Source organism: Centrocercus urophasianus, unplaced genomic scaffold, assembly GCF_019232065.1.
Source record: "Centrocercus urophasianus isolate 14NV4802_14NV808 unplaced genomic scaffold, USGS_Curo_1.0 seq_10, whole genome shotgun sequence".
Taxonomy (NCBI): domain Eukaryota; kingdom Metazoa; phylum Chordata; class Aves; order Galliformes; family Phasianidae; genus Centrocercus; species Centrocercus urophasianus.
Genome location: NW_024884142.1, coordinates 93492377 through 93617059, shown reverse-complemented (window position 1 = coordinate 93617059; position 124683 = coordinate 93492377). Strand labels below are relative to the sequence as shown.

The 124683-nt window shown below is 43.0% G+C and overlaps 4 protein-coding genes and 1 long non-coding RNA gene across 8 annotated transcripts; 3 read left to right on the top strand and 2 right to left on the bottom strand.

Annotated features, from left to right (window-relative positions):
* Positions 1-16104: 16104 nt before the first annotated feature.
* LOC122159925 (carbohydrate sulfotransferase 9-like) lies at positions 16105-22186 on the top strand. Its single transcript, XM_042817998.1, has 2 exons — positions 16105-16271; positions 17551-22186. Exons 1-2 carry the CDS (start codon positions 16187-16189, stop codon positions 18360-18362), a joined length of 897 nt encoding a protein of 298 aa, XP_042673932.1. The 5' UTR covers positions 16105-16186; the 3' UTR covers positions 18363-22186.
* On the bottom strand, positions 19164-27728 carry LOC122159932. 3 transcript variants are annotated; one of them, XR_006168710.1, is made up of 5 exons: positions 27570-27728; positions 23640-23714; positions 22708-22810; positions 22087-22148; positions 19164-19925 (listed from the first exon to the last, which is right to left on the bottom strand). It is a non-coding gene; the product is annotated as an uncharacterized LOC122159932 (long non-coding RNA). The 3 variants fall into 3 exon arrangements; XR_006168711.1 differs by lacking the exons at positions 22087-22148; positions 22708-22810 and having other exon boundaries at positions 24701-27728; XR_006168707.1 differs by lacking the exons at positions 22087-22148; positions 22708-22810.
* Positions 27729-27801: 73 nt separating this feature from the next.
* Positions 27802-48972, top strand: STON1 (stonin 1). Of its 2 annotated transcripts, XR_006169315.1 has the most exons (5): positions 27802-27880; positions 36272-38241; positions 41957-42129; positions 42285-42915; positions 45035-45118. XR_006169315.1 is itself a non-coding variant. In XM_042821512.1 (4 exons), the coding sequence occupies exons 2-4, from the start codon at positions 36321-36323 to the stop codon at positions 45627-45629; spliced, it is 2199 nt and encodes a 732-aa protein (XP_042677446.1). In that variant the 5' UTR covers positions 27802-27880; positions 36272-36320; the 3' UTR covers positions 45630-48972. The 2 variants fall into 2 exon arrangements, 1 of the variants encoding a protein (XP_042677446.1); XM_042821512.1 differs by lacking the exons at positions 41957-42129; positions 42285-42915 and adding an exon at positions 45555-48972 and having other exon boundaries at positions 45035-45237.
* A 4506-nt stretch (positions 48973-53478) lies between these two features.
* On the top strand, positions 53479-64843 carry GTF2A1L (general transcription factor IIA subunit 1 like). Its single transcript, XM_042821529.1, has 9 exons — positions 53479-53499; positions 54225-54326; positions 54884-55007; positions 56543-56598; positions 57761-57854; positions 59520-60118; positions 61580-61861; positions 62800-62889; positions 64736-64843. The coding sequence occupies exons 1-9, from the start codon at positions 53479-53481 to the stop codon at positions 64841-64843; spliced, it is 1476 nt and encodes a 491-aa protein (XP_042677463.1).
* A 4706-nt stretch (positions 64844-69549) lies between these two features.
* On the bottom strand, positions 69550-90846 carry LOC122162003 (lutropin-choriogonadotropic hormone receptor). The gene is made up of 11 exons (XM_042821825.1): positions 90701-90846; positions 84320-84391; positions 80541-80615; positions 78758-78832; positions 78153-78227; positions 77986-78063; positions 76344-76412; positions 75763-75837; positions 74581-74766; positions 72785-72865; positions 69550-70804 (listed from the first exon to the last, which is right to left on the bottom strand). The coding sequence occupies exons 1-11, from the start codon at positions 90844-90846 to the stop codon at positions 69550-69552; spliced, it is 2187 nt and encodes a 728-aa protein (XP_042677759.1).
* Positions 90847-124683: the final 33837 nt, after the last annotated feature.

Below are 124683 nucleotides of genomic sequence, written 5' to 3'. Positions count from 1 at the left end.
TCTCGTTTTACTTCTGTCTTCATTACCCTTTCTTGACATGTTTATTACAGTGGTCGTTATCCCCAGTTTAGGACACTGAGGTGTGCTGAATATGAGAGCGCAGGTGAGATAGTCCTGGGGAAAAAGAGCATGAGCAGTACTGATTGGCAAAGTCTCTGTTCAAAGTTTGTACAGGATGAGAGGGTGGAAATCGTAGGGTGGAGAGCAAGAAGCAAACAGATTTAGTCTGCCAGTTTCACTCAATCTTCTCAATCCATTTCAACTACGCAGTGGCCAGCTGTTATTACAGCATGCATATCTGGAAGCACTAGTCCAAGTTTTTTTGTGGGATTTGCATCCATTCAGATAGAGGGACAAGGAACAGCTGAAAGACCTCAGACCAGTCCCAGCTGGTTTTCTAGTAACCACTCAAACAGAGCATTATACTGTTTGTGTTGTGCTGAAATTAAAAATTTAAGAAGCAGGAGCTGAGTTGTTCTCTTGGGAGACAGGAGAGGGTGAGATCTTTCAGTCTTTTTCTAGTGTACACCAGCAAGGTGTCCAGAAGGCCAAAAATCCATCCCATGTATCAGATGGCTTTCAGGGCACAAGCCTTTCCGTGCTTTTCTGGGCACCACTAGCCTCAGTGGTTGAGAGCACTTGGAATAAACATTTTTCATTGTATTGACTGTGTTTTAGCCATCTTGAAAATTCTGCCATTAAACAGAAAATGGAAAGATTTTCTTGCTTGTAGCAGCAGTAAGCCCCACACTACCACATTAGCACTACATCAGGTGCCCCTGCTCCTGCCTCTGCTCTTTGCATCTCTGCTGGGACACAGACACAGCAGTTAGAAGAGAACAAACAACAGCCAGGACAGGTCAAGCACACAGAATAAAACTGCAGCACTGCTCTTTCAACATGTACTCAAAGCCACTTGCACTGTCAGAGCGGAACTTCCCCGGTGTTGTTGAAGGGGAAAACCAGTGAAAGCATTTAAGTGACAAACAGTTACTAGATGATTGCTTTGTGATTCAACAGCAATGCAGGAGAAGGAACAATTCTTACAGGAGGGATCAAGACAGCAACTTGAAAGGCTCTTTTTCCAGGGAGGCAGTTTACATACAGTTCCGTATTCAGACAAGTTCATGCAGCATATTTCACTCTTATTAAGTGCTCCAGGAAATGAGAGGAAACGTAAGCATCCTGAGTTTCTCCGTATAAAAATTAGAAGTCTTCAGTATGGCCATCAAAAGCAACGTATTTCTCCGTTTCTTTCTCTAAGACAGAAGCTGCTGCTGCCATCACTCCCCTCATCTTTTTCTTATTTGGGGTCATGACTATTTGGGTAACCCCAGCTACGTGGGCTTTTCACCACCTTGGGAATGTTCTCTTTGCCAGTTTGTGGAACCATGCTCCTGAAAAAACATTGTATATCAATAGCAGTTTTTTTCTTTGGAGCATTTCTCAGTCACTGAATCAGGTTTCCCCAGGAAATTACACAGAGGAACCTATTCATTTGCTATTGGGTGTGGATGGTGGATTGTATCACATGAATACACAGGTATCACTCTTCTGATGTTCTCATGTCTCTCTCTTCCCATCCTCAGATAAAAAAAAAATCCATTGTATCTTGATAGGAAGTGTACTTTGTCTTCCCTCTTATTGGGAAGGATTTTATTTTTTTTTAATAAAAACATCTGAACCTACATGGTGTAAGGGATAAGTGGGCTCCATTAAAATGAAGTTCTCCACTGCAGATAATGCCAAGAGTTTGGATCAACAGCAGTATGCAGCCACTTGCGTGAGCGGAAGGCAGTAGTTACACTAAGTTCCCTGAATAAAATTTAGGGAGGGGTGTAGTTTAGCAAGAAGCAATTACCTCTGTGTGCTGGAATGTAGCCAGCATGTTGGAATTCAGAGGGATTTTGAATCAAACAAAAAGGTAGAATCAGTTTTTCCATCATCAGAAGTTCTGATGTAAACATCATACAACAATGACATTCAGATTCATGTCTGGAAACTGTTCTTTTAACTTGGTCTCATTATTCCTTAATGCTTTATCCATATGAGGACCTTTGGTTGGGGAACACACAGTTACAAACAATTTGACCTTCCATAGAATGATGTTTTGACAACGCCCAGCAAGAACTGGAGAGGAGCTTCTCCAAATTTCGTCTAAGAACGTGCTACATGTCTTGCATCAATGTTATCAATGGTAACTTTCTCCTGTGGGGTTATTTCAGTGTTGCCCTTATGGGGTCAGCTGCAGAAAGCAGGTATAGGTGACTCCTCATACATTCAAATTAAGGAACGTGACTGACTGACCTCTTCTTAGGCTTGCCTAAGTCCTCACATCCTTAAAAGCTTGAGGTGCATATTTGTAAACACCCAAGGAGAACAGCACTGTTATTCCAGAGCAGCAGCTTGACTGCAATAACATCCAAGCTGCTTTTGTGGTGTTTTACAACATAGATTTTCCCCCCCACTTTCCTTCCTTGTGCATAGAAGCCCTTCCCTCTTCACTCCCCTTGCACAGACTGAAGTAAACAAGCCTTGGTTTAGAAACTCCACTTGCTAAGTTCAAGGCTAATGCATGCAAGTTAATTACTGTGTAGCTTTCCAGCTCCCTCAGGCAATGCAGATAGAGTAACAAAGTCGGTATTTAAGGTGGGACAACCTGATCTAGAACAGACCCCTACTGCCCAACGGGGAGGAAGGTCCAAGCAGTACAGCTCACATTCACCGTGGCACACCCACTGCTTCCTCTGCTAGTCAGGAGCATAAACACTGTACAAGCTGTTGAAGTTTTCAGTGGCAAACCAACACGTTACACGTTGTGTCAGTGAGCATCAGAATTCATATCCAGCCATCTTTAAGGTTTCTTTATCAACCAGCATGAGCATCTCTGATTAGTACCAAAGGAGAGCGACTGGAGTCTCAGCTGGCAGCAGTGTGTTAAATTCCCAAAAGCTGTTGTTCTGACTGGACAGAAGGACCCAGTCCCTAAGTGAAGATTTATTTCATGTAGCAATCAAGAGTTAATTCCTGTATACATCTAGAAAGATCATTAAGCAGTCTAAACATCCGTAAAAAATAACTAGCACCCAATGATCCAGTTCTAGCACGGAACAAACCTCTTGCAAACTAGGAAACTCAGCCTATTTGCCACAAGGAAGATTAGTTCTTCAATTAATAACATATTTGGTGAATCATCCTTCCAAAGGCTACAAGGAGGCTGGTGGGCATCCTTTCTTCCAATAAATCACTCCTCAAACTAAGCCACAAAAATGGCCATGTGCTTCCCAGGGTCCCATCTGCAGTCACCGGTGCCGTAGGTCAAACACTGACGATACATTGGGCCCCATTTTATTTTTTTCTCCCATTTCCAACCTGCTTCAGCCCAAGGCCTATGGCAGGCAGTACACACTTGACCAGTAATCATTTATTGACTAAGCCATACGTGCTCTCTATCTTGCCAGCTGCACCCATCAAAAACAGCAATGCTACACAACAAAAGCAGTTGAATGTCTTGTAGGCATCCAGACCCATGGTAACTAGGCCATAGTCATGGGCCATTTGTCTCAACGGCCACAATACATGGCCTAGAGCTGCCTGTTCAACTATGAAACTTTTATGGTACTTTTTTTTTTCTCTCCAGTGAACACCTCACAGGAACAGGGCCAGTGAGGTTTGCTCGCAGCGCTTGTCTTCAAACTCTGCTGATTCAATCACTCCAGTTCTTTGCCTGCAGCAATTCTCCAGTCTTACAATCTGTGTCCCCTGTCTGAGAGAAGATGCTGGGAAGGATGCGTGGTCAGATCTTAGACAGAACATGTGAGCAGAAGAGAGTAGAGATCATGTACTGCCTGCGGACAGGCAAATCCTGCGCCTGAACAGCTTTTCCTTTCCCTTCTAATCTCTACATTTCAATTCAACCTCAAAGCACCACATTATCTCAATCTTGGCAGTATTTCTCTACCTGTCAGTTTCCCAGTTTCCCAGCTCTGGAAGTAGTAGTCACAACCTGTGCTTGTGGTTGTTCATAGCAATGCATCTCTTCAGGACATTCTACCATCCTCCTCCCACAAGGGAGCTGGGGAAGCCCTCCATGCACCCTGCACAACCACAGAGACCTTTTGAGACAGAAATGATGGACTTTTGTCCCGTGCTCCCTCCCAGTAGAAAGCCAATCCCTGTCAGTACCCTAGAAACAACACAGCAAAAGCTGCTCATAACCCAGCTCTGGGAAAGAACTGCCAAAAGCATAAAGGGATCAATCATTTGTAGGGGGGGTGAGTGGATAGGATGGAAATTTGGTGGAAATCAGGCAAACTGCAACACTTGTGCAGGCTTGGTGCAAGCAGAGCTTTGTGGAAGCAGCTCATGCTTCCATAGAGAGTCAATCTGTCCATCTTGCATCTGCTGTCTGTCCCCCACCCAGCAGGAAACACAAACATCTTCTTCATGAGCAACGTAAGTAAGCCAGGAAATGATAAACTGCTAATGTGACAAATGAGGACACATTGCCCTTTCCAGCCACCCTCTCATCCCACCCCTCTAAAGGATCATCCAAGGTCACAAATATTTCTAATTATCTATTTCTGATAGCCTGCCTCGCTCATTCAATGTATTTTACACAAACAAAGGCAGACTGACAGCTTTTCACTACTTTCTTCCAGCTATCAGTTCTGCTTCCCACATTTTCAGGGCTAGCTCGACCTGTTCTGAGCCCATTGCTCCTCTCCAGCTAAACAAACGAACAAGGACTCTGCCACCCTGGATAGAGACTTGAAATTAAGCTACCAGACATGCCAATTAACTTACAGCCTTAATTATTCTTGAGGAACCTCAGATAATCAGTATCAGGCACCATCTGAGCCAATGCACGGGTAGGTCAGCGTTGCCCCACAGCAGGACCTGCTGGGGACATCCCACTAGGCTCACTCCACAGCTGTCCTCTGACCACTGTGACTTCAGCAAGACAGAGCCAATGGCTGTCTTACTGGAAAAACAGATAGGCTGCTCTTATCAGCTCACCAGAGACAAGCATGCAAAATGCATAGCATATTGCAACCTTTGTATTCAACTACATACCCAAAAGGGGAGAGGTTAGGGGACAGAGAAGGCTCTGAACAGAGCCAGAGAAAAAATTGTAAGGTACAAGGGGAGAAAGAGGATTCTTAAAGCCACAGCAAAAAGCTGTTTACTTCCTACTTAAGTCCAAGTGCAAACCCTGAATGCAGTCCAAGAAGTATAAAAAGGCCACTGACTGTTTACTGTGTTTTATAGAAATTTCTTTAAATACCCTATTAGAGATGAGTGCATACAAAGAGGATTCACATGTAAGTGCAGGTGTTTCATTATACCTCTTGATATCATTGCTCCAACTATGCTTAACCAAAGGCTTCAAGTGATCACAAAACTGCCTCATCTTCCAGAAGTGCTGAACAGCGGCGTGTTCACGTCTTTGCACAGAGCTCTGGGTTTAAGCCCACCCTTTTAAAAAGGGAATCATTTTATCTTTGCATTTGTTCCAAAACCTTTTCCAAAAGGGGACTCAGATTGGAAGCTCATAAGCACATCTGGCTTTCCAATTGCATTCACATTACCTGTTGCAGGATTGAACCAGCCCCACTATTGCCAAGCCAATGGTGCACAAAGCACTTTACTTGCATGAGGACCATCTGCTGTTTCACCAGAAATGGCACGTAGGGATGGGGGAGAAGGAGAGGTGTGAAGCTGTGCTTGCCTGAAATAATTCTTTTCCACTCAAGCCTCCGTAAGCTCAGATTTCTAGGCAAAAGTTCCGTTTTATTTATTTTTTAAAAAGAGATTTGCCAGCAGAAACAAAAGATAAGCAAACAAGTGCTTCAGTCAGCGCTATGAAGACGATAACCCGGCAGTAGCATCACGCTTCCTTTCTGCACTGTGCGTGCCCAACGCAGCTGACTGGACACCAGATATCTCCGTGCTGAGGACTGCCGTAACGTCACACAGCTGCAGGGATGACAGCCACCCACAGATACTCAAACAGATGCACCAGAGGAGAAAAAAAAAAGCAAATTCTGGGCAAGGAGCCAGCGCTGCTCAACCCAGCCATCTGACAGAGCTGCACTGTAAGCTCCAGATCTATTTAGTAAAACACACGCACTGAGTAATCAGATACATTTTATTACACTGCAGAATGCTTTTTTTCTTTAATCCAAAGACAGTTCTTAAGTGTGTCCCCTGTGGGTGTGAGCAAGCCCTCCACAAGCAATGGAGGCACCAGAAATGGGGCATGAAAAAGAGCCAGCCAAGCCCCTCTGACAGGTTTTACTGGTTGGATATAGCTTTACACACAGAGACATTTGGCATAGGAACACACCAGTTCATAGGGTAATTAGTTAGAAATTATCCTTCCAAGAAGTCACCTATCACACCGACTCCCTTGATTACTTCTGCTGAATAACAAAAGCCACTGAAGATTAAGCTCTTTTTCTTTGCTATTTTTTTTTCTTGGTTAAGACTTTGGTTTGTTGTTTCCTGATCTGAATAAAGAACAAACCCAGGATCATAATTTACTACAGAAAACAATGAAGTTCTTATCATTGTAAATATATGGAGTGAGATAATACAAATCCTGTTCCCTGGTATTTCCCCTCCACCCTCCTTCTCCTACCACTACCCTTTCCAGCTTTAGGGCCTCTCCCCTGCTTGCATGGAAGATTTGACGCCCATAAGAAAGCCATAAATTACTCCCAAACAGCTACTGAATGTAGCAATGACCGTCCAGTAACACTTCCACAGAGCAATAGAGCTTCCTGGCAAGCTGATAAGAGTTTCCTGTTTTGAATTCTTTTTGGTTTTGGGTTTTTTTGGGGTTTTTTTTGTGCAGTTTTTTTTTTTTTTTTAATGAAAATGAACTCTCTCAAGCATCTCAGAAAAGAAAGGGCCATCAGATTTCCACCTCCAAATGAGTGGTGTTGCAAAATATTCTGTTCTTCTGAAAGAGAAAAAGGGACCAAGTCCAAAACAACAAGCATGCCTACTTGGGAAGGAGGCATGGCTCGAATCCATCGCTGCTTGAGGATGCTGGGTTGGCTTCTGCACACACCACAAGTCCTGTCCTGATCTGTCTCCTCACATGCTTCACTTTTATGCTGCCTCAGCATAGAGGCATACCCAGCTCTGTCCCTAGCAGGGGACAGAAACATATTGAAGCTGAACCCTTCCAATTCTGACCTGGCCAAGGTGCTTTTGGTGGAGGACTCAGCCCCTGACCCACCTCTGTTAAATGGAGACACAAATCTCACTTATCTCAAGAAGAAAGGAAAAATTTTACATACCTTTGGTTCATTATCAAGTACTGATAAATAATACCCCCCTTGGATTAGCAGATTCACGTCCTGGATTTTAACATTTAATCCCCTGAAGTCATCTCATTAAAATAATCAGCTTGCAATTCAGCCCATTCTAGGAAAGGATGTAAGAGTAGCTTGTCCTGCAGCCCATGTCCTCTGCCCCTCAGAAAGCAAAGGCAGAACTTCCCTCCCAGCCCCTCTAGGCCCAGAAGCAGCCTGAAACTGATTTAATGTAGGCAAAACTGAAAGAAGATGTTTTGCAAAGGAAAAAAAAAAAATGCATAAGCAAGCTAATTTTCAAATGTGAAATTTGAAAGAGACTATGCCCTACAGGGAAAGAACACTCTTCTGATCAGTGCTTTTTCAAAAGCAAGCCAGACATGGTTTTGCACCACTTCTTTAAACCAAGTTTCACCACCTTATCTTACTGTAAAGAGCAGAAGCAGGAAGAACTTGCACAATATAGCAGAAACCTTAGACTTGCATTTTTTGTTTTCATATTCCCCTGTGTGTCAGCCTCACACAGTTATTCGCACATAGGCTTGCCCAGCACAATTTAATTCTTACTTGGTAAGCCAGGTCACTGACTGGTAGTTGTAGGGTCTCACATAGTTGGGCTGCCCCATTAAGCACTGTGCTTGGCCTATGTTTTCCTTCCCTCAGTAAGGCTAGGATCTTTTGTAACCAAAGACTCAGAGCAAAGCTTCACTGCAGAACACAGTGCTTCCTGGTCTTTGTGCATGGAGGAACTTTTGCTTTTTCCTTCTCTGAAGGAGTGCATCAGAAGAGTTGTGTAAAGGCTTTGCAAGGATAGAGCTGCTGGCAGTACCAGGCAAGCAAAGCCAGGCCCTCCCAAGCTCCATGTGCACGTTCTTGGGGAGCTCCAGGACCCCCAACCTGTACACACCTGGCTGAATAACATCTACATTGCTCTCTGCTGTTTGGTCATTTCTTACTTTTCTAGGCTGTCAACAAAACATGCTGTGGTGCAAATCTTAAAATGCACATTCCTGACCACGTACTGATAAAGCAAGCTGTGGGTTTCTGCCAAAGCCTTTTTCTGCCCCCAGGCAGCTGGTTACACACAGCTGGAAACTCCCTGGTAGAGCAACAAGCCCCCAGATGACCTCAGAAGCCGTCCTGTTTCCCATTTGCAGGGACTTTTCCCAGGCGAGTAGTGGATTGCACATGTTCCTAAAAGCATAGACGTGAACACATGAAAACCAGCAGCATGGCCAATCAGATGTTTATCCTATGCTTTTGTTCTTCTGGGTGACTTTTCTGGATCTATTTTTGCAAGCCAAGTAAGAAGTCTTTCAGCCCCAGGTCCCAATCCCATAGAGTCACTGTAGATAAGCCTGCAATGGCCCAGCTGCCTCCTGACATGATGCCACCAGGGATGCCCATCGCTAGTGGAGGTGCGTGTGGGACATGCAGCGCTGTCACTATGCTCACTGCATATGCATCTGCAGTGCTGCATGTGTGGCACTGTCACCACACCAGATGGCCTGGCCTGGTTTGGTCAGGAGGAACGCTTGTCAATGTTGGACTCATGAAAGGAAACAGATTTGGTAATTGTGGCTCAGGGCTCACATCATTGCTATGGGTCATGCTGAACTGGGTAAGAAAGTGCTTAAAACCCAGACCTCACCCTGATATGCTGGTCTGTCTGCTGCAGAACTAAAGCTGTCAGTGGTGGGCACTTGGACAAGATAGACTCTAAAGATGCATCCGTACATTCCTGTGTCTAGTGAAATATTGGAGCACCTGGTCACAGAAATACTTGGAAGGCTGGCTCTGGGTTCAGGCTGCTCATATGGTGGGAACCATGTGATTAAGATGAGGAAAAAAACATCTCGTTTGCCTGAGGTGTATAGCGTGGCCATAGCAGAGATTCAAGGTGCTTTAATTAATCCACAAAGGAGAGATGAGCAGGGCAATCCCCTCTAAGCACCGTGAGCTCCTTCTTGGCATACATCACTGATTTCTCCATATGGAGAGAAGCAGGGGAGAAGACAAGGGTTTAATTTTAGCCCACAAGTCCTGTGTGTATCTTTCCTTCTTATTTTTATTCTGAACTCCACATAAAAATAGAATTTCCTGCCGCCCGATAAGGGATTCCTGTTTTTCTGTGGGGCCACCTCCTTGGGAAGCTGTGGCTGAGGGGTTATTGATGGCTCTTCAAAGTGCAGCAGCAGAAAGGACAGGATCAACAGTGCTCAGCATTGACATTGTTCCTGCTTTGCCTTAGGGGAAAAAATATATACATAAAGCTGTTGTACCCCCCACTCTCCAGATAAAATACAACCAAATTTAGCATTTCCGGAACTCTGTTTTGGAAAATCTCTGTTTTGCCTAAATATTTTTAGTAGTGGCATTTGGCTTTGCATCCTTCCCAGGTATATGTTTGCAAAAAAACAGCAAATTCCTCAGGCTTGGAGGAGGTACATCCTTGCCCTTTGAGCTGGATCATCAAGGAGCAGATAAACATGAGGTCTAGAAAAAAGAAATCCCTCCCACACTTCCCACTCCCCACGACAGCTCCCACACTCCTGTCCTTCTGCTGCTTTGTGGAACGCCCTGGAAAAACTAAACCCTGTGAAGTGCGCAGGGAAACTCAGCTGGCAGCTTGGCACAGCTCCTGCAGTGCAGGAGAATCATAGAACCATTAAGGTTGGAAAAGACCAATGAGATTGTCATGCCCAACCACCAACCCAACCCCACCGTGCCCACTGACCACTCAGTGCCGTATCTCCATGGTTCCTGAACATCTCCATGGATGATGACTCCACCACCTCCCCTGTGCCAATGCCTCACTGCTCTTCTGGAGAAGATCTTCCTAATATCCAGCCTGCAAACAGCACCAATGTGGGCTTTTGCTCTCCCACACAGTGACGACCGGTGCTGCGCCGTGAGCACAGATTTGCCTAGTCTTCCCCTACCCTGCTGTTTCTATTTCCATCAAAACCACATTTTTAGTTCCCTCGTGGCATATAGGGGACATTTTCATAGTTTTTCCCTGAGAACAGGAAAATTACATCTCAGTTCTCTCAACTGAATCCACTCGCAGAGAAAATCCGTGCCTTCAAAACAGGAGGAAGCATCCTGCTGCTGTGGGAAGTTGCACACTGATGGAAACCCGTCACTTCTCCACAAAATGATGACACAAAAACCCACAGAGCTGACCCCCATGCTGACCCAGCTCATTGCCACTGAGCCTGCAGCTGCTGTTCTGCTTTCTAAAAACAGGTTTTCCTAATACAAAAATTAGAAGGGTTGACTTAAATAGCACCAAGGGAGAGCTGCCACTGCATTGCTTTCATGAATAAAGTGAAAATCGCAACGTAAGGTTTGTCATAGCTGTTTCTCTTGTGGCAGTGCTCACAGCCCCAGGATGTGCCCACAACCCTTGCAGATCCCTTCCACCCCAGCATATTCTATGGTTCATTGCCCGCCTTTGAATGCACAACACCAGGCACATGGAGCACCAGATCGCTGCTTATAAGCACAGCTGAAATATTTGGGCTTTTTCAGACTCAGACTTCTTTGCCTTTAGGATCCGTGGTGCTGCAGAGTAATGAGAAACAGCTTCCTGTCCAAAGCCCATTGGGAGAATTGTAAATGAAATGCACCTCAGCACCTGCAGGGAGACAAATGCAATCGCACCAAACGTTATCACAGTCACCTAAGAAGTGAATACTGTATTGATTACACCAGCAAGAAATCACATTCAAATCAAAGCAATGAATGCTATGAGGTCACACAAAAGGCCCTGGATCCTGTCTCTATTTCTGACCAACAACAGCTTCCCAGGAAAGCAGTGGATGAGGACTGGCAGCTCCCGGGGACCCTGGCAGCCCCTACAAGCTGTGGCTTACGAATATCCGGAGATGGGCATCTAAAAGTCTGACTGTCCACTGAAATCCCCAATTTACAGACAGTTAGGACCTATCAAACAAATAATGAGGGGAGGCAGTAATTTTTGGCTGCATATGCTAGCTTTGAATGAGAGAGGAAAATCACTTCCCCTCTTCCTCCTTCCCAAATGATAGTAATAATAGTAAAAAAAAACAATAGGAAGAGAAGTTTCTCCTTTCTTCACTTTTTGATAAAAATAACCCAGAGGAAATTTAAAAAAACAAAAGAAATAGCAAGGAAAACATTCTTGTCCCATGTTGAGATCAGGCAGGAGGATGCTGCATGCTGCTGAAGCTTCTGACGCTTTACCAAAGCTCCTGCCCCAAGCTGAACCCAGCAGAGCTTCCTGGGCAATGCTGAGCCAGGCAATGATGGAGCAGTATTTGCCTTCCTCACCCCCCATGCCAAGAATATTCCTATCCCTTAAGACATCCCAGCTATGGAGGGGCTGTTGGGCCTCTGGGTGATGCATTTTTCTCCTCACATAACCTCTCCCTTGACAAGCAGAGGGCTCTGCAATTACTCTCTGAGTAGTTTAAAAAATAATAATAAAAAAAAAAAAGATTTGTTTTAATAACTTTCCTGCTTGTGCCTAGCAACAGTGGGCTGCTCCCACAAAGCTCCCACAAAGACATTCCAAGTATGCATTTGGTTTCCAGGAGGGTGGCATCATATAACAGGGGGAGTGCAAAGCGTCCCATGGTTTCACCCCGCTGCACAGTCAAGTGGGAGAGAGCTTCCCACCCTACAGACCAGCCCAGCGATGGGGATTCTGTGTTTGATACACCCCCAGCATCAGTGACATCAGTTTATACGATGGCTGTGCTTTGCTTCAGTCAGGTCTACTTGTTCCACGCTGTCTTGCCCCTGGAGGGGCAGATGTGTGTCATTTTCCTTTCACAGGATGCTGCACAGTCTTATCTAAATATAAACAACCTGGGAATACGTGGGGGATTATTGTCTGGGTGAAAAAAAGTAAAGCAAACAGATCTTAAATGTGTTTTCCCCTGCCATTTCTGGGACAGCAACATATTTGGGATCAGACTCCCAAGTTCCCAAAAAATGTTACTCATCCATCAGCAAAAACATCCCGCGAAGCCTGATGTAGAGTAGCCCAAGCATGCCTGGCTGCCCCTCCCTAAAAACCACTGCAAAGGCCAACATCCATCCCAAGCATTTGAGAAGATGTTGTAGGAGTAATGGAAACAAACTGCCACTAAGATAAATATTACAGCCAGCAGCTGAGCTCGGCGTCATTCCCTTGGGAAATATGAGGAGCAATGGGCAGGCATCTCAGCACATCCCTCAGTGTGCATTCTAGAGCTAACGTTGCCAATTGCCCAGGGTTTGCTGCAGCCTCCCGCAAGGCTGCAAAGCTGTATTTCAGCCTCACAGTCCCAGCTTTTCTCCTGCACTGCAGCGTCCATCAGGGTGAGTCTGGAAAAGCAACAGGAAGGCCAAAGCCAATACCTTGGGCAAGAGCAGTGCTGGGAGAGAAGAGCTGAGCTGACAGCACTAGTGTTGAACAGGGAGCAGCTGATTTGAACCCCAGATCTAAGTCTTGACATGGGCAGAGAAATGCTTCCCAACACCTCTATGTTTTTCTCCACCGCCATCTCCTTGCCAGGAAGCTCAGAGACTTGTCAGGCCCAATGTGCTCTGGTGTTCTACAGCCAAGCAGTGTGCAATTAAATCAAGCCTGGTTCTGCCTCAGCCTCTCCTCACCACGAGTGCTGATGTAAGCGTAGCCAGTACTCAGTTTAACAGCTGATAGAGTCAATTAGCATGGCTAATCACATGAACCATCACTACATTACCAACAGTTAATGACACCTTGTGAAATTCTTGCATAATAACCTTAGAAAGGACAGGTATTCGGCCCTGACAGTACTGCATGGCAATTGCAAAGGTCTTCGGGTATTTATGACCCTTATTTAAAAGAGAATATAATCTAAAATGTATGTTTCCCCCAATTACTCTGCTCCACAGAGTACTAAAAGCAGTACCCTGACTCAGCCTATCACATAAACATCCTGCTGCCCCCGAGCAGCCTGATACTGTCTTCCTCCCAGGATGAGGAGCTGAATAATAAGTGACAATCACAGCTCCTGCTGCAGGAAAACAGGAAGCTGGAGTTGTTCAACCCCTCTAAACACTGTCCTACCTGCTCCACTCCTCAAACGCAACACAAACTTCTCCCCTTTCCTTTCCTGTGGTTTAGCAGCAGCACTGGATGTAAGTTCTGGAAGATACAGATACAGACCTACTTCACCCCTGTCTGGTGGAAGCAAGGCAGAGAAACATCCCAAATCCTCCCCACCAAGAGACACTCATACTTGAAAATGCCAAAAATGGATGCTCTTATACAGTCTATATGGATACTCTAACAGTCTATAACTGTTAAATTATCAGAAGTGTAAAGGAGCTGGTGTTGTCAAAGTACTCCAGCTCAAGGTGGTGAAGTGCTAAACCTTGTCTGGAGCTGCCCCGTGCAATTAGGGCAGTCTCATGAGTGTGCATTGTGACCCGCATTAAGTCTGTTTCCCTCATGGCCAAGTGTAAAAGACTCATCTCACTCCAAGCAATGCTCTGAGAGCAGGGCAGCTTGTTCTCCTATGGCTGCTGCCACATTTCTGCAGTGACTGATCCAACTTCACACTGTTTGCTGCTCTGAGATGAGCAAAATTTGGATGTTGTCTCCAAATTTTCAAACGGTAGCCTTCCAAACAAGAAGCAGGAGAAAAAGGCAGTTTCCAATCTGCTTTTCCTTTATCCCCAAGGTAAAAATATCCCTTGCTGAATACAGCAATATTTGTCATCACCTAGAAAAGCTCACTTTCCCACAAGCAGGCAGTGGGACCTGCCTTCCTCCGCTCACATGTGCGTGCCACGAAGGCCAGCATCAGGAGGAACAGTGCTTTGGGTAGGTCATGGTCACACAAAACAATGCTCTGCAAAATTCTGAAGTGTGGGAGGAATGTGAGAAGGCTCAGGACAAGGATGTTTATTGACACAGAAGAATATCTCCAAAGGGTTTGAGTCCTATGAGAAAAAAACAGTGAGCCCAAGGCAACACAGCTTGAGCAACTGGTTAGGCTAAATCTGGAAATCCTTACTCAGGTGATCATTTTACTTGTTTAAAGTATCAGGAAACCTTTTTCTCACGTTTATAGCAGCAGGAGTTTTCCTAAATAAAGGTTTACAGGTGAAGCTTCAAATAAGTTCCCTAATTCCCTTGTACAGCTGTGTTTCAGAGCAGGATGTGTTTTCCTGTCTGTCTCAAACTCAAGTCTGAGAACAATGCTGCCTTCTACAACATGGGGCAGGAAGCCTTTCAGATTGAGGTCTGTTGGCCACCTCTAAGAGGTCTATGGAAGGTGAGGAAAGTCCACCTCTAAGTTTCAGTCTGAAGTGTCAGCAGACATTTGAGAAAGGTTTCCAGCACCAAAACAAATATCCAAAACAAACAGAAAAGCTTTGGGGACAAAAAATCACTGTACAAAGCATATAAATAGCAAGCCTGAGTTAGAGAGAAAGACAAGAGGCTCCTTTCTTCTCTCTGTCCCATACCTACCTCCACAGCAGTCTCGGCTGTATGCAAGAGGCAGCTCTGCAGCTGCTGGAATAACACAAGATTAATGCTGCTGTGCATGTGGTCTGCTGCTGGTGAGGAAAAAGTCACCAGATGTCTTTTGTGCAGGCCTCTGAATGGTGCTAGGATGCTTACACCCACCCTTGGAGCTAGGAGTGAGCACCAGCTGCAGAATTGCAAGCACCATTTGTGTCCTGTGCTCTTCTTAGGAGATCCATACTAATAAACCTTTATAAGTGCTGCTTGTTCTTCGTGCATTCGGAAAGGCAGGACACTTTATCCAGACAGAGAACATTGCTTTGCTTTTGCCTGGTGACTGCATGCATGACAAGTCTGCTTAAAAATAAACTGCCCTTCTCTCAAGCACTTTCACTCACCAGGGCTGCAGCTGGGGCAGTCCCTACCCAAACGCTGTGGCTTGGTGCAGGAAGACAAGTGCAACTGCCAGCTATTAGCTAAGAGAACATGCCTGGTTCCTTCTGCTCTTCCGTTTCGTAATCTTACTGCAAACCTTGCTGTTCTGTCTACCCATTGCACTAGGAGGAGCACACACAACAGCTGAGTTTAAATGCACCTTTTAAGCTGGGAAGGAAGAAGAAGACTGCCCTTCCTCTCTGGCCCTGCACACTGACTCCCCAGCATCAGGCTATGCTGTGCTTCTGAGTTTTGGGGGACAGCTTGCAGGGACACAAGGCCTGATCTCCTGAGCAAGAGATATGGGGATCCCAGAGCTCCCTCTGTTGGGAAAAACTCAACTCCATTTTCCCAAGGAAAGCAAATGCACCCATGGCACCTCCAGACTGCAGCCCCTTTCCTATTCATCTTCATGGAGTCATAGAACCACTCGAGCTGGAAGGGACTCTTGAAGGCCATCTGCTCCAACTCCCCTGCAATGAACAGACAGCTATGGGCAGGTCAGAGCCCCATCCAGCCTCATCTTGGATGTCATCTTCACAAGTCAGGCTTCCCGGGGAAGGGGAGACACCCCAAACACCATTTCACCAAGCAGCTATACTGACGGTGAATGACGTATCTGTGGCTGTCTCACCCCATCAGGCTCTGCATGGGGATGCCGGCGTGTGGCTCCTTTCTGATGGGGACAGCAGTGATGTGGCACGGGCAGCGTGGCCGACTGCTAGGTATGGTTCAAATGCTGATAAAAAAGCAGATTTATTCTCGTAAATGCAAAGCAGAAGGCAACACTGTGTGTTCCCTGCCCCTTAGCCAAACAGCCACCCAAACAGTACTTTAACCCAGGCTCTGGGCGTGTTTTGCCTTAAATCAACACAGGAAGCTCCTGACACCCGTCCTCCATGTCTGCACCCGCTCGGTGTAGAGGTACAGCTCTGCCATGCGCTTCCTTCTCCGCATCATCATTGTAGCCACCCTGGGCATCACCATCCTTGTGACCTGGAGGCTTCTCTGGACCCCAGGAGGTAATGCTCACAGCGAGGCCGAGCTGCTCCACAGCACAGGAACAGCTCTCACCGTGGGGCCCTGCGTCTTTATGTCCTCAGAGGGGATCTTTATCTCAGGGGTGGGGGAACGAGGTGTCAGGCTCAGGAAGTAACTCAAGAAAGCTGTGCTATGGGGAAATAGGAGGGAACGAGGCTCTGCTTCTCTGGGGAAGCTGGAGGGGGCTGCATGAACTGGATAATGCATCTGCTGCCTGCATAATGCATGCCCCCCTCCAGTCCCTACAAACCCTGGGCAAAGCCATGGCTGTATTTTGCAAGTGTTTTGGGTCTGGGTGCATTGAAGATTACCTCAAGCTAGCTTCCAGCATTGCTGCATTCTTTTCCTGCATTCCTGGAGTCCTTTCTCCATAGTTTTGAGAAGTGCTTATCTTCCCTGCCCGAAAACATCCCCAAACCAGAGGAAAATATTTAACTTCCCAAGGACACAGAGGAAACCATCAAAATAATGTTCCTCTCGGGGCTGCCAAATGCAAGTTTGTGGTACTAAACATACATCACAAGGAACATATTAATCTCTGCCTTGATGTGAGCCTTAAGCCTGGAATGGCCTCATCACATCCACAATAAGAAGATAAAAAGTAAGGAGCATAGCTGAAATTTGACAAATTCAAAGCAACTGTCAACTGTCCTTTTATTTGCTTTCACTCTTCATGTGCTTTTAGCTTTTCATTTGCTTTTTCCTTTTCATCTTCAGGAGAAAGAACTTTACATGCCAAAGTGATGCAGGAAGCTAAGCCATGTGGACTCCTAAATCACTTCTAGCTACAGAGAAAGATCTCTTATTTTGGCATATGTTTAATATCCAGTGTTTAACTCTTAATAGAGCCAAAGGGGCTTATAGGGGGGGTGTGTATTTATATTTGCAAACCAATTCACAACTCCTTCATCTCTCTGAACACTTCTGATTCTACTTCCTCTGCAAGCTCAACTCTGTTGAAAGAGAGGAGTTAAAAACAAAAATATGGATTTAGCAGAGAACAAGATCTGTAGCACAAAGCAACTGTTTTGATCACCACTCAAAATCTGTAGCTTGGGAAAAGCACAATCTGGGCATCCGTGAGCTCTCACAGTCATAGGGAGAGTCACTCAGAGAGCTCAGGAACAGAATCCATCATGCCTTCTGACCCCATGAGATAACAGCACTAACTGGAAGAGAGCCTGCCCACAGCATCTGGGGTGCTGGCTCATGGTCACAGCAAGGCTTCCCTCACCTCCTGTGTTTGTATGGTGTTCCCAGGTGACATGGCCCCCAAGGCGGAGGAGGATTTCACTCTGACACTGGACACCTTCCTCCATGTTCAGCAGCTCAGGAAGAAAAGCCTGAGAGCTTTCTGCAGCCGGTCAGGCAAAGCCACCATGCTCCAGACAAGCCGTGAGGAGAGAGCTCATCTGCTCTCCAGGGTGAAGGTGAGCACCAAGCTGAACTTCCTCTACTGCCAGGTGCCAGCAACAGGGGTGGAGGGATGGCAGCAGCTGCTGGAAGAGCTGGAAGAGAAAGAAAATGGGACGCTCCCAGCACCGCTTCCCTACCCTCAGCAGCACACTCTGCAGACAGAGCTGGGCAGGCTCAACCTGAGCACAATAGAAGCTGTGATAGGGTCCTACACCAAAGTGCTCTTTGTCAGGGATCCTTTCCAGAGGCTGGTCGCTGCTTACCTGCAAAGCATGCACAGAAGCTCTTCCTTTAACAATTTTGTCCAGGAGGCTTTAGACACGGGGATGCAAAATGCCGGCACAGCCTGGAAACCACTCGTCAGCCTGTGCCTGCCCTGCCTCATTCAGTACGACTATGTGCTGATGTTTGGCTTCCTTAGGCAGGAGCTGGGCCACCTGCTGCAGTGCACCAGGCTGAAGGCCAACACCCACCTCCTCGAGCTCACCGATCAACACGTGCTGTGGACTTACAGCTGGCTGTCCAAGAAGCTGCTCAGCGAGCTGTCCCTCCAGCAGAAGCAGCAGCTGGCTCATTTCTTCCGCTGGGACCTTTCTGCTTTCCCATTTTCTCATAGCTTGCTGTCGGACCATCTCAGCACTCCAGAAAGCTTGTAGGAATGCTCCATCTGGAGGGAACATTTCAGAGAGCATTAATTCAAGTGCTGTGAACTAGATGAACTCTTGAAGACCCTTGCTCCATGCTGTGTGATTGTCCATGCCACAGCTCCAACTGAAAGGGAAGATAATTGAGATTGACCATTGCTGGGGACAAGGTGTCAAGGCCCTTTACACTGCTGAGTTGCATTACAAAATGCAGGACCAAGCCCTGGAGAAACACACGGCTTCGGGATGGCACTGGAGCATAGAAAACTGCACATCTACTGTGGTGGATTGAATAGCTTTCAACAAACCCAGCATTTGGGGGCATCCTCATGGGCGCTGAATGCACTCCTATTTGTAGTCTGGGCACTCTCTTCCTTTTGGGCCAAGAGCATTGGCAATGGCTTCTTTGTGACGAGCCTGCTCACACAAATGAAAACTCCTAAAGCAGCACGGCCAGCATCTGCCTACTCTACGCAAACCGGTGAGATGGCACTGTGTCAGACCTCCTAGGGAACTGCTGATGGTGTTCCCAACCCTGCTGTGCTGTGAGAAGGCCAGGCCTGCCCCAAGATTCAATCACACTGCAGGGCAGCCCCGAGCAGCCATTGTCTTCTTCAGACTCAATCACAGTGCTGGTCCATCCTCACCAGCCAACATCCTTTCACCTTTCCACAAATTCCCAGACATATATAATTCCCTTACTTTCAACAAAACTAAGCGTTGCCTTGAAAAGGTAGCAAGGCCATAACATTAAAGCCAGAGACTGAACCTAGGGAGCACCCAGAGCCAACCCATCCCTCAACTTTGCCCTTGTCCTGTCCCTCACCCAAGCGGGTATAAATCACCTCAGGAATAACAATCAGTAACATTTCATTCCTCCCAGGTCCTTTCTCTGATGTCCTCTGGTGTTCAAAAGATGAGAGAAAGACATGAAGGAAATAAGCTGAATGTGTCGAATGAATCAGTCTTTTGTTAGAAACCTTAGCACCTCTAGTTTACATCTTTAATCAGAGAAGACAAGATAGCACATCAACTAAAATTCCATCAAGTTCCCAGCATAGCCCTAGGATTGCTGTAGACAAAGCCAGCCTCTTTAATTTAGGATAAATCAGCTATTGGTCACATTTTAAGATCTCCCTCTGAACCACTGCCATTACATATGTAAGACCTTCATCACAGTGATCTAATGTCAAAATTCCTGCTTATCTTTCTCTTTGTAGTGGTGTGTGCTGAGGGCTCACAGAAGGCTCCAGCCCTCAGTGTCTCTCATACCTTTTTGCATCTCCACTTGAGGACTGTTTGTCCAGGTTCAGTGCTTTTAAGTCCTTTTTGGACTAAGAATAGGTGATAAGGTGATAATTCTCTCCCAAGTTTTGTTTATTTGTTTAAAAAAACCAACAACCCCAATACAATAACCAGGCAATTTCATACTGTCCTGCAGTGAGTGTCTCCCATCTTTGCAGCAATTCCAAACGAAATTTGTAGGATTTTCAGTTACATCTAGGTAACGTTATTTTCCACTTACTCTTCATTTGAATCTACAGCACAGCTATGATCTGGCAGCAATCTTCTCTCCTAGAGGAAACAGAGATTGAGAAATGAAATGTGAAAATTCCATGAATCACAATAGTTGAGCCACCTGAACATGGATTGTTTTCTTCCATTACAGTCCTACTGCCTTGTAGTCCCTCTGCTATAAGCTTATTTTCACAGGGAGAGTTTGCTCCTCAAGCTTTCCTTTCACACGTGCACACAGTATGGCTTACAGAAGGGAACTGTAAACAGGAGAAAAAAAGTTGCAGTAAGCAACTCTTTTTAGCCTTAAGTATAATGAACTCATGCTGTCTATGCAGGCCTGCTATGTAAATACATACATGAGTACATAGCTGCAGAGAACAGCACTGATTGAAGCAGCTGAAGAACACATTGATTTAATACTACAATATTTTAATATTGAACTATTAATATAATATTAGATTAATAATTACTTGATAAATTATTAATTATTATTAAATTATTATATTTAATGATTATGTTTAAAGGCAGAGTAAGACAGCAAAGGAAGCAAAACATGAAAATTCAGATGCAAGATGTTGGTACTTCAGATCTGGGGAAGTAATACCACTGAAAGTGTTAACCATAGTAGTGTCTCTACTGCCAAGGAAAGGCAATGAGAACTTCAGGAGAAGACAGTATGCAGAGGGAGGCTTGCAGAATCTGTTAGAGATAGAGATTTTGACACAGCAAAGTTATTTCAGTTCTCTCTACTGAACAGAGTGGCAGTGTGCAGGCTACTTCTGCTCCTGTTTACAATAAGGAGCAGTACTCATGTTTCTGGGAAAGAACAGAAAAGCGCCCTGAACCCAGAATAAAGCCAGTGTGACAAAACCCAACTACTCTGATTGCATGCACTATTTCTTTTATCACGCATTTACACAAGCATTGAGCAGTTAAAGGCCTGCAGGTCTTGCAGGTATACCCTGGATGAATAAACAGCCTTGTTTTTCGGGCAGTCACAAAGAGCACACACAGAATCCTGTTGGGATGTCTCCAAACGTGGGGATTCTGTACATCTCAGGCTCTCAAGTGTACAAGTTCCCTTTCGGTGAGCAGCACAGAACCTTCACGATGAAGAGCCCAAGGCCTTGGACAAATGCTCTTATCCACATAAACATCCAAACAAGGTTACATTCATTATGCATTTTTGTTCTTTTCTGCACGAGAACAAACAAACAGTGATGACTTCAGAGTTCTCAGTCCTCCATTCCTGGCTAAATCCTTACTTTTCATCTCTAAACCCTTCACCTTTCTGTCGAGTACAGCTTGGCACCTTTGTACAACTCCTGTGTTCACAGTGTGGTGTAACTGTATTTCCTGGTAGATGAAGCCATTTACTCATACAGACAAATGCACGTGCTGTTAAGTACAGGACATGAATTCGTTGATAAAGCAGCTGTGAGGAGCACGTACACACAGTCCTATACGAGGAAGCTCTGTACTCTATGCTCACAGAGACAGATATTCCACTGACTGCTCTGAGGATTCTCCACAAACATTCCTTAACCCACCTCCATGACATCACAGCTTTATTACCCCCTTTTCTCTTTTTCCCACCCCAGATCTTCTGCAGCAATTCATAGGACAAAAGAAATTGCTGTCTCATTGAATGGCTCCATATCTTGAGTCCCAGCCCCAATCTGACAGGCTGAGAAGACAAAGGCTCCCTTTCCCTTCGGCCACTACTAAGAAAACACCTCTTTCAGAAAACGTCATTTTCAAAGAAGTCTCATTTCAGTGATAGCAGAGCTCTGCACCTCGTGTTAAAGTATTAAATCCTGCCGCAGCATCGCTGGAGTTGGATTATACTGACATCTAGAGTTAGCAAAGGAACAGTACTGCGCTGGCTAGGTAAGGACGTGCAGATGCCTGATGAGACATCTCAGTATATCAGACATCCCTGTGTTTATTACCTTTATTTGCAGAACATCTTTGTGATTGTTAGTGCACAAAATACGTAAGTTCTTTGTACTAGTTTCCTCTGGATTCACAATCCTGTGCCTGTTTCACAGTTAACTGTGGGTCAAACTGGTTTTCATAGCCAGCCTAAAATTTCTCACTGGGTACCCAATGAAAATCTGCAAATGCACAAGCTAAAGAGGATTAATGGTTCATTTAGAAAAGCCTGAGAGCAGTGTGATCTCTAACATGGTGAAAATAGTAATATTGCTTCACATACCTGTCCTATATCTGTGGCTGGATTCAGTCTGGTGCCAGAATCCATAACAATGCATGAATGTACTGAGAGACAGAAATAAAGAATAAATCTGCACAGCTGATGAAACTGGCACACTGTGCTTTCATATAAGGAGGAGTAATATATCTGTCCACCACTACCCACACTTGGCCAGTGCTCAACAACTTATGTCAAGCTCAATTGCTCATGCTATCTTTTAAACTGAGTTCACCCCTAATGTAAAACAAAATAACTTTTTTTCCCCTGGAGATTGATTGGAACCAGCACAGACTGGGTCCAAGCTGCCAGGAGCAATGCTCTGTACCTGAGCATAACCCATTAAGGCATAAGGTCAGATTCTAATGAATTGTCTTATTTCTTCTTCCTTTCTAAAAGATTCCAGTGCTATTTTTACTTTATTCTGATACATTGCTGTTCCTTTCTGCTAAGGCAGTGCTGCCATCTCTCACATAAGCAAATCCCATAACTAGGAAATGGACAGAAGGCCACACTGGACCAATGACAGAGCTAGGGACAGGCTGACAGCCAGTGCTCACTCCCTATGAATGTTTTCTTGATCCAAACAGAAGGCCATTTCCCTGCTGACTCCCTCATTGCTGTCACCTGTCAGACAATCCATCTCAACCTCAGAGCAAGCAGCACCGTAACTGAAATAGCAGAATGGCTTCCCTTTGTTAGTTTGAAGCAATAGCCAAGGTCAGGAATTCTAGACAGGAAAAACAAACAAAATCAGATTTCATTCCACAAACAGTCAAAAGAAATACCACCACATCGCAACTTATCAACATCTTAATGCTCTTATGTTTTATCCCCTCCATCAAGCCCATGCAGAAACGAAAAGCATGAAAAGCTATAAATAGAAATCTGATAAAACTGCCCTATATTCCCAAACCCAATTGAAACTATTTCAGTCATTTTTATTTTCCAGTGAATCTCAGGGCTGATGGTGACTATTATGGACTCACTCCTACAAATCCAGTAGCAAATCCTTTGCTTTTTGAATGCAGTTAAATATTTCTTGGAAGTCATGTGTAATGTTTCTAGGTAGGAAAGGACGTGTAGCCCTGAATTAGAGCAACAATGGCACTGGGGCTATAAGTCCTCCCAGAATCTCCCTGGATGCAGTCAATGTAACTGAATAAGAACTGCCTCTGCAGTATGAATACTCACTCATCTATAGAACCCAACCCCATTGCTGACAGGCTAACACAGATCTCACAGGCAATTTTAATCTGGCAAAGTGAATAGGAATTTGAAAACAATTAGACTTCTTTCTGACCAGGACTGAAGCCTATCTACAGAAATATAGGTAACCACTTCAGACTTATTTGGTAAAGTTTGTCATAGGCAGGCCCCAGGATCAGTCATAACTTAGGCTTTGGAGACAAGCCCTTGCAAGCTTTGTCTGTTTCACTTGCTCTCTTGCCTCAAACCTCTGCCAATGAGATGCAGAAAGATATATTTGCATTCAGGGGGTGCCAATGAAAACAGTCTGACAGTGCTCATTTGTCTGCTGACAGAGACAGATTACTTACCTGGTAGTCCCAGGATCCTTTAGGATTGAACTGTTTCATCAGCTCAAGTCTTTTTAAGACGGTCTGACATGCATTCTAAAAACAAATAGAGAAAAGCAATTCTATAAGGCTTGAAAAGACAGCATGTAGTAATAAGAACACTTTAAAATCTCAAAGAATTTTCTGTTTAAGTCAATATTTCCTTTAGGACTTTGGCACATACATAAAGGAACAAAGTTCACTAGCAGATGGCTTGTTGAGTAGGAGAAACGTAAACTGAAAAGAATTTTAAAACAGATTATGCTGATAGAAGAGAGGAATCCCAAATACAGCACAGAAGTTCCCAGACCATTTCACAGAATACCTTAAATCCACTTGTTTATACAGTAACGTTACCAACTAGCTGCAGGTCACCCTAACACGTGTAGCAAGGTGAGCTCCTAACAGTGAACAAAATCCTGGCTGAAATTCAGCCTACTCAATCAAGCTGTGCAGAAAAATAAAACCTGCCAGAAATACTTCAGTTTTTTACTTTTGCTTCAAACCTGAGAATGACCAGGACTAAGTTCTCCTTTTCAATGGAAATGTCATATGCCCTATAAATAGATGCTTTGATAACTCCACCCCATGTCAGAGACAACTGTGCTGATGCCATTGCTACAGAGACATATGCTCTAAGCATGTAACACCTAGAGGTCTTTGGCTCCACAGCAGAGGCCACAAAGCACCTGCGAGTAACTGTGCTTCAAGTGTAAGATCTCGTTAATTACTAAGATAGTCAGCCATTTAAATAGATAATCTGTTCATTCTGAACAATCACAAAGACTCAATTTTATGACTACAGAAAGATTGAATGAGAAAGAAAAAATATTAGAACAAAATATGTCCATTTGTTATCTAACACCCCCTGACAGTTATAGAAGTTGTGAGATCCCTTTGCCTGCAAAGCCCTTTCTAAAGTTGTTTTCCTTCAGCAATAGATAAATACACAGCAAGTTATCATCTTCTTGAGCCCCAGCTTATGATCCAATAGCCTTAATACTTGGTATCAGTACATGGATGGTCATTGCATTGATACCCACACTGACAAATCCAGCTGCTGGGGAGGTATTTGGGATAGCATTCATGATGGTCTAACTGAAATGATAAAATGTGAAATGCTCACCAGTACAAAGCATTACAATTTAACGTAGAATTTGCCAAACAATTAATATTCGGCTTGCTCCCTTGCTCCATCTAGCTGAATCAAAGAATTTTGTGTCAATCTAAAAGTAAAATGGAACCTTCCCTTTTTTTGGAAAACGTGCTCCTTCTTTATGTATAATACACTCCAGTGATCATATTCTCACTTTAATAGGCAAGGCTGCTGTTTTCAAAAATGTAGGGTAATTTCTAAACAAATAAAATAGATTTGGCCCAGGTTCCTACACCTCTTGAGTTTTACAGAAACCAATGCCTGCTGTTGCATGAGGATAGTGTTGCAGCCCTGTGAGTGTATACAAAGAAGGTTTTTGTCTCAGAAGTTGCTTGAGAGGCCTGTGGGAGACTCTAAAGGACTCCCTGCTGCCTACACGTGGTTGCCAGAGGCAACGAAGATAAGGGGAAGGTCCCAGCTCGTGTTCTGCTTCTGAGATAGATGGAAGTGACCCTAAGATGAGGAGCCCTGGCTGCGCAGGAGTAGATAAGGCTGCGCAGTAGTGTTGAATGTGCAAAATGTGTTGTTAGCTTGTGAAAGCAGAGAAAGCCCGGATCATTTATAAGGACTTTGCAAACAAAGGACTACTGCCTTTTTATGCCTTTTGGCCCATTTTCGCCTGAACCCTTTTGTGCCTTTTTTTGTTGTTTGCCTTTTTGCTCAGAACACCCCATCGCTGACTGAGAAGTTGCACTCCCCATCCCTGCTGCCTTCCAGATTCATGCAATGTGAAACTGCAGTGGTCACTATCTCTGCATTCCTGTAATGAACCCTTGCTTTTATTTTCTGTCTTATTTTCTGTTTTCTATTTTCACTATTGCTTTCTTCTCCCCCCCATCCCCAAGCCTAACTAACCAAGAACATATGACAAACTGGTTGGGCGATAATGACTTGCAAAGAGCCTCAAGCTTACTGTGGGCATATATATACATGTACACATATATATATATCATTAATCACCTTCCCTGCAATAACTGGAGCTAGTCTACTTTGCAACAAGCACAGTCACCCAGGCTGCTCATCCAAGGCAGCCCCTGCATACTGTCCCAGGTCCTTGTCACTGCACCAAAATAAAGAAATCCCCTTGGTTTTTATAAACAGCCTTTATACGACTCCTCATGTGAAGTTTGAGCAGTGAGTCTGAACTATGTACATGGAGCTGGCTCCTTGAAAAATCACCCGGCCTGCTTTATAACATTGGTCTTCATGCCAGGGAAGAATCCAGGTAAAGCTGCAAGAATGGAGTGTCCTGCCAAAAATTCATGGCAGGAGAGTCAGCCTGGCCCCCATCTCCTTGCTGTGAGCAACAGCTGCTCTTCTTGTCTTGGTACCCCCTTCAGGAGCTTCCCTTTGAGTCAGAGCTGTAACACCAACCACACCACTCCTATCAAAGGTGATGCAGTGTGAGTCGCCCCTTCTCTAGTTCCTTTTTAAAGTGCTGTTTATTTCAGATGGTCTGGACACTGTGTGTGCACATGGGGATAAGTGTGTGGAGGAGCTAATGGTGAGATCCGTGCATGACTCAGTGAGAGGGGCCCCCCATATTGACTGGGGACACTGGAGGAACATCCAAACCCATAGTGCTGCCCTGTGTTTTGAGGAGGTCTCTCTGCTCCAGCTCTGCCACAGGCTGTGAGGTGTGCATGGAGCCTCGGCAACAGCCTCCACACAAGCTTGTGCATGGAGACGGGGGATGCACTGTGCACTCCAGCATCTCCAGGGCATGCCTATGGAGGCCTCAGGCAGCCACCTCGCTCAGCCCAGAGCTCATTGCCTGTATGACACAGGCAATACATTTTAACTCCTGATTGCACTTCAACTTCCCGTTCCATTTCCAGTTCGGGTTATACTTCCTCTTCTGGTTTAATTTCCACTTCTGGTTCATCTTCTACTTTTGGCTTCATGTTCCACTTATGGTTTTGGATTCATTTTTGCTCCAATCCGCTTTTACTTCTGGTTCCACTTTCAATTCCGGTTTCTCATTTACTTCCACTTCCAATTGTGGTTCCACTTCTGGTTCTGCATTTCCTTCCCTTTTCACTTCCAGTTCCACGATCACTTCCGGTTCTAATTTACTTTGGGTTACATTTCCACTTCTTGTTTCATGTCTGCTTCCATTACATTTGTACTTCCAGTTCCTCTTTTGTTCTGTGTTCACTTCCGATTCAACTTCCGGCTCTGAGGTCACTTCCGGCCAGCCATTCACTCTCGCTCCTTCAGTCAGGGTTTGGTTCCACTTCCAGTCGCACGTTTTCTTTAGGTTCCACATCTCCTTCCAGCTGCAGTTTTACTTCTGGCTCAGTGCCCACTTCCGGTTCACAGTCTGCTTCTGGTTACATTTGTATTTCTGCTTCCACTTCTCAGTTCACCTCCGATTTTGAGTCCATTCCAGTTCCTGTTCCGTGCCAGGCTGAAACATCCCAACCTGACCTGAGCCCTGCCAGGTCAGCCTGAGATGTGCTGTGCTGAGCTGACCTGTGCTAGGTCACAACAAGCTGAGCTGTGCTAAACCAAACTGAGCCCTGCTGGGCCAAGCCGAGTTGTGTGAATCCACGCTGAGCCGTGCCAAAATGCGTCTAACTGTGCCAAGCAGTGCCGAGCCATGCTAAACCACGCTGAGCTGTGCAGCTAAGAGCCATGCCAAACCGTGCCGTGTTATGTCGAGCCAAACCTTGCAGAGCTGTGCTGGGCCATGCCGAATCATGCTAAGTTGTGGCATGCCGAGCTGAACCTTGCTGAGCTGTGCTGAACCATACCTAGCCACGCTGAACGGTGCCAAACGCTGCTGTGCCATGCTGGGCTGAGCCGAGCCGCGCTGTGCCGAACTGCGCCGAAGCAGAACTTTACCGAGCTGTGCCATGCCACCCCATGCCGGGCCAACCTTTCCTATCGAAGCTACCGCAGCTCCAGCCGACCCGACCCGAACCCGCCCCATCCGAGCCGTGCCGGGCGGGGCTGCGAGGCGGATCCTGGCCCCGCCTACGGGGCGACAGCGCCTCCTGCCCGGCCGGTGCCGGCCGCTGCTGCTGCGTCTGCTGCTGGCGGTGTCTCCCTCCCGAAGTACCGGGTAAGGAGTTGCTCCCGGGGCCGCTGGAGCGATGCCGGGATGGGGCGGACAGCGGGGTGCGGGCAGTCGGGGCTGGGCGGTAGCGTCTGTGGCGAAAGCTGAGTTTGGTGTTCGGGAAAGTGCAGCTGGGGGCTCAAGGGCGAGCCGGTGGGTGGGATTCTTGTTTTGGGCGAGTTGAAAAACATTTGGCTCTGTTTTTCCGCCCGTAAGCGTTTGTTGGCGGCGAAGTGGTGCGAAGGGACGCGGCTGGGGGTGCCGGGAGCGCCGAGCCGCCGTCGGGAGCGGCCGCGGAGCTGCGTTTGGGTCGGGCGTTGCGCTGGACGGCGGGGGCTCAATCTTCCTTAGTTTGGGCTCTCGGTTTGTTTTCGAATCGCACGGAAGCGGGATGAATTCCTGGAGGCTCTCTCGCGGTTTCTAGCAGCGCAGCCGGTTGCGCTGAACTCTGCCGGGTTGGGATGTTCTCTCCTCGCCGCGGGGCACTCGGAGCCGCTCGTTGCGGGAGCGAGGCGATGGCTGGGGGATCCTACAGCGGGACCGCTCATCTCCCTGCCGGCTCCGTGGTCCATGTTTGGAGGCCGCGGCTCTCCTACGTCCGTAACAGAGAGAGAAACAAAAGCAGTCGTGCTGGGCTTTGCTCTGATCAGAAGCCGTGTTGGGGCCTGGCTCCGCGCTCGGTTCTGCTTGTCCTCCTTCCTCCCTCCTTCCGCACAAAGTTATTTTCTCTCACTCGGGAAAACAATGGGATGTGTTGTAAGTGTAATGGGGCAGCTTGCTCGCATTGCTACCCGTGTCCAGATCTCTAATTGAGGCAAATGAAGGCCGTGTTTGTGTGTGTGGATGTCACCTCTGACACGGCAGCGCAGCGGGTGGTGCTGGAGGGCACGGCTGCTCTTGTTTCCCATCTTTGCCTCATGGTTCTGATTGGTGTTGAGTGAGAGCTGAAGTATTTTGCTTCAGGGAGTTGGGCTGTTCTCACGTCCATCCCAGAGGAGCTTCTGGAGAGGAATCTGGATGAGGATTCCTATATGACTGAGATAGGAATTGCACGTGGGTTGCTCTGAAAGTAATGCCTCCTATTTATTTCCATGTAAACTACAAAGGCTGCTGGAACACTCTTTGATAGAGCAAATTCTCAGCTACAGAACACTATTTTCCAACATAGTCACTGCCATTAGCTCTGCATTTTTGCCAGTGATAAACAAGAGCCTGCATGCTACACCTGTGCAAATCTGCACCAGTGGAGGTAATTGCTATTGCCACTGCTGAAACACCACCCACAGCCTCACTGTGCTCATGTTCACTGTTGGGTCTCCATAAACTTTCAGCAAGCATCCATGAATGTCAGTGGGTGCCATTTTTTCTGCATGGAGCAATTCAGTTTTTTTGCTCCATCCACACTTGTATGTCAGATGCCACAGTGTCAGATTGTCCCTCTGCTGCCGTCTGGGCCACAGCAATAAATGCAGAGAGATGTGGGAAGGAAGGTTCAACCTCTGCTGCAGTCTCAGCAACGTTCACCTCTGACGCCATGGGCCAATTCAGTAACACAATGGAGTTGTGTTGGTGTGAGTCCCCAAGCCTTGTGACAGGGAGAGGTGCACTGTTTGCAGATGGTGGCTCTGCCAGCAGTGCTGCTGTGTCAGAGGGCTCTGCTGGCTGTGCTGTGCTGCTTTTGAGGAAGGGGGCCAGTGCTGCCTGTAGGCCACCCCAGCATGGCGAGGCTTTAAATAATGATGCAAAACTGTCAGAACATGTCTCCCACCTCTACCCCCAGCGCACAGTATGATATGTAATGTTGGTGGAAAGAGGCCCTGAAATTAGCTTTTCCATTCCATGCCGACTGTGGCATCCTGTCCATGACAACATGCACATGAGCTGAGGGCTGGAGCATGGTGTGCCACACAGGGAGCTCTGCCTAAGCAGGACCAGTCACACGTGTGGTTTTGTTGTCTTTTTGAGGCAGTTTTTGCAATTAGTTGGTATGCAAGTGCTAGGGAAGGGCTGGTAGAATGGATCCAGGCATGGGAAGCTCATTTCCAGCACCTACCAGTGAAGGTTGGTCTGGTTACTCCATGGCAAAGATGGGAATGGTTTGGGGTAGCAGTGCTGAATTGCCATACAACCACTTCCTGAGGAGGGGGAGCAGAGGGCAGTGCAGGGCTCTGCTCCTGGGAACCAAAGGCAGGAAGGAACAGCACAGAGCTGTGCCAGGGCAGGGTCAGAGTGGGCACTGGGAACCTTCTTCACCTTGAGGGTGGTCAGACACTGGAAGGGGCAGCATAGCAAGGCAGCAGGTGCCCTGTGGCTGTCAGTATTCGGGAGGCATTTGGACAACGCCCTCATTGAGTGCTGTAACTTCTGGTTGGCCCTGAGATGGCTGGGCAGTGGGAGGAGATGATCTCTGAAGGTCCCTTCCAGCTGGACTTCTAGTGTATACAGAACAAGATAGGCCATCCCTGTCTGGCTGTGCAGAGAAGTGGGTGTTTTGCTCTGCAGCACTCCAGTGTTTGTCCTCAGCTCTGGGCACTCTCCAGGGACAAAGCATTTGGGCCAGTAAACAGACATGACATTTTAATTACACGGTAGCCTATTACCACATGCTTGCTGCAGTGTTTATATGTTTGCTACCTTATTTTTTTCCCCCAGCACAGACAGTATCCAGCTGTGAGGTTTGCTTTATTCCCATCGCAAGCATAAGCTCTGCTGGAGCTGCAGTGTGCTGATGCCATTGAGAGTGTTAATTTTTTTCACACCTGTGGGTGTGATATCAGCTTCTGTATCCATAAACTGTGCATGACTTGGGATGGAGCGAGCTGCTCCTGCCTCATGCTGAGGATGTGAGAATGCACTGCTGGGGCTGGGAGCAGGGAATTCCACCCTGACAGCTTCTCCCAGCTGTGCCCGTGCCCTGCAGAGCCAGCAATGCAAGCGCCAGTTCCTGTCACGCTTTGAAGTATTGCTGACCCTTACAGCAGCAACTTGTTTTTGAGAAGTTATCGCACGAGTAATGCAGCAGGAGACCCCACGTGTATGTCCAAAACACAAACAAAAGCCAAGAAATTCCTGTTCCCAGTCAGCTTTGCCATTTGCTTGTGTTTGCTGCAGCATAGGTTGAAGATGTTTTTATGTCTTGGAAATGTGGAGCAGAGTTAAATAAAAGTGCAGCTATATGCAGTCTTACAACAGAACTTGAGGCAAATCAGCGTAAATCAACCTGTGCTTTACATAGAAGGTGTTCTTCAAGTTTTTGTTGTCTTTTTTTTTTTTTCTTTTCAGTGTAGTTATGTGATAAACAAGCAGCAATACAAGGAAGATGGCTATAAAGTTCAGAGATAAAATTGCCATATTTTCGTTAGCTGTTACAAGAACGTTTAGGGCATTTTATATATCATATGTGTGTTATTGCTTAATCTGCAGAGAATTTGTACCTCCCCGTGAAGCTATTACACTTTATGGCAAAATGCTTTAAGAACTGTCTGCATATTTGTACAACAAACTCATATGGTGTTATGGGACAGTGCTTACTAGGAGAGTTTTGTGTTATATTTCCAAGTTAGCATGCAAAGAGTGGATGAAGATGTTCCTGGAAATGTAATTTCCATGTGCTGATGTATGGGGGTCATAGTCCATCAGGGCAGTGCAGACACAGCTGGTCGAGGTTGCTGACCTCAGCTGGCTGAGGAACAAGGATGAAACATACCAAAGCCAATGCTTTGAGTTGCCCCTTGCAGCAAGCAAGTTTTATGCTTGCACTGCAGCAGCGGATTGCGGGAGTTGAGCAGTATTTTGGCTGCAAACTTGGTCTGAGATTTTAGAAGCAGTAAAGGACTTGGTAATAGCTACAGCCTGTGAAATCTCACAATATTGGTACAGGGATCCTCTTCCTTATGTCCTTGAGGTAATAAAATGAAGAAATTAAGCTGCAACCTCTGTTAGATGCTGAGAGACTGAGTTCATCTGATAAACAGCAAGAATGATTTTGGACAGAATGGGATGAGCTGAAATGAGTTTCAGCTTTTGGGTTTGCTGGAGTCTAATTTAGGATCAACTGTCATTTCAGCTGGCTGCTTTGTTTGTAATCCTAGTATTCTAAAAAGGGCATTTCCTGTCACATATCTGAATGAGATGCTACACGTGCATGTAATTCAGATGTTATGGGCTGCATAGCATGCATGGTCATAGAGATCAATGGTGTCTCATGTTGTTTTCCTGTAACCTAAAGTGCTTGGGTTATGCTTACATGCATCCCAGGGGAGCTTTTTGGAGCCCAGACGAATCTGTTTTGCGTCCTGACTCTACTGCCTTTTAAAGGAAGAATGCCCTAATTCTTAAGAAGGAATTTGAAGCACTTTTTAGAACTCGAGAGGCAAGATCAACTTATTGTAACAGCATCAGAGAACAAACTGTATAAAGTAGGTAAGCCTGTGAAGGCTGTTTAAGTGCTTGGTGGATGGTGCTGCCTGTGACAGTGGAGAGGGTGCATGTCATCGTATTAGCATGACATCACAAAAATAGCCCTTAAGGACCTGTTTGGATTTTTTTTTCTCCACTCCTTGTGGTTGTTGTGGCGATCAGGGAGCAGTAGCAGTGGAACTGCTATCTATATCTTGGAGTGTGTCCAGAGGAGGAGCACTAAGATGCTCAGAGGGCTGGAGCACCTCTCCTATGAGGAAAGGTTGAGGGAACTGGGCTTGTTTAGCTTGGAGAAGAGAAGGCTCTGGGGAGACCTCATTGTGGCCCTCAGTACTTGAAGGGAGCGTATAAACAGGAGCGGGAATGGCTGTTTACGCGGGTGGCTCGTGACAGGACAAGAGGAAATGGTTTTAAACTGAGACAGGGGAGGTTTAGGTTGGATATTTGGAGGAAATTTTTCACACAGAGGGTGGTGATGCTCTGGAACAGGCAGCCCAAGGAGGCTGTGGATGCCCCATCCCTGGAGGCATTCAAGGCCAGGTTGGATGTGGCTCTGGGCAGCCTGGTCTGGTGGTTGGCGACCCTGCACTTAGCAGGGGGTTGAAACTGGATGAGCATTGTGGTCCTTTTCAACCCAGGCCATTCTGATTCTATTGCAACGTTTGCTTCTTGTGCATGTGTTGGGGTTTTTGTTTGTTTTCTTTTACAGTATTCCTTTTTTTTTTTTTTTTTTTTTTTTTTGTTCTGAAAAAGTAATAAAAGGTGAAAGCTGCAGTCTTTGAGAGGAATGTGAATGATGTCAGTGCAGAGGAGAGCTCCATCTACCCGAGTATTTTCCTCACAGACGTGCAGTGACTGAAGTTAAATCTTTGGCAGGTATGCTCCAAACAACTGTATGAGTGCATTTTCTAACAGGAAGAATCTGCAGTAATCTGCAACATCACATTTTACAAAGTCTGAGTAGCACCAGGAGCTGGGAAAAAGAAATAGCTCAACATCTGGAAATATTACAGGGCACTGAAAAACTTCATTTGTCATGTGAGAAGGAATTAGGTTGCAAAACGCACGGTTTTTTTTCCTGTAAACTGCACTGGTCCTTGCTTATCTTTCCACTTAATCTTGTCTTTTTTGTTCACGCAGCTTTAGTAGTTGGTGGTTTGCCCCCCAGCACATTGCAGTGGGAGGCAAGGCTGGGTTTGGCAGCCTGCTGAGCTCCCCGTCATTTCCGTCAGGCTGTGCCTCTGCATCTCTCCCAGAGCCCGTGCAGCAAGGAGAGCTTGCTGTCAGCTGTGCTCTTCTCTCTCTGGCAGTCGCTTGCTTTTTGTAAATGCCAGATGCAGATGGAGCAAGGCTGAAAGCATTGAAGCTTGCTCTGCGTAGAAACAGTCGTTAATACCGCAGAAGGGACAGAGGAGGGGAGCGTGAAACAGGAGAGAAAGTGACGACCAAACTAGAGAGCAACAAGCTGTGATTTTCCTTCCCCTTGACTTTGATGAAGGGGTGGAGTGGGTGAAGGATACAGTATAGCTGTGTGTCTGAGCTATGAAAGCCATTTGTAACTTGTTTGCTCTTTTACTCCCCCTCTCTATCTGCGGACAGGAGAATGCTTATAAAATAACTGGCATAGCGTAAATATTTTTACTGAACAAAAAAGTCGAGAGGTCAGAAAAATAATGAAGGCCCAGAGTGTCTCCGTGCCAAGCATGTATTTGTTCAGCAGTAGATTGAGTGCTTCGTGTCACAGTTTGATTTCTTCAAGGCTATTAACTAGCCAAGAAATAAGGGAGAGATTTTAAGCAATAATGACTTGTAGCGTAAGATTTAACTTGGCTGAAGTTTGTTGTCTTTAGAAACAGACTATTCTCCAAACGCTACAGATGAGGAATGGCTTTTGTGGTTACATGCTTATACGCACACATCCTTGCCTTGCAGTTGGAAAATAGCCTGTTTGTACATGAAGGAGAATGGCTGTAAGCCATTGTTATCTAAGCGTAATTAACAGAGTAATGCCTGTGCAGGTGGCTTTGTGTAAATGAACTCTGCCTTCCTTGTGCCTTCAGGCAAATGTGAATGCATTCTGACACAATAAGAGTATGTTTCTCAAATGAACAGTGTTTATATAGGCCCTGTGGTGCTTCATCGTAGTGGATTCCTTTGCAGTCATCAGCAATTTATTTCTTACTTCTGCATTAAGTCAGGAGCAGTGGGGAGGAAGAACTTTGGGGATGACGCCTCCTACAATGAGTTTATATTTCAGTGAATTATTTGAAACAGCAAAGGCAAGCATAATTAATAACCAGTAAATACTGGTTACAGTCTTGCTTAGAGGACATCTAGCTGTGCACTTTACCAAAGTTAATGTGTTTGATGAAGTGTGGTTTTATTAATTGATTTGAAGCCTGGTGCTTTTTCCAGGACGCCTGCCAATTCAGTACATAGCATATGTTGTTACTTACTTGGCCTTGACTGGCAGCTGAAGGCTTTTAGTCTGCACTTCAGCAGAGGTATATTGTGTTCCTATCATCATAGAATCACAGAATGGCTCAGGTTGAAGGGACCCCACAGCCCACCCAGCCCCAACCCCTGTTGTGGGCAGGGCTGCCCCCCCACCAGCTCAGGCTACCCATGGCCCATCCAACCTGGCCTTGGGCACCTCCAGGGATGGGGCACCACAGCTCTGGGCAGCAGTGCCAGGGCCTCACCACCTTCTGAGTGTAGAATTTTCCCCAAGGTCTAACCTGAGTTTCCCCTCTTTTAATTTAAAACCATTCCACCTTGTCTTTTCATTACCAGATCATATAGAACATTAGTCTCCTCCTTTTCATAAGCCCCTCTGGATGCAGTGATGTCTCCCTAAAGCATTCTCTTCTTCAGGCAGAACAAGCCCAGCTTTCTCAGCCTTTCTTCATAGGAGAGGTGCTTCAGCCCTCTGAACATCTTTGCGGCCCTCCTCTGGAGCCACTCCAGCAACTCCTCATCTTCATTGTGCTGGGGGCCTCAGGCCTGGACGCTGTGCTGCAGGTGAGGTCTCACAAGGGCTCTCTTATGGCTAGCTCTTTCTTGAGCATTTCTACCTCCCCTCTCTATCTTCACTGTGACACGTGATCTCTAAGGGTGTGAGTCCAGAGGTGCAAGAAGTGAACTGATAACTGCCCAGATCCAGGAGGCAGCTCAGGTATGAGCACGGTGCAGGCTGTGAGCCACGGGTTGGTGCTGAGTTGGCAGCATCCTCTCTGTGGCCTCTCGCCTGCAGATGCTCATATGGGTGCTGTCACCTGTGCCTGTAACACAGTGAGAGTGTCTGCCTTGCAGCGGCTGTTCGTTGCATGAGTTAACTTGGTGGACTGGTTTTACCACGATTGCAGTAATATGTGCGCCTTTTCCATCAGCTCAGTGTAGCACCAGATTTGTTCTTGGAGACAGCTGCACCATTCTGAGTGCACCTCATTTGAAGCAGAGGCACAGTATAGAAAAATCTCTGTCTGTATTATGCAGCTAAGCTGTACGGTAGAAAATATTGTTTTTATATGGTCCTTGACACCCATGGGATATCATACTGTCTATGACAAGAGCAGAAACATGTAATACACAAAATACATTAGATTAGGCAATGATTTTAAACTAAAAGAAGATATGTCTAGATTGGATGAAACGAAGAAGTTCTTCTTTATGAGGGTGGTGATGCACTGCCTGGAGAAGTTGTGCTTGCTCCATCCCTGAAGGTGTTTGAGGCTGGGCCGGATGGGACTTTGGGCAGTCTGATCTAGTGGGAAGTGTTCCTGCCAACAGCAGAGGGTTTGTGACTGGATGGTCTAAAAGGTCCCTTCCAACCCCAACCACTTAATGATTCTATATGGCTTGTAAACTGCACGTGATTTTTAAGCTTTGTGTGGTTTGAGTATTGCAAGGGTTGGGTTTCTTGCATTTTTTTTCTCTCAAGAGAATTGATTTCAGATTATGTCTGTTGTTTCTTCATAGATGGTTTGTCGGTGATATATCTGCGAGTGCTTCAGATTTCTCCTACAAGATGTGTTCCACAAATCCAGCCAACTGGGTTACCTTTGATGATGAGCCACTCTTCCAGTCACCTCAGAAACTGGTTCATAATCAGAGCAGTTGTAAAGCAAATGGACTGAAACTCAATCTCTCTACTGTGCATGAATCTTCAAGTCGATCATCTTCTACAGGTAGCACTCCACTCTCATCTCCTGTAGTCGACTTCTACCTGAGTCCTGGCCCACCCAGTAACTCTCCACTTACTACACCTACCAGAGAATACCCAGGCATCCAGAAGCACGGGATTCATGTCCTTTATCCTATTCCTGAATGGCCACCAAATGCTAACCCTCCATCACCTGGGGTTTGCTCTTCCCTCGCCTTGCAGAAACCCAGCAGCCTTCTTTTGACTAATGATGGTTCAGTTAAGACTTCATTCTCCAAATCAGTAGATGAAGGAAACACTGGTCTGCAAGGAAGCTGTGACAAGTCAGAAGAGTCATCAGCAGCAGGACAGTTCCCATACTTCCAGACCGACTGTGGTTTTTCCAGTCCCTTTTGGAAGGAAGGATGCTCGCTCAGCACATCACCAGCTAACATTAATGTGTACGGGAAGGATAAAGTACTTGATAAAGGCACTTGTCATTCTAAAGAAAAAGAGATTTGCCATGATCAGAAGAGCCTTAACCAGGGCTCCTTCAGCTACATCTGTGAGAGGCTTGAACACCTGCAAACTGATGGCTCTGATGCTGTGGGAGCTCTGCCCGTCTCCGGTTCTCATGAGTGGCACAAAGATCCCCCAGCTGTTCCTCACAGCCTGTTCAGGAGCCGGAAAGCTGATGGATGGCCGTTCATGCTGAGGATTCCTGAAAAGAAGAATATGATGTCATCTCGGCAATGGGGCCCTATTTACCTTAGGGTCCTAGCTGGAGGAATATTACAGATGTACTATGAAAAAGGACTCGAAAAACCTTTCAAAGAATTCCAGCTTCAGCCACACTGTAAGCTATCTGAACCCAAATTAGAGAGCTATAATGTTTCAGGAAAAATTCACACCGTGAAGATTGAGTGTGTATCTTATACAGAGAAAAGAAGGTATCATCCGAAGGTAGAAGTGATCCATGAGCCAGAGGTTGAGCAAATGCTAAAGCTGGGAACCACAGATTATAATGACTTCACTGATTTCCTTGTAACAGTTGAGGAAGAGCTTATGAAGCTTCCTACTACTTCTAAGCAAAGGAGAAATTATGAAGAGCAAGAAATGACTCTGGAAATAGTGGATAACTTTTGGGGAAAAGTCACTAAAGGAGAAGGAAAGCTTGCAGAAAGTGCTGTTATCACACATGTTTATTGTTTGTGTTTTGTGAATGGAGGTACGGACTGCTTTCTAACTCTAAACGACCGGGAACTCCAGAAGAGGGATGAGCGTTACTTTGAGAAGGAGGTGGAGAAGAAATGGATCAATATTCTTGATTGCCATTTCCACAACTGCGTCAAAATGCAGGAATTTGAGCAATTGCGAATTATCAAGTTTACACCCCCTGATGCCTGTAGGCTGGAGCTGATGCGCTTCAGGACGCAGTATCATGGAGAAGACCTTCCATTTTCTCTGAAGGCAATGGTAGTAGTCCAGGGGGCATATGTAGAACTTCAGGCTTTTATAAATATGTCTTCAACTGCTCTGATCTCAACACGGTTGCCCTCTGTGAAATGCTGTGAAAATGTTATGATACACTTTCCAGTACCTGCACAGTGGGTCAAAGCACTTTGGACCATGAACTTGCAAAGGCAGAAGTCCCTAAAAGCAAAAATGAATAGAAGAACGTGCCTTGGATCTTTACATGAGATCGAATCTGATCCTGTAATACAAGTCTCAGTTGGAACGGCAAAATATGAGAGTGCCTACAGGGCTGTTGTGTGGAAGATAGACAGGCTTCCAGATAAAAACTCAAGTAAATAATTTGCTCTATAAATTGATGGGCTTGGGTGCACGTCTTCTCAGGGTTTTTGCATTGCTCTTACACTTGTCTGCGTAATTTTTTTTATTTAAGGGCATTTTCCCAATTCAGTGGAGTCAGTAATTATAAGGTTACAGTAGCATGAAAGTGGATCTCATCATTTTGAGTAAACCTCAAGCCTGGAGTTTGTGGCAATAGCTGCACTGCCAAAGAATGCCTCCCACTTCATTCTGGTTGCTCTCTGATGGTGATACCTCAGTAGATACTTGCAGCAATAAGGACAGCTAGATTTATAGTCATGGACATGGGAATTGTTGATATTTCACTAAGTAAAGTAGTTGGCTCCCTTTAATTGCAAAAAAAGTATAATTTAGAGACACAGGAACATAGAAATATGTGGTTTTAAAATTCCTGTTTTTTGTCATATTGATGACAGAGGAATATATTTTCCTGTGAGGAAAGGTTGAGGGAACTGGGCTTGTTTAGCTTGGAAAAGAGAAGGCTCTGGGGAGACCTCATTGTGGCCCTCAGTACTTGAAGGGAGCGTATAAACAGGAGCGGGAATGGCTGTTTACGCGGGTGGCTCGTGACAGGACAAGAGGAAATGGTTTTAAACTGAGACAGGGGAGGTTTAGGTTGGATATTTGGAGGAAATTTTTCACACAGAGGGTGGTGACGCAATGGAACAGGCTGCCCAAGGAGGCTGTGGATGCCCCATCCCTGGAGGCATTCAAGGCCAGGCTGGATGTAGCTCTGGGCAGCCTGGTCTGGTGGGGGTTTGGAACCGGATGATCATTGTGGTCCTTTTCAACCCAGGCCATTCTATGATATTATGAGATTGCTAGGCTTAAGTACTCATTGTCTAAAGGTATACGAACTCTTGAGGAGTATACTGTTCTGCTTTGAGCTCTGTCGAGTGAAGGCACTTTTCTTGGATAGGTATTTATATGTATTTGAGACTTTGGGAATCTGTAAGATTATTAAAGCAATTACCTCAACTTTGGGAAAAATCTGTACTTTTAAAAATAGGATATATGCAGAGTATTGGGCTAGTCTTGTAATATCCTAACTGTCTGGACTAATTACCTCTTTAAAATGTTCAGAGAAGGTTTAGTCTTTGAAATACCTGGTTTCAGGTATGCTAGTACTAATTTGACATGATCACCTGACAATTAGATGTGTAAGCAGGCAAGACTTCATATTCAAAGCAATTAAAAAAAAAAAAAAAAAGTAAAGGCAAAGATGCTACAATGGATTATTTTTTTTCTCCATTTTAACTAACTGTAAATTATGTTCAGTCTGCTTAGTTGCTTAACTGTGTGATTTTTTTCAATTTACAGTTCTATATTTGAATACTTCTGATTGTTACTATGTGACTGTAATATCTCATCAACAGAAGAACTGAAGCAGGAGCAAATGAAATTAGAGTAGTATCCTCAGTCTGTAGGTGAACTTGATTGCTTTTAGTGCTACAATACCATTCCAAAGCATCCTGCATCAACACGCTGATGTGGTGGCTGTGAGCATGAAGTGTTGCGTGGCTGCTGGCAGACTAGAACTAGTGGTTTTATCTGATGACATTGTGTTGCTGTGCTGGTGCCTTTTGTGTTGTACATGTTTAGGCATTCAGGTCTTCTGAACCTCAAGCAATTTTGCCTTTCCATTTCTACTGATCTAAACAGGGGGAGGGAGGCCACAAATGCTTCAGGGGTCAAATCCAGAAAGGACACTGTGTTAACACCGTCTCACTTCTTCCTCTTCCTTTGCCCTGACCTGTGGCCAATGCCATATGATTTTCCTGATTCCACCACAACGGAATGACTGCTTGGAGAGGAAGTGACCATAGAATCACAGAACATCCTGAGTTGGAAAGGACCCATAAGGATCATCGAGTCCAACCCTTGGCTCTATGCAGCACCAAAAATGGGGTGGGGGATGTTTTCTCAAGTCTTACAGGACTACTTTTTTGTGTCACTTTTAATATTCCTTCAGTATTCCTTTTGATACTCCTTTAGTGTTAGCTTCTGCAAAATCAAGTCAGCAGCTTTAGTCAGGCAGTTTTAAAGAAGATTATGAGTTTTCTTAAGTCTTTAATTCCCTGCAGTTCGTTCACCTTAAGATTAGATGTGCACAATTAAACTCAGATTTCTGGTGTTTGAAAACAAGAACCTTCTTTTTGTGACATCCTACAGCTTTACATTGTTTTTCAGGAGTACTTTAAGCCTTGGACATCTGAATAATTCCTCTGGCTGAGATCTGCAAAATCATCTGTATTCTTGGAATGCTCATGTGTTTGAGAAAACATTTCAGCAGTAGTTCTGCCCAGTCAAATTTTAAAGCTTATTATCAAGTATTCTGTACACAATGAAGATTTTAAAAATAGAACTGTCCCAAGGTGTGCCAAAAAATCTTGAGGCAATCGAACTAATAGAAATATGTAAACATTCCTAATGTGCTTATTGCAGCAAGAAAAAATATGCCGAGGTTTTTGCTTTCAAAAAGCTTTTGTTCAAGGCTTAAAAAAGGTCAGGGCAGGGAGGGGGGAAGGGAGAGGGAAAGATTGCTTGCAGTCATGTTGTAATTCCATTTATAGACATTGAAATGCGTTAGTATTCACTGGGTTCTACTAAATTGCTTCTGTGGAGAACTGCTGGTGAAGTGAACGCTATGTCAGCTCTGAGATACCGCAGATTTTTAAAGCTGCCTGTGCTTATTTATATGTATAAATGGAGAGTTGGGAGCCTGAGTGTTAGCAGAGATTGACAAAAGGTTAAAAAGCCATGGCCTTGGAAAGGTTAATCCAATTAAGTTGCTGCATATTGAGTGAATCTGCTGTTTGTGAAAGCAGGACTTTATATATAGAAATGTAGAACGTTCAGTGATTTCAGCACAGCACTGGGGCTGGTCTTTGCACTGGAGGAGCCATGTACATGTGTTGCCTGGGGAGCCTGGGAGACACTACACTTGCAATTGCTGTGTTTTAATCTCTTGCTATGTAAATTTCTGCCTGTGGCATTTCCTGCAATGCCAATCTTCTTTGGAAACCTTGGTATGGCCTGAATTGTCTGAATTCATGAGCCTTTCTCAGATCAAGGTTGCTTGAATGCTACCCCGGGTGACTGGGTGCTAAGTAGCGTGAGTAAAGGCAGCAAAGTTACATTAATAACAGCCTGTGAAGCACTATCTGAATGCCAGATGACAGCTTGAATCTCATTTCATAGACAGTCGTCTGTTTGTTTTTGTTTGTTATTCTTCAGAGGATTGGAGCAATAGTTTGGAATATTGCTTGGAGATAAGAACCAGATTGGCAGATGTAAAATAGGATTTAGGTCTCTTAGTTCAAAAAACTTGTAACAAGTTGTCTGATCACCTCAGACGCAGGATTTCTGTCCTAAGTTAGCTAGTAAAAGCTCCATTTTTCTCCCTAGATTATCCAGTTACCTTTCCGAAGTGATTTGTTTTCAGCAGGCCAGATGGCCATGTCTCCATGATGCCTGAAAGTACGTGTTTTGCACAGCTAGACAAGCATCTGAATAACATGTTCTCTTAGCTTCCACTGGGCAACTTTACAGGCTTACCCTGTGCCTGCTTGTTTTTGCCATTTTCTCTGTTTCTGGCCAACAACTAGTTTATTTAGCATTACTGTTTCTTTTGCAAAAAGGTTTTGTACACACAGCCTCTCTTTCTTCTAACTCCACTGTTGTACTAGGCTGGGAAACAACAGTTTCATGGAGCAGAGCTGATGAGGACTGGCAAATTGTAGGTGAAAACTGAAGCAATGCTCAGCATCTTCTGAGTGCTGTGCTGGTTGATCGCTTCACGTCCAACAGCTGATGCTCCTATCAGCGCCCACCAGCAGGCAGAGGAACTTGTCTACAAAAGGTGAGTACCTCTGGCGTTGTTGATGTTGTTGCAGTAGGTGTTAGGGGAATTCCTGTGTTTTGGGGGTAAGTAGAAGGGAAAAGTGGATGCTGCTCCAGAGGACTTGGGGCAGAAGCCTTAACCAGATCCCAAAACTGTGATCTTTACTTTTGCAGGCTACAACCTAGCAGAAAGAAAGAGCCCCAGAACCTACCAGCACCGAGATCACATGAAGCGCACTGTGCCTGTCACAGCCTGTGTTACCTGGAATAGAAGCCTAGATGTATTTTTAAGTGCTGTGTGGTATCTGAACCATAACTACGCCTTGTCTAAAAGAGGATCCTCTAGCATTTTCTAGTTCCAAGAGGAACAGCCCATTTATATCTTCATCTGAGATCATGTGGACATCTACCATGAGACGTTTATTCATCCAGAAAAATTTCAAGCAGTGGTTATTTCACAGATTGCCATTCTCAGAAGACAAAGTACTTTTCCAGACAACTCCCATTACTGCTTGTTTCTTCAAAGGCCTCCCTCCCACACCAGGAAGAAACTGATTTCCAAAAAGCCCTAGATGTATACTCTTTTCTTTCCATCATAAATGAACTCCAAAAAAGATGCTGCTGGACAAACGCTTTCTCCTCAGATTGTTATCAACCATAGCCTCAAGAGGCTGAGAGAGAACATGATCTGCCATCTTAGTGTTGCAGCCACTGCTGTTTTGCCTGGGATTCTATGCCTGTGCTGTTGAGCAGCTAGCACATCCCGACTCAGCAGGTCCTTGAAATCATGAGGAGGACAGCTCAGGTAGGTTGCAGTGCCAGATACAAGTTGGCAGCCAGCAATTTAGCTTTGGAATGGACTGCTACTTCTGGTCTCCTTCACTGTTGGTGCTGCTGTCAGAACTACTGCTGGAACAAGAGCAGATTGAAGAATGGAAAGGCTTAGCACAACAGCAGATTGCTTTGTTGTGTCTGGGCAGACTGAAAGAGTGATTATGGACCAAGGGTGTGCTAGCGCAGGAGAAATGTGCTTGGCCACAGGAAGGGATTACCAGCAGAATTCATGGACAAGACCCACATCACAGCGGGAGAGAGACCTGCCTGTCACTGTGTACAAGTCACCTGTCATCTCCTCACTGTTATTTAGTCTTCCTCCAGCTTCCTTCTCAAGGAGCTAGAATACTTGTTTCTGACTGTGTTCCTTCCTTCCTTCATTTCTATAATAAAGTACCTGAAATTACAGTTTTGTCTATTTGCGTAATGTCTTTTTGTCCTGAGACTTTAACCACATGCTGCATGCCCCTGGCATTGCATTTCTTTGCCTAAGACCTTTATGTAAACAGGGTATCAATGTTCTTTAGTGCCATGAAGGACCCAGTCCCATAGTGTACTCATAGGTGTCAGTGATGTCTCACACATGTGAGGAGCACCAAATTTAGCACAAGTCACAATCAGTGTCTCCTACTTAACAACCATAACAACCTTGCCTTATGGCTGCATGGACAACTCTGAGCTTGGGTTGTGCACAAGTGAACTGAGCAATTGCCTGTCACACAAAAAGGAGATGACAACTCTGCTGCTTTTGGTCATGGGCCGCAGTTTTGGGGGCGATCATTGTTTCTTAAGTGTGCAGGGGATGTGAAGCATTGTGCCTTGACTGGGGCTGTAGGTGGATTGAAAAGTCTACAGGGAGGTTTTTCTGCCTGTGCTGCTCCGTTGGGTTTCCCTTCATCAGTGCTGGCTGTTGTGAAGGCCATTGTTGGGCCTTTACATATGGAGTGCTATGTTGATGATTCCCACGGGATGGAGAAAGCTCGGTGTATGTTACTTCTGCCTTCAGTATTTCCTTCATTTGGGTGCAGAATTGATAGCTGGAACAGGTAGAAGAAAGAATGAGACTTTTTTTTGCTTAAACTTTGAGATGCCAGTCAGTATAATGGATAAAGGCCAAATGTACAGTGTGAAGCCCATCTTTTACCAAATACGACCAATCCTTTCTTTGCTTTTCTTGGCCTGAAGCCAAATGGAAGTTGGTTGTTTATTCTGATGCTGGAAAAGAAAGGAAAGGCAGAATTGCTTCTTTATGCCCTGAAGAATTTCACAATGCAGATGTGATAGGGTTATTTTCATTATGTTATACTGCTTTCCTGCCCAATGGTCCTGCTGATCTCAGCTTTCACCCTGGTGTTCCTGTGTACTAGGTGAAAGAAATGGTTTTTTTTTACCATTTCCACTTTACAACAGGACAGTTGCTTCTGCAGTATCTTCGCTGGGGAGAAGTAGAAATGTTCTTTTCCCATAGCAGAAGCAAAACTAGGAAAGGCGTGCAGGCAGCTTGTATCCTGGCAGCCACACCACATCTTGTTTGAGCTGTGCCCTTATCTGCCTACTGTAGACCTCCAGTAATAAATGATGGTATGTAAGATAGCTGTATTTCTTGCAGTCAACATCCCAGTGAAATTCCTACAGCAGAAAGCTCTGGAAAATGCAGTTGTTGGGCACAGGGAGGCATCCCTGTCTTGGCTAAGCTGGGGTCTTCCAGTTTTCATTTTTCTGTGAGATTTAAAGTAAGAAATGTATTTTTGAGTGAAAACAGATTCTTCCCTTGTAGTCTGATTTTAGCAGTCATTTTTACTACTCTCTTCTTAATCAGAAGCTGGGAGGATCTAATAGATTGTATGCAAATTAATTTGTAGAACTACAGTGAAAAGTGTGCTGAAGAGAAAAAAGTGAGTAAGGTGCCTCCATATGTCCAAGCAGCAAAAGTTGATAGGATAATGTACAACAAAATAGCTTTGCATTAATAAAAGATAGAGCTGTGATCTCCTGCTAGCAGATTAACCACGCGTTAGAAACAAAGAAACAGATAATTAACTGATGCTTGTTTTTTTTCTGTTTGTTTGTCTGTTACTTCCTTTCTCAAGGTGCAGATCATCCACACAGCCTGTCCTACAAACTGGAGCTAGGATCAGATCAGGAAATACCTTCTGACTGGTATCCATTCGCCACTGTGCAGTTCGTCATTCACGATACCTGTGCCTCAGGGACAGAAGTGAAGTCACTGGGCGTCGAGAGTGATGTGCAGCCCCAGAAGCACGTGATTCAGAAAGCTTTTTATCATTGCCAGGTATCTTCAGTTCTGCGTTTCCAATTTTTTCCCTTTTCTTCCTTTGCCCTACTCTCTTCATACGGTATTCTAACCTTTCATTTGCTTGAGATAATGGCTTCAAGCAAAGGAATCGTTAAAAAATAATTCAATGTCTGTTTTTCAACATCATCTTTGATCAGAAGTGTAAATGCAGCCTTGTTTTTCCTCAGTGAGCTATTTTTGGGAGCAGTGGTTTTGAAATCTGTTGGTCTGGAAACGTCTTATTTGTGCCATTGCTGCAGATCAGGCTTTCAGTTGTTTGCTAATTCTACCTGCCTTTTGTTTTCTGACTACAGGTTGAAATTGAAAAGAAGTGGATTCGGCTTGATGGAGAAGATCCAGATAAGGCTGGCAACTGCTTGATGCAGTGAAAGAGAACAGCGGGCATCACTGTAGGGTATTTACACAGGAAATTCTATTGTTAGAAACAGTGCAATGACCTACTTTCACATAAAAGAAGTCGCTGAATATATTTTTAAGTGCTTTTGGGTTTGATTCTGCAAATCAGCACTCATTCTATTGGCTTGTGTTCAAGTCATGTTCCTGTCATGGGAAAACTGATGGACAAGGTCTGCTTATAAAGGTTTGCAAGATATGAGCACTTATTTGACTGATCACAATATATTTTTTTCCTGTTGCATATCTATGACTTGGGAACAATCTCATATTCCACATTGCAACCTAACGGCACTACTCAAAGAGTTTGAGTCACTTGGATATATAATACTCAGCAATAAAACCTGTCAGGGCTCTTACATGCAGACCAGCATCTGTGTGGAGTCCAGCAGGACCAATTACATTTTTTTAGTGATGCTTGAAATGCTCCATCCTCCATATTTCTGTTCTCCACAATTTATGTGAGCAGAACAAATTGTAATATTATTCTCTATGAGAGCTTCAACTAATGAGTTAGAACCAGGGTGATTTCACTGGTAAAATGGGAAAGGTTCTCCTGCAGTAATATTCCTCATTTTTCTGTGGCAGTGAGCGTTTCCTTCCCAGCACTTCTGTCTGTGTCAGCATTAGACTTTTTTTTTCCCTCTGCTGCAGCAAGTGAGGGGGCAGATCCTCAGCAAGCATAAATCAGCCCAGTTCCATTTCATTTGATGAAGCTCTGATAATTTACACCAGCAGAGGGCTTTGCTCACAAATTGAAAAATTGGTGACTTGCTACCAATTGCTCCTTTAGGATGCAGGGTCCAGATATTGCTTTGGAAACTGCAGGAGCTTCTGCACTGCTGCTTGAAGGAGCCTCAAGACAGAGAACATGTCTTCCCATATGTGGGAAGTGAGGTTTCATCATGCCACTGGCTGAAGGCCTTTCTGGAGGGAAACAGTGCAGGAATAGACTATTACAAGGGAAGTGAAGCTGTGTTGCTTCACCAAATAGCTACTAACACTTTATTAATGTATTAATGTCCTATCATTGTAATTTAGGAAGAGTTTCTCCACTTCCTTACAGCCATTGTTCCTGCAGGCTGTAATCCCCACTCCAAGAAAAGAAATACAACAAATTGAAAAAATATTCTTAGCATGTTTTTATTTTTTTCCTAAAGTAATCCTTACTTGGAACAGACATGTTTGGAGAACAAAAATACAGTAATGCACAAAGTTTCACTTTATATTTTTCTACAGTTTGTAACTGCTTATGTGACGACTGTAAAAATACAGATAAATGTCATTCTGCCAAAGTAGAAAAATGTGGGATATGCACTGAGGAAGTTACCAGTCGGAGGAAACAGAAGTAATATGAACGTAGTTCACCACGATAAACTTTTCTCCCTGCTTGGAAGCTGAGAATGAGATGGGTAATAGATTCTGTAGTAAGTCCTGGGAGCAGGCTTTTATGGGTATTGCATTGCCAAAGCCGCAAAAAGACTATGATGCTATTTTGTCATCTTTATATTATCCCTTTTTATTGGCAGCCAGCTCTTATGTGGGTCTAGGAGAGGCGCAGCCAGGCTCCACCCCTTCCAGCAGCACAGCTGAATTGCCTTCACCTGTGCTCCCATGGCTGACTCTGATAATCACCTCAGGTGATTATCAGAGGTTCAGGCTGTGATTCAGCAGCCCCATACATTTATCCACATGGCACAATTGTGAATTTCAGTCTAAGGCTTGCCAGACTGTGTTCGCTTTAGCAGCAATGGGATCAGGGACACAGGGAATCCATTCCACAAAGATGGAATGAAAGAAAGTTAGTGTTTCATTCATGGTTTTCACAACAAGTCTAAGGCTGAAAAATTACCCTCTTCAGTCTCAAACAGGTGATTGTATGCCTTACTGTCAGAACACTTGAAAAATACAAGGCAGTTCAATGAAAGAAAGTTTGGGTTGACCTTATTCTCCCCATCAAATTCTAACTCCCCTTTCTATTGCAACAATCTAAAGCAGAAACACTGGCTTCCCTTTTCTAATATTTCTTCTGCGTGCTCTGATACCACTGAATATAACCAGTTGAACAAATATTCTCAGTGTTTAACACTTAATGGCTATCATTTTCTATGAATGCTATAGTAGCTGATGGTAAGTAAACATACTGGTCTTTATTGTTTAGAAATCTGGGCAGTAAATTGTCTGACTGTATTCCAGGGTGGGAATAGTTGCTATAACATGTCGAGGTACTCGGTGTCCAGCTGGCAGAAGGACTTGGAGCTTTAATAGCCCATGAGGTACGCTGGCATGGTGCAAGGAAGCAGGGTTTGTGTGTACGTGTAGCCTGCAGCTAGCACCTGCACTCACTGAAATTCTTCCAACTGTTCTGCTCACTTCAGATGCGTACACTTCACTAAAATTTACTGCAGGGCAGTATTTAGATGTTACCTGTGTTTCCTTCCCAAAAGAGAAGCAGAGCTTGGCATGTTTTGTATTTTAAATGGAAGTCAATGAGAACAGCTATTTTTAAAGCATCTTCTTTATTTACAAAGTATTGCATTTGCTCAAACTGACAAACGTCTTTGCATTAATGTTTCTTATACTAGTTGTGTTACCGTAGATAATACTTGATATAATTTTGGATTCAAAAACACCCATTGAAGTCGATGGAAGTCTTTTAACTGACAAAATGGGATCTGCATCAAAGTCTGTGAGAATAAAGGAGTGGCAAAAAGAAAAAGAAATGAATAGTTGTAATGGGCAGGAAAAGAAAACACTGTGGAATATTCTTGGTGCTGGTCAATAAGCAACCTGCAACGCATGCTTATTCCAACCAGAAGAGAGAACAAAAGAGATGAAAGGAGATGTAACTGGGTGTCAAAGCTGAAGCCTTGCAGTGACAGGGACTGATGCTCTGGCTGCCCCTGGGCAGCAGCTCTTAGAAATGAGGGTGGTGGTGCACTCCATTGAATGTGATGCCAAGCCACGGTCATCCTTGTGCTCTATGTAAATTGCCCAAAACTCTACATCTGAAAATGTGCTTTCACACATTGCTTCTAGTTGCATTTATTTTATTTGACAGACTTCTCAGCTGCAGAACTGGTGTTCACATCTCTATTTCACATGTATTTGTCTTTTTTTTGACTAAACACGGTAACTAACTGCTGCAGTTAGTAATTCTTAGCTGTAATTTTGATAACTCTGAAGCAGAGCTGTTATTCTTAATGGAAAATATAATTTTATTTTTGTCAGTTTAACTGTAAACGGATCAGGCTGATGATCTTGTAATAACGTTTTGTAGATTGCATATTGATTAAAAAAATAAAGTTGTATTTCAAACTTGCTGTTCTTGTCCCCTCACTAAAAATTTATCAAGCTTGTTTTACATTTACTGTAATTAACTGGTTGATCTTGTAGTGGCAAGTACTGCAGTTCATTAGAAAAAGGAATTGCACTGTGTGTATGAGTGGGGGATATCACTCCTAGTGTCAAATGATGCTGGTCACAGGAAGCGGAACTACATATTCCATTAATGATCATATACTGCAGGCTTTTTGCCTCATTCACATAACAATAGTAAGCCAATGAATGTTTTTTTTCCTATCCATTGCTTCTCCAAACTCCCTGGGATGTTTGAATGTAACCTAGTGACAATCATTGAAGACCTTCAGAAATTTCAAAGTCTGTTCTTGAAATGAGCTGCAATTCATAGTGAAGGGTGAAGTCACAGTGGGGAAATACATGAGTAAGGCAGAGATCTGTGGGGCAGCACTTCAAGGAAGTGCCTTGAAGTATAAAATAACCATGCCACTTATCCTGTGCTGCTGTCTCTGTAGCAGGTGAAAGCACGTAAACATTTATTTTTAGGACAGTTTCCTAGCATGCGCTATGTTCAGCTGTTTTATAGCTCTTTCATTAGTAAAACTAATTTAAAAATGACCTGTAATTTTTTAGAAGAATCACCTCTTAGACACAGCACGGTGGAGTTGGGAAGCTTTGGAGCAGGGCTAGAGCTTTCTTGGGGATGCAAGATGGGAGGTTGAGTATTCAGGAAAGGCAAGGCTTATTTCATCCTTAATTAGGATTACTTATGCTGCATGAGTTTCTGGGTGTTTCAGAAGAGCAGAGCTGTATTCTGCTATTTGGTGTATTCAGTCTACCAGGAGTGCCGTTTTTATACAGGTGTTTTACAGGCCAGAGCTCTTATGCTCCTCAATATCTAGAAAATGTATCATTAAATTGAATTCAGAGAAAGCCTTTCCTACAGTTCCTCTGATAAAGTGGTTTGAACCAGGTAAAAAAACGGGAGAGTCACATGAGGAAACAGGAGTGACACATCATAAATGGGAGAGGAACGAATCACAGGTCCCAGCTTTATCTGTCTCACATCTCCAAAAGAATGAAGGAGCTCACAGTAAAACCACACTATTAATAAAACTGGTTATGATACCAGAGCACCATATCTCTAAACCAACAGCTGAAAACAAAGGCAGCGTGTTAGATAATATCTTTAAAATGAAATTAATAGTTCTGCCCACGTCAAGGCTGCTGCATAAGGACTGCCCAGATCCTGCAAGCACTTTCTTCTAAGAACGATTACTTTTACTTGGCAAGAGGAGCGGGATGGTAGCTGTAAAACAATACCTTAAGAACGAGTCGCTGGTGATGTTCCTCAACAGCAGCAATACTGGTTTTTAGCAGCAGAGGGCATTCTCTACCAAGCATCTAAGTTCACTGACAGTGTTTCAAGTGGTAATGCACTGGAAAACCGTATTTTTTAAAATGAATAATAAAGATTCATCATCCGAAATTAAATCTTCCCTAGACGTCACGTATCAAGAGGAGTATAAATAATTACAAATTAAAACCTGTCCAGTAAATGAATGTTTGAGGTGCCCTTAAGCATCGCTATCCCAAATGCTGACAAAACCCTGAAAAATCAGGAGGATCTGAACAGCATACTAATCTTTTTGATAGCCCGGCTTCTAAAACACTTGAGAGCTGTTAAAGAAACTGCAGTGGGGAGGGCTGGACTGGAAGCTGAATTAAGACTGATGAAACATGGATGCTGTTCCCAACTGCTTTATGTGAGGTTGGGCAAAATATCTGGTGCATTTCTTCACTACAGAGTGGGGTTAAATGTTAAGAAAATGCATAAGCATGAAAATCGTGACAGGCTTGCATTTTATGTTGCAGGACACGGATACTATGTTAAGATCAGCAATATCAAAAGAAGCTAATTAGTATTAAGTACTGCTATTATTGGATATTTTTATAGATTTTCTTATTCAAAGAAGATTTAATTTAAGGAATTAATTAACCAGGCTTTTTTTCATGCTTGTCCAGTGGACACACTGATCACAGCACTTGATGAGAAGGTATCTTCTCTAGTAATTTCTAACAGACATTTTTCCAGGTAGTAGCCAGACCTCAGGTGATAGCCATGTGCCTTGATTAGCAGGCAATGCCCATTGCAACCTCTCTGTCTGTCTTGGAAAGTTGTATCCTCACCCTCTATTTTTACTTTCTTCTAAGCAATACCCGTGTGCTATGGGTAGGTGTAGAGTGCTGTTCCTGCATGAAGGGAATTCACACACTGACTTTGGTGGTGGGGCTTTGGCATTTACCAGCAATATAAAGGACAGTATTTACAACACACAGGATATGGCCGCAGTGTCTTGTGCTGCTGAAATTTGTTAGACACATAAAAACACAGAAACACACCGTTAACTTGAAGGGCAGGTGAAGCTCATTTGCCATGCTCTGCAAATGTCCCTGTGGTCGTGTCCAAAGTAACCTGGCCTCTATTCGAGACAGCTGAGAAGTCCTCCAGAACCAATCTCCCCATTCTGCACCTCTTTTTGAAGTCAGATATGCAAACTGTTCCAAGTTCAGGGAACTCTGCAACACCCTGGATAAATGAAAGACCATAGCAAGCGAGAAACTCATTTATAAATGTTTTTCTTTCAGTACGTTTTTCACCTTTACAAAACTGCCGTATGGTAATGCTGGCAGATAGATGGCTATGTATCAGGTTTATCTGTCTCATGAATAAGTTGCAGCCAGCTGCAGGATCACCATCTGCAATCTTCAGGGCCCAGTGAGATCCTAAAGGCTTCTTGCTATTTCTGCTAACACGACAGGGCTAATCAGACAGGAGAATAATGGCTCTCTTGGTATGCGCTGTCCCAGACAGTTTCAAATGAACACTATGCTTTAAAAATACATTCTATTATTCAAATTATTCTATAAGCACAGCAACATGCCTTGCCTTTTTCTAGTGTTGATGCAGGGTGTACAGAACAGCTGAATACGCAATTGTCATTTGATTCAAGATCTAGACAGTATCATTAAACATTTCTGTTACAAAGCAAAATTACTTCAGTAGCAAATAGCACTTGTTCTTTGTCTCGCTTGTAAAAATGCAACTTAGAATATGATTATGGATGTTGCTTCTTTTTTTATGTTGTGGGTGTTAGTCTAGCTTTATAATTAAGGGTCTGTCAGGATTTTCGTTGAAATATTTTCATTCTTCAGATTGTGTAAGCCAGCCTTAAAATCAGTGCTTAAGGGCAAGTGTTCTCTTTACAAATCAGGCAGCACTACATACCTACCTAAATACAGACAAAGGAAAAAAAAAAAAAGACGTTTCTAGGTTCTTAGGATCAGGAGAATAACACCAACATAGGTGTGGATGGAAGGTGTGCAAAGGAAGACCGGAAATATACACTCTGCTACATGCACGATTATAATGAACATTTTTCCAGATGTAACTGCTAAATTGGTAAATCTCTTTATTAACACACAAACAGATTGCAGCAAATGTAAGCAATAATTTGTGCAGTTGTACCAGACTTGCTACTTAACCAAGAGCTTCAGCTTTCTCCCTGTTTATGAGGTAAGAATGACTTCAGAGTTTATTAGAGCAAGATAATATGCTTTTGTAGCCAGCTTTCCTAGATATGCTTTTGCACTACAGAGGCAACCATACTTCTCCAAACTAAGCCTCCTTTCCACCATAAACAAAAGCTGGATTTTCTGACTGCCTTAAGGTTCTGTTAGAGCTCTGGGTCCAAACTGGGCACCTCAGGTGCCACGTACAGTCCAGGTGTTGGTCAGTCTTTGCCCTCTAAAGCTGAAAGAAGAAACTTGGGTTTGGTAACCAGTGCTCAGCTGAAACCCAATGCGTGGCAATGTATGCGCTGCTTCAGGGGTAGGGAGGAAAAGAGAAGCTCAATGGGAGCAGAGGAAAGCATGAGTTCTTTAAAACACTTTCTTCTCCAGTTGATGCTATCACTGATAACAGTTTGTAGCTTTGCCAGCGCACTTTTCATCAGTAGGCAATGGGAGCAATCTTACAATAGCACTGCTTTTTTGCAGGCGAGGAAATGGAGACAAAGAGCAGCAGGATGACCTGCTTTAGGCCACCAAAAAGGCTCAGACAGAAGCTTTAGTTTCTTGGCTGCTTTTGCATTGGCGCCTTAGCTATTGGTCCACACTGCCACGATTACCGTGAGACTGCCAACAGGAGCCAAAAGGCCAGCGAAAATAATAACTGCGGAGCAGCACAGCTTCACAAAACAGTAATTACTCCAGCCAGCCGTTACTGAACATGCTACTCAATTCCTACTTTTGAGGAGCTAATGGCAGTGGCTGGTCACAGTCAGCCCTGGCTTTCCACCTCCCTCGTAGAAAGCAGGTCCCTACGTGCCTCTCGGCTCGGCTCGGCCTCCCCCCATCCCACCATGTCTCCCACGTTCGGGTGGGGCCGGCGGCAAGCAGGCCGCGTCGCCATGGCAACGGCGCCTTTAAAAGCGGAAGGGGCGGTTATGGGAGGCTGCCGCCATGGCGCACGGCAACCCTGTGGTGAGGGGCTGCAGCCTCTCCTTTGAGCGGGGGGATGGGGAGAAGCGGCTGCCCCTGGCCTGGTGGGGCGGGTTTTCGCCAGGGAGCTAGGCAGGGGTGCTCTCTTCGTGGTCACTGCTTTATTTTTGCTGATTTGAAGGCAATGGTTGCACTTTTCAGTTGCTTTATGGAGTTGTTGCCTAGTATACAGTGTAGTAATTAGCAGTCCTTGTCCTAAAGCTGTGCTTAGTGCAAGTTCTGCCTTAACTTCATCTTTCCCCTTGTATCAGTATGCTGTTGAGGTGTAGGGATTGCTGTGATTAGTAAGCCTTACGCTGCCCAAAGCTTGTTAACTTCCATTTTGGTCTGAATGGCTGCGTCTAGAAGCTTGTTATAGCTGGTCTGCTCTCCAAGACAGCAGGGATGAAGCAATAAAACGTTGTGTTACAGCCCTACTGTAGCATAATGATAGCTCAAGAGTTAAAATTACTGTAACTTAGCAACTGTATGGCATCGTGCTGCTGTCTCAGACAACAATCTTGGGTCATACAGGCTTACAGGAACAAATGGGCTTGCGTTTTTGGTAGCCTTTCAGACACATGGCAGAATACTTGTACTGAAGTGCTTGATTCGTGTTGTTCAGTTTGTAACAGTTGTTTACGTGGCCAGGTTAGAATTTATGCTATCACTTCAAATATTACTGTTCATCTTAATTTGAATTTTTTTTTTCTTTTCTTTTGGCATAGCCTAAACTCTACAAGTCCATTATTGACGATGTGATTGAAAGTATTCAGGACCTCTTTGCAGAAGAGGGAGTAGATAAACAGGTTTTGAGAAAGCTGAAGGAGGTTTGTTGGTTTTCCATGTATTAATAAATACTGTATAGTTATCTGTTTCTCTGTCTTCTAAAGTGTGTTGATTTTTGCTCTAGCTTAGATTTATAAATATTCTGTAAATACTGTACTGGGCTTCTGGAAGGCAGAATCTAGTAGTGATTGTAGCCATGTTTATTGTATGAAACTGGTTTACAGCACTGCTAGTTGGCTGAAGGAAGGGATTACTCCACTGTGCAGCCTCACCTTGAGCACTGTGTCAGGGGAGGGCTGGGGGGTTAGGGAAAGGCTCTGCCTCAGAGGGTGGTGGGCATGGAGCAGGTGGTCCAGAGCAGTGAGCATGGCCCTGAGCTGCCAGAGTTCAAGGGGCATTTGGACAGTGCTATGAGACGTAGAGTTTGGGTTGTGGGTGATGTGGAGCCTGAAATTGGACTCAGTGATCCTTTTGTGTAGCTTCTATCTTAGCATGGTCTATGATTCTCTACTTTTGGACAATCTAGAAATACCTGATTTACAAATAAGATAAGTGGCTTTAAAACTGATATCAGTTGACTTTAATATTCTCTTTGCAGCTCTGGGAAACCAAGGTTATGCAGTCTAAAGCAACCGAAGGCCTCTTCAAACACAGCCACCATTCTTCACGCTTAACTCTACATGTTCCACACAATTTTCATCATGTTTTGCAGGCTCCAACAGGTCAGACTCTGCAAATGCAGTTTAAGTATAGCTCAGTGTTTTAAGTATCTTTTGGAAGACCTGAAGATGCTGGAATGGTCTTTGCCATGCTTTTGTGTATATCTAGCATAACACAGGACAGTATGTCTCGCCCTGAAAGCAGAGCTTGAACCGTAAGGGAGAAAAATAAACTTTTGATTAAAGCTGTACAGGTATGTCTAGATGCATTTCATCTGCCATTTATTTCTAACAGGGAAACATGAAGAGAGAATTTTTGTCCTCTTGCCTCTAGTCTAGAAATGTAAAGCTTCAGTTGCAAATTCACCGGATGTGTTAAGACTTTGCATCCCTTATAATGTATGGCACAATGTGTGCTGGGGGTTATGTGACATGCTTGTGCCCTGGAGCTCTTCTGTCAAGCTGGAGTTGAGTCTAGTTCTGAACATCTCAAAATTCAAGCCCTTACTCAAACAGAGTGCAAGTTTTTGGTTTGTCATTTCAGTTGGTTACATTTCATTGTACTAAAAACAGCATTTGCAATGCACAGAAGAATGTGACTTTTACACAGGCTCAGCCAGCAGGACTTAACTCTTCTTGATTAAGGCTTCAGTGGGCCACCTGACTGGTATGGTAATCTCATGGTAGGATGGAATTCTCAGCTGAGGCCTGTGAGAGAGGACCAGGACCTTTCCTGACAAAGAGCAAAGATCATATGTAATTGTTTAATGAAAATGTATCGTAGTGCTTGTGTCCATGGAGGACCTTTCATGGTTCATGGCTTTCATCTGCTTATTTTTTACAGTCTTATTTGAAAGGACTGTTTTTGGAGACAGATACTTTATTTATCCCACGTTATTAAAGGGGAAATAGATTTGGGCTTTTTTTTTGTTATTGGAAGCTTTACATTTAATTAACTTCATTAATCCTATGTTTTGGAAAGGCACAATCAAATCTGTTGAATTCAGGGAACTTTTTTTTGTTGTTGTCTATTTTTTAGTAGGATTTGAATTAGTGTTTTCAAACTAGTTAGGGATGCATAGATTCTTCTGTGCCTGAAGTTTGCAAAAGTTTTCCCTTTGATTTGTCTTTTAAGTCAGTATTAATGCTTTAGTATACCCATCTTACTGTTAGCACCATTGGATATTTGCTGGAGCAGAAAACAACTTATACGTTTTCTTCATGTTGCCAAGGCAGTGCATTTTATGCATGTTGATTGTATTAATAAATAGAAATGGCATACTTAGCTTCTACACTGCAACTTCTTAAGTTCATTGAACAGAAATATCATTCCAAGAAAATCTCCAGGATAAACTTTTATAAAATGCAAGTTTCCCATATCAAGGTATAACCTGATGCTCTGAGTACAGCATAAGCTTGAAGCAATGTAAAAGGAAGTATATCCAGCAGCTTCATCTAGATGTGCTTATTTGTTGATCTAACTGTATGAACTGAAGTTAGATTGCTTTAGTTTTAGGACTTCATGATGTAAGTAACTGAATGTTCAGCTGTTTCTGAGACATTCTGTTTTGTTTTTTTTTTTCTTCCCCTTTTAATAGCTTCTTTAGTTATCCCAACTGGAGGAGGCTTTCAGCATTTCATGGCAACAGACCTGGTATGTAGCTGTAGTGACTTTTCTGTGTTGATTATTCTGAATTCTAAATATTTAAGTTTGTCAGTTGTTAACAGGCTGGTGGGGAGGCAAATTTGAAGCATTTCCCCTGCATAGATGCCTTAGGGCAATTATTTAGGAGCAGAAAAGTTAGCATTTCTAATAACTGTTTTATCTGTGCAATGTGGACTGATAGGCAAGGGAACAGGAATCTTATTGGCAGAGAATCCACAGCTGAAGAAACTCAGTGTGTCATGTCTAGCCCTCTTATTTTTGAGGAAAACCATACAAAAGCTAAGAGTTCCTGGAGGGAGGGCTCAGTTGCTGTCTAAGCAGGGGAAAAAGGATGGAGATGCAGCACTTGGTTCTGCAAGCATTGGAGCCAGAAGTGTGCTGGAAAACATGCTGCACAGATTTAGCCCATGGATTGGTAGTACTGAAAATGTACGTGTGTGCAACAGTTTTCTTATTATTGAGTGTTTAAAGTCAAGTTGGAAGCTGCATTATCTGTGAGGAGCAGAAATGGGACGAAAGTGATGTTTTTGGAGTGATAGGCTCTGACCTCTTGGCACAGCAGAACTTGTTAGGGCAGGGGAGGATGCCCTATCATCATTCAGAGCATGATGAATGTATTGAGTGCCTCCTCCTGAGCCTTCAGCTAATGAGTTTGCCAAGCTGCCAAACAATATTGGGAAGATGTTTGTGTAACATGTGAATTCCCTGATTTAAAATGTGCATTTCCCAAGAACAGCTAGTTTGAAAGGGAACTTTATATCCAACTCTTTGCTTTCCAGGAGAAAAGAGAATGATACCAAGTGTTCTCATAGGCCTAAGTGAGGAGTCTGTACAGCGTGCATAAGCTTTTGTAAAAGAGGCTGAGTGGGAAGGTGTTGTTGTGGATGATGTGCTCACTGAGGGTCTGCAGGTGGCTTGTTAATTTTCAGTATATGATAACTGGAAGAACTTGGGGCAAGCCATTATCTTTGCAGTCAATACTATCTGCCTATATATCAAAAATCTGAAGCAACTCTTCAGTAAAGGTGATTACAAAAAGGCTGTCTTTTTTTTTTTTTTTTTTCCTTTGGGCATGTTAATTGTGACATTTAGGGCCCTATAAGAGAATAAGGTATGAGCTGTTACTTAATAAACTTCTTGCATTTCTTAGGGTGCTTCACAAAAGGGTGCAACTCTTACTCTCCCTTCCAGTGTTGCTTATCCCATACATGTACCAGCTGGACTGACTCTGCAGACAGCATCTGGTAAGATTAAAGAGGAGATGTAACACATCAGAGTGCACTGACTGTATGTGGATATAGATGGTTCTGAGTGCAGTAGATAAAATAAATGTGAAGTTAAAGTATAGGTGGGTAGAGCCAGTTATCCTCCTCTTCCTTTGTAGCTTGTAATTGCTGCATGGAGGAAGTAATTATGTTGATTAGTTGGTGTGTCAGTTGTGTATACTTGTAACATCAGTTAAGATGAGCTGCCAGGTGATGCCATTTTTTTGTTTGCTCGCTTTACAGCTGTGTGCAAACACATGCCTTTGTCAGTCTGGCTCTGTGTTCTGCATGAGGGGCATCCTTTCTGTTTTAAGCTAGTAATGCTGTTTTGGTGTTTCAGAATTGAATTCATTTCTTATTCAAATGAAATCTTAGCACCCATCACCCCTTTTTTTTCTTTTAAATCACTCTCCTTTACTGATGAAGTCATCTGTAGTGCTGTACCAAATCTACTTGTACTGCTTAAGTTGTGATGAGTGGGAAGGTAACTTCATGGGTTGACTTTTTCCTTTAACAGCCATTCCTCGAGCAATAATGCCACTAGATGTCTATTTCAAGTATATGTTAAATTGAGAACTTGGTTCTGGCATCTTAATTTTAACACTGATAATAACAAGGCATTCAGCATTTCGAGTGGTTTTCATACAAGCACATACAATGGGAGGACAGATAAACTAGAAGCTTTTTGTGCCCAGTTTTGTTTTTTTTGTGGGGATACTGGAAGGGCCTTAAAAGAATGAACTATCCCTGTACATAGGGATCAGTTTACTGTGCCATTAAAACTACTGAGTTTCCTTCTATAGGGTACTGTGGAGGCACAACCATAAATACAATAAATGGGTATTAAACATGGTAATCTAGATGGAAGCTTTGATTGAAAAAGCCTCTAAGCTCTTAATTGGGGGTCAAACTGTGCTTGGGGGAGTACTGCTTTGTGTACTTCCTGTTGCTTTCTTTTTATTTATTTTTTTTGCCTGGTGTCTTAGTTTCAGCTGGGACAGAGTTATTTTTCTTCATAGAATCTGGTATGATGCTACGTTTTTGTTTTAGGAGAAAATCAATGTTAACAACACACTGATGTTTCTGGTTGTTGCTGAGCAGTGCTGCCCAGAGCAAGGATGTTTCAGTTTTCTCAGCTTCTCCTATTGCCCTGCCAGGAAGGTGGTTCGAGGGACAAACTGTATGGAGGGGACAGAACCAGGGCAGCTGACCTAAACTGGTCAAAGAGATGTTCTGTGCTATGCAGCATCATGCAGAAGGAATGTTTGGGGAGGGGGAAAAAAAAGGGGAAGTTCATCAGGTGGGCTGCTGCTTGGGCAGTGGCTGCATCTTAATTAGCCGGTGATGAGTGATTGCTTGTGCACCACCTATTTTATATATATAATTATCATAACTATGATCCTTTTCCCCTCTTCCTTTTTATTATCTTATGAAATAGTTTTTATATCAACCCACATGTTCTACTTTCTTCTTTTTTTTTTTTTTTTTGCTTCCTAATTTTTCCTCCATTCCACCAGGAAGGTGGAGATTGAATGAATGATTGTTGTGCTTAGCTACTGCTGGGTTAAACCAAAACACCTGGGCGTTGGCTGTTGTCTCTGTAGTTCAACCTTATGAAGCAGTTCTTCACCCTTCTCTTTGTAGGGCAGCTTTATCAAGTAAATATGCCTGTTATGGTTGCACATGGCCAAGGAGATGCAAGTATTCTGCAGCATCCTCTTCAGCAGATGTTTCAGCCCGTTGGCCAACCTTCAGTTCTGAAAACAAACGTTGCTAGTGTTGCTCCAGTGAGATCTTCTGTCCAGGCAACTGCTGAGACATTGCAAACCCAGAAGACTGAAGTCCAACAAACTGTGGTGTTTCAACCGAGTACCTTGCAGAATAAACACCCAGAGAACTCCACCAACACTGTGCTGTTTCAGCAGCCTGCAGTGAGTCGGCAGGAGATTGCAACTAATGCAGTGTTAAATCAGTGTGCAGAGTTAACAGAAAAATCCCAGTACAGCCGTCTTCATACAGCTGTGTTTACTTCAGGATCCTCTGAAGTGTTTTCTCCTGCTGAATCCTTGGCAAACGACCCAGGCAGTGTGCTGCTGCCAGATGTGGAGGGGCAGTTAGACATGAAGCCTCAGGAATCAGTGCAACAGCAGGTGTCTGATGTCATTGAGCTGATTATCAAGGGCAAAAGTTTAGATGATAATGCTGCTCTGAAAGACCAGGATAGCGAGGCTCCCACAGACAAGGTAGGAGTCTTTATTTCTAAGCTGGTGAAAATGCATCTGTTGTAAATGGTTGTGTGAGGAACAAGCTTTGAACGAGGTGTGATCAGATGCATCTGTAAGCAGCTGAACAATAACAAAAAGTGTAATTTTTAAGTTTGCTATTGAGCCTGTTTTGAACAGAGTAGCTGACTGCTTATTTTTACATTTAGAACTTTGGTTACCACTGCTGAAAAAAACTGGATTGAATAGAATATTAGTTTGAAAGACTGAAGTGTGTTAGTTGTAGTGCATTCATAGATTTATAGACTATTTTTGAGATTTTTCTGGCCTCAGAACAGATGTGAATGATGGTTTTAGAACTACAGTGTCTTTGTGATGCTGAATCTGCTTGTGCAGAGTGGCCAGTTGTGGTCAAATTGCGTTTGGAATGTCAGAGTTTAGTTTTAAGTCATAGTGTATGAAGGGCAATTAACTTACTTTGAGAGTCCATACTGAGTATAAGAAGTCAGATTTCTGAAGTGAGAATCTGCAGGAAGGAAATGTATTTTCATGGGGGAAAAATCCTGACAAGCTAGAATCCAGCTAGAGCTGTGTTGGAAAACTTAAATGATTTTATTTCACAAGCCTCTGTCTTGACTTCATTACTCCTTGTTCCAGCAATCATTTGCAAATATTGCAAGTTCAGGCTGGCGTGCTGACTTTGAGTTGTACTGTTTATATGAGATTGAGGCAAATTTATTAAATACAAATTGAATGGCAGTAACAAAAAATGTCAGTAAACAGAAAGCATCTTACTTTGCTCATCTACACTTGGGCAAGATGGTGAAGACTGGAGGAAGAACTGAAGGTCAACATGTAGTCTTACTTTCTTGATTTAGAAACTGTATGGACGTCAACTTAGTGCTACAGTAAAAATTGAATGTGAAACCAAAGATCACTGAAACTTTAAAACCTTTTTACACTCCTGTGAGTTCCCTGTTCAGAAATTCTAATGCTTTTATGTGCAGTAACTTGGAGAACTGAAGTATTTACTCTCTCATCTTTTTATATCTTATTTAAAAATGCATTTTGAAATGAGGGAAAGGGATGAATACATCTTGGCTTTTTTTTAATAAGAAATACTCTAAGTTATTGGAATTTTCTTTGCGATAGAAATTCTAGAGGCTAGCATGAATATCTTTTTTTTTTCTGAAGAAGTTGTTTAAGTTGTTTGACTACAGTAGTGTTAAAGAAAAGTCTAAGAAAATGTATTTCTATGTTACTAAGGGAATATTTGACACTGATTCCATTTGAGGTAGATGTAAGAACAAGGTTTTTCAAACATACTTGGGGTTTACAAGTAGGCTGGGACTTGAAGCTCCCACTTAAAGCAACAAGATTTAGGGCACTTATTAAACAAAAATCTTAGGCTTTATATTGAACAATGAAAGCTGTGGTGCTAATTCACAGGCTGTCTCTGGTCTTTTTTTTTATTCTTTTCAGATGGAACCTACTGAGCAGGTGGAATCTGATTTGCAGTCAGAGAGGGCTATCTGCAGTGACACTGAAGGCATAATTCAGCTAGATGGAACTTGTGATGGTTCTCCCAAGAAAGAAGTACTACATACAAAAGATACAGAAGAGAATGAGTTCATTGACATTATTGAATCAGAGGATCTGAAGATTCTGGAGGGTGAAGAAGATGAAGAAGCTGACAGTATTTCAAACTCTGAGTCTAGTAGCAGCTGTGACAATGAAGAGCCCCAAACAGACATTGTTGAGGAGGTAATTTACTTTTAAGCCCTCTGAAGGATGTTACGATAAAGTAGGTCCAGTAACTCAGTGTTTGAGGTGGATACAACAGCTCCTGTGGAGTATAGTGCAGAGAGTGCATAGTGAGGGGCTTCTTCTCTAGAGGAGGTGCTGCTGAGGAATTACTAGAGAGCTTGTTAGGAGGGTAGCGAACAAGTGAAAGGTGTTGAGAAGTCATATGTTTACTGGATCAGTTAAAATACTTGATTAGCAGAATTAAAACTCTCTGGTGAAAGCCTGCCCTCACTGGAATTGACTTCTTTCAGTTTTAAGTAAGATTAGGAAAGTAATACAGTTTTATTTCTCCTGGAGAGCTGCAGAGAATTGGATAGAGGACAGTGATACAAGTGCATTTGTTTCCCAGGAGAAGATGCTGTTGTGTGTATGTGTTCTTGAGATTCACAAGAGCATTAACTTGCAGAATCTGAACTAAAATATATCATAGAATCTTGGAATCCTTTGTGTTGGAAGGGACATCTGAGGCCAATCTAGTCCAACTCCTGCAACGAATAGGGACACCACAGTTAGGTCAGTTGCCCAGGGCCTGATCCAGCCTCACCTTGAATGTCTCCAGGAATGGGGCATCAACCACAATGCTGGGCAGTATGCATCATTTGATGAGTATACCAGTTACCAGGTGCAGCTTTGGCTGTAGCAGCTCTGCTTTGTTTTACTTTGTTTTGCCATGTGTTGTTTTTTGTTGTTGTTCAGGGGAAGGATGCTTTAGTTTTTGAGAACATAGACGTGAAGATGCTTGTAAGTGAGCTTTGTACAGCATCATTTTTCATAGCTTCTAAGTCTTTCTTTGAGTGTTAAACTTCATTGTTCTTGTTGTGTCTAATGTCAAGAATATTCAATGCTAACTTGTAAAAATAGATAAAATACTACTTAAATGCAGTCTTATTCTCTAGGACCCATTAAATTCTGCTGATGATGTCAGTGACCTGGACATTGCGGACTTGTTTGACACCAACAATGTGATAGTTTGTCAGTATGAGAAGGTACGATATGTAGTTCTATCTTTGTCCCTTACCTGCCTTAAATATCTTCATATCTGGCCTGCTTTTGGTGCCTTTTAAAGAAAAACTAATGTAGTAGATGGATTAGCTGACAGTAGTCTGAAGATTTGTGTGCTGTTTTCTGAAACAAGGACGATCAAATTGTTCATAAGGGCCTACTGGGGAAAGAGAAGAAGGTCGAATGTTTCAAAATTAAGACTTGTAAACCTGCTAAAGCTTATGTGCTTCCTTAACTTCTAAGTAACACGAACAGTTCCATGGATGCACGGCTGCACTTTAGCCATGGATTAAGATTTCAAAATGGATAACAGTGTGTTCTGTTCCTAGTTCTCACTTTGAAGTGCTTCTTGAAAGATTTTAGTACAAGAATTTGTTGTCTGAAAAACAAAACAGTTGCTAAGGGCCATTTTGCCCTGTTTTGTTTTTAATATTGAAGATTTAGCCTCATTTTGAATTCTCAGAGATCAAATGAAGTACTTGGTTTGTTTTGGACATTTACATGACTATAGCTTAAAGACTGACAAAGCAAAGTATGTATCTTATTTTGAAAGCAAATATGGGATAAGATTCCAATAGTTTGCAAAGGTTGACTTGGCTTTTATGCTTTCATAAGAGACTTGTGATAATTCTTGTATGTTCAGCTAGCTCTGCCTTAAAGGGGTCTGTGTTCTAGGAAACAGTGGGCTGCTAAGAAAACTGTCTTTACTAAAGTGTAACAGATTGAGCTTCTGAAGATAGTTATTTGGGAAGATGTAGCTGCAGGGATGTGTGTGGAGAAGCCATCAGAAATCAAGCCTGTGTTGTTGCAGACGTACCAGTACACAAAGGTTTGAAGCATAGTAACTTAATTTGATACCACGAGTGCTAGAGGTAGTGGATTTCACATCTATAGCAAGTCTTGTCTGTCATGAGTTGGAAAATCAGTTCAGTGTTTTTCCTTAAACTGGTATGAAGTTCAACACTAGATAAGTCTATAGGGAATTTAATGTCAGATGTCACTGGAAATTGGCAGTTAGGGAAGTTGAGGGAGGTGTTGGTAACTTCCCCTTTTCCAACATATTTTTAATAAAACGTATCCATGTAATAGAATTTTCATAGTTACCTATGAAATTATCTTGTTACCTGTAAAAGAATGCCAAAAGCAAAATGGCTGTCCTTTCTCCTCCTGCTCTCCCATGTCCTGAATTTGAAGATAAGCTGTTGCTTACAACACAGGAAACTTAGAGATGTGTAAAATTCCTTCCTTGCTATCAAACATAAGCTTTCTGTAGTGTGGATCTTCATGCAGGCCTTTAATAAGAAATAATATGCAAAGTCTATCTTGCTGTTTTGTATGGCAGTTTTTGCTTTTTGAGCAATGTCCTGTTGTTAGCATTACCCTACCATCCTTTGTGCATGCAGTATTGCTTTGTCGTGCATGTGGGAAAAGGAAATGACTGCGTTGTAGTGAAGCTGTACTTGTTCGGAAGGTGCAGTATATTGGGGAGTGGTACAATAGTTATATTGCTTTTTTTCCTGCTTTCACACAGTTTCCTTTCCCTACTGGTGTAGGTGAGAGGGTAAGAGGGTTGTTTTATAATTAGTGTTTTCAAAGGGAGATGGGAAAATTAGAAGATTCAGGAAGTCATTCTCTGGAGAGGGTAAGGAATTTGGGATGAACAATTCATGTCCGCTGCCTTTATTGAGTATTTGTGGCATTATCAAAGAGTATCTTGCATGTTTGGAGCTGCCATTTTAAAATAAATCCAAATTTTGCATACCAATTTATGCTTTAAAAAACACTTTTCTTAATGGATGATCTAATTTTTTTTTTTTTGTGTGTTATCAGATACATAGAAGTAAAAACAAATGGAAGTTCTTCTTAAAAGATGGAGTGATGTCCTTTGATGGTAGAGACTATGTTTTTGCAAAAGCTGTTGGAGATGCAGAGTGGTGAAATCTCACTGTTGTACGTATGTTAAGACTGGCATTGTTCTTTCACAAACCATCTGTGAAACAACTAAACTTTCTATATTTTGCCATAAAGACCCGTACAATTAGCTAAAATATGTAAAATCTTTGTTAAAACATGCAAATTAAAATAGTACTGTTAACTACAATCTTTTCTCTTCTGATTATTTCATTACTTTTCCAGCCAAAAAGCATTGTTGAATTGAATAGCTTTATAGACTAGAATGTTGTGTTTGTTAGTAATTCAAGAAAACCATAGAATACTAAGTGACTGTATGTAAGTAAATTGTGGTTTAATTTTCTTATTTTTTTTCTTAAATAAGAGCTGGAGTATAACCTGAAATGTAAAACTACACAGTTGTGAGAGATACTTGTGTTCAGAGTCTGAGATTTAACATCTGTGCAAGTATGAAACTTGTGGCTGTTTCAGCTGAGTATTTTTCTCCTCTTTCTTTCTTCTCCCTTGCTTTTTTTCTTGTTGCTGTTAATTTGTGGTGGCCTTTTTTGGCTTCAGCATACAGGCAGGTATTTTATATGCAAGTTGGGAAACATGGGTGGAAGACCCTTGAGCTCAATATATGAAAACTATTATTGCTTATTCTATACCTTCTCTGTCTGCTGGGATGCAATGAATAGTGTGGGTTGTTTTTTTAACATTTGAATGTGATTTTCACTGTCAACGTGAAGTCATTTAACTTTGGTTCTGCATGTATCAACTACATTCTATGACTACAGACCAGTAGGCTGTGAATGATGCAAATTGTGCATAATAAAAAAAGTCATCTCGTATAGTCTTCTAGCAGTGAGGGTTTTTCTGTCTTTAGAGAAATGTGTAGAAGTCATGCATGTGACAATAGCTCACCCTGCCATGGGCATTGCATTCCCAGCAGTACTAAACATTAGCTTCCTGTTTATTCCTCTAAAAATATAAAGCTCTGTGCCCTTAGGTCCAGGCCCTATGTCTTCATAGCTGTAGCTTTCTCCTAGCTAACTCATCTTTCTTGTAGGGCAGCGCTAGAAGTTAAATGCCAGGCTGACTCAGAATGGGATCAGTCTGTTAGAAGAGCAGTGGCAGCATCGCTCACTAGGTCTGGCAACCCTCTGTTCTGGCTGCATCTGCTGAAGGAAGGCAGTAATGAGACAATGGAACAGGCTGCCCAAGGAGGCTGTGGATGCCCCATCCCTGGAGGCATTCAAGGCCAGGCTGGATGTGGCTCTGGGCAGCCTGGTCTGCTGGTTGGCGACCCTGCACACAGCAAGGAGTTGAAGCTAGATGATCATTGTGGTCCTTTTCAACCCAGACCATTCTGTGATTCTGGTTTTCTCAACTCTCTGGGGGGATGCTGTAGCCTTGAGAAGGAAACTTAATGAGAAAGTTGGAGAGAAGGAATATGGGGAAGAAATAAGAAAACCAAACCTTGTTCATAATGATATGAAGCATTGTGCAAATGACAGAGATGTCTCTTTCCTACCCCTTCTTAGTTTAAAGCCGTTCTAATCGTATCACTATACTCCCTGACAAAGAGCCCCTCTCCAGCTTTCCTGTAGGCCTCCTTCTGGTATGGAAAGTTTGGAGAAAAAAAAAAAAAAAAAAAAGTCTCCCAGGAACCTTTTCTTCTGCAGGCTAAGCAAGCCTGGAAGCAGGAAGCCCAGAAAAGATGAATTTACAGGGCATGACTGGATGTACCATTCGCTCTCTGAGTGATTCTACTGAGAACAGAGCCTCTTTTTGCTAGTCACTGTAAAATTAAGTGGCTAAAGAGCACCTGATTAGCAGGTAGTTTTAAAGATGAACTGCTGCATCTTTCTGGTTACAGTGTTAAAGGCTGCTTCTAAATGAAGGTGAGGAGTCAGTGCTATGAGCACCTTTGTGATACCTCATCTCACCTCTCCTTGTTTCTTTTCAGAGTTTGTTCATCTGTGCTTGGGTGCTGAGATATGATATAAAAGTACTGGAGTAGGAAATGATTTTTCTTTTTTCTCTTGTAAGCTGTCCTAATTCATAATTATTATTTGCTTTCTAACTACCAGTCTGATCTGCCTTTGTATTTTGTTCTTGAAACATTTCTCATGCTTTAATGTTCTGTGAGATGTTGTTTTTTTTTCTCCAGCTTGCTGCAAACTCTATGTAGTCCATGTGTGTGCATTATAGAAACTTTTCATCTGGAATACAAGGTATATTTTTAATACTGCTGTCTCTCCAAACTGCTTGTAAGACTTATGGGTTGGTGATGTTTTTCATTCTGTTTTTTGACCCTTTGACACATTTGAGAAAATGGCTGCTAAATGCATATTTTAGCAGCAGATCTTTTGGCTCCTACAAAACTGCTGAGATGTTCCTTGGGGGTGCCTGTGATGATTTTCCCAGTCCAGAGCTGTGGGCTGTGTATGTGGGTGTCTTGTACTCCTACACTAGGGATGACTTCCGTTTTCTTTCATTGAAGCACACAAGAATTGCCTTTATGTTTTGTTTAAAGTGTTCTTGAATGAATTCAAAGACAACTTTGAATGTGAACACTTAAAGCTAACTCAAAATATCAGAAGTTAGGGATTTTTTTAGACTGGAGAAAAATGTTCCTTATTAAAATGTAAGCTCAGTTTGCTGATTACTTTAATCTATGCCTTAAGCAGCGATCAGATCAGAGTGTTTTTGATGTTCAAATTTTGCTCTGATGCTTTTGATTTTCACTGTTTGCAGTCAAGCAAATGTGTCACTGCAGATACGACACAGTGTGTCCACAATATCAGTTGTGACCACTGAAGATGCTTCAATTAACGGCTGTCTAAAACCTTACATTACAAAAGAAAGCTTACCAGGAATAAAGACATAGATTAACATGTAACTTATATGAGAAGCTTAGTGTGAATCTAAATCACTAAACCAATAATTTACTTGTTCATTTTTGTATAGCAAAACATTTGAGTTGAGTGAGCTTTTCACCCTTATGAACGGCAATGTAAGTAAATCACTTGGTGTCTACTGGACACACAGCTTTGTCATGCCTTGTTTTTCCCCAGTTCCTTTTACTGGTAGTCCTGTTTCCTTGTCTGCTCAGCTCAGGATCTGATACCGATAAAGAGGTGTCTCATTTGGAATTCTTACTGCTTGCTAAACCACAGATCTAATAGTCTCCTCTGCTTCTCAGTCCTGCTTTGCTCCCCATGTGTGTGTCACCTGTTCCTGAGCTGTTGTACTGATTGAAAGCACGACATTAAGCGGAAGGTTAGGGAGGGTTGGAGATGTTATTTCTAACTAACACAATTATAAGTTAATGCTAAACCAGTCAGTAGCACAAAGAATCACTGTCATTAGTGTGAAGCAAATCTAATCTGCAGTGCTGTGTTTTGGCAACTACAGTCTGCCCTTTCAAGGACCTGTTAGGCTATGTTTGTCAAGGAGGAAGTACTGCTCCACTGAGGATCTGTCCTTAGGTATTTTAAGTTTTATCTACAGAATGTTATCTAATACTCTAGAACTTCAATCATGAGCCTGGATAAAATATGTTTGCTTTTCGTTCTGCGAAACAAACTGCAACCATGTAGGAGTCTTAAGCTACAACGTTGGTTTGGTGACTGAACACTCTGCTCTTCACATGAGAGATGGTGAATCCAACCAACCTGTCAAAAGTAACTGGTGAAAAGGCTTGATCTGCAGGCCCTGGCTATTGTATACCTTTCTGTCCACAAGACTATGAGCTTTTCTGGAGGCCAATAACTAAGTCCCTTTGTTATGCTGCAGTAACAAAGGAACGCTCAATTGTTACTTAAATTGTGAATGCAGCCACAAATCTGGATCTCATTAGCCTCAGAAAATGTGTGGTGAAAAAAATGATAATTTCCAGTGGGAGAACATGGTTGCTGCAAAGTAACTACTCTGCTCTGTCTGCTGGGAGTGAGGTTGGAATGTGAGGGCTGAGGAGTCACCAGGGCATCCTTAGTGCCATTGGAGACAAGGCAGATGTGAATAGGACACTATATTGTCCTTGGTGAGGAAATAAGGCAGCGCTCGTCCTGCCGCTGAGCTTAAAGGGGCTCTAAACAGATTAGGTGGCCAGTGTGGGTGTATTTGATACATAAAATACACTCCTGTGTAGAGCAGATGGCATTCTGCTGCTATTACATTTCTTTCCATTTCTGGATCATATGTGGCTGCATGTGGGTGAACTTTCTAGGCTCCAAGTGAGCTCTAATGTAAACTGTGACTTTGCTAGCAACAAAGATTCAACAGGTCCAGTTGTCTTGGTGCACACTATTCTTAACTAGGTGGCTGTGTAATTGGATGCTTTTGTTGATGAAATACAGGAGGCATCTACTCTAGTGCTTCCTTCTTTAACCTCCCTCCCTCTCCCCCCCCAACATGACAGCAAAGCTGGCGGGAGTGGAGAAGAAAGTGGGTGGCAGACAGGCACTGCTTCAGGGAAGCAGATTTGCAGTCACTACAGTACCCATTAACCTGAAGAGCACCTTGACTACTCCTGGATTCCCTTGATTCTCCCTGAAAAAGTATTTCACCTAATTCACCTACTAATCTCATCCTGTGCCTATTGTTGCTAGAGAAGAAAAGGGAAAACATCGCTTTGAACTTCAGTAATGCTGCGTGAGAAGTATTGACTCATAACTTTATTTACTATGATATGTTCAAGATATGAAACAATCCCTGCTTGGTGCAGCTGGCACCATAGAGCACAGCACCTACTGGCAGTCTGGCTGGCTTTTCTTTGTAGAGCATCTTGTTTTGCACAGCTTCTCTGATGCTGACAAAAGCAGCAATGCCTGTGAGGCTTTACTGGGGCCTGGGGCTGAGCTGCCATTTTTGCAGTTGGAGGTGTAAGCGGAGAAGTAGTTCATTCGACAGAGCTCTGCTCGGCTCTTACAGCAACCTAGCTTGCTCATCAGCAGGAAGAAATCTCTTTGGAATGCTTTAGTGAAAATTGCATACAGAAATGGGTTTGCGCAGGAATTGACTGGGTAAAATAAAACCAGCAGAATCTTGGAATTTGTCACTGTGATGAGAGGCACCTTAAAGGCAGCAGATATGGCAAAGAAGGAGATGGGGGCCATGCAGGTAAAATCCGTGAAGATCAGTACGGCCATTCTCTTGGCAATCTTGGTGTCCTTATTGGCAGCTATCAGCTCAGGGTTCTGCACAGCGATGTATATCTTGATGTAACAAGCACAAATGACAATGAAGGCTACAACGTTGAGCACTAAGATCAGCAATATGTAGGCTTGGGAAAGCCCTGTTTCAATATCCATGGGCAAACAGATGCTGACCTTCATGTAGCTGCTGACCCCCAGCAGCGGCAGCACCGCTATCAGGATGGAGAACACCCAGCCACCAAGCATGATGGGCACGGCGTGCCGCAGCCGTAGCTTTCGGTCCAGCTGCATGGCGTAGGTGATGGTATGCCACCTTTCTATGGTGATCACTGTTAGCGTGTACACAGAGAGCTCACTTGCAAACACAGTGAAAAAGCCAGCAGTGCTGCAGCCGCTGCCTGTTTGCCAGTCTATGGCGTGGTTGTAGTACTGCCCGCTTGTCTGAGCGTCCACCGAAGCTATGAGCAGCAAGTAAAGCCCCATGCAAAAATCAGCAAAGGAGAGGTTGCACATGAGGAAGCGAGGAACCGTGAGCTTGTAGTGGCTGGTTATGAGGACGAGGAGCACAGTGAAGTTGCCAGCGATGGCGAGGATGTTTATGAACCAGATCAGGACCCTGAGAAAGCTGTATCCTAGGATGTCTTCACAGGGGTTAAAAGCATCTGGTTCTGGAGTACACGTCAGTATCTTGGGCTGACAGAAGTCATACTCAAAGTCAAAGCCAGTCATTTCATCCTCATAAAAAACAGTTGAGTAGCTGTAAGGAAAGGCTTCTTCACCTGTTTCAAGTGGGTACGTGTGCTTTTCTGCTGGCCACAGCGATGTGTTGAAAGAAGCATCTCTGTAACTATTAAAATAACAACCCACCCAAATAGAAGTGAGCTATTTGTTCCATGTTGCTTTGCACTCTTTATAAGATACAACAGATGACAGTTGTTTTAAAACACTTTCTATATTTGTTTCTACTGAGTGTTTCAAAGCCCTTGTAAGGATGCTTTTTTGCTGGGATAGCAAACTTGGGTTGAGGTTACATACACAGAAATGCTTTCTTACCCAGCTTACCTATTTGTAAGCACTTTATCTTGACTGCTTTGTAATTGAGCCATCTTTCTCAGTATGCCAGTAGACTGCAGTTCAAATCATAGTAGCACTTGAATGGATGGATCGTAGATTTTATGCGTATGGGTTTATCAGATTGTTATAGAAGCTAAAATAACTGAAGGATTTTGGTTCTGCTCCCTTGCTTCCCCTACGAAACACTCAACAAAGTCCTGAGACTACAAGTGGCTTGAAAAGCACTGAGAAATTTGATTGCAGTGTTATAAAGTGAGGAGGGCATTGTTAACTAGATAGAGTATGGCAACAGCTAGGAATACATGAAATTTAGACTGGAAAAATGCCTAACTATAAATGTTTCAGGCATTCTAAAGTGATCTCTAATCTCCAGGTGATCTGTAAACCTATCAAAGTGTCAATAAGCCTATCACAGAAGAAACATTTTAAAAGCAAGTGCTGTTCCCTCTGATTCCCTGCCAGAATAGCTACCAATATCACAGTTATCCCAGCTGTGAGTGTTTGGTGGGCAAACACTCAAGTCTTCCATGGGATGTTTTCCAGGTCTCACTATTGAGGACAATGGTGTAGAAAACTCATAGGTTTATGACAACTGAAATACATTCTTAACCTTCTGCATTTCTTGAAGTCCATACATTAATCTCTTTCTTTCTGGAGTAGGTTTGTAACTGGCAGAAAAAGCTGGGCTGCTTTTCAGCTATTCTTATTAGGTAAATACCTTGCCAATCTTATTACCTTAAACTGTTCTTTCAGTGGAAAAACTGCCTCATGTCTTGCTTTTACTTGTCTGGCTTAAACTGGAAGAGCAGAGAATATGTTTTAATTATTAATTAAAAACAGTTGTGATTTTTCTGAGAGGCCATGTAAACATGCTACCATGTGCAAGCTTTCCTTGTAATAAGAACTCTGGGTTTTCAACCAGTTTCTGTTGTGGTTCCTAAGCTTTAGAATTTACAGCCTTTTAGCCTAAGAATCGTAACCCTGTGTTCATCTAGATCCCAATGAATCAATCACATTCCAGCTGTGTTGCTTGTGTTGGTATTTTGTTTTGCAAGACTTCGTGATGATCTGACTTAATGTCATGGTTAAAGAGAAGCCCCCAGGTCTCCCATTTAGCAGGGGATGTGTGAATATTTGCGAATCCTTCAACTCATCCGTGAAATAATGTTTGCAGGGCTTGTGATATCCAACACTGCTCACCCACCAGTTTTGATATCAGACTTTTTCACTGTCCCACTGGATGCAGGTCATACAGAACTGCAGGATGATATGAAAAGATCCCTCAGAAGAGGTATGCAAACTGCGTGGGCTGACCAAACTTCTAACTCGGGGATTCTCTTTGTGCCATTTTCTGTCAGCACAAATGATGATATTGCAGCCTTCTAATTATTTGATCTGTAGGCAAAACATATTAACAATGGCAGCTCTTTCATTCAGTCAGACTCCTGCAGTTGTCTTTGAAAACTCTCCAGGTAGCCCTTAAGTTTGTTAAATATGTAATCACTGTTTTGAAAGCACTTCCAGAATTTAGAAGAGAAGCTGTAGTGAGGGAAGCCCATGGAAGGGTGTTTTTTTTTCCTTTTTGAACATAAAAATCACAAATCTTGGTTTAGTGATAGTAAAATTACCACTGTGCAACTTGTAAGGGTGACTGAATTAACAAAAAAAAAGGCATGGTATTTTGGAAATAGCATACAAGTAGGAAGAGTGGAGTCCATATTTGTTATTTCCAGCTTCTGTATGTGGTACTTACTATATTTCACTAGTTGTTTTCCTCACTGTGCTTTCACACTGTTTGGAGAAGTTGTCAAAAATGGAAAGCAAGGAATTTTGCCTGAAATAAGAAGGAAGAGAAAGTTGAGTTTCAGTCTTGATTTTGGCCAAATTCTCATCTCTGCAAGTGATCTTCACAGGCATATAAGGTGAGCTGGAATTGGCAGTGCAGATATTGATGCAGGACTTTGAAAGCAGGGGTAGGAAAGCTTAAAATGTTCTGACAGTGAACGATACCACATGAGGTGGTCCTTCATCTCAGTTGTTTATGATGTATTCATTATAGTGAAATAACTTGAGCTGTTTGGGATCTGCAGGTAGATATTTTGTGCTGAAAGAAAAGCTGTTTGAAAAGTACACCTTGCAAGGCCATGTATTTGGGAAAGTCATTGGCTTTGAGGCTTTAAAGGTATGGGCTAAATACTATGTACTCTTAAGAGAATGAGACACCTGGAAACTGACAGGAAGTTTTATGTATAACAAGAGAAATTAAGTTTCAGGATGCCAATCTAAGCACCATCGTAATGCTTATCAATAATGGAATGGCAACAGAAGTTGCTATAGCATGCTTTTTTTCCACCCATGTTTGTCCAGTGCTACCTTCTATCTCTCTTACATGGCTCATGACACTCAAATCTCAAGAATATTTGGTTTGAAGACTTTATTTGCTTTAAGTCTGATACTTACCTGGTCAGATAGACGTAAGACCTTGCCACCATGTTTCACTGATCATCTGGTGGAGTTTATAGGTGGTAAGGAAGGGGATGTAAGGAGGGAGGGGAAGTAAAAAAACAGAAAATATATGGGGGAGGGTGACGGAGTTCAAGGGGGTACAAGGAGACAGCAATAGAAATACTTGACTATAGGGTCTTTCCTTAACTCCTGCAGAAGTAGGAACCACTTATTAAGATGAAGAGAAAGCATATAAATCATCACCGCCTATTCTATCCTGAAGGATGGGATTATATTCCTGCCTTGCAGCGCAGTCCTGATGTGGTGGTATGCAAGTCATGTTGATCAGGCATCCCACAAACTGCTGCTTAGTACATCTTTTCTGTAGGCTTCATCCGGGGTAGGTGAGAAGTGTGGAATCTTCGTAACTTCAATTAAACTCTTTAGGATTTGCTTTGGATGACTACAGCCAACTGAGAGTCAAAGAAAAGATGCTGAGAAATTAGCTCCAGCTATCCCATATTGACTTATACAAATCAGTGGATGGGAAGTGCTCTGTGTGTCAGTTCCAATTGTGAATTGTGGAGAATAACCCTGTCTACTATCATCTGAAAGGTACTAAGCTGAGTAACCCAGCTACAAGGTCATCATAGCACTTGCATTAAATATGCTGCATAACTAAACTTGCAAGTTTTTTTTTGGTTTTTTTGTTGTTGTTTTTTTTTTTTTTTTTTTTTTTTTTTTTTAGGACAAAGTGCTATTGATGTAAATATACCTTCCATGTTCTGGAAAGATATTTTATCCAGACTGCTATTTTACTGAGATATCAAGAAAAATATAAGCTTTCAGCAAACTTAGAATAACATCTCAGCTGGCTGATTCTAGACCCAGGGTGTGAGAAATTTCTCTTCCCATATGAGTGGAAATACCTGTCCTGGATTCGGTAGAAATCTGTTATTTGGAGTGAGGTTTTGCTGCATTCCACAGTTTCCCCTGAAAGAAAGGTAGGTCAACTCAACCAGGACAGGCTAGCTGAACAGAGTAGAACTGCTGCTTTAGAGTTTCTGAAGTCCTGCAATACAACAGCATGCCGTTTGGACTTACTTTTCTGTCCTCAGGTTTTGAAAAGCACAGCAGTGGCTGGGGTAGGTCAGAACGGCTTCCAGCAGACTGCTGAATTTATCCAGAGGTGGCAGTCTCTTCAATGAGTACGATGACACTGCGTTGAGGACCTGGATGGCTTCCAGCCCATAGCTAGGCAGGGACTCCAGTGCCGTTGAAGAAATGTCCCTGAAAAACCAAGAGTGCTTTCATTTCTTTTCATGCAGATATAAGCCTCACCAAAGCATGAAGATAGATTGCAGTGACTTTTTTTTTTTTTTTTTTTTTAATGAAGGTCTACATCTACAAATCCACTCAGTATCCAGCTCAGAGATGTACTCTACGATGCTGCAGAGTCCTTCCCTGCAACCCAGGAGCCCCAGGCAGGCTAGGAGCCAGTTTTAGCATGGTGGAAATCAAAACCCACTGTGTTGGGATTCATTCTAGGTGTTTCAACTAATGCATTAATTGAATATTTTTATCAAAACCTGCACTAGAATCCACTGTTCTTGCCAGGACCAACTTCAGTACTTTGGCTTAGAGTAACTTTAGGAAAGGCCATGTATAGGACCAAACATTTCAGGCCATTAAACACAGAAAAAAGAAAAGGCTACAATTATGTGAGTGGTGGTAGTAAGGCTGTGCAATGCAAAGCACCAGGGAAAGAAATACAGTGGCACGTGTGGCAAGGAATGTTATTTACAGAGCCACTCATTGGCTTTATTGCATGCAGCTACAGCCAGTGCAGCCCTTAGTATGTTCTTGATGAATGAAGTATAAGGATGCTAATAATGTCTTATTCAGAACTGGCTTATAGCATGTTGTCAACCAGTTCACTTTCATAACCAAATTCTAAAATAGCACATTGTAAGAACATGCTCATCCTACCAAATGCAACTAACTTATTCTGCAATGCCAGGATATACAGTGCAGAGATGGGATCAGTAGGCTCTGACACAAATACAACTAAAGCCACCTACATACCTAAGGGGCAGAGGTCAATATCAAGTAAGTGTTTGTCATGATGCAGGCTGAGCTTTGTGCTCTGCCATTTCATTTAATTTCAACATTGATATGTTTCCATTTTACGCGAAGGTGGTAGCAGATGAAGCATGCTGCCCACTAGCATTACACAGTTCATACAGGACGTCTCTAAAACCAGGTAAAGAGTAGTTTGATGCTTACAGGACATCTGGCCCGATGGCCCCTCTCAGGGCATCATTGTGTATCCGCCTCAGGTTTTTGTTGTCCTTCAGAATCCTGTGGGGTCAAACATCAAGTCTTTACCTCTGCCTCTTGAAATACCTCCTTCCAATCTATCTCTACTCAAGCTTCCTCCCATTGCAGTGAGATTGTTCCAGCACCTGGTCTGAGATAGCTAGTATTTCTTATGCCACTCCTTCCTCCATTGATGTCATCAGGCTGCTAGCATCTACTTTTAATTCTGGTTGTTTCCAATTTCTTCTGATTTAAACAAGGAACAGCAACTCTGGTTCCTTTGCAGCAGGACCCGTGTACACAAATGCAGCAAAGGTTTTGCCAAACTACAGGGCCCAGAGCATGCACGATTGATTTAGAAACTGCTGACACATCCCAATGTAAAATGCGGTTTCCTGAATTTGCTCTACATGTTTATGCTTTCCACCCTGCTGCTGACTTTAGGAGTGTATTGTCTGGGCCCTGCTTTTACCATGAAAGGTTGGACCAGGTGATCCTGAGGTCTCTTCCAACCTGATCTTGTCTATGGTTCTATACAACGTACTCACAATTGATTTAGCTTGGTCCCATTGAAGGCATGGCTGTGGATATCTTCAAATCCATTTTTATAGAGTTTGCTGCAGATTAACAAAAATGCATAAGGAAAAAAAAAATCAAGAAAAGGTGAGATTGTCATTTTACTACAAGTTTTAAATCTTAATGCTGTACTCAATTATTATATTGTCTGGTTTATAAAGAATATTGATACCCATAGATAGTATAGCAGACATTAGCTCATAAATTATAAAATTGAAGCTTAAATTCCCTAAGCACCTTCATGTTTAGTTTTACCTTCCTTCATTAAGCTATCTAACTTAGGGGTGTGATGTCACGGAGAAAGAAAGTGTTGTGATATAGGTTAATGTTTCCAGTATCACTCGTATATAATCATTTACATATTATGTTCTTTAATATTAAGCCCTAACATAAAATTTGGTGCCTTTTGTGGAGGACTCTTTATCTCTCCACGTTTTACTATTCATTTTCCATTTGTTTTTGGGACATCAGAAACGGGCTGTGAACCTGCTCCTGAGAAAAGCTGGGTGATGTCTGGCTACATTTGATCTGAGCCCATGTTGGCACAATGCTGAAATTAGTGATTTCCTTAAAAAAAAAACACAGCCACATTTAGTATTGATCCCCATCCTCACAAAGCCCAACAGCCTGAATTAGCTGTTTGAAATGCAAAGTATCAACACAGGCTGAATTTACGCCCTCACAAATTACTTGTGTTTCACCAAACCATGCTGTAACAATTCCAATTATTTCAGCTAATTGCAGTTAATTCCATGGGGTGGAGTTACAGTGTTGCTCTGCAATTAGGAAGCTGCTGATAAGGTAATTCTTTTCTCTCCCATCACAAAAGGATAGGAGAAAAGCTGTTGTTGGTTGTTTCCTGACTGTGAGTTAGACTCTGTTCCATTTCATAGTTTAGGAATGCAGTAAAAAATTTCTGGCATGTTCATTTTTTTTGCACCGTTCACAGGATCATAATTTTGCTGAAGTTATTTTGTGAATTGGTTGGTAGGAAGAAGGCTCATAAGATGAAATGATGCTGTAAGCTAAGCCATTGCTTCCCTTTAACACTGCATGGTGGTTGGTTTTGGTCATGTTTATGTATAGCTCCCCTATCAGTTTCTGAATACACCAAATCTGTGTTGAAGATTTGAAGGCTGTAACCCAGCCAGCTGCAGTACCTGCTCATGCAAAGCCAAGTCCATTTGCATACATGAATATTCATGGAGTGTTGCACAGAAGTTTGGCTTTATGTGCTTGTAGAGCTGTGTTTGTGCTGCATAGCCAGGGATGGGGCTGCTGCTGCCATCTATGGAGGTGTTCAAGAAATGTGGTACCAAGAGAAATGGTTTAGTGGGGAAATATTGGTGGTAGGTAGGCAGTTGGACTGGATGATCTTGGAAGTCTTTTCTAGCCTTAGTGATTCTATGATTCTGGCCCTCCTTGGGTGGAGCATCTCACCTGGCACTTAACCCACTCATCTCACAGGCAGCTGTAGCGTGCTAGGAGGAAAGTCTTGGTATGAAGACAGTACAGACATATGGGGCTTAATTTCAAGATTCTTTTCCAAGTGAGGCTGCTCTGCTGGAACAACAGTATTGCCCTCACAGAAGGAGCTGGGACTGCTTTACTCACAGCGTCAGCGATTCATTGCTCATCCCCTGGAAGGCGTTCTGTGGTATGGTTGTCATGCGCAGGTTGTCACACAGCTCCCTTTGGGCGGGGAAAAAGAAGTTACCTGCCAGAGGTACAGGAGCAAGATGGGATGATTCACAGCTGGGCGGGGGTGGGCCTTCACTTACAAAATAAAATGAGCTTCTGAGGAGAAGATCTGAGTCAAGTCTGGGAATTCTATTATTCCGGTGTTACAGATGCTCCTAGAGGAAAGCACAATTTACAGGAAGGAAGGTTTACCAGGCTGGTTGCAAGGAGAGGCCAACCCCAAAGGTACGAATGTAACAGTATGTTAAAATGAATGGTAAACATCATTTTTAATTAGTTCTAACAGTGCTTTTAAGATCTGTGAAAACCACATACAGCATTCTCAAGCAGCATCCTGGAGAAGCAACATATTTCCACATTAAGAGTACAGAAGATGTCTTGGTTACCCCTTTTGTATCTCATCAAAATGAAAGTTTTACTCTAATAAGCACTTAACAGAGCTCATTAGCAGACTTTGCTATTGTTTTATCCATTGCTGATCTGCCTTACTTTGGTTTATTTTCTTGCCTTTTAAAAGACTTTACTGGTGGTAAACTGCATATTAAGGCTATTTTAGATGATGTATGAGCTTCTGGTGTGCTGCAGTGTGTGAAGAACTTCTTTTCCTTATAATTTTTTTCTGTGATTTGTCCACTTCTTCATAGAAACAGAAAAAGATAAAAAAAGAAATGAAATACTTTCTTACAGATATCTTAGCCTTGGAAGGTTTCTGAATGCTCCGTCCTCAATGTGCAAAAGATTTTTTGTGTTCAGGATTAATCTGTAATGAGGGAAAGATATGCAAGTGTTATAACTGTTACATACTTGGAAGGACCTGATGGTTGACCTTGCTGGAGAACTGCCATGTGTGGAATGTGACGGAAGGCTCTCAGGATGTGAGCACACATTCTAGAAATGCACTACAAATGCACTAATAATAATAATGAAAGGTTATAATGGCTAGGTGGCCAGGAAAAAAAAAAAAAGCCAACAAAACCCAACGGTGTCCTGAGTTTGCATGGCTCACTGCATGAGTTTTCTTGGTTTGAATATCCTGGTCTTGGTGTGGGTTGGTGTTCTGTTGCTTCTTTGGGATCCATGCTGGACTCGCAGCAAGCTACCAAGAAAGGTTCTGCTTTACCACTGGCATTCTACGCACAGTCAAATGACCTACCAAATTCAGGCCAACCCAGTATTAAGACCTATTGGACTGGATTGTTATGAGGTACAATTTAGGGCAGGTGTTTTAGGAGGAGCCTCACTAGATATGAATACAGCTTGGGACTAGGTAGGAATGCAGGACTTCATTACTTACCTGATGGCCAAATGCACTGACTGCTGGTTTTTTAACTTACTCTTCTATAGCTACATACACAATGAGATATCATTAGCATTAATAACCTGAGTCTCCAGGCTGCCAAAGATAAGCAAACACTAACTGAGCAGCTGTGAGGTCGTTTAGCATATGAATTTGCAAGGAGAGTTCAAAGCCAAGAGCTTCACTGAGCACACTGCTCCTGCTCTTCCAATGAAAGTGGCCTTGACTGCAGCTTGGAACAACAAGCCCTCGCAGTGTGAGACCTGTAGAGTGTTCAAGATTCACACAGGTTTTCCTGCTACTCTCCTGCAGCTCTGTAGTAGTCTTTCTTAGCTTTTTTGTTTTGGCAGACAGGCACTTGATGAGCTATGCATAATTTGTAGGTGAATGCATCAGCTCAATCTTTATTTCTTACTTAAACCCACCACTGATTCTAGTGGAAATCTGACCCAGAAGGGGGTGGACAAATCTGTCTCCTCCTTCTTTGAGCAAGTATCTTGCTCTGATGGAATTCACGTAAGTGAGGGAAAAAAAATCCCATGAATTTGTCCTTGCTCAGTTGCACTGTAGTTAAAATACTCACTGATCATGCTGTGGGGAAGAACGTGGTGATGAGGTATTGAATCAAATTTATAGTTCCCAATTTCACTAAATATTTCAGAGCATTCTCCTAGCAATTGCTTTAAATCACATGCTCTCTCAGACACCTGTGCTAGGCAGGTCAAGTTTAAAATTAGTACATGTTCTATTCGAGTAATATTTCAGTGCTCAAAAGAAGAGCTGCATACTAAGCATATTCAAATACTTGGTTTTGAAAACTGCATCTACAAAGAGGAAGATTTTTTTTTCTTGTTGACTGATTTCTCTGCTTAGAAAGCTCAGCACTGTGGTAGAAGTAAACGCAGAGCTCCAGTCGTGTCATTGAGGTACTGAAAGGAACTGGGCTTGATATACCTAGATGTCTTTGCATGATTCAGATCTCCAAGGCTAGAGCCTGCATAGAGCTTGTTACTTTATACAGCAGTTTGGACAGAAATGTTAGTCAGAATAGATCTCATCCAAAGCCAATCAAAGTAACATAGGAAGATTTGGCCTAGGGATACTCTTCTGTTGACTACTCCTTGATGATCCTATATCACAAGGTGGATGCCTTTTTTCCACCACGGCTTACATTTCAGACAAAGCAGGAAGGCTGTCGAATGCACTTGCTTCTATTCTCTCTAGGGAGTCACTCTGAGAGATTTCACTGTAATGAAAAAGACAGACACAAAGCAATACGTTAACAGAGGAGATATCAGAAACCAAGTTTCTACTTACATTTGTTTCTTTTATATGTGGCTATTTAAGCCTCCAATCAATTTTTGTTGTGCAGCATTGTCCTTGCCTTGCCTCCAAACTCTAAGCTAGTAAGATTTGAGAAAGTGCAGTGTTTTGCTACCTTGCAAAAGCTTATGGCAACCATCTGGAGTAATGATCTCCAGAGCAGCCAATCTCCACTTTCTCAGTAGATTGTAGATAAGGTAGTGACTGAGGGCTGAATGCAAAAGAAGTCAGCTCAAGTCTATGAGCCTTTTGATCCCACTAAATGTATTTGTTTGCATGGACAAGGAATGGGTTATGAATCCGTGCATAACATATGAAACCCATATGAAGTTGTGATGGTCATTTAATGCACACGTGTACAGACACACAAATATACAGACACACTTCATGAATAATTGTTGGATTTAAATGCTGTTTTCATTACATTGTGAAAAGTTATGGAAGTAGCTCTTTTCCATCATTACATGGATCAACATTTTGATTGTTTTCATAGGCATTCCATGATTTTCACATACTAATGCTCCTATTCTACACACACAGTTAAGAATGTTGCATACAGAGAAAAAAAGTCACTTTGGTGCCTGCCAAGCGCCTGCTAGATTAAGTTTCAAAGAGTGGCACAAAATTGACTCCTGAAAGTAAATAGTATATATTAATGCATAGAGAGGGGAAAGGTCTTCAGAACAGCATTTTCTCTTGACAGAATTGACTGGAACAGCACAGAAACTGTACTGAAGATTATACCCTGTCAGTAAAGCATAAATACTTTTTCTAAACAACTGGAACATGCTCATAGAACTGGAGTCACTGTTGTCACAGCTCTGAAAGTTATCTTATTTGAAGTGTGATTACAATAAAACAATTCCTACAGCTGTTAATATAAAAAAATCTTAGACCACAGTGACCTTTTTTTATTTAAAGTGGCAGAGGGGAACGCATGCCAAAAACTATACATTCAGTGCATTTCCTACAGAAATGCTCATGATTTTCTCCATCATCAGAATTCGGTGAGATAGCTATTTTTTTGATAGTGCAATGGTTATTCATGAATAAAAGATGGATGCAGGTCAAGTGGTCTCTTGATGGCCTGATCCAAAGAGGCGCAGGGCTTAGCTGCGTGCGCTGGGTTGGATCAGGGACTACTTGTAGGACTTGAAATAAAAGACTCTTTCAGGACCAGGGTCTGAATTATGAGACCCCAGATCTCATGGTTCTTCCCTGAGATCCTTCCTATTCTCCACTGGCTTCCCATTTACGAAATCACAGAGTCGTAGAGGTTGGAAGGGACCTCCAGAGATCATCGAGTCCAACTCCCCTGCCAAAGCAGGTTCCCCACACCAGGTCACACAAGTAGGTGTCCAGGTGGGTCTCGAACATCTCCAGAGCCACCACCTCCCTGGGCAGCCTGTTCCAGTGCTCCGTCACCTCACCGTAAAGAAGTTCTTGCGCACATTTGTGCAGAACTTCCTATGCTGCAATTTCTGGCCGTTTCCCCTTGTCCTGTCTCCACACACTGCTGAAAACAGTCTGGCCTCGCCACTCTGCCCCCCACACCTTAGATATTTATAGACCTGGATCAGGTCCCCTCTCAGTCTCCTTTTCTCAAGGCTGAACAGACCCAGTTCACTCAGCCTTTCCTCATAGGAGAGATGCTCCAGGCCCTTCACCATCTTTGTGGCCCTCCGCTGGACTCTTTCCAAGAGATCCCTGTCTGTTTTGTACTGGGGAGCCCAGAACTGGACGCAGTACTCCAGATGAGGCCTTACCAGGGCAGAGTAGAGGGGGAGGATCACCTCCCTCGACCTGCTGGCCACGCTCTTTTTAATGCACCCCAGGATGCCATTGGCCCTCTTGGCCACAAGGGCACACTGCTGGGTCATGGCCAGCCTGTCGTCCACCAGGACACCCAGGTCCCTCTCTGCAGAGCTCCTCTCCAGCAGCTCATCCCCCAACCTGTACCGGTGCATGCAATTATTCCTCCCCAGATGCAAGACTCTACACTGGCTTTTGTTAAACCTCATCTGGTTTCTTACTGCCCAGCCCTCCAGCCTGTCCAGGTCATTTACATATGTCTAAAAGAGTTACGACTGTGACAATAATTTATCATTTGATTTGCAGTTGGTCATGAGTTGCCAAATTGATGATTTAGAGATTTTCAATTTAAAAATATGCATTTTTCAAAGTAACACTGAATCTCAATAAAACCGTGTAGTACTCTATAGATTTACGTCAGACAAACACATTGATTTCTATGCTGTTAATTTGGAGAGATGTATTAAAAGGACACAAAGAAGTCAATTCTCTTATGGAAGAGAAAAATGTCAATGAACAAAACAGCCTCTGTGAGGAATGGGTTATGCATGCAATTTGGGAAGAATTAGCAGCAAATCATATAGGTAGGAGTCAGTCATTAGATTTAAGTTGATCTCCCATCTAAAAATGCTAAGTGCTTATTACTCATTAAGATGCAAGTGAATGCAAGATGCAGTGCCATTAGCTCAAACTGTAACACTCTGTTCTAGTTGAACAGACATGGACATAGTTTAGGTTTAGTTTTTCTTCTCATTAGAGCTGCAGAAACACAAAAGTTTATAATTTGGCTGAAATTGTTTGACCAGTGAGCACTAAAAGTGAAACGAGTCCAACTGAGAATTTAGGCATTTGCGTCACCCTTATCCTTCAATTCTTTGTCTTTGTGAATGCATTGTGAAAGGGTTTCCTAGATTCTCTTTTTGTCTTCTGGAAAATAGATGTTATAACATCTAATGTGTGTTTTAATATCTGATATACCATAGTTTTTACAGATGAAGAAGACAACTCTAAAACGTGCACCTAGAATAGTAAGTGGCATTATCTGTACTGCTGCTTTTAGTTACTGGGGGAATTGCTTCTGAATTGCACAGGTGTGTCATGAGCTTTGCCTTTCACTGAAGACTTCATACAGATAAAACAAAAAGTAATGGACAATCAAACTTGCCATCTTTTAGTTGGAATAATGATGGAAATAAGGGTGGGACTGATCAGCCCAAACTTCTGGTAGAGCCCTTGCTATAAAACTGATGCAAAGTTAAGCAAGGAGCAGCAATGCCAAACTAATGTACAAAGTTACCATGCTTGTAAATGGTAATAGCCAAGAAAGGGTTCAGTCCTACAGATCCTCTTCCATGCTTACCTCTCAGTGCAAAACAGCAAAAAAAAAAGTCTTATTTGAGTACTACAGAACTGTATAATCACAGAATACCACAGCTGTCACTGCAGAGATAACATTTTATGATAGCTTTCTACCTCCTTTGCCAGTCAAAAATGCCTTTCATCAGTTATCGAGCTGTATCCAGTTCTCTGCAATGTGATTAATGTTTCATTACATGATCTGTTAAACCCCTGTCAAAAAGCGATATCTTCTCAAATCATGTTTTAAAGATTGTTGATGAGAGATGACTGGTATATAGGAACAGCTTATCCTTTCCTAAAGTGTGTGGGTAGCTTTTTTCTTTTCTATGAATGCATTTTTTAGCAGCACTTTTTTTTTTTTTATAACAATAATGCAAATAGAGACTTTTGTTTTTGTTTTGCTAAAACTTCTAGCAAGACATTATAAAGAGCCTATGGAAAATGTTGCCAACTTACATGATGAAGGCATCTCGAAGTCCTTCGAATGCGTGTGATGGGATCACTTTCACTGGAAGGTGAGTGAACGACCTGAGAAAGGAGCAGAAGGAGGTTTTAAGGCAGGGGATTTCCTTGTTTACAGCCTGTGCACAATAAAGCGTAGGGCCCCTTTATTTTGCCTGCAGATCTTTGTACATCTGGGGCCTGATCCATCTACCATTGATCCTAGTGAAACAAATTTGAGGGCTACTGGCTCAGTTCTTTAATAGCACAAATTTGAGATGAATATGGTCAAATCAATAATAATCATAAACTATTAAACAAATGTATAACCTGATGGAAATGGGCTGCTATATTCACAGTCAAGTGAAGCTACAGGCTATTTAAGGTTATTTCCTTTGGAATAAGTGGCTTTCACATAAGGCTGTACAACATTTGTTTCAGGTCTCAGGCTGTGTGCAAGTGCTAAAGGAGATCTGAGTTTGGCCTGATGTTTTAATTATTTATATTAAATTGCAGCAGACTGATTTGCCAGTTAAAAGCAAGTGTGTGTTTCCCTTTTTAATTCTTTAATTACACTCACTGAGATGTTAATGGTCCTGTGGGAGACAGATCTGCATTTTACCATCCTGCTCTGCATCTGAACTATGGTGCCAATTCATACAGCCATGGCCGTGCCCTCCCTGATAATAGTCACAGGAAAATATTTAACATACTTCAGGACATTATCTCTGTGCAAACAGATAATTGCTCTCTTTTGTTTTTTAAATTACAGATAGCTAGACATAGACATCTGCTTGCCATACTCAAAAACATGCTGTCAGGGTTTTTTGAAATGTTCCCTTGCTATTCATAAAACCTATTTTTTGTTTTTGTTGTTGTTTCATAATTCTTTGCATAAAGACAATTTAAAATGTTTAACAACTTCACTGGACAATTTGGTGGATAAGGAATTGGTTGAATGGTCACAGCCAGAAGGTTGTGGTCAATGGTTTTATGTTCAGGTGGAGATTGGTGACAAGCAGGGCTCTCCAGGGGTCCATCTTGGGACTGTACTCTTTAACATCTTTATCAGTGACATAAAAGATGGGATTGTATGCACCCTCAGCAAGTTTGCTGATGACACCAAGCTGCCTGGTGCAGATGGTACAGCAGAAGGAAGGGATGTCATCCAGAGGGACCTTGAGGTTCAACATAGCAAAGTGCAAGGCTTTGCAGTGGGATCAGAGTAACCCCAGATATGAATACAGACTGGGAGAACTCCTTGGGAGCAGCCCTGTGGAGGACTTAGGGGTCTGGTAGATGAAAAGCAATATGGGCCAGCAGTGCGTGCGTGCAGCCCAGAAGGCCAATGGTATCCTGGGCTCCATCAGAAGAAGAGTTGCAAAAGGGGCAGAGAGGTGATCATCCATCTCTACTCTGCCCTTGTGAGGTCCCATCTGAAATACTGCATCCAAGTCTGGGATGCCCACATAGGAAAGATGTGGAGCTGCTTCCCAAGGAGGGCCACAAAGATGCTTAGTGGGCTGGCCTACATCTTCTTTGGAGACATGCTGAGAAAACTGGGTTTGCTCAGCCTGGAGAAGAGAAGGCTATGTGAAGACTATTATTGCCTTCCAATATTTTAAGGGAGATTAAAAATAGGAGAGAAATCAACTTTTTTTTACATGGGTAGATTCCATCCCAAAGGGAGAGAGGTTTAGATTAGATGTCAGTGGGACATTTTTCACTGAGAGGAAGTGAGGTGCTGGAACAGGCTGCCCAGAGAGGTTGAGGATGCCCAGACCCTGGAGGTGTGTAAGGGTGGGTTGGATTGTGCCCTGGGCAATCTGATCTAATACTTGATCTAGTGGCTGGCAACCCTGCCTGTGGCAGGGGGTTGGAGCTTGATGATCCTTGAGGTCCCTTCCTACCCAATCCATCCTATGATTTACACACTATCGTGGCAGGCTGTCACACACATGTTATGTTTGGGGTTAAATCAGTCTGGATGTATTATGGTGAATGGTATAATACAACTGCAATACAACATGATCTTTAGCAAGTCACTTATTTTCTTTGCACCCTAATTTCCTGCAAGTAAAACAGGTAGGGGAACAGTGCTTCCCTGCTTTATAGGGGTGCTATAAGAATATGGATGTTTCTGACACCATGGGATTGGGCTCCACCTGTCCCTGCACAGATGCTGCCATACTGTGATGTGTGAGCACACATTATTTGCCCTGAGGGAACAGAGATTTGCAGAGAATCCTGGAGTAGGAATCGACAGGCTGAGCCAACAGGAAAGTACCTTTGGGAAGGAGCAAAACGTAGGAGCTGAGAAATTGCAGCTGTGGCAGCCAGAACCTCTTCAGAGCTGTACCATCAGCTAGGGATGCTTGGAAAACAGAACATACCTATTTGTGACAATGTCTGCAAGCACACAAAAAAAGGCAAAAAAACTCCACAGTGCCTGTCCCCCTGCATGCAGAAAGCCTCTGGGACAGTGCTGCTGGCTTTGCCACCATGATGATGGGTTGAATTCAAGGTGGGATGAACCAGCATTTTGATAGGTACTGTAGTTAAACTGCATGGAAGCACTGAATCCATTCTGTATTTATACTTTAGTTTTGAATTCTTGCAAGTTCACCTTGAAAGCTGAAACTGTGAACTCATCTGCGTTGGTATTACCTTGACTCATTAAGCATCTCACAGAGCAGCAGGCTCAAAGGGAAAAGGCAATTTGAACTTTCCTCTTAATCCTTGTAAGAGCGATGTAGCACACAGAAAGTGTTCCGTATTGACAAAGATCTTCCATTCACAAAAAGGTGAAAAATGCTTTCAGCCTTTTCTTTTCTGCTTTAGTTTTGCTGCTTGCATCTCAAACCCTGCCTGTGCTCAGGGAAACAAATTCATTTAGATAGCTCTTTCCATATCCCAGACATTCTGGAGAAGATCCTTTAGCTGCTGAGCAAAATCCAGCTGTGTGTGTGTATAAACATTTAAGTTAGCAGAGCGTGGCTGTTTGGTGCAGGCTTAACTCTGCTCAAAGCCCAGAGTAAAGCAAGGCCTCTGCTGGGCCTCTGCTGTTGAGCGTGACTGATGTTGGTAGCACAGAATGAAAGTCAAGCAGATGCTGGCAGGAATTATATATCGATTTATTTTGGATAGCACTCAGTGTGATGCTCAGATGTGACCAGTGATTCATCTCAGAGCTGGAGAAGCTGCCGACAGAAAGAACAAACTGGGTTTTATAAAGCATTCGTACTTGCAGCTTTCTCAACTGACTTGTATGGCCTTTGAAAGAAGGACTGCATCCCTTTTAATACATGTTACAGCACCAGTTTGAAAGAGTCCTGTTAGTTAAAGGATGAGAACTTTTGTACTTTTAAGAAAAGCCAGTCAGTTTCTTTCATGTTTAATACACAATAATTCATGGGTGCTTGCTCATTGCATTCAATGGCTGGCAGTACTGTGACTTCAGATAACCATGAGGAGTTTTATCCTTGGCATCCAGATGAGGTGCACAGAAGGGAGCAGGGAGCCAGCCAGTCTGCTGGGCACTGAGCAGTGCCTCACACTGGGTTTTCTAGGCAGCTAGGCATGAAATTGCCAGGCTAAATACATGCGTCCAAACACCACGAGGCATGCAACCACATAGAGTTAGCCATATTTCTAATGCCACAGAAGTGAACTGATAAGGTGGATTTTTGCTGATTGACAGACATTTTATTCCATGGTGTCCTCCATCTCAGCTCAGAAGAATTGAGAGTATTTATTGAAAATCAGACTGAAAACTCACCATTTTCCCAGGATTTTTATCTTATTTTAGCTTCTGGGTGCAATGTTAATTATGGGCGCTGATTATTAAAGCCCTGTAGACCAGGCGTTGTCTACCTGCAATGGGAGTTAAGATGCTACATGTACCTCACAAACAGCCACAGAGTACATTCAGGTGATGATGGGTGACACGTTATATCCGACCAAAGACATTATGGCCTTGAAACTAAATTCCAGTGTCAGTCCCTACAAAGCCAAATATGCCTCAGTGAAGACATGACAGAGACGTCTGCTTGCTCAGCTCTTGGCCCAGAGCTTTCGGTTGGGTGCCTGGCACTCACTGTGTGCTGCTCACTGTAACTCAGAAGCCCTGCACACAGGGTACACAGCCAGGTGAACCTCACTACAAAAGGAGGCTTTGAAAGGAGCAGAAAGGAATTAGGGATCCAACACCTATTATGGCACAAGAAGAGTTGGGTGCTTCTCCATTTAGACTTTAATCAAAGGCTGTGTATGAAGCACGACTTCTCTGAGGTCTACACAGTGGGACCAATATAAGGAGGTGGGGCACCCCAGGCACCATATTGGAGCGATCTGGATCAGTGTGGGTTTTTTTCCCCCAAAATTATAGCAAGTATTTGCAAGTGCTACACTTGGAACAGGATGATCTTTAAGTCTCCTCCCAACCCCTACCAATCTATGAGTCTACGATACACCACGACTCCTCTGGTGCGCCCAGGTACAAATGTGACACAAGTAAACTTGTAAAGCTTCTTCTCATACACTGAGCTGTGCAGGGGCAGAAGAGAGCTGAAGAGATTGGTGTAGTGTGAAAAGACATAGGCAATGCAATGAGAAAGCTGGGAAAGACTTCCAATTTAAACAACTGCACGATTCTGTGATGAGTTATATCACAAAAGGGTGGGAGAGAGGGAAAAACAACACCCAAATGCGCAGAAATGGAAGATATTTAGCTCTCAGCAGAGAGCTCTGCACCAAAACCAGGCCCTTCTGGGTGTAAGAGGGCATTTCCAGGAGATGGACATATCTGTGCACCTGCAGATTGAAAGAGTGAGGGATTTTTGTTTGATATCTGGGTATGATATTGACTTTTAGAGGATACTGCAGGGATCAAAATCTCAGTTGAACTCTTATCTGGCTGTGTGGCAGGTTTCTGCAGCCAGCCTCACAGCTGGACTCTGCAAGCAGCTGCAAAGCTGTTATAGCAAAGGTTAAAGAGAAAAACCCTTCTCTTTTCCTTGCCTATCACCCACCCTGCTGATCTGAATAAAATATAACTGATAAGAGGCCCTAAGACTGTTATCTGTCTGAACCTGGTCACGGAGGTGGGGATGTGGATTCTTCTTGGAGCAGCAGCCAGAAAAAAAAAAAAAGAAGAAGAAGAAGAGTACACCAAAAAAGAAAGTGGAAAAACCACACCAGTTTGGAGCTGCTGATAACCTCTCTGGGCTGACATGATTGCAGAGAGATGTACAGCATCCTAATGAAATGCTAGAGCTCTGCAATGCCTCTCCTCCCCATATGATGCTGTGTGGGACCCATCCCCTGCCAGCACCGTAAGTGTTACCAGTACTAGGGCAGAAATGGACTTTCTTGCAGTCACTATGGAGGATACCTCCAGCTCCCATGGGCTGAGCTTCCTCTGCCACCACGGTTACACAGGGACATCGGGAGGGACAAACTGAGGACAGAGCTGTATCCAACACCTGAATTCAGGGGAACTGATCAAGTGGCTCTGAACTAACACAACTTGGTGTTTCTTGAGCGTATCAATTCTCAAGCTGGGGAGAAAGGAATGAGCATAGCAGGGATGGTATCATCCCTGGGGAATTTCAAGTGCAAGTCAAATTTACAAACAAATAGCATGAAAATGGAAAACATCATCTTTGTTTCTGAACTGGGCATAATAAGAAAAATCTCGTTCAGTTCCTGCTTAGATAGCACAGCTGCTTTCTGGGATCCCTTGGTTATCTGCTGCTCCTCTACTGCCATGTTTTGACGCTGGGGTCGTTTAGATAAGTCGTATAACCCAACTCGTATACTGCACCACAATGCTCTGATACATATCATGTACTGGCTGTGCTCTGCCAGCTGGGGAGCTGGGATAGGGTGAGGGAATCCCCGTGACTCTTTGGAGAGTCAACCCTGATTCCTAGAGAAGCATCAGTCAGGGTGGGACCGCCTTGCAGGGACTAATCAGCCCCCAACCTGTCACTGGTTTGGGCATCCCAAAGGTGTAAGGAGCGCTTCTGGGAGGACCAGTGAGCTGCAGGTGGGACAGGAGCACAGTCAGGGGATGCTGTGCTTCAGCTCAGAGGGCTCTGGATTGCACAAGATCTGGGAGAAGGCGCGTGTGAGAAGTCAGGCGGGTTGGCGAGAGGCGCAAAAGACAGCAGATATCGACCGTTCGATGCCGTTCATACAAAGTTACTCGGGCCACCGCAGGGCGCTGTTAAGGGACGCGCGAAGTGACTTTGCCTTCCGCCCCAGCAGGAGAACACGAAAAGTTCGGCCAACCGCATCCGCACCGTTTCTTGCCATCCCCGACCCCGTGCCGTTCCGGGCACCCAGCTGCCCACGTTCCCCACAGGACACCCCCCGGGACCCCGCGGTACTTACGCACGGGCGGGCGCGGGGCGCGCCCCCGGCGGCGGCGTCGGGCAGCGCAGGGCGGACTGGGTGCAAGCACAGCGCTGCGGGCAGCGGCCGCCCCCCGCGCCGGGCAGCAGAACGGGCAGCAGCAGCGGCAGCAGCGCAGGCAGCATGCCGGCAGCACCGCTCCTCGCTCTGCTGCTCTCGCTCGCGGCACGCGCCCTGTTCCTCCCGCCCCGCCCCGGGGCGTGCTCGCCCCCCACCGCCCGGCCCGCCCGCAGTCGGATCTTCGCTGGGGGATTCCGCGCTCCTCTATTTGAGGAGGTGCGGAAGTGATGCCGTCCCCTCTGGAGGTGCTAAATGGCCAGCGAGAGGCGTTTGCTCGGTGAGGGATCAGAGGGAGGTACCTCGTGGTGCGGGACTCGTTAAGTTTGCGGTGAGCACCAAGTTGGGAGGGAGCGTCGATCTGCCCGGGGGTAGGGAGGCCCTACATGTGGGTAGGCTGGATCGCTGGGCTGAGGGTAGCTGTATGAGCTTCAACAAGGCCATGGGCTGAGTCCTGCAATTTTATCACAGCCCCACGCATCACTACTACAAAGTGGCTGGAAAGCTGCACAGAGGAAAAGGATCTGGAGGTGTTAGCTGACAGCTGGCTGAGCGTGAGCCAGCAGTGCGCCCAGGGTGGCCGAGAAGGCCAATGGCATCCTGGGTTGTATCAGAAATGGTGCAGCCAGCAGGAGCAGGGTGGTGATTGTACCTCTGTACTTGGCACTGGTGAGGCTGCATCTCGGTACTGTGTTCAGTGTTGGGCCCTGCACTATAGGGAAGGCATCGAGACCCTGTCTGTCCAGAAAAGGATCTGGAGCACAAATGTGATGGAGAGCAGCTGAACTGGGATTGTTCAGTTTGGAGAAGAGGAGGTTCAGAGGAGAGCTTATTGCCTTCTACAGCTGCCTGAAAGGAGGTTGTGGCGAGGTGGGGTTGGCTTCTCTCAGGTGACAGCGATAGGACAAGAGGGAATGGCCTCAAGCTGCACCAATGGAGGTTCAGATTGATATTAGGAGAAATGTCTCCTCAGAAAGACTGATGGAGTCCCTGTCCCTGCATTGTTCAAGAACAATGGAGAAGAAGTACTTAGGGACATGGTTTGTGGGCATAACAGTGCTGGGTTGACAGTTGGACATCATGATCTCAAAGGTCTTTTGCAGCCTTATTGTTTCCATGATTCACAAATGTCTGTTTTGTAAAGAACCATTTTTCACAGAACAGTCATTATTGATGTTGTTATTGTTATTTACTGCTGCTACTTTTAGAAGTTATAGGAAGAATTCAGGACTTTCTTTGTAACAAATGATGGAGCGACCCACAAAGCAAGCTAATTGCTCTCCAGAGGACTTGCAAACCAAATGAAAGGGTATGGGATCACCTTTAGCTACCTTCACCTTTATGTGTCTTCAAGAAAAGGTCTCTGAGACTCCCTCCCCAAAACTATCACTGGGAGATGTTAGCCACATGCCAAGGTTTTGAAACCCTCTTACTTTTAACAAACCAAATTAGTATGACAAGCAAAGAACTTGATTTCTGTTTGAAAGATGCAGTCTCTTGGGAGTCTTGCACACCTGGTCTTGAATTGGTATCTATCCAAAATGGAGCTGTTTTTATGAATAAATTCAGGCATGTGTGCACACTGTGCTAATATAAATTCACGTGCACAGGCACAACAGCATAGGACCAAAGAATCATTAAGGTTGGAAAAGGCCTCTAAGATCATCGTGCCCAGCCACCATCCATTCTCTCTGTGCCTGCTGACACATGGCCCTCAGTGCCACATCTACATGGCTCTTGAAGTTCATACAGGGATGAACCTTGTATGGCTCTGCAACAGTGTATGCAGTTATACACCTATGTTCCTATGTGGCTGCATGGCCGTAACAAACAGCAGCACAAATATACTACAGTTCAGGGAACCATCTGTATTGTGGCACTACTGGAGAAGGAGCTCAGCTTTGACGATGTGCTGAAGTTTCAGTGAAGTCCCAGGGACTAAAGGACGTGCTTGATGTTACTGCTGCAGTCAGGGACAGCGCTGCACTTGTTGGAGAGCTTTTCAGAATCCTTGTCTCAAGGCTGCTGTAGAGAAGTGTGTGTGAGCCCTTTGCCCACAAGAATCGTACCAGTGATAACAGCCACGGGGGCAGCAGCTGCAGGTTGTGGGCAGGAAAAAAATGCAAACAGGAAAATCCCGCAGCCTTTATATCCCATCTGATGCCCCCAAGCTGAGGGGTGGAATTGGTGGAGCAAGGACTTGACACAGCAGAGCTATTGCAGGTTTGACATCCCATAGCAGGTCTCAAACCTGCCAACTCACAGCTTGCAGGAGTCGTAGATCCAATTTAGGGCTGTTAGGCTAATTTGCTCCTTTTTCTCTCTTTCTCCATTTGCTAACCTTAACAACCCTTTATATAGTTCCTCAGAGAAGCAGTGCCAGCGGAATACTCATGTGTGGAAGAAATTGCTTTTGAGATACAGAACACAGCTAATTACGACCCTACAATTAGCTGAATGCCCTTAACAGGGTCCGAGGGGGGAATGATAGCTCAGCATCTGCTGCACCATATGCTTTTCTGGTTTCCAGAAGACAGCGGTGGGCACGTGGGCTGCCATGAGTTGTGCTGTCTGCCTGGTGAGCAAAGCAAGTCACAGATGCTTCACTATTTCCCCAACCCAACTGTTGCAGGCTGAAGAGGCTTGTGGTTCATTATATTGATCCCAATTCCTCCAAATAAAGACTGGGAATGGAATCAAGATGTTGATCGAGCAAGGGTGTGCTTTCACTTATTAAAAGATGGATGAGAAAGAGAGGAAAAAGGAGAAGAAAAGGAAGGAGAGAAAAAAAGTTCTGGGGGGACCAGAATCATCTTTAGCAAGATGACCAACTCCTGGCTTCTCCACTGTGTGAGCACATGTATTTGTTCTGCACCTTCCACAGGAGTGTGACAGTATGGGTTTTGTTCTGAGGCCCTCTCAAGATTGTTGCAGTTGAGAATTCACAGTGTTACAATTCCATATAGTGTTAACACAGAGTCTGAGACAGAAGGAAACGTGCCACTTCCTTCCCACACCAACCTTGGCTGGAAATGCATAATGCTGCTTTTATAGAATCAGAGAATCATAGGTTCGTAGAATCGTTATAGTTGGAAGGGACCTTTAAAGCTCATCTAGACCAACTCCTCTGCAATGAACAGAGACATGCACAGCTAGATCAGGTTGCCCAAGGCCTGATCCAGCCTGGCCTTGAAAGTCTCCAGGGACGGGGCATCAACCACAACACTGATAGTAACCTGTTCCTGTGCCTCACCACCCTCACTGTAAACAACTTCTTCCTCATGTCCAACCTAAATCTACCCTCCCTGAGCTTGAAGCCATTTCCTCTTGTTCTGTCACCACAGACCCTGCTAAAGAGTCTGTCCCCTCCTATCCTGTAGCTCCCCTTTGGATACAGAAAGGCCGCTCTCAGGTCTCCTCGCGGTCTTCTCCATGCTCAACAGCCCCAGCTCTCTCAGCCTGTCCTTATAGGCAAGGTGTTCCATCCTTTGGATCATTATCTGCCAGGATGAAATATGCTTTCCTGGCCTCAGACTCCATCATGGAGATGGATGTAGGATGATGCAATGGTAATTTGTATTTCGTTGTTCATGAGGGCATAATTCACACCAAGAGGAGGTACCATAGCAAGGAGTGTTTGGAGCTAGCAGCAGTATGGCTTGCAGTGGGCTGAGCTCGACTCTGAGTTATCACTGCTCAGTGAATTGCCCATAAAGCACAACTGCTGCTTTCTGCATCGTTTTCACTATGCCACTGGATAGCTGAAGTGCTCTTCTGGGCACTGTTTGCTGAAAGAACTTTGCCTTGTCCCAAATACCCCAGCCCCATGGATGTACCACTCACCGTGTTCAATCACCTTTGCCAAATTCGGCTCCAGAGTTAACATGAATCTTCTGCTCCCACTTACTGCTTTATTTTTTACCATGTTTTGAAAATATTTCACATTCTTTTGCCTTAACCAGGCCCAGAAGTGAAAAAAAAAAAAAAAGGATGTATGGTGGCATTATTTGAAAGGATGTTATTATAGACATAAGGCAGTAACTAAATCCAGACCACATCCACCACATCCATCCTCCTTAGTAGTGATAACAGGAGGGTTTGTTTATGGGAAGCCGCTCTCTGTTATTTGCTCAATTACTCAGTTATTGATCCTCTCTTTGCAGCCTGGTTGACAGACTTGTTCTGTAAGGACAAAGGGACATCGGAGGAGGTCAGGGAGCAGCATTTTGCTCACTGGGGCCACTGTATTACTTCTCTGGGGAATGCACCAGTTTAAGCTTTACTTAGCACTGCCTGGACCAACTGTGGATTTCAATGAGGCAGCTGTGGCTCCTTGTTTGCAAGAAGGTCTGAGCGTCAGAATGGGGAAAGAGCCAGCCTGTGAATTTACACTTGTGCATGAAGCAGCTAAAGCATAAAGCGGGGAGGAGGTTTGAAGTGGTGAGCTGTAAGCTTTATTTGCCAGATGAGGAAAACGGTTGTCTTTGATCCTGTAATCCGCATGTCAGCTGGATTATGCATGAAGTAAGGAAGCACAGCATGTTTTTGGAGTCCCTCTTCTGCAGACGTCCTTTCGCCTTCTTATTCATCTTCTGACTGCTTGTGTTGTCTCAGAATGTCAAAAGAGGGTAATACAGCTATCACGTCTGAGCCTGATGCTCATCTCACTTTTTTGCACGCATTAAACGTGGATTTAAAAGCTATTTTAAAGTACATTAAAGCCATAATGAGGAGCAAAGGAGGCCCCACGCTTCTGAACGTTTGATGCTTACCTCGTTGAATGCAGGAGGAAGGGATTATTAAGAACATAAAAGCTGCTCTATCAGGAGCTTAAAAACACTCCAAGGGAAACAAAATCTGTTGTGCTTTGCTGCTGTGATTTAAGAGCCAAATTCTACTCTCATTTATAATGGCATACATTTGAATTTGATTGACTCTGGATTAACATTGCTGCAAATGAGATAAAAATATGACTCCAGAAGTTCATAAGGCAAGAAGCACTTCAGCAGTTCATTTTATGGGTGCATGTGCTCCTAACAGCTCTGTGGTTTGGCATCCCACCCTGGAAATAAAGCGATGGCGCATCAGATCTCTTTTTAATGGGCCCAATTGGGATGCTAGATCCAGTCAGATTGGTGAAATTCCACTGGAATTGGAAAGTGGTTAACGCTTTATTTTTAATTTATTTTTTGGTTTTGAGTTTTAGTTAAAGTAGAATTTCTTGAGACGGACAACTACATGCACATTTATAAAGGAAAAATAAATCCAGATCTTAGCATTCATTTCAAAACAGAGTATTGTCAGCCATCCTCAGCTTGCTCCCTTCACTGCCTCTCCTCCTGACACCCAATTTCAACACTATTTCAAGGTCAGCATTTCCAAGGGTGCTTCTTTCCAAGGGTGCAGCACGCTGTGTATTTATTTGGCCATCGGTCAGAAAATGCTTTGATACTGATAAAACATGGCGGAATGTTTTCTGCTTGTCCTTACGCAACTTACAAAATACACAGCTTTTCTTCCCAACTCAAATCAACTCAGTTTGTCATCTGTTTAGGCAGCAAGCTAGAGCAGGCCCCACGTTTTTGATTCTTTCATCCCCGCTTTCAGCTAGTACTGATACTGCAGTGCCACAGCCCAGGTGCCAGACCTTGCATTTAGCTCTGTTGAACCTCATGAGGTTACTGTGGGCCTGCTGCTCAGCCTGTCCAGGTCTCTCTGGATGGCATCCTCCCCCTTGGGTGTGTTGATTACATTATATGCTGTATCACCTGGTATTGAAGAGCTGGGGCCCATACCAAACTTCTCAGCCTTGCTTTTAGCTACCTGACCCCCTCAGCAGCAACCACTTCTGCAGTATGTTGTGCAAACTTCTTGTAAAGCTTGAGGGACAGAACAGAAAAAGTGATCCCAAATGTCACCAACTGAGAGCTGAGGGGCTCAGGGTGCTGGCATGCACACAAATCCCAGCTGCTCACACTGAAGTAGGTTTGCTGGAGGCAAACATCTGCTCTGATTCAGGACCCAGGGTTGCAAATCACCATTTGAAAGGGAGAAACCCTAGCAAGCTTGTTTGTGCCTTTCAAAAAGCTCCCATAGAGCTCTGGGCTTGGTGCCTTTCTCCTTTAGGGAGATTTGAATTCATCTTTGCCACCTTCCTGTCAAGCAGTGCAGCTCCTGGCTGGGGCTTGGTCTTCTATAGGCTGCTGCAGAAAGGAAGGTAAGGGGTCATTTCCCTCTTGTGGTTTAGCCTGAGGAATTCTCTGCTCTTATTTGTTTATTTTTCAACAAATCCTGATTCAGAGTAGCTAGGAATTCTTTGCTGATGTGGTGTTATTGACATTCTCAGTAATTGTTGTTATTAATGTCTTTTTGAGTCCTGTATTCCCCCAGTGATGTCTGGAATACTTGGCATGTGTGTGTATGTGTGTGTCTACGTCTGAAACGGGAATTCCAGATACTTAGTGACTTAAGGGCGGATAAACCTTTCCTCTTATATCGCAGTGCCTTAGGAAAGGACCCTCCCGGACCAGACGCCCTTAGAGGAGCAAGGCACTCTTCAATGCAGGGACTAGAGGGCTGTGGGCTCCACTAGATGCCGCTCAGGCCATGCAGAGGTACTACATCAGCAACTCGAGCTTCCCTGGGTTTAACCCACCGCGAGCAGGAGGCTGGGGGGAAAAAGGAAGCCTGATCAGCACCAGAGTGTTGTTTTAATATCAGCATAATAATACGAGCATTTAAAAGAAGTGAGTTCTTGGGTAATGGCATGTGTCACCAAAGCCCACGGATGGGGGGATGGTGCAGCATTTCTGACAATGTGTTTGGATTTGGCTCACCATCCATGTGATAACATGAGGTGGTCCTGCTGCCCTTCCCCATGCGTGATCTCACAGGTGCCCCTCCGATGTGCTCCAGATCTCATCCCTTGGTTCCTCTGAACATGACAAGTTACTGTTACTCATGTTCCTGGTTCCCAGCCAACCACAGAAGTTATTTTCTCACTGTTCCAAAGGCAGCACTGGCTGTAGGTCTGATGCAATCCCCACCCCTGTGTGGAACAAGTGTCCCTGAGTGTGAAGGATAGCTGGAAGGAGCTTGGGTTCAGCCAGCCAGCAGTGCTGTGTGCCTGTTTCACACGGCAAGCACCCTTTGGCTCAACTCTCCCATCTACACCTCGCTCCTTTTTGGCTCCAAGTTAAATGTTGGATTCTACATATGGTTACTAGAAAGAGCGTTTTCCAGATGAGCAGTGAAGCAGGAGGATACAGATGAGTGACAGAAATATCAGAAAGGCACTTCTTGCAGTTTCTCTTCTACCCCTTTTCCCTTATGCTTCCTCAAGGGTGTTATGCTCCTTCCCAAGGGCAGCAGCCCACAGGATCCTGAGCTTTCTTTGTTGTCATGAGTGCTTCTTGGTATGGCTGCTGGCTGTGAGGAGTTGGCTGCTTTAGCCATGTTCTCTGACTGCTTTGGCTTAAAATAGGCAGGAATGGAGTGCTCTGCTTCTGAGTTCATACAGAACTGCTGCAGCCCAGGAGATGAAATTCATCTTTTGTTTGTGAAAAGTATCAACTGGAGGTCAAGATAGTCCCTTTCCACACCTTTACTCATTATTTTTTGTTGTGTGTTGCTTAAATGAGTAACTGGAAAAATAATGAAGAATCTCCTGGTTTTTTTTGTATTTTTGTGTGTGTTTGTGTATATATATATATACATATATTTAACAAAGAAATAGCTGTGGCTACTCTGAGATCTTTAATTAGGGAAAAAATATTGACCAAGTTTAGAAGAAGAAAGCATTCAATTTTCCTCATATATCCATAAGGCCTGAGTTCTGCTAGAGTAAGGACCTCAGAATAGAAATAAATCTATCAAGTATCTCAATCTGCGATGAATCAAAACTAACGTGAGGAGTGATTTGAATTCTGAACTATTTAACAGTATTTAGTGAGAGGAGTATTGTAACAACAGGAAGTGGCTGTATCTTTTGTTTCAGTTATCCTTGATGTCTTGGAAATCTTTCACTTACTGAAATTGCATGGATGTGAGCAATCTCTCTAAAAACACATTGAGCATTCTCGTGGGACTGAAGTTTGTTGGTCTCACTGAATTTAATGGGACAAATGCTTTAAGTAAAACTATTCATATGGATGTCTATGGAGTAATGGTGCTTACCTTGCAAAGATCAGCTAAAGAATTAAATACGTTTTAAGGCTGAATTACATAGGTGTATCTCTCATCTTCTGTCCTTCATTTCTACCCAAATGGGGCAGTCACGCTTATCTTTTATAACTCTGTTCATTTCCCTAAGTTCAGTTATTGAGTTTACATAGCTGTGACAGGGCCGAATGTATCCTGGGGTAGTTATACATCACTCTTTGGATGTGATTTATTTATGTGGAACAATGATTCAATTTAAATGTGTGAAGGAAACGTGTTTGAATTGTGAGTGGTCAAGGAAACTTCATTTTGAGCACTTAGTTTTTCAGAGGGGACTGTCTTAAATGGCAAGGTTGGTGCCAACCTTCATCTAACCAGGTTGTCCTCATGCCAAAGTCAGGGCAGATGGTTTGTGAGAAATAGCTTGCAGGCTGGAGGGTGGAAAAGAACATTTAGGAAGCTTGTGCCAGCTTGGGAAGACTCAGTTTTGCTTCAGAGTTTGTATTCCAGACGATAAATAAATATGAAATGGGGAGAGGAAGGTAGTTCTGAGGCTCCCCATCTCACTTGGGATTTCATGGGAAAGTCACATCTCATCACAGGGGACCCAAATATAGTAGTTTGTTCATTACACGTACAAAACATTTGAAGGAAGGAGCCCTTGGTCGTCTTTCAGGTTCAGAAGAGGTAATGCCAAACATGGTTCCTTTTCACTGTCACTGGTATTTGATAATTCAAGCCATAGGTTTATCTGAAGTAGAAGAATGCTTTTTTGAAGTCCAGTGACAGTAATGGTACATTCAAATGGAAAATTGAGTCCAAGTCCAGTACTTAATGTCCTCTTTTCTTTTTCCATTCATCAACACTGAAGCTGTAAGACAAGATTCAGAGGCTGTGGTTTGGGCGAGATGCTGCCCATTCAAAGAATGAAAAATACACAGATCAAAAAGATGAAAGCATCACACAAAGGTCAAACAAGTAATTTGTTATAACTGTCACCTTTCAAGGACTCTGGATTATATCTGTGATCCTCTTGCTATTTAAATTAGTGGTTGTGAGTCCTACAATAAAGCTCCAGTTTTCACAGACAAAATGGGAAAGTGTTCCTGAAAACAGACATTTTCCATATGTGAATCTACTACGGTGCTACAGGGATAAAAATTACCAATGGCTAAGCAGATGAAAAACCACTTTTTTACTTTATAATTTTTTCTTATATGTGACACTTTTAGTGCTTTCTACTCCTGAAAGCATCCCTCTTAGTAGGACAGTGTTATCAAAAGTTAAGAGTATCTAGTAGCTGAGTCATTTGCCTGGAGGTACGTGAGAAATCCATGTGTTGGTGATCCTACTACTGATAAATAGGTAAACATAATGGTAATGTATGCCTGTTACAGTTGTAAATAGAGATCCCAGGTGGTATTTTCAGTGCTCAGCTCCACACCTGCAGACTCAAAGATGATGCTCCAAGGAGCACTTCAGCAGCCAAATCTGCTGCAGTACACTCAAGTCTCCAGAGCAGCCTGTTGGTTCACCTGGTTCCTATGCTCTCAAGTTGCCAGTCTGTTTTTTTGGATTAAGAACCCAGTGTTTCATCTCCAACAGCCTCCTGCCTATAGGCCACACTGCTAAATCCATGCTCAAAAATTGGTGTTCGTGTCTTTTTGCAGACAAAATATCTACTAATGCAAATGAAATATTAGTCCAAAGAAGTTTGAAGGTACAGCCAATTCTGAATACTTAGCTGCAGTAGTAAGTTCTTGCAAACGATTTTCTGTGCATATTCTGCAGTAGCAAAATGTATAACCGTAAGGAATAATTCTGCACCATAGCATTCCCAGTTCTCTTAGTTGAATCTAATTCACATTTCCAGTTGAAATACTTAAGAGCTAAGGCAGAAGTGAGATCATGCTTATGTGTTATGGTTTAGTATTACTGCTCTTGTAGTAAGAAAAATCTCAATGTAGTGATTAGGAAACATTTATGATGTATCTCAGTTTAGATACATCTAAATATGTTCTACAGTTCACTAAAGGGAAAGATCTTGTCTTCATACAGAAGTTGCAAATTAAGTTAAAAGCTTTACAGTTATTATTATTGTTATTATTGTAGATTTGTGCATGGATGCCACAGTTTAATGTGCCTTAATTAATGGGAAGCAATAATGGATTGCATAAACTTGTGATGAATATTGTCTTAGCAAGTTAAACCTGATTTAATGCTTTAAGCCAAAGAAACATTTGCATAGCTAATGAAACTGATTAACTTAGAATTAATTAGCGATGTCTAGTTGTAGAGCTTCAAACTGTAGTGATGTTAGTAATGTGGTGATTATTATTAGTACTTGAGATAATCAGGCTTGCTAGATGATTAAATGCAAATACTTAATAGAAAGAAATTGGTTCAGCTTAATAAACATTTTTCCAAAGTGAAAATATTCCATCATAAAATGAGATCAAGGAGTGTTAGCTGTTAGCAAGTACAAGTTAAGTGTGGAGAAAGCACAGTTACTCTTTTGCTTAGGAACATTCAGAGTAGGCTGCAGACAGTGTACCAGAGTGCTGTACAAACAGATCTTGGTGAGCTCCTGGAAGTATGGAGGGGAGATGATGGGCAGAGGTGTTAATCAGAGATGAGGAGGTTGTTTGTGGGTCAGCACCTGGCTGTGAGAGCAGCGGGTACCAGGGTTTGCCAGCAGCTTAACCCTGGCTGTGGCCTTTTTCCCTTCTGCATGTCTTGTAGAAAAGTCTCAGGATAGGATTTCATGAAGAGCTGTGCAGTGGCTCTTGATGTTGCATGGGAAGTTGGGGAAAGGGTCTCTAGAGGAGAAAGTACAGAAGTGCACACTTAAAATTGGTTTGCTGCTGCGAGCTGACTTGAAAGGAGTTTCATCACATCGCAACATGACCTGCTTGAGATAACAGACACATCAGATGTGACAAACTGCACTAGAACAGCCATTAACATTTTTGGCACTGCACCAGCCTGCACGTGCTCTCTGTGTTTTAATAAAAGGAGACAAAAATGAAACAGTTTTTTTTAAATGCAGACCACAATGCTGAAAGAATTAGGTGTTCTCCTGCTTTGTGGTGGAAATTCATTTGAATTGTACCAATAATGTATGCTAGTGCACTAGCAGCAGTGATTTGGGGTGAAGAAGGAGGACCCATATTACATGTCTTAACACTCTTCAGGAATTTGAAGAAAACCTCACCTCCCCTGCATGAATGTCTTGGCTATCATAGTACTATCAGAAGGAATGGATAAACTGGAGGAAAAACTGTTCAAACTGACCAAAATTTGTGAACCCCCACTCCCCACCTGTACAATCCAGTATCTTTGCTATTAAAGACAGATGTCCCCTTGCTCAAGAAAGGGTTAATTCTGGGTCCACACTATGTACTTACCCTGTGGTTTTACCTATAAGATCATTAAGAGGATATGAGGAGGGGGGATGGAAAATCTACCTCAACCCTATGTGCATGGGTAGAAGAGTTATGAAAGAAGTCAGCTACAAATGAGGGCTGCTCCAGTTACTACTGAACAATGTAAATGCTGTAAGTGTTCTGATTTTGATCCATGAGAAATGAATGATGATGGATGCAAAAATTAGAGGGGCCCTGCCTCCAGCCAGGGGGAGGAAAGGGAAAATTGAGTGTACTGGACTGTAAGGATTTGATGGCCTGGCACACAAGAATCACAGAAATATGAGGGTCTGATAGACACCCTGAAGTCACCAAGTCATCTACACTTCTGGGGTGACAGAAGGTTCTCAAGAATTGACTATGTTGAAGGCTGAAGTAAGCATCACTGAGAGAGACTGGCAAAAGCATCCTTTGTGACTGACCCAGGGGCTCCATATAGCCTTGGAATGGACTGTCTTAAGAGGGGTTATTTTAAGGACCCAAAGGGATATTGATGGACTTGTGAAATAGCTGCATTAGAGACAGAGATTATTAAGCTGCTGTCTGTCTTGCATGGACTTTCAGAAGACCCATCTGTTGTGGCGTTGCTACAAGTAGAAGAACAGCAGATGCCTGTTACTATGACAGTGTGTACATGGCAATACTGTACTAACTGGGACTCCCTTCTCACCATCCATAAGCTGATCCATCAACTGGAGAGCCAAGGAGTGATTAGCAAAACTCATTCACCCTTCAACAGCCCCCCCCATTTGGCTGGTGTGGAAAAACTAACGGGGAGTGGAGGCTGACAGCGGACTGTTGTGGTCTGAATGAAGTCACCCACCATTGGGTGCTGCTGTACCAAGCATTCTAGAACTCCAGCATGAACTGGAATCAAAGGCAGCCAGGAGGTAAGCTTCAATTGACAGAGTATGGGCCACAGTTTTCCTTTACTTGAAGGGGTGTTTGTTATGCATTGAACCATTTGCCTCAAGGGTGGAAACATAGCCCAACCATTTGTCATGGGCTAATTCAGGCTACACTAGAACAGGGTGGAGCTCTTCAACATCTACAATACTCTGATGATATTATTGTGTGAGGAAATACAGCAGAAGAAGTTTTCAAGAAAGGAGAGAGAATAATCCCAAATCCTTTTGCAAGCTAGTTTTAATGTTAAGCGAAATAAAGTCAGAGGAACAGCACAGGAAATCCAGTTCCTAGGAATACAAGGGCAAGATGGACATTGTCTGAATGTGACAGATGTAATCAGTAACATCACTGCTGTGTCTATGCCAGATAGTAAGAAGGAAACATAATCCTTCCTAGTTGTAAAGGGTTTTTGGAGGATGTGTATTCCAGACTATAGCCTTATAAGCCCCCTCAATCAAGTGACATGGAAGAAGAACAATTTTGTATGGAGTCCTGAACAACAGCAGGCTTTTGAACAAATTAAGTGTGAGATAGCCCTGCAATATCTCTGGGACATGATGTAAAATACATGTTTGACACTGCAGCTGGGGAGAAGAGCCCCACTTGGAGCCTTTGGCAAAGAATGCTAATGGAGAACTGGCCCAACCTCCTTTGGGTTTTGGAGTCAAGAATACAGAGGGTCTGAAGAACACTACACTCCTACTGAACAGGAGATATTAGCAGCATACGAGGGGGTTCAGACTGCTTTGGAAGTGATATGTGCTGAAGCTTAACTAAATACTAAATTGGATGATTAAAAGGAAGGTTCCCTCCACACACCTTGCTACTGATAATACTTGGAGTAAGCAGATTGTGTTGATTATACAGTGCCTTGCATGGAGAACCCCAATGGTCCAGGAATCTTGGAATTGATCATGGACTGATCTGAAGGCAAAAACTTTTGAATATCCTCAGGGGAAGAGGTAACGTGCTGAAGAGGCCCCACCATACAACAAATCAGCAGAGAATAAAAAGAAATATGCCTTGTTCACTGATGGGTTTTGAAATATTGTGGGAAAGTACTGAAGATGAAAGCTGCTGTCTGGAGTCCTATATGACGAGTTGTAGTGGCTACTGAAGGAGAAGGTCTTGTTCATGTTGGGGTGGTTGGAACTAGATGCAGGTCAAACCATTCTGTGATTCATTCCTTGTCCAAATAACTTTCAGTCAGCTCAGTGTTTGGCCATAAAATGTGTTTGGCTCCTAACAAAATGCTCAAATTTTACTTGTTTCAGTAAAAACAAGAACAACCATGATGAACTGTTTCAATCAGAGCGGAGTCTGGCTCACTATCAGGTTCCAGATACTGTCACATTTAGGATGACCCCATATACTGTATATGTTGCATAAACACAAAGGAACCCCTTCACTACCTCTGTTATTGCATGAAAGGTTTTACTCCATAAGGTGCATTTAATGCAAGTGTATAACACTAATAATGTGAACATTTCCTGTTTATACTGCAGTACAGTTCTTGGTCAGCAGCCATTGATGTTTTACAACCCAAGTGTCAGTTAATTTAAATGACTTATTACACCACAGCCTGCATGGTAAGCACAGGTAAACAGGTTCTCTGAGAAGATTTAAGCTGGGAGGACAGTTACTATAAAGCCTAACAGAAATTCATTGCGCTTCACAGATGGAACAGATAAAATCAGACCATAACAACAGCTACCAGAGAGAGAAAATCCTAAATTACCAAGGTGCAATGAAATCCTGATGCAGGGTGCCATAGGAACTTATTGTGAACATGCTCCCTCAGATCTGGACACTGGGGAAAAGGGATAAATGTCAGAGTTTGCTATGTATTCTTTCAACATTTAAGATTTGCTTTTCTCCCTGTTCTGCCAACTTCTCTCTGACCACGAGAACTAGAGGCTTGTTTTATAAGTGGGCAGTTCAGAAACTCATTGGATATCAAAGGAACTGCCATTTAGTCAGCTAAGATAACAGTAAATGGAAAAGGAACAAAAATGTCACTGGCAAAGAGCATGTAGTGGGACTGTCAGAGCAAATGATAGTTTTCAGAGATCTGATCTATCAGCTAAATGTAGAAAAGCAGGGTAGAGCCAGAAGAGGCTTGGAGCAGAAGGAGGGGAGCATCTGTGAAATGGCTGTCAAACCCATTAGATTTAAAAAGAAATTTTTAGAAGTTTAGGGAGAATTACAGTCAAAAACCTTTGCCAGTTAATGCTGGCTAAAGTTCTGAGCTGCACTCCTTAATTAAGAGTCTCTGCTTAATAAGAATCTTCTCTTACTAGCTGGTGAAGCTACAGCTGTGAATGGAGCTTACTCTTGATGCCAGTTTACCATGGCTGTAGGTGTAATTCAGTGGGGTCAATGGATTTAGTGTCTGACATCAGTGCTGTATCTGGCTCACTGTTGTTGGCTTCAATCTCTGGCTTCATTGCAAGCCAGATTTTCAGGGACCTGGAAATGGAACAACGCAGTTAACAACATAATAATAATAAAAAAAAATTCTTGTGCCTTTAATCCTGAAGAACTCGTGTTTTTGATTGCTCTTCCAGATAAGAACATTGTCACTAAAATGTTGAAACTTGCTTTGCCTAATAAGCAACAAAGCCAACCCAATAACATTCTAGCAATGCCTGCCTTATGTGTATTATGTTTAAAGGAGAAACCTTGCTTCACTGGCAGAATTTAACAGTTATCTTTTAGCTTTGATTTTGCTCTGGGAATAGAGGAACTGCAGTACCACCTGCTATCGTTTTTCCCTTGTCCTTTATACAAGCCTACATAGAGCCCTTCCTTTGTAATGCATTCTCTCTGACTTAGGAAACGATTACACAGTCAGGAAACAAGAGGCTAAAGTCTTTTCTTGCTTCATGACCCCATCACTTGACTGAAAAGAAATAAAAATGATTTGGTATCTCCCTTTCATCCTTCCTGCAATACCCAGACAATAGATGGGAATGTTTTGCTGTATTCTAGACAGATTTTACCCACTGTAAAAAAAAAAAAGCAAAAAAAAAAAAAAAAAAAAAGCTCATATATAACGCTTGAAGACATTGTGTAAACAACTGTGCTGACAGCTGTGTTAAATGGTGCCTGAATTTGGTGTATCAGCTGGTTAGGTATTGATCTGTGTAAATAACAGAAGGCTGTATTGCAGATCTGCCTGTCAGCCACCTGTAGAGCAGTTCCAGTGCTGCAGGGATTGCTGTATGGTCATGTGCTTCGTATTTGGTATAGGAATTCAGATGAGATATTCTGATCACATCCATTTTCCATACCTATATGACTGATTCTGTACTAGCAGTGAGTTAAGTTTGGATGCTGTGGGCAGGGCTAGCCCTTGTCCATCTGTGCACCAGAGGAGATCAAAAGGGGCCTTTATGGCAGCTGGCAGCATACCTGTGCTCAGAAAACAAATGAAAAGCAGCATGGCAACAACTCAAAAGCAGAAATTTCAGTAGTCAGGATTTACTCCTTGTTTTTGGCCATTTGACACATCTGCAGCTTTCTGGTAAGCTGAGTATGTTGTCAAAATGGAGACAGGCAGAGACCTACCTTGACTTGACTTATACCTGAGTCTGCAAAGACCTCGTGAGAAGTACAGATGTAGCTTACAGTAAAGTCATCTTACATTGCCAAACATAAAATGGTTTTTGACATGACTGATGGTTTAGATCTGTATGACACAAGCACAAGAAGGCCTTGAGCACAGAATAGGTACCAATAAATAGTAGTTAAAAAATTGCAATCTGTGGAGAGGTTGTAATTTGGGGATAAAATCAATTGGATTTTCATACTGGGTATTGATTACCTATTGTGAAATAGATTCATGACTTCACTAAAAACCCACATGTTGGTTATGACCCACCTGCTAATATCCATTACCCAAAGCTCACGGCATGTCACAATGGCAAATGTATTGACTGAGTTCTGCCTGCTTCCAGGGGACTGTGTTCCAGGGACAGATGAGAAAGCTCTGGCTTTTCTTCTGCAGGCAGTGGTGGCTCACAAAGGGTGCAAAAATTAACTGGCAAAGCAGGCAGAGACAGTATTTCTTTACTGCGAAGGGAAATGTGAAACTTAATGCTTATATTTGCAAGCTTGGTAGGCATAGAGAGTTTGTTTGCTGGAATTTAAAAAAGATAAAACAGTAGCTGGGAGCGAAGTTTTGAATCTTATTTCTTCTAAGCTGATGAGTTTAGTAATGCAGTAAGTTACATTATCCCTTGGTCATTCATTTTTGGTTGTCTAGATCTTCAATGCGGGGGAAGTTAGATGGGATTCTGTAAAGGAATGTAGTTCTTGAATGCAGGGACGAATTGTAGATAGCAACTTTCCCTGCCTACCTGTACACAGTGTCAGAGCACACGTGTGTTAAGGCAGCTCTGTTGCAAGGCCTGGTGGCTACCAAAAATGGTGGACTGTCACATCTGAGGTTTGTCTCTGGCTGGCTCTAAGTGTTACGATGTCAGAATGCTCACTGTGATCTTCTGCAAGGTGACTTAGAATTACAAAGGCTGGAAAAGACCTCCAAGGTCATCTATCTTGTCCAACCTTAAACCAACTTATATCCTGGGTTACGTGTTTTCTGACCACTGGCCAGGTGTGCACCTTGATCCAGAGGACGGAATGCATGGACCTGTGCTTCACACAAATAGTCTCACATGTACAGGCTTTACATCTTTTGTCTCTTTTGGGCAGCCAAAGCATGCAGGTGTGAATTTTACAGAATCCCAGAACTGCAAGGGTTGGAAGGGACCTCCAGGGATCAGTCAAACCACTGCTAAAGCAGTTCCTTGCAGCAGGTTGCACACGTAACATCCAATTGGATCTCAGATACCTCCATCAAAGGAAACTCCACAACCTCCCTGGGCAGCCTGTTCCAGTGATCTGTCACTCTCAGAGTAAAGTTCTTGCTTGTTTACTTCCCACTTGCTGCATAGAAAACACGTAGAGTGCACTGCTGCAGGAATTGCCTGAAGTCAGGTATAAGAAAAAAGCATAAATGCTGAATATTTGATGCTTATAATATGATGTTCATTTCCATGTGCTAGAATTGGATCAGGAGAGTAAAACTTCATATTTCATCCTGTCAAGTGATGTGCTTTGGCAGTGAAGCTAGGTGAGTGGAGTAAAAGGCTGATGTATTACATCAGGTTTGTATTTATTTCACACCAGTGCCCAACGAGGAATTCTGGAGCACAGTTCCCTCTCAGTAACAATGAGTTACGAGCAGGAGAACTTGCAGTTGGCATTCACTTTGCTTTTGAGCATTTCAACATTTCTGCTGCAAAGGGCAGGATAGGGGCTGAAAGATAGCAAACGCTATTTCTCACTGATGTCTTCTCTAAGTAATTACAGAATTTCAGTGTGATTTACTACTTACATTTTTTTACTCCCCCAGAAGAGATTATAAACTAGAGAGCATATTGACTGGAAGAAAATAGCTGCTAATCTTCTGAAACTAATGTTTAATCAGTGATGGAAAGAAATAAAGTAACTAAAAAGCTTCATCTAGCTAATCAAATAAAGCTGGTTATTCTGCTGGAAACAGTTAATGAACCTTAAGTAATATAATTATTTTCAGAATATTGAAAGAGGGAAAAAAGTGATTACTTATTTAGGACTAAATAATTACAAAGTATTCTTCACTATAAAAAGGTTATACATGCCAAATTACTGCTGTGCTTCTGGATCTCCATAAAAGGCTATTTTGCATGAGTTATTACATTTGATATCTAGCTTGTACTGAATTGTCTTATTTAAGATAATCTCCAGTGATCACTAAGGGAATTTGACTCCCTTGGTGCCTCTTATTATTCTCATTTTTAGAGACTTGCAGTATTTGATTGCCTTTAAAATCAGCCACGATTGCACTAGCTGTGCAGGGAGGATGGAGGGAAATGGCTCTGATCGCTGCTGTGACAGCTGTCTGTGCTCGTGGTCTGCTCTGCTCTGGAACACCATTGGAGCAAAGTAGCTTGGCTTCACAGGCAGAAATCTTTCCTCCTCATTGGAATTCAGCTTTTCTGTGAAATGTTTCACCTCTTTTCCATTTCAAGATTACAGACAAAGAGAGGATTTTCTATATTAATGATAAAAGTACCAGGCACTAACCTCGTCCCGCATGTAGGTGCTTGGAATTTCCATTTCTGGGGGGAAGTTTGATTTAATGCTGGGCATTTTGGAAAATCCTACCCAGCTCTGCCTTAACAATCACTTTTTTCTCCTTTCAGCTCATGTAAGATAGCACACAAGGTGGTGGGTTTTTTTATAGTTTGTTTTAAGAAAAACTGCAAAACCCTGGACTAGGACGGAACCTTGTATAGTCCTGCCCTGGCTCCCCTGCTAATGTCAACTTTGCTGTGAGGTCAGGGTGATGCATGAGCTGTCTTCACTGATGTAGGAGCCAACTCTACTCCTCACACAGAGATACACGGAGCTCCATCCCTTCACCACCCTGGTGATGTGCTTTGCCACCTTGTCAGTCCCAGAAGCGAGATGGGAAGCCAGGTCTGTCATGAGGGGATGGGACAGGATTTCCCCTGCCTCCCTGAGCCTGACTCAGCTCCCTTGTGCTTCCAAGGACATCAATTGAGAACCATGGAGAGCAAAACACATCCTCTTGTTTTCGTTCCCTTTGCTTATCTGGGTTATATTCAATGCTACATACCACATGTGCTCTCACAAAACAGTCCTTTAGCTTTGCTTTGAGGCAACAATTTGACAAGCAGATCTGGCTTTTCTAAGCACCGAAATAAACGTAGCCTTTTAAAATTATATCTTGCACTCAAGAGCGACATGCTGAGGACATTGGAGAAACAATAGATTTAATTAGGCTTTTAAAATGTGACGTACCTATTACATGTTCCATTACTGCTTTAAAAAAATCCTTCTTTCTGTGTCATAAATCTTCCTATAGTGCTACTGTTTAATTAAATGAGTGTCAGCACTGGGAACAATTAAAATAAGTTTACGTGTTTTCAGGGAAACCCTATAGCAAGACATGTGAAATAGCTTACAATCAAATGAAGAATTAAATCCATAGTGGGTTTGAGCTGCGGTGTATAAGAAATTTGATAAAAAGCATTACAAGAAGTTAGGTAACTTGATGGTGTAGCAAGGAGTCTGTTCAGCCTAAGAGGTAGCAGCCCATGTCCCCTGGATTTTTGCCACTGGCAAAAGTCACCAGTTGGATGCATGCCTTGATACTAACAAGCAAAATCCAACCTTGAGAAAAGAGGTTTCTTTCAAGCCCCAAATAGGAGTGAATTTCACCTAACAAGGTATGTGTAAGTAGAAAGGCATGCAGAAATGTCTCTCTATTCCATATTTTTGAATAATCTGTGAGCTGTCTCAATTAAGAATGTCTTCTTGTGGGATTTGTATCTGATACCTGAGCTCCATTCTGCTTTTAATATAGAATTATAGTAACATATGTAAGCAAACCCTGACAGTGTTTTCTTACCTAGAACATATATATACATCTTATTGCATATTTAAACCCATTTCAACATTGAAATCAACACAGAGTTTTTACTGTGTTTCTCCCTCTCTCACTCTGTATAAATAAGCAGCCTTGAAATGAACATCAAAACTAAATGGCATTGAATATAATGAAAAAACATTGAGTCTAATGAAGCAGAATTTCTATGTAAACAGGGATGCTTTTATCTCATTGGAATTTTTATGTCCTTGTGTGTCTCTCTGCTGCATTTTTGTAATCTGATTCGTAAGAAATGTCTGATTTCTCTTTATCATTATTAACGGAGAACAAGACCAGCACTGTTATGTGTGCTTAGCAGGATAGTGTGAAATTAATAGCAAGTTGGCTGCTTTAGAAGCAAATGTTGGTCATCCTCATCTTATTATGGAGGGTTGGCTATAAAATTTGGAAACATGGGATGTCAGTAGGCCCCCTAAGAACAACTAATTATACAAAGCCAAAGGTCAGGTGAAAGCATAATCTGGAAGCTTCCTATTTCTGAGCATAACAGCCTTTTCCTCACATCTTTTAATGTCTTTGGTCCAAATACCAGCAGCAATAACACAAGCAATAACAGCAAATCTCATAAAACTTTCTTTAGACTCCTTGTGCTGAGAATCCTTCCAAAAGAAGAGTTTTAAATTCAGCATTGTGTCATAAGCCGTACCAGGAAACTAGCTGACCTTCCTCTGCTGGGGAAGGGTAAAGCATCCAGCCACGTCCCTCCCGTCTGCTCTGCATCACCTTGGGCTGTTGCACAGAGTGAGAAAGTTCACGGCTCCTTCAGTGTGAAGAAAAGTAGTTGTTGAAAAGTGTATTTGAGATAAGGCTTTGTTGTCACTTTCTTTTGATTCTGCGCTTGTAAGTCCAATACTTAAATATATTCCACTTGCACTTGAACAATATCTTCCACTTCCTCACTGCTGTGTACTTTCTGCCCTTTTTGCCAACGACTCAAAATTTAGCCTTTCAAATTACTGTGCTGCAGGTCCTTGTGTAGAAATGGGCATCAGCAGAGGCAGATGAGCAAATGCTGTTATGTGGCCACGTTGAACATGAAAGTATTTCTGAGGGTATATTGATATAGTAGGTCCTTTTGAATTTTCCACTGCTCACTTGAAGTTCAGAACAGATGATGGCAAAGGAAATTCATGCTTTTTCTTCTCTGAAACAGTCACTGGGAGAAAACAAATCACCCTGCGTTGTCCTTTTCTCCTAACAGCTTCTTCATTTAAAATATCAATAGCACTGACAAATCTTTCAATTGTGGTGATTGTTAAAATCTGCTCCTGAAGCTACACAGTTCTCTCTGCACTGGAGGGTTTTTATGTCACTAAAAAATCTTTTTAGCCCCCCCTCCGACCTAGAGAAATTAAAAGCCAAGTGAAGTAATTAGAAACAAAGCACCAAGTACACTTGGAGCCCTTAAAATAGAGAATCTTTGCTGTCGAGAGCACACTGCAGCATTGGCTCTGGTTGTTGAAAGGAGTTTGAATTGGGTTCACGTGCTGTAGGCCTCAAACTCCTTTTCCTCCTATCCACAGCATGCTGCCTCAAAGCATCCCCTGTGTTCTTCAGCAGATCCAAAGTCACAAGAATTATTAGGGGAGTTGTGGTGTCATGCCCAGCTCCAGCTCACCCAGAAGATAGGAATGAAAAATGTGGACTGAGATGTCCAATTTTTTTCTTTTTCCATGGACTTGGTGATTCTTTGAGGCTGAGCCTTGGAAGACCTGTGGGTTTTCATTGTGGTCTTGGCCCCGTTGTGTGGTGATGGTGACTCCTCTTGTACCTGCTAGCAGTCAGTGTGGAGATAACCACGGCTTCTTTCCATGTGCTGCTTTTTAATGGGCACAGACCACAGTACAGTTACAGACTTTTTTTTTTAGTATCTACATGTTTATGAAGTCCGAGGAGTTGAACTTGAGTCTTAAAATGCATTCCTCAACAGCCAGGTATTGTCAGCTCTGCTTAAGAAATGTGCTTTGATGAACTGGGCTTTCTATCCCTCTTCTATGGATTGTTAAGTCTGTAATCAGAAATTTAGGGGAATGGTTAGCTGGTCCAACTTCCAAATATTGAAAACCTTGAAGTAATGTAGCACATAACTGAAATCACATAAAGTTTAGGTATGATAAATGAAGCTTCTGACACCTCATTTTCATTACAAAGATGATAACAAGAATGGAAAATGTCACGAGAATAATTCACTTATGTTTGGTCTTTTGTACCATAATTATCTAGTTCTAGCTTTGGGCTCTCCTTCTCCAGTGTAACTTTTGGGACAAGGTGGGTTTGGCTTTTAATGATCTAATAAATACAAGTAATAGCTTGTGATTTGTTTAATGTTTTGAACTGAAAGGTCAAGGGTAGGAAGATTAAATAGTTTTTACTGAGAGCATTTCCCCCGATGACTATCTCTTGCTGGAAGCAACACAATTTCTTAAGCAAGCATAAAATCAGTTTAGGAAGGCTCTGAGCTCAAATTAAAGCGGAAAGGAGAACAATGTTAGTGCATGGGTACTACCAACTACAGTAGGATAGGCAAAAATAAAATCAGGCTGGGAAATCATACCCAGATTTTCTTATAATGTCACTGCATCACTGCAGTGTGGATTATGATTTTTTTTTTTTTTTTTTTTTTTTTTTTTTTTTTGCATGTGTGTGGAAAATCTGTGTGAAGATCAGTGGGATTGAAGTAAAGATTGAATTGCTTTAAGCCTACGCTTTGCAGTTCAGCTTTTGCTAATTAAATTGTAGCTTTTAATGACTTTTTCTGGTAATTGATTGCCTGTGATAAGCAACTGGCACCCATTTTTTTTGTTTATGGAGCCTGAGGCAAGAAATTCAGTTCAGATAACCACATTCTGGGTCAATAATTCCTTACAACAAGATGTCAAGCTTATGGAGGTTGGAAAAGACCTCTAAGATGATCATGTCCAACCACCTACCCCCAGTGTTGCCCACTAAACAACATTCCTTAGTGCTACACGTTTCTTGAACACCTCCAGCGATGGTGACTCCACCACTTTCCTGGGCAGCCTGTGCCACTGCCTGACCACTCTTTAAGCTTTTCCAATATCCAACATGAACCTCCCCTGGAGCAACTTCAAGCTGTTCCCACTTGTCCTGTCGCTATTTCCTATCCTGGAGAAGATGCCAACCCTTACTATACACAACTTCCTTTCAGGTAGTTTAGAGGGCAGTCCTACTCCCTGTTGTGAAGGTGTTCCAGAGGGCTATGCCTTGCCCCACTTCTCAGCAGAGTCATAGTATTGGTGAAGGAGAAAGCCAGTCTCCTAATATCATTATCTGTGCATTGCAAGAACTGGAGAACCGAGATGGATACATCCTGTTAGTCTATGCCAGACACTCTGGAGAGTCTGCATGCTTCCCTGGGTTCCTGGACAAGTACCCTGTTTACTTTCATCTGAAATAGATGTTTCATCACAGAAAATGAGATTGTGTCAGCAAAGTATTGAGATATGCTGTCAATTTATGTATTTTTTTCTGAATTATTACGTGGAAGCCTTTACTCTAAAATATACATTTTTTATTGCAGGGATATGCTGAGGGTTTTTGGTAGTGTGTTTGCTAAATAGAGGAAAAGCTTTTTGTCATTTTGATTAAAGAACGTGAGTGTAAGAAGCATGGTCTGTGATGAAATTAGCACCTTATTGTATATTTGAAGGTATCTATGTTTTTGCATGATAAAATTCATACCTCTGGCGAACCTAGAAGCACAACCTGGCTGTACAGGACTGAAATCCTCAGAAGAGATGTGTCTGCCATTGCCATATGAGAGGTAGGGACACCAATCCCTATCAGCCTTGATGATTACCTGTGATTGTTCAGTACTAAATAATGATTGGCATCAAATATAGTACTTTCTCTCAGCATTAAGGCTGGAAATGTATTGTACCTGTAATTACAGTTGTTTAACTTAGAATGTTACCATAACAGTGCTAGGTTGTTCTGACCTTCTGCAGTGGAACAAAAAATGCTGAGTACTTTTTTCACAGCTTCTTAACAGCATCTTTTCTTTTTTTTTTTTTTGTGGGATATATGGAGCAGTTAAATCAGCCCTCCCACAGAGCCGGATCATGCTTTTATTCAGTTGCAGAAAACATTTACCATATACTGTGGCAAATCACACAATCGGTCTTCATGCTAATCATTCTCTGCTGGAAGCTATTTACAAAAACTTCTGAAATTTTCTGACTAGCTGGAGAGCAGAGAGTCACAGCCAAAAGCATGATTCATGGTTTTTTGTTTTTTTTTTTTATATTTTTTTTTAATTTTTTTTTATTTTTTAATTTTTTAAATTTATTTATTTTTTAAACATTTAAACTGAATCCCTCCCAGCCCGAACCCCTGCTGTGGGCAGGGCTGCCCCCACCAGCTCAGGCTGCCCAGGGCCCATCCGACCTGGCCTTGGGCACCTCCAGGGATGGGGCACCACAGCTCTGGGCAGCAGTGCCAGGGCCTCACCAACCTCTGAGTGAAGAATTTCTTCCTAACGTCAAACCTAAATCTCCCCTCTCTTGATTTAAAGCCACCCCCCCCTTTTCTCCTGTGCTGCAGTTTTTACGACAGATCTTTGGTTTGCATTCATCTAGTGCCTGCCTGTGGGATTTTGTTAGCGTTGCTTCTGATTTGTACCAGCTCCCTGTGTGTGCCTGGCATGCAGCTGCCTTTGTGCTGAGAGCAGATCCCCTAAAGATGATTTAAATATTACACTGCCCATATGTGCTGTGGTGAATTCTCCCCCTCTTGCATTGTGCAGCTATGGAGCTGGCAGATAACTGCATGATTTAAAAACTGTAACGTTGTGCTGAGTCCTAGAAATCTACAATTTCAGGCTGCATTTCATTATAAAACACTCTGCATACTTTTATTTTCTCCTATATTTCCTAAATTCAGCTCTAACTAGGAAATGCTTATATTCTAGCTCCTGCTTGTAGCTTCTTCTGGAATGAAAAGGACAGCTCTGCTTATGTTACTGTTATCGCTTGCTCCTTATTTATCTCATTCAGCACTGAAAAGCTGCAAAACTGATCTGGGGAGGGGAGGTCAATTAGAGTTAGTAGGGGCAGTGCAAAGAGCAGGGGCTTCATCAGCTGGTTGCTGGGTGGTGGGACAGGGCTTCATGTCAGGAGTACCAGGCTGCATCCAGGTGTGTGGGGGGAGTTCTGATGCCTGCGGTCTCAGCATCCCCAGCTATTAGATTCCTGCAGAGCATGCAGACAGCAGGAGGGCAGCCATCAAAGGCCTCAGGAAGGGTATAGCTACAGGAGAATGATATTAAATGCAGAGTCTGAAGGTGTCTGCTCAGGGAAGCGCCAGAGGCTACGTGTGAGCCCAGCGCTGTGTGAGGGAAGTGTGGGATGTTAGCAGGACCATGCTGAGCCGTGCTGGCACTAAGCCATGGCTGCATGCAAGGCCTTGCAGAGGTTGAACCGTCTAAAGCAAAGCCCACTCACTCCTTTGTGCAAAATACAGCTGATACAGGTCAACGGGGCTACGGTTTCCAGTTTATTGGGCTGAAGACCCTCCATGATTGAGCCCAAGCATGGCTGTCAATGCTCTCCTGGGCAAATAACAGTGCAAATGGTGTCTGAGCTGCAACACAGTCCCACTCAGTGTATCTTCTTGTACATACTGCGGTTATCAGAGCATGAATAAGTGGGATGTAACCATGTCTGCATTGAGCGTAGTACGAGGCAGGAGCTCAGCACTTCTAGGGGATGTCAACTGAGTGAAACAGGCCTTCCCTCATCCTCCTTCATCAGTAGAGGGGCCCTGGCCCTCACCATGCCATGTTACCCCCATGGTGTGACAAAGGCAAAGAGGTAAATCAGCAGATTTTCCATGCAAATAATGAAGCCTGTCTTTATTTCTGCAATATAAAGGAACAGAGCTGGAAAAGTTGCTGCAGCCCTGTGGAACTGTGGATATGAGAGAAGCTCTCAATTCCGATTAATTATTGCTACTACTAAAAAAATAGGCCATTTTAATGCTTTAAGAACCTGTTTCATAATGATCAGGATGTACAATAGGGCTGATTAATGTGCACCTCAGGTGTGCTGGAGGCTTGCATTTATTACACACCCAGCGCACACATTAATCAGCAGTGTGACGTGGTATGTCATGTCTTATTGCTTAATTATGTTGTCTCCCACATGAGCTGGGGTTTATGTGTTGTTCAAAGCCGTAAACACTCCAAGAGTCCTATTTCCACTGAAATCAATAGGAGTTTTGCTATTGTTCTGGGATGAGAGCACGGCTTCGCTGTAGAAGTAAAATAAGGCTGCTGCAGCTAACAGGGACTTTCCAGCGGGAAGAGGGGCAGCAAAGGGCACAGGAATTATGAAAGATCAGACTCAAAGGGGACCTCAAAAGATTACAGAATAAACTAGAAAATATTAAGGAAGGCATAAGAGTAGCAAAGATAGAAAGTAAAATGAAAATTGGGCAAGAGGTAAGAATAAATAAGAGATGTTTCAAGTAGATAAAGAATAAGAAGCGAATGAGGCAATGGGGATTCTGTAAAATGGAAAGGGTAATTTTGTAACAGAAGTAGCGCACATTGGTGAATAAATAAATGAATTATGTGCCTGTTTCCATAGAGGAGAATGGGAGAAATTCAATATATCAGAAATAAGAATGTTTCTAGGGAAATCCATGTGGACCAGGGGCATAGGAAGAGTGAGGAACAAGCCAATCACTGAAAAACCCTGCAAGGAATGGGAAAGAGAGGCTCGTTGGGCAGCTAAGCAGTGTTTGAAGCTCTTCAGAAACAGAGGGCTGCAAAAAGGATAAGGCTGAGGAAGGCCCCTGGGCTTGGGTATGGGACCAAGCCCTGGAGACGATGTTCCAAATTTGGGTAGAAACATACTCAAGGAAAGAGAGCCTCTTCTTGCAGTTTACTGATTGCTTTGCATTTGATTCAGCTGCTGCCATCCCAGTGCTTGCAATCCTCCTCACCAGGAAAAAAACTAAAAGCAATGGAAGAAAACTCCCTGAAAAAAAAACCCAAACTATAACAGAGCTAGTGAAATTCAGCTTAGAAGTCTGCGTTTTAATTAAAGTGCTGGTCAATTTTAGGGTGAAATTCTCTCTTGCTTACAAAGATGTAAGTAAGAGTTATGGAGAGGGAGAGCTCTGTGCCTAGGATCCTGGAACCGTGATTCAAGCAGGCATGTCAAGCTCTGTCCTGAAAGCTGCCTTCCAGACAGACATAAGCCCCATGTGAAGCTCATGATCCCCTTCTGCAACTCCGGCTTCAGTCTGTGCAAAGCAGCAGACGGCAAGCTAGCAGTCCTGCTTGCATTTGCTAGTTCATCCCACTGCCACACCTGGCACAAACTGCACCCCACAGCTGCCTGGGTGATAGGAGTAACTCACCTGCATCCTACCACCAGAGCTTGTTTCTCTGTGGACAGCTTGATATCTTAACTGTGCGTGCTTGAAGGCAAGAGTCAAAGGCAAGCAGATCTTCCAGGCTCTTGAAACTCCTGGAGGGCAGAGGACTAGATAGATATGTTACATTTGTTTGTGCATATATCCTTAATATGCTGATGAGGCTTGTACTATTTTTCTCCACTGAGTTATTCCTTCACCATGAATGAAGATGCATTAGACCAAAGCACATCATTTATCTGCTTAAAAAATTATTTTGACAAGTACCTGTTTATAGTCTTACAGCTTGGAGTATGGGTTTTCTTCTCTCTCTTTTCTTTCCTTCTTAATAATAAATCTTTCATAAAATTAAGGCATTGGTGTTACATCTCTGCTAGGGTAATTTACTCCCCACAGTAATTTTTACTTAGTTTGTTCTACATGGAGTGATATTTTAATCATCCTTTCAGTGTTTATTGATGAGGGCTTCCTACAAAAGATGAGAAGATTAGCTTAAAATTATCTCCTGTGAATTTACAACAATAACAAGGAAGTGAACAGTCTAAAACAAATTAAGAAATGTAACAGACCTAATGAAAGGCTGATTTTCTTTTTTTTTTGATGTAGAAAATGACTTCAAGACTCAACAGTAGCATTGCTGCATGTAACTCCCATTAAACTGCTGCTTTATTTTTTTTTTTTAATTCAACATGAACAGATCTCCCCATCTCTGAATGGTAAATGAGATAAATGATTTATATTCTGATCAATATTAAAATGCACCACCATGTGCAGGGGAACTGTTAGGTCACGGCCTGAGCTGGTGATTGAGCACCTGGTGAAGGGCTGTGCCTGACCCAGAGCACTGGAACATTGCTTGCACCTGTGCTCACACCTGATCCAAAGGGGTGGATTCTGGGACCTCATTTAAGGGCTGGCCTCTGGAGAGAGAACATCTCCAGCACTAAGTTCATGTAAGAAGGAGAGTTTTACAGTTAGAGCTCCTCACCTCCAGTTGGGTAAGTCAACTTTTTTCTTGTATGGGGTTGTTGGTGTTCCTGGCAATGCTTTGCCTGCTATTCCAAAGAACTTGCCAAAAGCAGTTTTGCTTTTTCTGCACAAATGTGATCAAGTTTAACTAGCACTAACATTTATGCTAAGTGTAGTGGTAATTTTCCTAATAAGGAAAATAATTACAGTGCTGATTTCCTCGTATGGCTGAACTGCCTCAGCTGCCAACCTTGCTTGCTCACTCTCTTTGAGTGAGAGACCTGCTAATGGAATGCTGAAAAATAATGTTGGTAGTGCTGAAGATGTGTTCTTCAGGAAGATGTTTCGCCTAAAAAACTTTTTCGAAGGGGGAACTAAATAATTGTAAGCAACTGTTCCTACCAGAGAACATGTGGTAGCTTTTCTTTTATGGGTGAAAGAAAAAAAGGAGGTTTTGAATGTGTCTCTCTGCATAAAGTTGCCCAGGTGGGCAGAAGTGACCCAGACGTGATAGCCAGAGCTTGCTGAATTTTGTTCCTTAGTTCCTGGGTGGTGGTTTGATGTGGTTTTGTTTTACCCCTTTTTGTCCTAAACCATGGTATCATTTTGTAACATGTTGCTGAACAATAACTGAAGGTAACTCGTGTGTATGCATATAGCTGCCTTTGTACTCGTTTAGTGTAACTTCCTGGGTCTACTGCCTTAATTGCTGCTTTACCAAGTGGCACAAGTTAACACTTTGGTCTGTGGCATGGTTTGTCATGTCTGCTAAATTCTCCAGAGTTGTTAAGGATTTAAGGCCCTATTTGAATATGATATATGAATACTCACAGTACTTTAATGGCTGATGAGCCTCTCTTTTAATGCTACTGATAGAAATTTAGTGTTAGCCTGGTTGCAAGCCAGATATCCTTTCCCCGGGCAAGGGGGTTGAAACTGGATGGTCTTCCAACCCAAGCCATTTTACAACTGTGTGATCTTCAGAGTTCCCCATTTAATTTGCAGGAGAAAGTGTGTGTCTGTGCCATTTGCTTCTGGATTGAAGCATAGAGCTTTGCATTGGTTTGATTGTACTGGTTTACCTTGTGTGGGCATTGTGAGGCTTAGTTAAATGTTTAAGATTTAAAAGACTTGCTTGGAAAGCCTTGCAGAAAAATAGCATGTTAGTCTTTCTATTGACTGACAGGATGAAGCCCCTTGTATGGTAAGATTAATTTTGAGGACTCAGAGCCTGTTCCATTTAATTTAAAGACAGTGCTGATGCTTGTTAGATACACGAATAGTGTAAAACTTGAATGTCGGGCTGTAAAATACAGTACAGTATGTGGGCTGCTCTGAAAGTAATGCCTCTTATTTTATGATGTTGGCCAACAAATTAGAAGGAGGTGTTGGTGTTATGGTAGTAGAGGTTGAACCTTTCCACCAATATTCCACTAAATCTTGCTGCTATGTGACTCATGGCAGCAGAGGAGAGGTCTGATGCAGTGATATTTGACATGGAAGTGTGTACATATGAAGAAAAGGTGTGTCACTGAACTCCACTATGTACAAAAAATAGTACTGACTGACATTCATTGGTGCTTGCTGAATGTTTAGGAAGATCAAACAGTGAATGTGAGCATGCAGAGGTGGGTGGTGCGTTTCTGCAGTGGCATGAAAAATAAGATGCATTCCAGATGGTTGTGTAGATATAGACAAGTGCTTTGTTTGCTGCTGGTGAAAATACACAGCTAATGGTGGTGACTGTTGGAAAGCTGTTTTGTACCTGCTCTATTAAGTAATATTATTGTGCTCTTTGTATCTGTTGTAATTTTCATGGAAATAAATAGGAGGTGTTACTTTAAATGAGACCTATGTAGTTCCACATACGTCTTTCCATTAGTTTTTCTCTAGTAATTCATAAAAGGAGAATATTTACCAGATATTCTGAGTGCTACTTGAATATAACCACTTTCTCTGTTTTGAACAGAAGGCCTATAAAGTGTGCTTGTACACTTCTATGGAAGGCTTAAACTGAAAGAATCATTTTTTCCTTATTTGCATAGCCTGCTGAGGATGGACCTTAGTGTACATATGTCGAAGACAATAAAATTATCATTATCCTGGCAAAGCCTCCTATCCAGGTAAAGAGTTACATCTGGATCAGCTGTACTACTGCTGGGATGCCCCTAGGGTTTAATTCTGAAACTTTCATTTCCTTGCTCTATATTCAGCTGCTATTAACTTTAAAAGCTTTTTTTTCCCCTTCTCTTTCCGTGAGGAAGGATTATGCATGGCAGCGATAGCTTATTACTCAGTTGGGTTCGCTGAATTGCTGAAACCTGGAAATATTTACTAGTCAGGCTAAAACATTAAAAATATCCTCTGATAAATGACCTGAAAGAATTCAAGCAATTGAGCAGATGGCTTTTAAGCCAATCTTATGATGCGGCTTTGCAGAGAAATAGGAGTTCCATTAATGTGTTATAGGATTTTATTTAGATCATTATACTATTTGGTGAAACAGGATAAGCATGCTAACTTTTTTTCTATTTCAGAATCCCCTCTTGAAATTAATGTCCCAACATCTCAAAACATACTCATGTGTTATTTCCTCACTTTTTGCTGTTGGTACTGCAGTTTGCTACTACTGTATCTGGCTTTGTATAGCAGTAACAGCCTCCAACTTCCCAAAGTCTTTTTCCTGATGAACTCGCTTATTGTGTTTGAAGGACAGTATTTATGTGCCTCAACCAGGTTTATACAGGGAATTACAGCTTCCTGGAGGCTTTGTGAAAGCCACAAAGGTGTTAGAATAAGTGTTTGAGTTTATGCCAAGCTGGGTGGATGCAGATGGCTTTACAGATGCTCTGTGGGCTTGATGGAGGAAAGGGGACCAAGAAGTTCTCTTCTGCAGAGCACCAATGTGGTCAGCCTTTAGGTGTCAGTGCCAGGTGAAGGTGTATGTTTGAGGAGCAGTATTTTTAACATGAATTTCATCACCCTGTCTTTATGAGCAAAGTCTGTTAAATTGTATCCAACAAAACACTCATGATATCAAATCTGAATGGTACCCCATTTCTTCTGAATACCTTAGTAAAAGAAATGTTGCATTTGTAGGCATGCTTGTTTTATTAGAGCACCATCCTCCTCAAAACAGGCATTCGATCCTGTACTCTTCATTAAGTACTAGTAAAACCTTTGGCATAAATATTGGATTTGTTGTCCAAATAGACTTTTTTTTTTTTTTTGCTTTAAGCAGAACAGAAAATTATGGAATGTTTAATACAAGCAATTTTCTTCTTGTTCATGTCAAAAATGAAAAGCACTGACTCAGTACAGGCTGGAAGATGCATATAGATGGACCTGCTCCAGCACAGTTTAAACTTGAGATGGTGCCTTTAATTTATCATAAACTGATGCTGCATAGTGTCACGAACTTGATACAGAAAAGCTGAAGTGTCTTCGGAACTATGGTGACTTGAAGAGTCTGAAATCAGAACGACTAGCATTAAGGGTTCTAAGCTACAGGCAACTTGGTTCATAGCAGGCACCAGCTCTTCTGTAACCCTCTTGTCTGAGCCAGGTTATGGCTATTTGCTGGATGGCAGAGCCTCTGCTCATCTGCTATGGTAAGATGGGAGGATGTATGATAAATTAGAGGCTGAGGAGAAAGCAAGTAAATGAAATCTGAGGAAATATTGGGTGACAAATACAAGGGTGACCTGATGTACTAAAATGTGATCTAAACAATGCTTTTATTGTGGGCTTTGGTAAAAGGGATTTCCTCTTGAGACGTGTTATGTTAAAATACAAAGTCACAGAATCAACAAGGTTGGAAAAGATCATTAAGGTCATAAAGTCCAACCTTCAATTCATTACCACCACTTCCAAAAGTACTTCATCTGCCTTTTCCTTAAATGCTCTCAGGGATGTTGACTCCACCATTTCCCTGAGCAGCCTGTTTCAATGCATTACCACTCTTTCAGAGAAGAATTTTTTCCTGATATCCTACCTGAACCTCCTCTGGCACAACTTAAGTTCATTGCCTCTCGCGAGTCTTGATCTTAAATTTAAATCCAACTGGACAGACCTGACCTGAGCCCCTGCGTGGACAGCATGGAGCTATGTTGGGGGTGGTCAGGTTGGATATCATGTTCTGTTTTGCCTTCATGGCCAACTTATCTATCAGTGATGTCAAACATAAGTTTGGCTTCCTTTTACACATATGGAAACCTGCCCTTTATTGCTTTGGCTTCAGAATATTGGTAGAAATATCTGTTTCTGATATGTGATAGAGTAACAGGAGGAGTGTGATCAAACCACTGCTGTTTGCAATGGTTATTTATTGATGCTACGAGGTATGCACTTAATTACTCTTGAAACCCTGATTGAGTCAATGCCCTGTGCTCCTGTATGCTGATTCTGCAGCATAGTTGCCCATCTTGCCTTTTAATGATTAAAGGACCTTGGGAATGAAACCTCCAGCAGTGGTTAAACTTCAGAATTTGCCATTTGCATTTACTCTGCAGCTTGAGATTACTTCTAATTATTCAGAGAAGACAAAATGTAAGTCACATCTATCTTTGTTTCTTTTCCCTAAGCAAATCTGTTCTGTAAATTTTCCTATGTGACCGCTGTACCAATATTTTCCTGGTAGGGGTTCTCTGGTTTTCTGATTTCCCTTCTTTTGAAAATTCTGTTACATGTTTGAGATATAGCAGAATTCAGATAAAGTGAGACTTTTTTTCGTAAATTGTAGCAGATTGATCAGTCTGTTCACATAATGAACAAGCAGAGGAACATATGCCTATTCCTCTGTGTCTATAAGAATAAGTGCAGCAGTTAAATACCCCCATCCACATGAACATGGTAACAATAGCCATCATATTTCTCAGAAATTTCTTCTGCTTGTTAGGGAAACCTGTATGTTCATTTTCTTGTCAAATGAATGTTGCCTGATGGCACAACTTGCACTCATCTACTAGGTTATGCTGAGGCAAGTGTCAGCAGCATCTTACTTATGGTCCAAGCCTTCCATGGGCAGGGTAGGTGGTGTGGGTCACTTCGCAATTTGCTTGAGCAGCTGGGAGAGCATGGAATGAGATATGTGGTGGAGTGCTGCCTCAAGCCAAGACCTGGCTGTATCATCTTGCATTCTTGGAGAGAGATGTGGACGTGGTTGAGGTGTCCTGTATCATCGTGCGCGTGTATACATGGCAAGATGAAGTGGGAGGGTAATTCTTCAATGTGTTCAGAGAGTTGAACGCTGAGCATCTTCCATTTGGCATCTGCTGCTGCTGTCAGCACAGACAGCTTCTTTCTTCTTTTATTCTTAAGAGAATAGCTGTTATTTGTTGCAATGTCAGCTATTTTTTTAAAAAAATTACCTGAAAGAATTACGTCAGAAAGAGAACTGAATGTTCTAGCTGTTAGATTACAAATATTTTTGGCCAGTACATTCAAGCACAGAATGGCATTAGCTTTCAGGGGCTTTGAAGAGAATAATAGGATCCCTACAGCCCTAAGAGAGAACTCAT

Excerpts from the sequence above, each read along its gene's own strand:
- LOC122159925 (XM_042817998.1), top strand. The coding sequence starts at position 16,187 with ATGCGCTTCCTTCTCCGCATCATCATTGTAGCCACCCTGGGCATCACC. Across the intron at positions 16,272-17,550 it reads GCTTCTCTGGACCCCAGGAG|GTGACATGGCCCCCAAGGCG; the intron begins GTAATGCTCACA and ends TGGTGTTCCCAG.
- STON1 (XM_042821512.1), top strand. The coding sequence starts at position 36,321 with ATGTGTTCCACAAATCCAGCCAACTGGGTTACCTTTGATGATGAGCCA. Across the intron at positions 38,242-45,034 it reads GCTTCCAGATAAAAACTCAA|GTGCAGATCATCCACACAGC; the intron begins GTAAATAATTTG and ends TCCTTTCTCAAG. Across the intron at positions 45,238-45,554 it reads AAGCTTTTTATCATTGCCAG|GTTGAAATTGAAAAGAAGTG; the intron begins GTATCTTCAGTT and ends TTCTGACTACAG.
- GTF2A1L (XM_042821529.1), top strand. The coding sequence starts at position 53,479 with ATGGCGCACGGCAACCCTGTG. Across the intron at positions 55,008-56,542 it reads TGTTTTGCAGGCTCCAACAG|CTTCTTTAGTTATCCCAACT; the intron begins GTCAGACTCTGC and ends CCCTTTTAATAG. Across the intron at positions 61,862-62,799 it reads AAACAGACATTGTTGAGGAG|GACCCATTAAATTCTGCTGA; the intron begins GTAATTTACTTT and ends CTTATTCTCTAG.
- LOC122162003 (XM_042821825.1), bottom strand. The coding sequence starts at position 90,846 with ATGCTGCCTGCGCTGCTGCCGCTGCTGCTGCCCGTTCTGCTGCCCGGC. Across the intron at positions 84,392-90,700 it reads CGCCCCGCGCCCGCCCGTGC|GTCGTTCACTCACCTTCCAG; the intron begins GTAAGTACCGCG and ends CTCCTTTCTCAG. Across the intron at positions 76,413-77,985 it reads AGCAATGAATCGCTGACGCT|CAAACTCTATAAAAATGGAT; the intron begins GTGAGTAAAGCA and ends GTTAATCTGCAG.